The sequence below is a fragment of the Peromyscus maniculatus genome, chromosome 19 (assembly GCF_049852395.1).
Source record: "Peromyscus maniculatus bairdii isolate BWxNUB_F1_BW_parent chromosome 19, HU_Pman_BW_mat_3.1, whole genome shotgun sequence".
Taxonomy (NCBI): Eukaryota; Metazoa; Chordata; class Mammalia; order Rodentia; family Cricetidae; genus Peromyscus; species Peromyscus maniculatus.
In genome coordinates, this window is record NC_134870.1 from 252,857 (window position 1) to 397,035 (window position 144,179).

A 144,179-nucleotide genomic window follows, 5' to 3' on the forward strand; every position below is an offset into this window, starting at 1 on the left:
CTCAGTTTTGAGAGGTCCCATTTATTAATGGTTGTGCTCAGGGTCTGTGCTGTCGGTGTTTTATTTAGGAAATGGTCTCCAGTGCCAATGCGTTCAAGAGTGCTTCCTATCTTCTTTTCTATTAAGTTTAGTGTAACTGGATTTATGTTTAGGTCTTTGATCCACTTGGACTTGAGTTTTGTGCATGGTGACAGATATGGATCTATTTGTAATCTTTTACATATTGACATCCAGTTATGCCAGCACCATTTGTTGAAGATACTTTCTTTGTTCCATTGTATAGTTTTGGCTCCTTTGTCAAAAACCAGGTGTTCATATGTGCATGGATTAATGTCAGGGTCTTCAATTCAATTCCATTGGTCCGTATGTCGGTTTTTATACCAGTACCAAGCTGTTTTTATTACTATAGCTCTATAGTAGAGTTTGAGGTCCGGGATGGTGATGCCTCCAAGGGTTGCTTTATCGTATAGGATTCTTTTAGCTATCCTGGGTCTTTTGTTTTTCCATATAAAGTTGAGTATTTTTCTTTCCAAGTCTGTGAAGAATTGTGTTGGGATTTTGATGGGGATTGCATTGAATCTGTAGATTGCTTTTGGTAAGATTGCCATTTTTACTATGTTAATCCTACCTATCCATGAGCATGGGAGATCCTTCCATTTTCTGATATCTTCTTCAATTTCTTTCTTTAGAGATTTAAAGTTCTTATCAAAAAGGTCTTTCACTTGTTTAGTTAGTGTTATCCCAAGGTATTTTATATTATTTGTGGCTATTGTAAAGGGTGATGTTTCTCTGACTTCTTTCTCAGCCCTTTTATCATTTGTGTATAGGAGGGCTACTGATTTTTTTGAGTTGATCTTGTATCCTGCCACTTTACTGAAGGAGTTTATCAGCTGTAGAAGTTCCCTGGTAGAGTTTTTGGGGTCACTTATGTATACTATCATATCATCTGCAAATAGTGAAAGTTTGACTTCTTCCTTGCCAATTTGTATCCCTTTGATCTCCTTTTGTTGTCTTATTGCTCTAGCTAGAACTTCTAGTACTATATTGAATAAATATGGGGAGAGTGGACAGCCTTGTCTTGTTCCTGAATTTAGTGGTATCGCTTTGAGTTTCTCTCCATTTAATTTGATGTTTGCTGTTGGCTTGCTATAAATTGCTTTTATTATGTTTAGAAATGTTCCTTGTATTCCTATTCTTTCTAAGACCTTTATCATGAAGGGGTGTTGGATTTTGTCAAAGGCTTTTTCAGCATCTAGGGAGATGATCATGTGGTTTTTTTCTTTCAGTTTGTTTATATGGTGTATTACATTGACTGATTTCCGTATGTTGAACCATCCTTGCATCCCTGGGATGAATCCTACTTGGTCGTGATGGATGATTGTTTTGATGTATTCTTGGATTCGGTTTGCCAATATTTTGTTGAGTATTTTTGCATCAATGTTCATGAGGGAGATTGGTCTGTAGTTCTCTTTCTTTGTTGCATCTTTGTGTGGTTTGGGTATCAGGGTAATTGTAGCCTCATAAAAAGAGTTTGGTAGTGTTCCTTCTGTTTCTATTGTGTGGAACACTTTGAAGAGGATTGGTATTAGTTCTTCTTTGAAAGTCAGGTAGAATTCTGCACTGAAACCATCTGGTCCTGGGCTTTTTTTAGTTGGGAGACTTTTGATGACTGTTTCTATTTCTTTAGGGGTTATTGGTCTATTTAAATGGTTTATCTGGTCTTGATTTAATTTTGGTATTTGGTATTTATCCAGAAAATTGTCCATTTCTTCCTGGTTTTCCATTTTTGTGGAGTACAGGTTTTTGAAGTATGATCTGATGATTCTCTGGATTTCCTCATTGTCTGTTGTTATGTCTCCCTTTTCATTTCTGATTTTGTGAATTTGGGTGTTCTCTCTTTGCCTTTTGGTTAATTTGGCTAGTGGTTTGTCTATCTTGTTGATTTTTTCAAAGAACCAACTCTTTGTTTCATTGATTTTTTGTATTGTTCTCTTGTTTTCTATTTCGTTGATTTCAGCCCTCAATTTGATTATTTCCTGGCGTCTATTTCTCCTGGGTGAGTTTGTTTCTTTTTGTTCTAGAGCTTTCAGTTGTGCTGTTAATTCATTGGTATGGGATTGCTCCATCTTCTTTATGTGTGCATTTAGAGCTATGAATTTTCCTCTTAGCACTGCTTTCATAGTGTCCCATAAGTTTGGGTATGTTGTACTTTCATTTTCATTGAATTCTAGGAACTCTTTAATTTCTGTCTTTATTTCTTCCTTGACCCATTGATGTTTCAGGTGGGTATTATTCAGTTTCCATGAGTTTGTGGGTTTTCTATAATTTTTGTTGTTATTGAGTTCTAACTTTAAGGCTTGGTGGTCTGATAAAATACAGGAGGTTATTCCAATTTTTTTGTATCTGTTGAGATTTGTTTTGTGTCCAAGCATGTGGTCAATTTTTGAGAAGGTTCCATGGGGTGCTGAGAAGAAGGTATATTCTTTTGTGTTAGGATGGAATATTCTGTAGATATCTATTAGGTCCATTTGAGTCATAACATCTGTTAGGTCCTTTATTTCTTTGTTAAGTTTCAGTCTGGTAGATCTATCTTTTGGTGAGAGTGGTGTGTTGAAATCTCCCACTACTAATGTGTGGGGTTTGATGTGCGTTTTAAACTTTAGTAGTGTTTCTTTTATGAATGTGGGTGCTTTTGTATTTGGAGCATAAATGTTTAGAATCGAGACTTCATCTTGGTGGATTTTTCCTGTGATGAATATGTAATGTCCATCCTGGTCTCTTTTGATTGATTTTAGTTTGAAGTCTATTTTATTGGATATTAGGATAGCTACACCAGCTTGTTTCTTAGGTCCATTTGCTTGGAAAACCTTTTCCCAGCCCTTTACTCGGAGGTAGTGTCTGTCTTTGGAGTTAAGGTGTGTTTCTTGTATGCAGCATATGGATGGGTCCTGTTTTCTAATCCATTCTGTTAGTCTGTGTCTTTTTATAGGTGAGTTGAGACCATTGATATTGATGGATATTAATGACCAGTGATTGTTAATTCCTGTTATTTTTTTGGTTGTGTTGTGTTGTCCTTCTGTGGTGTATGTTGGTGTAGGATTATCTATTGTTTGATTTTTCATGGATGTGTTTAGCTTCTTTGGGTTGAATTTTCCCTTCTAGTGCTTTCTGTAGGGCTGGGTTTGTGGACAGGTATTGATTAAATCTGGTTTTATCCTGGAATATTTTGTTTACTCCGCCTATGGTGATTAAGAGTTTTGCTGGGTATGATAGTCTGGGTTGGCATCCATGGTCTCTTAGTGTCTGCATGAGGTTTGACCATGATCTTCTATCTTTCATAGTTTCTATTGAGTAGTCTGGTATTATTCTGATGGGTTTGCCTTTATATGTTACTTGGTCCTTTTCCTTTGCAGCTCTTAATATTTTTTCTTTATTCTGTGTGTTTAGTGTTTTGATTATTATGTGGCGAGGGGACTTTTTTTTGGATCCAACCTATTCGGTGTTCTGTAAGCTTCTTGTATCTTCATAGGTATTTCTTTCTTTAGGTTAGGAAAGTTTTCTTCTATGATTTTGTTGAATATATTTTCTGTGCCTTTGAGTTGGTATTCTTCTCCTTCTTCTATCCCTATTATTCTTAGGTTTGGTCTTTTCATGGTGTCCCAAATTTCCTGGACGTTTTGTGTTAGGACTTTTTTGTCTTTAGTGTTTTCTTTGACTGATGAATCTATTTTCTCTATCGTGTCTTCAGTGTCAGAGATTCTCTGTTCCATCTCTTGCAATCGGTTGGTTATGCTTGTTTCTGTAGTTCCTGTTCGTTTTGTCAGGATTTCTATTTCCAGCATTCCCTCAGCATGTGTTTTCTTTATTGTCTCAAATTCATTTTTCAGATCTTGGAATGTTTCTTTCATCTGTTTAATTGCTTTTTCTTGGCTTTCTTTGATTTCTTCCCATTTTTTGTTCGTTTTTTCTTCCATTTCTTTAAGGGAGTTTTTTATTTCCTCTTTAATGGAGTTTTTCATTTCCTCTTTAAGGGAAGTTTTTATTTCCTCTTTAAGGGAGTTTTTTATTTCCTCTTTAAGGAACGTTTTTATTTCCTCTTTAAGGTAGTTTTTCAATTCCTCTTTAAGGAAAGTTTTTATTTCCTCATTGAGGGAATGTTTTATTTCTTCTTTAAGGGCCTCTATCATCTTCTTAATGTCATTTTTAGGGTTGATTTCTTCTGTTTCTTCTGTCATGGTATGTTTAGGTCTTGCAGGTGTAGAATCACTAGGTTCTGATGTTGCCATATAGGTCTTTATGTTGTTGCCTGTATTTTTGCACTGGCGCCTACTCATCTCTTCCTCTGTGTGGTGCAGGTGGTATCTGTGTCTGAGAGTGCCTCTCTTGTTCTAATTTTTAGTCTTGGTTTAGTAGGGGTTCTTGGTTAAATTGGTGCTTTTGGGCTATTTCTTCAGGGGCAGCTGATTTCGATCGGTGAATTATATACTTATGATTCTGGTGATCTGGTTTGGTGTCTGGGTAGCGCCTTCTTCTGTGTTCTCAGGTCACTTTTTGTTCATTTGTCAACTCCTCAGCTGATCTTGTTTCTTCAGACTTTAAACTGTAGGCATCTGAATCCTCTCCCAGATGGGTTTCAGCTGAGCAGGGTAGTCTCACCAACACCTCTAAGTTGTTGGGTTTCACAGGATCAGCAGCTGGGTCCTGGGTTGTCCTCAGACGGAGTGTTCAGATTCGTTCTGGTTCTGACCCACGGAGATAGCTTCTTCCCCAGATGTTGGGGTTAGGGGCGTCCCTGTTCCAAGCTGTGTCTGCTTGTCTCCGTCCCTGGGCCTGTTTACCTCTGCGGTCCGCCGCCGGGCCTGTATGTCCCTGTCAGCTGCCGCTGGGTCTGTATGCCTCTGGGGGCCGCCACCGGGCCTGAATGTCCCTGTCGGCCGCTGCACGTCTACCTCAGCGGGCTGCCGCTGGGCCCGTCTTCCTCCACAGGCCGCCGCCACAGGCCTACCTGCGTCTGCTTGTCTTCGCCGCCGGGCCTGTCTACCTCTGTGGACCGCCGCTGGGCCTGAATGTCTCTGCCGGCTGCCGCCGGGCCTGAATATCTCTGTCGGCTGCCGCCGCTGGGCCCGTCTACCTCAGCGGGCTGCTGCTGGGCCCGTCTACCTCCGCGGGCCGCCGCCGCAGGCCTACCTGCGTCTGCTTGTCTCTACTGCCGGGCCTGTCTACCTCTGTGGGCCGCCGCTGGGCCTGAATGTCTCTGCCGGCTGCTGCCGGGCCTGAATGTCCCTGTCGGCCGCTGCCGCCGGGCCCGTTTACCTCAGCGGACCACCGCTGGGCCCGTCTACTTCTGTGGGCCGCCGCTGGGCCTGAATGTCTCTGCCGGCTGCCGCTGGGTCTGAATATCCCTGTCGGCTGCCGCCGCTGGGCCCGTCTACCTCCACCGGCCCCCGCCGCAGGCCTACCTGCGTCTGCTTGTCTCTGCCGCCGGGCCTGTCTACCTCTGTGGGCCGCCGCTGGGCCTGAATGTCTCTGCCGGCTGCCTCCGGGCCTGAATATCCCTGTAGGCTGTCGCCGCTGGGCCCGTCTACCTCAGCGGGCTGCTGGTGGGCCCGTCTACCTCCGCGGGCCGCCGCCGCAGGCCTACCTGCATCTGCTTGTCTCTGCCGCCGGGCCTGTCTACCCAGGTGTGTTTCTTGTATGCAGCAGATAGATGGGTCCTGTTTTCTTATCCATTCTGTTAGCCTGTGTCTTTTTATAGGTGAGTTGAGACCATTGATATTGATGGATATTAATGACCAGTGATTGTTAATTCCTGTTATTTTTTGTGGTTGTGTTGTGTTGTCCTTTGGTGTATGTTGGTGTGGGATTATCTATTGCCTGAGTTCTCATGGATGTGTTTAGCTTCTTTGGGTTAGATTTTCCCTTCTAGTGCTTTCTGTAGGGCTGGGTTTGTGTACATGTATTGATTGAATCTGGTTTTATCCTGGAATATTTTGTATACTCCGCCTATGGTGATTGAGAGTTTTGCTGTATATTATACTCTGGGTTGGCATCTGTGGTCTCTTAGTGTCTGCATAAGATTTGTCTGTGATCTTCTAGCTTTCATAGTCTCTATTGAGAAGTCTGGTGTTATTCTGATGGGTTTGCCTTTATATGTTACTTGGTCTTTTTCCTTTGCGGCTCTTAATATTTTTTCTTTATTCTGTGTGTTTAGTGTTTTGATTATTATGTGGTGAGGGGATTTTTTTTTTTTTTTGATACAGCCTATTCGGTGTTCTGTAAGCTTCTTGTATCTTCATAGGTATTTCTTTCTTTATGATAGGAATGTTTTCTTCTATGATTTTGTTGAATATATTTTCTGTGCCTTTGAGTTGTTGTTCTTCTCCTTCTTCTATCCCTATTATTCTTAGGTTTGGTCTTTTCATGGTGTCCCAAATTTCCTGGACGTTTTGTGCTACGACTTTTTTGTCTTTAGTGTTTTCTTTGACTGACGAATCTATTTTCTCTATCATGTCTTCAGTGTCAGAGATTCTCTGTTCCATCTCTTGTAATCTGTTGGTTATGCTTGTTTCTGTAGTTCCTGTTCATTTATTCAGGATTTCTATTTCCAGCATTCCCTGAGCATGTGTTTTCTTTATTGTCTCAAATTCATATTTCAGATCTTGGATTTTTTTTTTCATCTGTTTAAATGCTTTTTCTTGGCTTTCTTTGATTTCTTCCAATTTTTGTTTGTTTTTTCTTCCTTTTCTTTAAGGGAATTTTTTATTTCCTCTTTAATGGAGTTTTTCATTTCCTCTTTAATGATTTTTTTTTTCCTCTTTAAGGGAATTTTTTATTTCTTCTTTAAGGGCCTCTATCATCTTCTTAAAGTCATTTTTAGGATTGATTTCTTCTATTTCTTCTGTCTTAGTATGTTCAGGTCTTGCAGGTGTAGAATCATTAGGTTCTGATGTTGCCATATAGGTCTTTATGTTATTGCCTGTATTTTTGCACTGGCGTCTACTCATCTCTTCCTCTGCTCAGTACAGGTGGTGTCTGTGTCTGAAAGTGCCTCTCTTGTTCTAATTTTTAGTCTTGGTTCACTAGGAGTTTTGGGTTAAATTGGCACTGTTGGGCTGTTTCTTTTGGGAGCAGCTGATCTCAGTCAGTGAAGTATATACTTATGATTCTGGTGATCTGGTTCTGTGGCTGGGCAGCACCTTTTTCTGTGTTCTCAGGTCACATTTTACTCATTCATAAACTCCTCACCTGATCTTGTTTCCTCAGACTTCAAACTTTAGGGATCTGAATCCTTTCCTGGATGGATTTCAGCTGAGCAGGGTAGTCTCACGAACACCTCCAAGTTGTTGGGTTTTGCAGGATCAGCAGCTGGGCCCTGGGTTGGCCTCAGACAGGGTGATCAGATCTGTTCTGGTTCCATCCCATGGAGATAGCTTCTTCCCCGGTGTTGGGATTAAAGGCGTCCCTCTGCCAGCCACTGCTGCCGGGCCTACCTGCCTCTGCTGGCCACTGCCACCTTGCCTGTCTGCCTCTGCTGGCCACCGCCACTGCGTCTGTCTCCATTTTCTGTTTTCTGATGACTCTCTTTGACCCTATTGTTTCAACCTCAGCATTCATCAGGTCACTGGAAGCTGCACCTCCAGGGTTATCTCCTGCCAAGACATATTTTCCTGAATGTATCTACAAGTCAAAATTGTAGCTTGGGTAGGAGTGAGATGAAACATAGGCTGTTCTTCTCCCTCCAAATGAAAATCAGAACCTGTGGCCTGAATCACATACTACAGATAGGTGCAGTAGGGTATAAGAACACAACATGCATTTCAAGAGGCCTTGACTAGTATTGTCTTGTAGGAGATGCTGGGTGATGTAAGTTTATCTTCAGTCTTTGTATTTTACTAGGTTAGTTTTTACTTGTTGCTCTGGGAGCAGCTTGAAGGACCTTATCTTGCTTGGTCCATCTGTGTGTGACTGGAAGGCCTGGAGTTCATCCATGCCCCTCCCTGGTCCTGTTCCTTGAACTCTGAGACAATTCCACCTACCGGCATTTCTTTGACATCCTAATTGTTTGTTGATTTATGTATGTGAAGTGCTCTCTAATGGGCCCAAACATTGCAAACATGGCAGTGGCAGGTTTTACCCTTTTCACTTCCCTCTCCCTTGGTAAACCATTAGATTACATTCCTAAATTTAGTACCCAAAGTCCATTCCCTTATTTGGACACTCACTCATTCTTAAGACTAAACACTAAGGTTCAGCAATCAAAATTCATTATTTGGCTACACTGGCCAACCTGTCCAATCAGGTCTCAAAAATTCACCCTAGCACAGACTTCCCCTTTTCTCCATAAAACCCACTGCTGAAAAAATATCTGCTGCTTGCTGTCTGCCTTTGCCTGATGTTGTGAGATATTCTGTATGCTGTGAATGCATTGCTCTGATTGGTTGATAAATAAAACACTGATTGGCCAGTAGCCAGACAGGAAGTATAGGCAGGATAAACAGACAAGGAAAATTCTGGGAAGTGGAAGGCTGAGTGATTAGACACCAGCCTGCCATCCAGGCAGCAGCATGTAATGGCACACAGACAAAGCCATGTAACACGTAGTGACATAGATTAACATACAGAAATGGGCTTAGTTTAAGTGTAAGAGCTAGTTAGTAGTGAGCCTGAGCTAATGACTGAGCAGTTTTAATTAATATAATAAGCCTCTTATATTGGTTCTGAGCAATTGGTTATATTGGTTAACTTGGTTCTGAGCAGCTGCAGGACTAGTGGGTGAGAGAGAGGCCAGGTGGGACACAGAAAAACTCTGAATACAGCCTGATCCAAAGGCAGCCTCCAAACCCCAAACTTGCACCTCTGGAGTAATAAATCTCTTTGTGCTAAGTATTTGGTGTCTGAATGTGTTCTATACTGTCTCTGAGGGTTTCCCTTACGGTGTGTGTGTGTGTGTGTGTGTGTGTGTGTGTGTGTGTGTGTGTCCTACCAGATCCTGTTAGTCAGATTGACAGCAAGCCTGAGGATTTGCCTGTCTCAGGGATTTCAGGTGATGTAAATGCTGAGACCAGGAAGCCCCACTTTGAGCATCACTGATCTTAGCCTTTGTGCTCACCTTGGTGGATCACTGGAATCCCTTTGGGAGTTTATAAAGCCATCATGATGTAGTGTATCCTCCATGTAAATACTGATTATGAGTTCTGGGCATCATTATAATAATAGGAACACAGGATAAATAATCCCTGTTCTGAAGACAGGAGAAATGTCATCACAGATTTCAGGTAGGCCCAGACCTGTGGCACATACTCTTGGAACCTTCTTAGAGAGCTAGTCTACCCCTCCATTTCTACTATGGGAGCTCATGTAGCCCTGTCTCTCTCCCTATTGACACCTAGCCTTTCCTGGCCCTGGTCAGGGTAGGAAGTCTAATCCACATCAGGAGATCCCAGTACAAAGGATTCAGAATGTGACATCCAGTGAGCTAAGGTAGTCCAAGATACAGCCTTAATTCATGTGGTCATTAAGGCCAGTGTTCATGGGGTTCTTTGCTCCAGGGGCCATGGCCTACCACAGGCTGAATTCTGAGCTTGAGATGCTGAAAATGGAACATAAAAAGGAGGTGTCAGGTCTGAAGTAATACCCCAAGATGATTAGTGAGGCCTTGTACAAGTGCAAGTTGCTGAGTGAGAAGACCCAACTCCTACTGGTGAGTACCTGACTTGGATAGGGCCCTAGCACTTGGAAAGGACTGCTTCTCTTTTTCTTTGCCTCTGAGCCAAAGCAAGGGCTGTGGTTCTAGTCTGTTTACCTCTTAGCAAGAAGCCTGCTTTATAGCTCTTGGACTTGTGCCTCCTAGACTAAGTTCTTTTAAGTGTGAAGAGTTGGAGGCCCCCTCAACATTTTTCTGTAAGCTTCCAGAGCTTCTAAAAAGAAAACATGGTTTGCACCATGAATGGTTTCTGTGGCTCTGGCAGGGGCTTACAGAGCTGCTTTCTATGGGACACACAGATGGAATGTATTTCTGTTGGGCCTTCTATCCTCCCTCAGAGCATGTCTTCCCTCTACCTGCTCATGTTTTCCCAATACCATGAACAGTTAAGCACTGGAGTATGTAGGGAGGGAGGAGGAGGATCCAGTTTTCAGAGGTACATGGATCCCTTTTGTCAGGTTATTCAGAAGTAATTTGAATCTTTCTGGAATTTGACTGTTCTCTAACTTTGGCCTGCACCTGGGTGATGCTAGCATGGCTAATGTGGGCTCCAGTCTGGGGCTGTTGGAGATATAGGACCTTGCAAGAATGATGGTATTAGGAGGTAGAAGTAGCAGATGGAGATAGAACACATTATTTTTGGTGATGGTTCAGCACCCTCTACAGCTGTCTCCTGATTGAATAGACTCAGCTGAAGGAAAAAGTAAGCATGTTGAGAGAGGACAACAGAAAGCTGGGGGGGGGGAGCAGATTTTACTACAAGAGTCCTGTGATGAGAAGGCTCTGTGAGGAGGCCCATGAGAAGATCTATGACCTCTGAACAAAACAGCAGCAGGTGGGTTGGAGCAGCAGGGGCAAGCTGCCCACCTGTGTAACCATACACATACATATACACATACCCATGTAACCATCTACTCACTTATCCAACTGAACCATCCCATCCAATAGTTCATTTATGTGATCATTCTGTGGAGTTAGCCTTTCTGTGGAGTTAGTCTCTGTGGAGTTAGCCTCTTGGAAGACTGCATGACTGGCAAGCAATCCCTACTACTCTGCTAAAAGCTTCAGTCCATTGAGGAAAACTGGTAAATCACATATTATTCAACTACATGTCAGTATGGTAGGAGGGGTACTATGATGGAAGCCACTTAGGGAGTAGCACAGAGCTTGAGTGAGTGAGGTCAAGGGTCTGTGGCTCATTTGCATAGCAGGGGTCATGTGAGATAAGAGGCAGAAATACCATGGAAGTAAGAATGCCCCCTACAAAAGCCAAATGAGTGGTTCTAATAGTCATCTTTTGGGGTGTCATTGGCATTTAATCCTCTTACTCCCAGAATACCATGGAGTTCTCTTTACCTGGCCAAGCTCTTGGTTCACACAGACAGAAGCCTAAGTAACACCTCATCAATATTGTTTGCTATGAATGGCATTGGCCAGTTCTTCCATCCTGAATCTTACACTCAAGAGCTCACTAGATGACAAGGGATATGGTAAGGGCTTATGACAGGTGGGGGTCAGGGTGGCAGATTTGAGATTTCAAGAGAAAAATTTCTCCAACTGTATCAACATGGTCTGCAGAAGCATTTTTAGTTCCCAAATGATGGAAAGCAGCAGAATTGTGGGTCTCACTTGAAACAGTTAGTGTGGGGATTCTAAATTCAACTGGTTATGTTCTCCTCATTGCTTTCTGTTCACCTATGATGTGTGTGTGTGTGTGTGTGTGTGTGTGTGTGTGTGTGTGTGGTGTATGCATGCCTGAGGATACGCACATTTGTGGGTTTGTTGGAAGGCCAGATAATGACATCAGGTATGCTCTGTTGCTCTCTCGCTTATTCCATTTAGCCCAAGTCTCTCACTGAACCTGAAATTTTCTGTTCTAGTTAAGCTTGATAGCCAGAGATCTTTGGATCTCCTGTCTCCTCACAGTAGAGCTTTCTGTCTTTTTCTGTCTCATCTAATTACAAAATCATTCATTTGGTCAGAAAGAGAAAGGACTTGATGGTTTCTCTAAATTTTTACACATTTTTATTACTTTGGAATTCATGTTTTGTAACAAATACAAATATAACAAAAATCAAACAATGGAGCTATTTTAAAAATAAAAAGGAGACTTCTTCTCTTCTTTCATAGCATAGAGGTAACTTTCCAGGAAATGTTTGGTTTGTCTTACTGGCTTCACAACATGGAACCTGACATTTTGATGCTCACTCCATCATGTATATGGCTGTGTCTTAGGATAGATTCCTCTTCATAGTTGTATAGAGTGCTGCATTTCAGAAAAGTGCTGTGGGTGACCTAAATAGCCTCTTACTGGCTGACCTGGGGCTGTTTTCATATAATATGCACTGTAATCTGGTCAAAAGTTGTTGGGTAATGACAATGGGTGACTTCCATCCTCTGGTGTTATCAAGGTCTTCTGTGGAGGAGCCCAGGTAGGTATAGTAAGGAGACTATGCTGAGCCAACTTGGAGCTATCTGGAAGCTTCATTTTTAGCCCTTTTCCTTTGGCACTTGTCCTTGTGTAGTCAGACTCAGTTGTGGAGAAGTTGTCACTTACCTGTATGATCAATGAGTCTGGCAATGAATAAATTTTCCTGGGAGGGGAAATAAGTTCGGGCCAGGGCAGAAAAGCCTGGCTGAGTCTTGTATACAGCAGGGAGGACCCACTGATAGAAATTCCCAACACACCCCCACGGTCGGGCATGGTCATGCATGCCCAGCAGGATGGTTGGGTTTTTATTGGAGCTCTTACCCTGTGAGGAAAAGTCACAAAACATGACAGAATTCACTAACAAGAGTTTTGTTAAGATGAGGAGAGAGAGAGAGAGAGAGAGAGAGAGAGAGAGAGAGAGAGAGAGAGAGAAGAGAGAGATGTGTACAGGCCTGTGGAAAGACACTGTGTGAAAGGGGCCAAGGAGTCATGGTGTTGGCTTATAAAGGCTGGGCCGTGCCCATGCATGCGTATAGATCACATGGTTGTGCTGCATGCTTTACACAACCACATAAAGCCACGGGGTCCTGGGTCATAAAAGACCCGGAAATGACTGGGCAGAAATGACTAGGTGTCCCACCAGGCATGTGTGATCCACAGGGTCATGGGTCATGCAGGATGTTTTGACCCAGAAATGACTAGGCAGAAGTGACTAGGTGTCCCACAGGGCATGCACAACCATGCCCAACCACAGGGGCATGTTGGGAATTTCTATCATCCCAGACTCTGGTTTTATTTTTAAAAAATGGCGCATGAGTGGGTATGGGGCATCATTTCTCTCAAAAACTGCTTCCAGCTGACTGATGGATGTCAATTGGCTCTTAGGGGAAGGGGGAGGGGAGCTTCTGAAGTCCTGTTATTTGTTGCTCTGGAGCTGTCCATCCTTCGTGGTCATGGCTGGGAACCTTTTGTCTGACAAGATACTGGTGACACAGAAAAGGCTTAGAGAGAAAATAATCGTTTTAATTTTTGGAGTGTTCCCAGACTAGGAGAGTTGGCACTTATCTGAGGTAGATCTGGCCTGTCCAGGTGGATTTAAGCTGGTTTCTGGAGCCTGGAAAAAAATTGGACATGTTAAGAAGTGGTTGTGAGAAATTATTGTGGTGTTTTAGTACTCTGCTTAATTTTTTACCTGAGACAAGCTTTATTAGAAGGTAGTTTATTCAAGGCACCTGTTCCCTTCATTAGTTTAGCATTCAGGAAACACCAGTGATCAATTTCTGAGCATTTAACAATGATAGACTGTTATATTACAATCTGTTTTTACAGAGCCCAGACATTTTTGGGTCTGGGAGTGTAAATACCTTTTGATTATTACTGGGTTTTTTGTTTGTTTTTTTCCTTACTGCCTGGATATTTTTTGATGGTTCTTTTGCCTCCGGCTCTGTGTGGCACTAGTTAGGAAAGGAAGGGGTGAAACCACATTCCTCTGGAATTGGTGACAAGGCAGTGGATCCTGATGTCCTCTGGAGCTTGAGAGAACAAGGCCTTATTTGTGTCACTGTATATGAAGAGAGATTTTTCTGGGATGGAGGTGAGATAAAAGGTTTTAGATGAGACAGATGGACCCAGTGGGGAAAGTCCTTGAGTTTAGCAGCTGTAGGAGTCACAAGAATTACCTTGAAGGGCCACTGCCACTTAGAGGAAAGGGGTGAAAGGCGCTGGCCTGGAGGGGAAAGAAGAACCTGATCCCCAATGTGGATTGGAGGTGGGCAAGGACTGTCACATGGCTGAGGTAAGGAATAGTCTTTGAAGTTCCACAGGATAGACCTTAGGTGACATAGCAGGGGAGTTAAAATGCTCTCTGGAACAGTTGAAGGGTTGGATAGAAGACCTGGTGTTAGAACTGGTCTTCCATACATTAATTCAAATGGAGAAATTAAAAGAGGCTTTTTAGGAAGAGCCCTGAGCCTGAAAAGAGCTAGAGGCAATAATCTTACCCAGTGGAGGTAACATCTTAGTAATAATAGTTTTTAAAGACAGGTTGGTATGCTCCACCTTTCCTGAGGATTGAGGATGGTATGGGATATGAAAATGCCAAAGAATGTTAAGAGCCTTAGCTAGCATCTGAGAAATATGAAAGGTGAACTCCAGACCATTGTCAGAATGAAGGGAAGCAGGAACCCCAAACTGAGGAAAAATTTCTTGGAGAAGGAGATCTACAACTGTCTGAGCCTGCTTATTAGAAACCAGGTATGCCTCCACTCAATTTGAAAATGAGTCCACCATCACAAGGAGATATTTAATTTTCCTAATGGTGGGCATATGCGTAAAATCAAGATGCCAGTCCAGTCCCCAGAAGGGAACCTCTAGCCTGGTGGGTGGGAAAAGGTTGACTTCTGCACCTGGTATTGGGGTCTATCCTTTGGCAAATCTCACAAGAGGCAGTAATAGTTCTGTAAGTCCTCAGAGGTGGGCTGTAGGTGGGCTTTTACAAATTGAGACAGAGCAAGATTATTAGGGTGAAAGAGCTGGTATAGATAAGAAAGAACTTGTGTAGTGCCAGGGGTTCCATGTGAGGCTGTGGGCTGCACTGTATGGATTCCCTGTGGTGGGTGGGGAGAGACTTGGCCCTGGAGGGCTGCTGTCCTGGCTGCCTGGTCAACCCGGTTGTTTTCCTTAGAGATGATAGAGCTATTGGTCTGATGAGAATGGCAGTGGACAATTCCTATAGCCTTAGGGAGGTAGGAAGCCTCCAGCATGGCCATTATTTGGCCTGAGTTAGGTATGGATCCCCCTTTTGCTGTGAGAAGGCCACTCTCCCTCCAAATAGCAGCATGGGACAGGAAGATATGAAAAGCATATTTGGAATCTGTGTAAACATTTAGAGATTGTCCCTGTGCCAACTGGAAGGCACGGGTGAGAGCTATCAGCTCAGCCTGTTGGTTAGTGGTGTGTATGGGTAATGCCTGTGCTTCTATTATCTCAGTATCTGACACTATGGCATAGCCCACTTTATGGATCTCTTCGTATAAAAAGGAGCTGACATCTGTGTACCAAGCATAAGTAGCCTGAGGCAATGTGCCCTCCTGTATGTGTGAAGGGTGAGGTAACAGTTCCTCTAAGGTTTCAATGCAGGAATGAGAAGGAAAATAGTTAGCATTAGGTTGAGGGAGGAGGCTTGAAATATTAAGAGGTGGACAGGTCCAGAAAGTAAGTGTGGCATCCTCTAGTAATACCACCTGGAAAGAAAGAACATGGGAAGGAGGTAAAGTTTGTAATCCTTTATAAGTTAAGAGATGGGACAAGTTATGGTGAGAGAAGACAGTTATAGATGACCCAAAGGTTAGCTTCTTTGATTCCCAAATAAGGAGCTCAGCAGCTGCTAAGGCACAGATGCAAGGTGCCCAGCCCTGACTGGTAAGGTCTAACTTCTTCGACAGATATGTTACAGGTGCAAAGGAGGGTCCCAGATGATGCCCTAGAGTTCCCAGGGCAAATCCCTCCTTCTCTGCTACATAGAGGGAGAAGGGATGGGTTAGGTATGGGAGGTAAAGCACTGGGGCCTGTAGAAGAGCCTGTTGGAGCTTCTGGAAAGGTTTAGTAACAGGATGGAGGAGAGGCTCATGTTGGAGAGCCCTGAGCTGCCTCGTAAAAGAGGTGAGCAAGGAGAAAAAAAGATGGAACCCAAGACCGTAGGAAGCCAGCTATTCCTAGAAAAGACAGAATCTCTTGTTTAGTAGAAGGGACTGCAAGAGGCTAGATTAGATGCTTTCTGTCTACAGTAATAGCCTTGTTGATTAGAGTAATAGTTAGACCCAAATAGGTGACCTGGGGAGTGGACAGCTGAACTTTAGAAGGGGATACCCTGTAGCCTCAGCTGGATAAGAAATTTAGGAGAGCAGAGGTATTAGTTTGGCTAACCTTTAAGGATGGGCTACAGAGTAAAATATCATCTACATACTGTATTAGTTTAGAGCCCAGGAGAGACAGAGAAAGCAAGTCAGAGGCCGGAGCCTGACCAAATAGGTGTGGACTGTCCCTGAATCCTTGTGGCAGAACAGTCCAGGCCAGCTGTGTGGACAAGTGAGTGTCAGGGTCAGCCCAGGTGAAAGCAAAGATATTTTAAGACTGAGGAATAGAAAAGAAGGCATCCTTAAGATCTAGAACTGAGAAGTGAGAGGTTCCTGAAGGGACAGTGGACAGGAGAGTATAAGGGTTAGGCATTACTGGATGGTGGGGGACCACTGCAGAATTAATGAACCAGAGGTCATGAACCAGGCAGTAGGTTCCACTGGACTTTTTAACAGCAAGTATGAGAGTATTAAAAGGCGAAGGGGTTGGGTGGAGCAGCTTTTCCCTGAGAAGGTCAGAAATGCTAGGATAGGCTTAAGTCCTCTTAGGCTCTGGAGTGAGAGAGGGTACTGAGCTTGGGTGACATATCTGGTAGGGTCCTGTAACAGGATAGTAATAGGTTGATGGTGCCTAGTGATAGAAGGGTTCTGGGTGTCCCAGACTTTTGAGTCTACCTGAGAGGCAGGCAAGGGAAAGGAACTATTAGAGTCAATAGAGTACGTGGGAGGAGGAGAAGTGTGTGTGTGTGTGTGTGTGTGTGTGTGTGCGCGCGCGCGCGCATTGCGTGCACATGAGCATGCGCATGCAATATGCTTTCTCCTTGGTCTTATGGGGATTGTGTTCCCTTCTTCCCTTCTGGGACCTCTAGTTTGTTCTCAGCATCTCATTTCTTATATTAGATCTCCCCACAAATATTCCCATGGTAACCAGAAACCTAGGAGGGGGATCATTAATCGTGAAGGAAAGTGTGTCCTCCTGCAACTTTATTTTCCATCAAGAACATCACATTTAGAGATAAGTTTCTACCCTTCAGCAGATTTGCATACAGCATGCTACTGCTGATTGCAGGCTTTCCGTGGTGTTCATCAGTTTCTCATGAGAAGACTTACTCTGGTCACAACAGAGTAGGAGTTGACAAGTTAATCCCATGCAGGGTTCTGAGCTGTAGGAATAACCTGAGACTTCTCTGCAGTGTTGTGTAGGCTCCACTAGAGGGCAGGCATAGAATTTTCTAGGTTGTTCACATTCACCTGGTATCTAATCAAGGCCAGGTATATCTTTCCTGAACTGTGACTCAGATGTAACTGAGTGGTCATGACACAGGTGTGTGGGTTCATGTGGGTCCATGGAATGAAGATTCAGAGGCATCTTAAGAATGTATTTACCTTTGACGGCTATAGGGGGTGGGGGTCCAGCCTCGAAGGACTGAAGCCCCTTCCCTTTTCTTCAGGCCAATTTTATTTTCCTCCAACACAGTTTAGCCAGTTAATTTCTAAATGCTCAAAACAACCTGAAAAGGACTCCCAACATTACAATGCCAAGTGAAAATTCCTTGATTTGTCAGGTACCACGGTTTTCTGGGTTTTCTGAATCAAGTTTTGTATAGGCCTTTGTATCTTTGGGAAACTCTGAGACAAGATTCACATAGAGGACAACAAGGGAAACAAAAGGTGTCTGGTAAACAAAAGATGGATTAGGGATAGGTGCTACTCTCTGGAGTTAGGCCAGGTGCAGCTCAGCAGGAATGCCACCACAGATCCCCTTTTTATTTAAAAAAAAAAAAAATTAACTATCTTGTAGGTTATGTTGTCTTACAGCAAATATAGCCTTCTTTCTATTTGTCTAACAATCTTATGCAAGTATACCAAAACACATTTTAAAGTCAAATAAGTTACTATTGCTAGAACAAGGGCAACACCTGTTAGGATAAGAAATCTATTAAAGTGACTCATAGGATTGAATGAGGCTGTAGTATCTGTTAGATAAAATAATCTAGTGGTTTGGATTTCTTTATAAAGTGTCACTCATTGGTTGCTATCGTAGCTGTCAATGCAGTGATTCCCCATCATAACTGCAATCATCAGTCTAGCCATTTTCAATATTCTTTTAGTGAGCTTCTGTACCAGGATCATCACAGGAGAGTCTTGCCATAGCCTCAACAACTTCACTGATATCCAGATTGCTGGCCTTGCTCTAAGAACATATAAACTTTTAAAGGTCAAATTTAAAAGCATGCTAGAACTAACACAGGTATGAAAGGTACACTATTCACAAGTGATGTTGTAATTATTTGAGAGTCATTGTACAGGCCCCTTTAATAGCAACTAAGGTAATGGTACACATGCCATAATAGGATTGCTTTGATTTAATCTAAAAGACAGAGTATACTTATCTTTAATGTTTAATTTTCCTTCTCATGCCTTAAGAGGGTGGAAGGCACTTACTAATTTCCACAAGTTAGTCTGAATTGAATTGCTAAATTGTAGGAGAGGACTTGCCATTCCAACTCCATGCCACTGAATAGGTTAATTAATAGAAGCACTGATTTCCACAGTTCCATTTATATTATACCTTTTCTGTCTTAACTCTGAGTGAGAATATTTTCCTTGAGGTGAGCCATAAGGGCTCCAATCAATGACGTCTCCATTAGAGATATTAATTAGCACTCAAGGTTTCTCACACTTACACCGTTGCCATTATACCCAGTCAGATTTCTTGTTGGTAACCTTCATCTCACAGAATGGTAAATTTATGGAATTAGTAGCATTAATCTCTTGTCCTTTAAAACTGGATGCATGAAGCATATAAAACTTATGATAATCTTGGGTAGTATTGACTATGGATAAGAGGTCATTTTTAGGCATTGAATTCCATTTCCCATGCAAATAGGAATTTCTTGTACTCCAATAGTGTAATTGTCAATCACTTTACCCTCTTCCATGGGCTGAGCAGGACCTCAGCTGTCATAAGGACTAGGTAGCCAACAAGATTCATTAACCATTACAGGAATATTTCTATCTCCCCAACTTACTGCTATATTAATTGGAGCATTGGGGATATAAGCCCAATAATTATGATCCATCCTTTTTACCTGCACTGTCACCATGGAAAGCATAGCAAGAAATAAGTTTGTGGCATTCAGAAGCTTGTGAGTCATGTGAAGTATCATCTCTTCTTTGTTACACAAACTCTTAAGCTGTGCCCAGGTTGGAAGGATTAGTTGTTGCAAAGGTCTCCTGTGGAAATGTAAGCATAACTTTGGCCCTAACTTAACACTTTCCTTGGACTATTTTGATCCTAAAATATTTATAATACATGGGCTTGACTTAATTCAGCAATTCTTTCCATAACTCAATTTTGTTCCTGCTTCATTAGCATTTAAACATTTTAAAATTAGTAGGGCATTATTCAGTCATATCTCCAAAGTAATGTCTTTGGATTGTTGGAGAAATAATGCTGTTTTTTTCTAGTCCACCACAGTGTGTATTTTCCAGTTCATCTTCTAGCAGTTTTTAAAAGTTGAGAAAAAATCCTGCCTGGGTGCTCTCTGACCCTTTTCCCTTGGGGAACTAGGGAATGAGCTCAACTGAAAGATAATGCTGGACTGTCTAGCTGAGTAAAGCTTGTGGGGGCTCAAAAGCTGACATGACCAGGCCTGTGACCCAGCTTCCTTCCTCCCCTAGGTTTGAAAACCCCCAGGAGGAACTGGAACAGACCATAGCCCAGAATGAGAGCCTCCTGCAGATGGAGCTACTGAAGCAGAAACACTATGTCCCAGACAATTGAGCCACCATTTAGCCCCATCCCCAGCAGCCAGGGTATTCATGGGGTGGGTTTTCTTCCTTAACTTTTGTTAAGGGACTAATAGGCCCTGACTTTTCTTGCCAGTGGCACAGCAAGACTGTTTCTAAATCTGATTTCTTTTACTAATTTTTTTTCTCACAGCACCTCTTAAGAGAACTGAGAAGGCTGGAAGAAGCTAGAGACACCTTGAAGGCATGACATTCTACACTCCAGGATCAAGGCCTCCTCATAAAATGCTACCTCCTTGCAGCTGCGAACTTACTAGTGAGGCAAGTATTCACCTACCATCAGGCGATCCAGCTCCAGTCTGATCCACATCTATTGGCTCACTATTCCAGAGAAAAGATTGTATCAGAAATAAGTTTGAGATATAGAGAACACAACATGAATTACTCAGAACCCTGACATCCATCAGAAAGTGGCCCCAGTGAGGGATAAAATAACATGGAGGAGGATATGTGGGTGAGCAAGAGTTATTTTGTCAGCTTACTGTCAAGGGCTTTAGCAAGCTGACTCCATATGTGGCATATGTGTTAATGTCACACAACCATCCAAATGGACCACACCCATAGCATAAGATTTCCTCCAATGCAGTGCTAAAGCTGATGCCATGTCATGTGCCAGTGTTGCTGAAGATAATTCACTCCAGAGAATAAACCAGTTCCTCACTGAAAGGGTACTGGCACTGGTGGCTGGCTCTGGTTACTGCATGGAAAGGTCACAGTCACGAAAGAACCCAGTGGTACCTTTTAGAGCTTTATTAGGAGAGGGGGGCGCTGGCAGAGAAGAAACACAGATAGAGGGGTGCAGAGAAAGAGAGAGACTGAGAGAGATGCAGAGAGAGAACATGGGGATGCACGTCCAACTTTTAGGCAGGGATGTAGTCACCTGGGAATGGCATAATAAGGTGCCAGACAAGACCCCAAGCTGTGCATATATAGAATCCTTACATTCCAGACTTTGCTTATTATTTTAAAAAAGGAAGCAAATAGAAATAGGGGTGTTGTTTCTCCCAGGAAAAACTGCTTCCAGATGACTTGGAGGGCATTGGTTGGATCTTGAGTGGAATAGGGAAGGGGAGGTCTTCTGAAGTAGATAGGTGTTGTTGGATGATGGGCTGTCCATCCTGGAGCTATGCATCTTTCTTGGCTTGGCACTCTGACTGCTTTTATATCTGACAGGATGCTGGTGAGACAAGAAAAGCCTGAAGTAGGTCTGATCTGTCCAGATGGATTTAAGCTGGTTTCTGGAGCTTGGGAAAAGTTTTGAACATGTTAAGAAGCAGCCATTAGAAGATTAGTGACCATATGTGGTGTTTAGTACTCTACCTATATTGGCTAGTGTTAATGGGAGAGACAGAGAGATTGGAACATGTTAAGATTTATCAGAGAGAGATTATTTTAAGGCACCTATTTCCTTTACTAGTTTGGCATCCAGGAGACAGGTTGTTAAAAGCATTTCACAATAATAGATGTTTATATTAAAGTCTGTTTTTGTAGAGCCCAGATTAAAGCCTATTTTTGTAGAGCCCAGACACTTTTGCCTCTGGGGGTGTAAATACCTTTTCACTGTTACAGTTTCTTACTTGGTGATCTCTGGACTTCAGTTCTGAGGTGATCCTGTACCATTAGCTGAAAAGTGAGTTAGAACAGGGAACTGGGAAGAGAAAAGTTTGCGGTGCATGAGAACTTATTTTTTTTAATTAGGGACAAGGCAAAGATTGGGGCCCTATCTGTGTGCACGTGAGAAACGCAGGCAGGTAGGTCTGGAGTGAGGCATATGGAAGCTCCTATCTTTTCTGGAAACCTTTGCCCTTAAGTAACCCCGAAAGTGCAATTAAATCTGGTGAGGTGGGTAAGGCTGTCCTCCCTACCCCAACAATAGGGAAACGAGGAGAGGTAACATCTCCAAACTCCCAGAACTGGGTCAGTGGCTCTAGTGTCCAGAAAGAAAGAAATGGATCGCTTCCCTACTGCATTCTGGGTTCCCTGCATGCCTGTAACCAAGCCTATGTCTGCTAGAGGTCTTAGCTTGATGTTCCCATGCATCTTGGTGCCTGGGGGCAGTAAGCTGACCAGTTATCTTTCTAGGCAGCACTTTCAACAAGGCTATTGATGGTCTGGCAGGGCACTCGCTAGCCCATGGCCTTTTTCCACACTTTGAACAGGGACCCAACAGCATTTCGGGAGTCAGCAAGTACCAGCACTTGGCAATTGTGTTTTGGGGCTTTTATCTCTTCCCTGACACACCTTGAATGCCACAGATTACACTTTTGCCTGTGGGGTCAGGAGCCTTGCTCTCCAGATGCTTAAGTTTTAGTCAGGGAGGTCTGGAGAACAAGAGACGGGTTTTACTTTGTGTCTTGAATTTTTTTTCCTTGATGATTGCTGGCTTAAGGACAGCTTTTTGGAAGATCTGCCAGGAGGCAGACTATAAACTGATCTCTGAATTACAAGCCATCTTGATTGCTGTAAACTTATTTGTATGAATCTTAGCCCACTTCCAGATCCATTTGTGCCTCTCACAGCAGCTTGAGAATGAGTGGGAGGAGTTAAGGTGAGTTAAAGTGAGGGTCAGCAGAAGTGGCCCACAACAGTACAGAGCCTGCCCACTCATTAAGGAGTTAAGGTGAGGCGAAGTGAACCCAACCACACAACAGTAGAGAGCCCTCCCACTGCCAGAGAGCAGAAGGCAGAAGGCAGACAGACAGAAATGGTTGCATGTGGCAGAGAAAAAGAAAACATCAGAAATGGGGAGGGAGAAGGGTTCAGAGCTTTAGCAGAAAGCTTGGAGATATGGTAACTTTTTTTATTTGCCCATTCACTTGCAGAAGTTCCTGCAAAGCTGTTATGTGGTCACAGATTTTGTCCCCTTTGTCCCATGACTACAGCCAAAAGAAAAATAAAAAATTAAAATAACAAACTGGGATCAGACTCCAATCCCAGGCATCCCTGAGGCAAGGAGAAAGATCTATGAATCAGCTCAAGTTGGCCCCCACTTCATCAAAGGAGAGCTAGGGGCTGGGGTGTACCCCACATGTGGACCACCCATTGGACCAAGACAACATTGACCTCCTTGGTCAGGAGTGAAAATGTGTCATTGCCAGCACAGCCTGAGGACCACCCCCCAGGGGGTCAGTCACAAAGGCTGCAGCTGCAGCCTCCAGAGGGTGGAGGACTCACATGTGGTAGAGAAACATGGTGTTAGTGGTGAGAGTGGTGTGTGGGTCCAGCGGCTGGAAGCCTTGGCAGAAGTGGAGGCTCAAGGGCAGGAGACGCACATGTGATCTCACTGGAAGAAGGTGGTGACGGAGGTCACACGAGTGGTGAGCAGGGTCGCAAGCCCTTGGTATAGAGTACGGCACCAATGAAAGGTGTCAGCACTGGTGGCCAAAGGTCACAGTTATGACAGAACCCAGTGGTGCCTTTTAGAGCTTTATTAGGAGGAGAGAGAGAGAGGGAGAGAGAGAGAGAGAGAGAGAGAGAGAGAGAGAGAGAGAGAGAGAGAGAGAGAGAGAGAGAGAGAGAACAGGCCTGGCAGAGAAGAAACAGATAGAGGGGCTCAGAGAGAAGCAGACAGAGTGTGGGGTTGCACATCCGGCTTTTAGGCTGGGACACAGTCACTCATTGATGGTGTAATAAGGCAACAGACAAGACCCCAAGCTGCGCATATGCAGAATGCTTACACTCACCTCATTTGCTCTTCCATAATGAAATTCCAAAATAAACTCTGAAATTTGTTTAATTTTGGTTTTGTTTGTTTGTTTGTTTTTTGTTTATATCTTGGGATATTTCTGCTTTGGTTTTTTGGTTTTCTTCATTTTGGTTTAAGGTTTTGTTGATTTTTATTATTTCTTTTATTCTTGTTTTAATAGTTTGCTAAGGCTATACACTGCTATTTTTTTTTTTTTTTTTGGTTTTTCGAGACAGGGTTTCTCTGTGTAGCTTTGCGCCTTTCCTGGAACTCACTTGGTAGCCCAGGCTGGCCTCGAACTCACAGAGATCCACCTGCCTCTGCTTCCCAAGTGCTGGGATTAAAGGCATATGCCACCACCGCCCGGCGACTGCTATTTTTAAAGCCCCCATTTAGTAAAATGAATATATTTTTATGAATAAAAAAAACAATTTCCAACTTTTCACTCTTAAGACTCTTCTTTAGTCAGGTGAGGTGTTACACTCCTATAAATCCAGAACTCACAGGCATGGATGTATCTCAGCAATTTCTAGGCAGCTTGGGCTGTACAATGATTTCCCAGCAATGGGTCTCAGGGCTACACAGGGGGATGGCACCTTGGATGTGGATGGCATTGCCTACTCCATGGATGCCCACTATATAATAGAAAAACTAGACATATTGTATCCTTAAGATCATATATTTACCTGCCAGTGACACACAGGTTCATGAAATCCTCATGTAGATCAAATTAAAGGCTCCAGGCCTCTCAGTAAATGAGAACATCCATTAAAGGTATATAAAAGAAATCAGGAAATGAAAATCAATCTGCCTCTAGATTTCTTGAAATATAACATGAGTGATAACTGAACAGCAGAGATAATTTCCTGTAAGACATGTTGGAATATTTTGTGGTGCTTTTCTTTATACTTATGGGTGTTTTGCCACCATGTACATCCAATTCCTACAGAGGCATTTTGGTTTTTCATTCCTCACTTAAGCTAGAACCTCCCTACCTCATGTAATTACTCATGTAATTGTATTACTGTGTGTTCCATTTGAGAAATTTCAGACTTTTGTTATTTTATTTTCTTGGCCAGAAGCTATAGAAACCAAGTAGGCCAGCATCAAAGCATCACCTAAGAAAAACAGGTTAAGGGAATGTGACCATCTAGAATTTGTAACTGAGTAAGGCTATTCTGAGGCTCAAACTACTCTAAATGTTCTTCTATACATGTCTGGTTTATTGGTCAGGGTTCTATGGGGTAACAGAACTTATAGAATGAATTTCTATATATACAGAAAGGGTATTGAAGGGTATTTTTAATGACTTAGAGGCTAGGGTACAGCTAATTCAGCATTGGGTGGCTATGATGGCAAAGTCCAAGAATCCAGTAGTTTCTCAGTCCACTAGGCTGGATGTCTCAGCCCATCTGTAATATAGTCTGGAATCCCAAAGAAGCTGGCTCCAATGCCAGTGAAGGAAAGATTTGCTATCAAGGTGAAAGCAAGCAGCTAAACAGCAAAAGCTCCCTTCTTGATTTCTTTATATAGGCTTCCAGCACAAAGCATGGCTGAGATTAAAGGTGGGGTTTTTCACCTCAAAACATCTGAGTTAAAGGTGTGTCTTTCCCTATCAATATCCAGATTAAAGGAATGTCTTCGTACTACAAAGATCTGGATTACATATGGATCTTCCTTCTTCAAATTAATCAAAAATTCTCCACAGATGTGCCCCTCCATTTTAGGTTTTAGTTAATTCCAGATGTAAACAACTTTACAAACAAAAATAGTCATCACAACTGCACTCCATGTCAACTTGACACACAATTGTATCTTTTTATGTCATGATTAATTTCCAAATATAAAACAGTAACCAAGTCATATTAACACCTAAACATGATATAACTATTCCAAGTACAAGGCAAACACATTATATATTAGACTAGCTCAAAATTATGCCTAACATGATTTACCTATCTGTGTACAACTGCAAACACATTATAAAGTTAGAATAAGTAGCAATGTCCCTTGAGGGACATTCTTTTAAAATCTCAAATTTAAATATGATAACCATCAAGTTCTCCTTTCTTTTGGCATGAATTTGTCTTTATTTATTTATTTAGTTAGTTAGTTAGGTAGGTAGGTAGGTAGGTAGGTAGGTAGGTAGGTATTTTTGGTTTTACATCACAAACAAAATTTCCCCTCCCTCCTCTCCTCTAAGTCCCTCCCCCACTCCCCCTTTTCCTGCTCCCCATCCATTCCTCCTCCTCTCTTTTCTCTTCAGAAATGGGCAGGCCTCCTATGGATATCTGCCAGCCAAGTTGTATCAAATTGTGATGAGACTAGGCATGTCCTCTTCTATTACAGCAATTTAGTAGGAGGAATGGTTCCCAAAAGCAGGCAATAGAAACAGGTCCTGTTCTCACTGTTAGGAGTTCTACAAGGAGACCAAGTTACTCAACTGTAACATATATGCAGAAGTCCTTGTCCCATGCATGCTTCCTGGTTGGTGGTTCAGTCTCTATGAGCCACTATGAGCCTAGGTTAGTTAGTTCTGTGGAATCTCTGGTAGTGCTCCTGACCTCACTGGCTTCTACAAAAATTTAGTTATTATTTTATGTGCATTGGTGTTCTGCCTTTATGTATGCCTGAGTGAGAGTATCAACTCCTCTGGAACTGAAGTTACAGACAGCTGTGAGCTACATGTGTTTTTTTTTCATTATTTTAAACAGTAATTATTTTATATGATGAGTGTATGGAAATCTACTGATGGGTATTTAAAATAATATATATTTATTTATTCAGAGAGAAGGGGAAATATATCTGTATAAATAGTATATATTTATAAATATTATACATATGTATATATTAGAGAGAGACAATGAACATACAATACATGTCATGCCATTCCATCATTCCATTCATATGGAGGCTAAGGGACAAATTAGGAGTCAGCTCTTTCCTTCTACCCACTTAGCCATCTCAGTGGCCCTTCCCTGATACTTTTCATGATCAACTTGTGGCTTTCTGCCTTAGAGGGTTTTCTTGTGGTTCTGAAACTCAGATAATATTGTACATTAAAGTGCATTGTGAAAATTTGAGCAAAATTTTGTTTCAAATGAATGATGCTCTTAATAAAAGCTCACCCTAGGGATAAGAATTCTTGATGGAAGGGTTGCTGTGTGTCTAGTTTGAAAAAACTGATTGCCCATAGTAATATATGGGAAAAGGCAAAAAGGGAAGTTACACTGCCATGCAGGTAAATGAGTTCACTGGAAACCACCAGTGAAAAAGCACCAAGGAAGGTTCCAGGGTGAGTCATTGAAATGGCATGTTCCTTCTTGGCATTGTGCCTTTAAGAGTCTGTCCTATGTGCCCCATGCACTTCTCTGGTCTAAGGCTATTGGTCATTAGTGTTCTGCATGCCCCTGTGGACAGTTCAGGTTTTAGCATTTAACTAGTTGCAGTAGTCATCACATACTTATCCAAATATAACAGTCTTACAAGGGTCAAAATTTCCAAGGAACTTCAAAAGTTAAATAACCTTCATGGTTACTGCACTTTTTAGAATACTAAAGTCTCAAAGAATTAGTGAAAAACATTTCAGTTAGATGAATTACCTTGTATATTTCAATCTCTAGATACTTTTAAAACAAGAATTACTGAAAAGATGATGCAAAACGACATGCACAGAACATGGTATACTGAGGTTCATGTTTAAATGTTGCATTTCAGGATCAAATATGAACACAGTCATTAATTATACCCAGACCTTGGCTATTTCATACTTGATGGTACTCAGAATATGCTGTCTCAAAACATGGGCCTAGACACAGGAAGTTATGAGTGGAAGAATGAATGTGAGGAAGGACTCAGATCTTCCCCTGAAGCTGCTCATAAAACCTAGAAGGGAATCCTGACCATTTTTTGAAGCTGATCAGAAGCACCACATGTCCTCCATAGAGGAAAGGTGCAACCTCATATCTGAAGATTGATGAAGTCACACAAAGGACATGATCCAAAAGCCCTCACTATTTGCCATTCATCTGCTTGACTCATATTGCTTTCATTTTGACACACATTTCACAACATTTCATTTTCCATCAACTCTAATATAAAAATCTCAGGTCTACCACATGTTTTAAAAGGCACAAAACTGGCCCTGAGCCCAAGAGGCCTGCCACATGGGTGAAATGTTAGGCTCACCAGGAGTCGAGTATCAGAGAAGGTCCCTGAGGTGGGAAGGATGGGGGTATTGGGAAATATGAGGGATACATAAAGGCATCATTGTGTGGTAGGGAAGAAACTGTATTGGACATGAAGACTGTAGCCCACCTCAAGAATCAGGACCATAATGAAGTCTAGAGTAAGGGCCCATCAGTTCTTCAGGGCCATGTGCACCTCTGTTCCTACAAGTTGAAGAATTTGGAGACAGAGGCTTGATTTGGGCCCAGATGAGTGTTTGGAAGATTCCCTTTCTTTGGAAGCCTTGTTCTGGTCTTTAGCTGCCTGTAGGGTCAATAATTCCTCTTGAGATAATCACCACAGCAGGCTTAATGCCCTTCCTCCATTTCCATTAGAACTCTAACCTGTGCCTGGGATGTTACCCCACTTTTAAACTAAGGGGTGTTCTGGGACTGCTGGATGTCATTTGCAACAGTTGGAAGCAGGACTTTGTGAAGCTTGTGGTGACTGCCATTTGGTGGAGGCATCAGAACTCTTAGGGATGGACTTACTACTCCTGTTTGCTTGCTTTAGGCACTAGTGAGATGCTGGTGTCATCGACTTTTTCTTGGCTTTCAGGCTTGGAAGGCTGGCTAGGGGTGGCATACACTGGGCAATGACAACTTTTCTAAGACCCTGAAGGCATGTACAAGGGTAACAGCTGCCCTTAACCTTCATATATATCAAACAGTTTGAGTAAGGGATGCCTCCTTCCATCCTTCCCCCTGATAGTTGGAAGCTCACTGAAGTTCATAAGTTGAGTCTAACCAGCACCTCCCAACATGAGCCTAGTGCCTGGCTGGGTGTACAGGATTCAGGGTTAGAAGCTCCCCAGGGCAAAGGACAGTGAGGTGGGGATGGATGGCAGCCAACAATGTTGGATTTGTCTTCTCTCATCTCCCTCCACCACTCTGTGGCTGGGCCTCAATATTATATTCTTTTATGATTAAGTAATTTGATACTGATTAAGTGAAGTCCAAAAAGTTGCCATTAATGTATATGTAAAATATCTGACTTTTTAAATTATAAATTAGCATATTCACTTAATATTATATGAAAATATGCACATTTAAGGAGTTCTTCTTAAGTAAAGGATATTTTATGTAATGAAAATTTATTCTGGATTAAAAGAATCTTGAAAAAATTTTCAGATCTAAGCACTTGTTGGGGCTTCCCTTCCTTAGAAAGACTCGGGTTGTAAAAGCTTGTAAGTAATTCCTCATGCTTTTCTCTTGAAAATCTCTGCTTTATTGTAGAGTCCCCAACAAGAAACCTAAGAATGGGTAGAAGGAAAATGTACTTTTCCTCCTCTATTTACTACTTTTCTTGTAAAACTCTTATTTGAGAACCAAATAATAAGACTCTCCTTTAAAAAAAAAAGTGTTCTTCTCTTCAAAAATGTATTCTATTAGAACCATCATAAAACTGTTTTATTCTGCCTTCTAAGGATATCTTGGAGGTATGGTAATTTGAATGTAATTGGCCCCCATAAGCTTATAGGGAATGGCATTATTAGGAAGTGTGGCATTGTTGGAATAAGTGTGGCCTTGTTGGAGGATGTATATCACTGAGGGGGTGGGCTTTGAGGTCTCTTATGCTCAAGTCATGCCTAGTGTCTCAGAGCACTTTTTGTTGCCTGTGGGATCAAAATGTAGCTTCTCCACTTTCTTCTCCTTCTCTAGCACCATGTCTGCCTGCATGCCTCCATGTCCTGCTATGATCATAATAGACTAAACCTTCAAAACTGTAAGCCACCCCATTAAAGTTTTTCTTTTATAATTATTATCTGTGGTCATGGTGTTCCTTCACAGCAATAGAAACCCTAACTAAGACAGTAGATATCCAACATAATTGCAGAGAACAATGGACTCAAAAGAGAATTTTACTTTTGGACCACCCTTTGGGCATGGATCTCTGGTATAAACCAGCTCAGATGCAGAAACCCTTGTAAGGGTTTGCACATTTAGCTGTATTTGTTACAAATACTTTCAGATCTGTATCATCTACACAGACATCACTGAAGAGCAAGCCCAAGGTCAATTAATTCACCTTGCTAAGTGGAAATCTGGAACAGCCATGTGTTATGCAGTAGGTAGGAGCTGATCTGTTGTTCTGCCCTGAGTAGCAGCATGCAGGGTCAGAAATACCTTTCTCTTTGTGTTCTGCCTTTTTCTCTCCTATTACTTCAGACATGACCTTTCACCCATTTAACTAGAACTTTCCTAGCACATGCAGTCAGCCCACCCAAGCCATCTCCTTCCCATGCTACTCACTCTAGTTACCTCTGTGTCTTCAAAGCCTAGTGTAATAAATGTTTCCTAAGTCTACACCAAAACACTAATACATGAAGAAATTAACAACTCTACTTCTAGGCAACTAGAAGATGTTTTAAACAGAGACAGTAGTGGCCACTGCAATCCTGGAGAATGATAACGCATGACATATATATTGAAGACTCAAAGATTTAAAAATAGGATTAATATTAAACTACTGAAACAATATGCATGTATAGAAAAAAGACTTGAAGAAAGTTTTGATATTTATCTCTAAATGCTGAAAGCAAAAATTATTTCTCATATTTCTTCTTTTTGAGTCAAATTTTACATATTTTCTAATAAGGCAAATGCAATGTCTCTGTTGTAAATTAAAAAATAATGACTTTCAATGTAGATGAATTTCTAAATGGTCTTATTAAATTAAAAACATGGGGCCAAATATAGGGGTGAAAGCCTTAGTGATCAGGGAAATAGTGATAGCAACCAACCTTTCCTCTCCAGCTCTGCAGCTACCAAAAGTGAGCTACTTCCTGTCTACTCACGCCTTTATTGCTTTGCTGTTCTGACCTCTCATTGGCTCTTAGCCCAGCTACCTCACTTCCTTGTTACTGCCTGTCTATACAGACCTTCAGGGATTAAAGGCATGTGTCACCAAGCTTGGCTCTATTCCAAGTGGGGCCTTGAACACACACAGAGACCCTGCCTGCCAAATGATTGGGTTAAGGGCGTGTGCTACCACTGCCTGACTTTTGTGTTTACTTAATGGCTTGCTATTTCCTCTGGTCTCCAGGCAAACTTTATTTATTAACATACAAATAAAATATCACCACATTTCAGCACAAATAAAATATCACCACATTTCAAAACACATAACAGGCACTCAGAGTTGTAGGCAGAAAAGAGCTAACACCGCAAGCTGGCCACTCTACTTGGAAAGTTCTGCTGCCTCCTTGGTTGGTGTCTGGAAGTTAAGATTTCAATTTATTTTTATATTTATATATACACATGTATATGCAGTTATGTTTGTATACATTATGTATACCATATAGATACTTATAAAAACATGCACATAACTATACTCATAGATATGCACACAACATGCATACCATATACATGCATACCAACCCCACAAAGGTTTCTTTTTAATTTCCTGTTATGCTAATTTATTGTACATCTAATTTAATTTCAAAATGTATTTCTATGTGTATATATGTGTATGTGCATGCATATGTGTAGACACATACATGATTTTAAATGTATGAATATGGGCACATGGATATGTGTATTGTGTGGGAATAAGCATGTGTGTATTGTGGCACAACAATGATGGTGCTCTCATCCTTTATGATGGGCCAATGGCACTATTACAGTGGGGTGGGGCATGCTTGTTCATGCTTCATTCTATGCATGGAACTTCCATGCTTATAGAGCACTGATGTTGTCTAAGATACCAAGATCTTTCTTAGATGGATGTCTACAATCTATGTCACAGGTTAAGTTCCTAAGATAATGTTTGACACCAAGCACATGTAAGTTTTCAACTTCTCCTTCCTCTTCCACTGCACTTTCAGATTATAGTAAATCACCACCACCAAGTAATTCTAAATACACTTACTGGCTATCCAGAACTTGGTGAAGAACAAGAGAGTATGGGTTCCTAGGGTACACTAATGTTGACAGGAAGACTTCCAGGTGAGGTGTTCCTACTGCAACTGTTACTACAGGCATCCAGGCTTGCACAGCAAAGCATCATCTCTGCCGGGTGACTTTATAAGTTCTCTTCTTCCAGATTCTGCTGCTGTAGACAGGAAAAGTATTTTAAGCTCTGTGATTAGAAAGCTGGTTTAATTGAGGCTACCTTCCCTAAATCCTGTTTGACTTTGAGGGTAGCACAATGCTTATACTTCATCTGGAAATAACAGGAAGAATTTCCCCACAGTTTTTCTGTTATAACTGAGATTTTATTGGTTGAAAACCAGTACAAAGACATGTTAATTCAGTTTTGTTTTTTTTCTTTTTGCATGCCACAATTCTTAAGTGTGGATTTTCATCCACACCAAGATCTTGCATAGAGGAAAGGAATACCTTGACTAACTCCTCAGATCTCTAAGATGTTTCCTTCCCACTATCCTTCAAATGTCATGTTAGGGCAAGAAAAAAGCATCCATAGTAAAAAAAAAAAAAAAGAATAAAAAGGAAACCCAACACTAAGGAGGCTGAGTTAGAAAGATTGCTGGAAATCTGAGGCCCACCTTGAGGGATAAACTTTCAGGGAACAAGAGAGGCAAAGGACAATGGGAGATTGGGAATGGGTATGCTCAAAGTGGGATATGTCCATTATTTTCTACTACTAATCTCCACTTACATTTGTTAGAAAGGGTGACAACAGCTGAGGCAGAGTCAACACCTGTCCCAGGACTCCACTTTCTAAAATGGGACAGGATAAACTGCTGTTACACTGCTATTCAGTGAATGACAGCCTCAGAAGTCATCAACTACCATGATGAGAGGAGGTAGGGAAAGCCTCATGGCTTTCTGATTTCTGGTCAATCCCACTTCAAGTTTGTATTTAATGATGGTAAAGTGACAGGCTGAAGGGCAAAATTTCAAAAAGCTCTCTTCCCCAAGCCCCAGGTACTGCAGATGGCACAATACAAGCCTCATAAGAGAATCTTGATGATAAGGTGAGTCTCAGGACCAGTATTTCAACTGTGTACATATGGCCTGAGTCTGCCCCATCCCCAATGACCTTCCTCTTTTCAGCATTGAAGTTCTGTAGTAGGACAGGATGATTGAATTGTAAGTTGTCCCCAAGCAATGATGATAACTGAAGCCTTCAGGTACCTTCCCTAATTACCAATCCAAAGACTTCTGCATAGCTTGATCACCTTTGTGCTTCCCTGAGCAGAGTGAGAGGACTGACCTCTGTGACACTACATAAGGAATCAATGTCATGGTTATGTATGTGCCTTTGACTGGTTGGCAGCTCACTCTATTAAAGTGGGCTACGATTCAGAACCAGAATAAAGTGAGCAGGAATCAATTTCTGATAAGTCAGTGCTGACATTCTTTGTGGGAAGACCTGATCTCACATCAGTGAGTTGACATGACAGGGAACTTTATTGAAAGGGGTCACAAAGGCACAGTTCAGTGTTCCAGGGGTTTTCAAGGTAGAAGACAAATGACACCTTGAGAAGAGTTTCAATAGCAAGAACCAAGGAACACCCTGATAGTGCATGCCATAAATGACACACAGAAGAGGACACCATGCCCACATTGCAGAAGAGGCCCTGTGAAGATCTATACAACCCTCATTTGCCTTATCAAGCCAGCCTCTAGATCAATGGAGGACCAGCCTCTGCTGTTATATTAACTGCTTGTGATATTCTTTCATGGAAGCAGACCACAGAAGGAAGGAAAGGCATCATGGGACCCTGTTGTGACTCTATTTGGTAATCTCTACTCAGAAGCAACAATTTTCCATGTGAGCTCATGGTGCCTCTTTACCATGGGCATAGTCACCAATGCAACAGGGAAGACTCTCCCAAGCACCTTTCTCTCCTACCTACTTCACTTTCTATTTGTGTAATGTGTATTCATCTGGACTCTGTGTTGTGTGTGTTGGTGTCTGTGTACATTTCCCTTGGAAAAGGCCAGTGTTCCTCAGAGCATACTTGAGATATAAGAGAAGGGCTGTGGATCTCTCCATCTGTTTCCATTGGTTACTAGATGAAAGTTCTATGATGGCAGTTAGGTTATTCACCAATCTGATTACTGGGGTAGGCCAGTTTAAGCACCCTCTCCACTATTAGTAGTAGTCTAATCTGGGGACAAGCTCTGGAAGTTCAGTCAAAGAGAGGGAAGTGGGATTGTATGGGCAAGAGCAGTCAATATCATGATGGGGAAATCTACAGAGACAACAGAACCAAGCTCCTAGGAACTCACGAACTTTAGACTGACAGCTGTGGAACCTGCATAGGACCAGACTAGGCCCTCTGCATATAGGAGACAGTTATGTAGCTTGGTCTGTTTGAGGGGCCCTTGGCAGTGGGATCAGGATCTATTCCTAGTGCATGAGCTGGAACTCTGGAGACCATTACCTATGATGGGACTCCTTGCTCAGTCTTAATGCAGGGGACAGGGGCTAGGTCCTGCCTCAACTGAATGTACCAGACTTTGCTGACTCCCCATTTAGAGGCCTTACCATTTTGGAGGAGGGGGTGGAGGTTGGGTCAGGAGGCTAGTGGGGAGTGGGAGGAGGGATGAGAAAGAGACCTATGGTTAATATGTAAAATGAATTTTAAAGAAAAATTTTTTAAACAAAAAGGGCAATAAATATTGTCCTCTATCAGTATCCACATGTTATTTTTTTCAGAAAGGCTGAACATAGTCCAAGGCTAATTACAAATTACAAAGTAGCTTCAGACAAACCTGAACTCAAAAGTATCCACTGCTTCAATCAAAAAGAGAAATGGGTACCAGATAGTCCCAGAATATCAATGTAACCAGGTTTATCTTTAACATAAAAACTGCCTGGATATATCCATACACTGAAAGTAACTCAGGCCAACATTGTCCCTGAAAAAGCCTATGATAAGCACCTCAAGTGAAAATTGACCAGAATTAACCATTAAACCAAAAATATCAAGAAGAGAAGTATTCCAAGGCGTGAGGATGAAGACCAGGAATAAAGCTTAAATAACAATGGCTCTCCCTCACTCAGAGAGGCCAGGGACTAATTCTAAGAAGAAAAGTATACCTGGGCCAAACCCTGACCTAAAAGAGGCCTGTACCAAAACCAGAAGATGAGTAAGCTCTGGCCCAGAGGAAAAACAGAGGTATGCCTGGGGCAATCCATTAAATGGAAGAGTCAAGGCCAAATGGGAAAAGGAAAGGAAAGGAAAGGAAAGGAAAGGAAAGGAAAGGAAAGGAAAGGAAAGGAAAGGAAAGGAAAGGAAAGGAAAGGAAAGGAAAGGAAAGGAAAGGAAAGGAAAGGAAAGGAAAGGAAAGGAAAGGAAAGGAAAAAGGAAAGGAAAGGAAAGGAAAAAGGAAAGGAAAGGAAAGGAAAGGAAAGGAAAGGAAAGGAAAGGAAAGGAAAGGAAAGGAAAGGAAAGGAAAGGAAAGGAAAGGAAAGGAAAGGAAAGGAAAGAATGTCCATGCCCACCCTTGACCCTAAAGAAGGCTGGCCCCAAACTAAGAAGGAAATGGGTCCTGGCCAACCCCTCAGAAGAAAAAGACACAGCTCAAAGAAAGAAAAGGAGAATATCCATGCCTAAATTTTACCTGAACTGAAGCCAGGGCTCTTACCAAGATGAGAATTTGGCCTGAGCATAACTCTGACCCTGAAGAAGAATGGGCTCAAACTAAGAAAGAAAGTGGGCCCAGACCAATCCCTCAAATGAAAGAGGCCTGGGGCAAAGCAGGAAAAGGGGAACATAGGGGCATCACACTTATCCTGACAAAAGCTTGAGCCAAAACAAGGAGAGAAAACCTGGAACATTCTCTTAAATTAAAGAGGCCAAGATCGATCACGGCGAAAAAAAAAAAATTACCTGCCTATAATCCTTACCCTGATGAAGTATGGGCCTAAGCAAGAAGAGATGTGGGCCACATCATAACCTTAATGCTGACAGAGCCCAGAGTCCAAGAAAAGTAGTGGGCCTGAGTCCAATCCTAACTATGAATATGCCTGGGCCCTAATCAAGAAGAGAAGTGGGCCTGGGCCATACTCTTAAAAACTAAGAAAACATATATGCCCAGCTCTAATCCTTATTCTGAAGAAACCAAGGACCAAATGAAGAAGTAGGTCTGGGGCAAATATTGACTCTGAAGAATTCAGAGCTCATACAAAGCTCATAGAACAAACCAGGCAAAATCAAAAGTGGAAAGAAATGTTACAGGCCAATCATAGACTTTGCTGAAGATAAACTCCAAACTTTAAAATCAAGGGAGCTCCTGCCAACCCAATGAGAGATATGTGGCCAGACTGAATGCTGACCATAAGAAGCCCAGTTTGAAAAGACAATCTAAATGGTGCCTGGTCCAACTACAAAGGAGGACTTTTCATAGGCCAAACACTGAAGTCAAGTAGCCAAGGACCAAGCCCTATGTGCAAGAAGTCCAGGCAATCCTAGAAGAGAAACATGCCTGACCATAAAATGCATGGATGAATGCAAGATATTCTCTGCTGCTAGCCACAGGAAAACAATGGAATTCAGCTACTGTCACAAAAGCTACTACTTGGAAAAGTCAAGGACTTCTTCAAAGGTCAAACCATGGCTTAAGAAGTCTTGGTGATATAGCTTTTGTATATATATATTAGCTGGTTCCTAAAATGATTTTCTTGTGTGCTTCTAAGAATTCCTAACAGTGTATTTATCTAAAATACCTATCAAGCATCCAAGGCCAAATGATCTCCTGAACTAAGGTAACACCCTTGTGGAAATGACACCTGTTCCCTAGGTTAGGTGGATAGCTTTATTTCTTGTGCAATCTGAGACCCTCCTTTTCTATTACTAACATTGTAGACTCCTAATTTCTTACCTAACTACTTCTAGGAATAAAGACTGAGCACACAGATCCCCTAACTGATCATTAGCTCTCAAATGACCTCCTCCTTTAACCAATCCATTTCAAGTTGTAAAAGAAAACCTGACAGTCATTGCCTGAGGAAAATTCTTACCTGCCTTTATGATCCCATAAAAATTCAAGCCTGGTAACCTTGCTCAGGGAGAGGATCACTATGGCTTGGGTTTATAACTGAATACCTCAGAGACTTGAGAGGATTTAGGGGTATAAGGAGATGAAGAGGAAGATAGGAGTGTAGAACTTGAGGATGAGATGGAAGATGAGGAAGAATACTAGATGGGTAAGAATGAGATAAGAAGGACTTAGATGAGGCAAAACTAAAATGAGAGAATTAAGATAAAACTTAGAGATGACAGCAGATAAAGATAGAGACAAATCAGGCAAGAAAGAAACTAGGCTTGAGTACAGAACTGTAGCTGTATAAATAGGATTTTATTCCAGAAGAATAAAGTAGATGGACAAAGAGCTCATTATGTTGAGATTCTTTTTCCCAAAAATAGTTCTTGCCATTTGTAATTTCTCTCCTGAGCCCTGGGTAGTATATTATTAAAAGCTGGCCCTTTAATAATATACAAGAATTCTCTTCTTCATCCAACCCAGAAAACACCCTCACCTGAAGAGGGGGCCTGAAACACCATGTTCTCAATGGAGCCAATGGCTCCATTACAGATGAAAGCAAATGAAGATCCTTGACATATTTGGTAGTTAGAGAGAACCTTGAGGCACTCTGATTTCAGACCTTGATTTCACTTGCTATTTTACAGTCAACCAAGGCCTCAAAAGAGACACACAAAGGCATGTTTGTTGAAAGTCTTAGACTCACAGATTTCATGTACTGATATAAGTTGACATCCTGAGTACCAACTGTGTGGATCACATACATTTCATTTATAACATGTACCACCATCCTCAAAACATGCAAGCCAGGATGTTCCACTTACCATAATGATCCAAGCTCTCATCTGAGTAGCCAGTGAATATGGACATAGCATAATACAAAGGGTGTTAAACTGCACACTGTTGTGGTCTGATAAAACTCCAAGTATTGACTTCAACTGATGTTTTTAGGAACAAACAACTCTCAAAAGTAACATAGGAGTAACCCTTCCTATCAAGAAGCTTGGACTAATGCAAAATTGGCCTTCTTCTAATTAACTGACATCTGGACAAGTTCCATCCTAGCCAAACTAGCAAAGTTTGCTAGTGACCTGAATATTAACACAGGTGCAAGGCACAAAACAGACCTCAAAGAAACCTGACAGTTCTTTGACCTCCAGGTAGCCATATTGTCTTCAAGGGTCATCACCCTCTTTCTATCCAAACCAGGAAACAATCCCACCACAAATGAGCCAGGAATTAAAGGGACGAACAGTCAAAAGAAATGGACATACCCATGACTTCGGCCTGCTCTGATGCCAGGCCTTTTCAAATTATTTTTCTGGAAAACCCATAACTTCATTTGTGACCTAGACCACACCCTGTTCATCAAAAAACATGGACTCACCCATCATCATTTCTTCACTGAAAATGCATATCAGGTCATAGGCCATGAATTCCCACCAATGCTAATCTGGCAGCTTCTTGACCATTTAAATGAGGCTGAGCTCATTTAAATTATATGTATAGGTATTGTATACTCTCCTTTTATCCAGCCAAGTCACATATCCTCACCACGGGGGAACCAGGACCACACCAAGGCCTTTATGATATCTAACCATTCAATAGTCTGGAAACCTTGGGCATGAAATGCTGAGAGCTGCTGGTAGCAATGGCTTTACAAGAAGCTGTGGGAATATACAGCAGGTGACAACTAGTGTTGAACAGGTCAACCCACCAGATAAATGACTCTCAGATGGGAAGCCTCACCTGGAAAAGCTGTGAGGTCACTGACAGCAAATGACCAGTTGCTCCTATCTGTAATTTCTCTCATGCACCACTTCATTTCTTCCCTAAGAACTGCTACAGGTGCTTCTCACTGCTTGTCTGTTTATTTCATGTGAATATTCCATCTTTGGGCACACATATAGCTGTGGATGGTCAGGAAGATTTCTGCTTAAACTGTATAATTTTGATGAATAGAAATAATACTAAGATATTTCTCATTATTCAGACTGACATAGAAAAGTAATAATATTTTCAGTAACAAAGACAGCTAATTTTAGACTTTAGAACAAATTCAAAGCAAGCTAGTTGCCCCTGGAGATGAATACACAAGGATGAATTCCCAGGTATTTATTGCTGATTCAAGGTAAGACTTGAAGCAATTTTGATAGACATAACCCCCTGCAGTAATAGACTTTCTGCACATACTCTCTACCACTCAAAGTTCAGCTAACTAAGTGTTCATTGTTTAAGTCCTGAATTTCAATGTCATTTTCTGTCTGGGAAAGAGCTATGTACATGGCCAAGCATTACTCACTGGCAGGTCAATATGACCTCCTTAGCCTAAGAGAAACAATGTGACTTATCATGTGTTAATGAGCCCTGAAAATGTAACATATAATTGTCTAGAGTTTGGCTGTGAGGGTGGCAGTGTAGAGCTATGCAGAGGAGAAAGAGATTTTCAGAAAGTATTTTTTTCAAGATTAAGTAAAAGAGAAAGTTACCATCAGGAAGCATATGTGTTGCCTTATTTTTCCCTTCAGATAGATAAGAATTTTTCCTAAGCCATCACTGCATTTTTGGATTTTTTTTTTCATACCCTAGATTTTTTGCATACTCTGAATTTTTTTAGAAACCCTGGGTGCTGACTAGAGGTTGGCTCCCCCAGTTAGCAATAATGAAAGATGTCTGGGTCACACCTAATAACGGTCCTAGGTCAACTTATGGAGATGTAGGACAAGTTTACCTTAAGTATGAGTTAGCCACAAACAAGCCCTCCAACTATGTTAGAGCCATTATAACAACAAGAATTAAAAATCTGATGAGTGATATCCATCTCCTTAAATTCAAGGGTTTGTGGGTTATACCCTCTATTCTTCCAACACAGGCAATATTCTAACTCCAGATATGTGAAGATAACATCACTGCTCTCACATAGCCTGGGGTGCACATGAACATCATACAACATGAGCACAACTTGGAATCAAGGGTGTATTGGCTGCACGCAGAAATCCTCTGTGCCCAGCTCTTATCTGGACTTCAAGAGATTGATGATAACAAGTTAACCTCAAGCATTCCCTGGCCCACACTCATTACTCCAGGATAAGTAAAAATGATGAACCCCAAGGATGGTAGTCTTATGAGTTACAAAAAAGCAAAGGCAATAACATGACATCAGTGGTAGCCTAGCAACCCCATGATTAGCAAGTAGCCTGGGACCAGCTTTATTGCTGTGGACCATACTCTCTTCATGAATCCCACAATGATCCTTCCAACAAGGAAGACAGGACCACACCATGGTCCTAATGGAGTCAAGTGTTCACATTAATCACCAAATAATATGGGCATTTCTAAATACAAAAAAAAATGATTCAACTGCATCTAGACTTCTCTTGACTTCAATCAATAACTTTTCCAAACTAGACTCTGTTCAACATAACCATGCAATGATACCTAAGACTTCCTAACCTGATGACTGGATACCAAATGATATCTATGAAACCTGATGGCTCATTAACCACCAAGAAGTTAGGGGCCAACTTTCAAATGTGTTTGGGCCACACCCACTCTCTTTCAAATTGAGACAACATTCCCAGTTAAGTAAAGTCAGAACTAAACCATGGCCTTTATGATGTCTGGGCCACAAATGACAGTTCTACAGTCTGGGCATGAAGGATGTGTGGGCCACTCTCTCTAGTGATGTCTGACCATGTACAATCTGTACTTCAAAAGTTGAAGGCCAAGTTGACTTCAAGTGTGAGTTAGCCAAACCAAATCCTCTAACAAAGACAGACCCATTGTACTAACAAATATTGGTAATCTGATGAATGAAATCCAACACATTATACCTTTAGGACTTTTGAGCTTTATGCTCCTTTCAATCACCATGGAAAACATTCTTAAATCAGGGGGTAAGTAAACATCATATCACAGCCTTAAATATCACTCTTAAATATTAAATCTTAAATATTAACATGGACAAACTTTGGAATCAAGGGTTTGTGGGCCATACCCAGAAATACTCTGTACCCAGTTATTTTCTGGATTATCACAGTTCAAGGACAACTTAACTTCAAGTGTGACCTAGGCCATATACACAACTCTGGGAAGTTAGGACCCAGAGTAATACTTAGAGGTGGTGGTCTAATGAGCAACATAAGGAAAAGACCATAAAGGGACATCAATGGCAGCCTATCATCTCCCAAATTACAAAGTAGACTGTGCCAAGCTTAAATTCAAGGGAGTATGGGACACACCCTCTTTTCATATGAAGCAGGATATTCCTAAACACACAGGAGCCTGGACTATAACATGACCTTAAATAAGACAAAGACTCAAATTAATGACCAAAAATCATGGTTATTCCTTAATATTAATAATGAATAGATTGCACTCAACCTTAACCTGACTTCAGTTGATTCTTACCAGACCAGACCCTACTCACCAAAAATCTTGAGTTCAAACATGAGTCTTTCTAAGCTGATGACTGTAGCAGGAATCTTAAAAGTTCTTAATAATAAAATCAAACCCAAGGCCAGTTATTGGGGTCAATGCTGGTAGATCAGAGAGACAGAACAAGCCACAGCTATCTCACCTTGCCATTTCCTCAGCTAGTCCTGTTTCCTCAGACTGGAAGCCTCTGAGTCCTTATCCAGAATGAATCTCAGCTGAACTGTGTTGCTCCAAAGCCTGAAAGCTTAACCAGCCAAATGCTTAACTAGCCAAAAGCTTCTAGTTTCTTGTCCTCGCGCCTTATATATCTTTCTGCTTTCTACCACCACTCTCTGGGATTAAAGGCTGGCTTCCTGGGATTAAAGGCGTGAGTCACCATGCCTGGCTGTTTCCAATGTGGCCTTGAACTCACAGAGATCCAGAGGGATTTCTGTCTCTGGAATGCTAGGATTAAAGGCATGTGCTGTCACTGCCCAACTAGTGGCTTTTCTGTTCTCTGACCCCAGATAAGTTTATTAAGGTACACGATATTTTGGGGAACACAATACCACCACATTTCCTCTCTTTTTGTCTAAAATTAAAGAAAGCTTGTAACTAATACAAAAAAAACTATCCAATAAGTATATACAATATATACAGCCAAAAATTACATTAATAATGTCTAGTCCATTAACATTTGACAGATTCAGATGAAAACTCCATTATATATATTAACAATGTCCAGTCCAGTAACATCTGATAAACTCAGACCAAAAAATTTTCATTACTTATCTTATTTAAAACAAGTAGTTCCTTTTTAAAAGTAGATTCCATAATCTCCCTTTTTATCTTATCATATCCATATTTTCTCTTTTTTCTTTTCATAATAGATTCATTAGTCTACCTTTTGTCATTTTTATATCTTCCCCTTTTTCTTCAGTGTAGATTCAGTGATCTACCTATTTATCCTATTATTTCTTTATCTTTTTTCTCAGAGTAGATTCGATGATCTATCTCATATCTATTTTCTCTTTTTATTTTTGCTTTCTAGGGGTGAAGATATCTTTAGGGAATCTTGAAAAGAAAATTTTGGGGTTAATTGTCAAGTCCTGTATCATTTGTCCAGTCTCTGCATAATAGGAAAGTTCAGGACTTGTTTCAAGTCTTTGTTCAAGTAGTCTGTCAGGCTGGATCATCTCAGCTAGCCATCTCAAAATTGTCCTAAGCAGTTTGTAGTCCAAAGCAGATCTTTTCGTGGTGTTAATCAGCTCAATGGCTTTACCATAGTCCTTTTGAAGATTTCAAAGTTGCTGTTAAGTGTGGTCATGGTTCCATGCAGACTTTTTTTTTTTTCCTCCTCTGTGGTTTGGAGCCATCACAGTCTGATAAATGTCTGTCTCTCGGAACCATGAACATTCTTCCCTAGAACAGAAAATCTTCACAATTTCTCCCCACCATTTGTCTTGCCAAACTTTTCCAAACTGACCTTTGCCAAGGCTTTCTTGTAACACGATGGTCCTAGCAATTCTTCTCTGAAACAGCAGCGGTAAACCCTTCGTCCCAGGTAGCAGCATCACCGAAGTCACCAACATGATGAGAAGGAGCTGGCAACGTGGAGCAGTAGCCACTGCTTCCATGGTCCCACCACTGTTTGTGGTTCTGTCCGGGCCAAAGCTTCTCCCAAGCCTCCTAGGCCGGCCTCAAACTCGGGATCCTCCTGCCTCTGTCTCCTTCAGCAAATCCTACCAGCGTGCGCCACCACAACCAGCTGAGTGTAACTTGGACCTGAGCTGGGGCTCACAAGGCCACAGGCAAACAGCTTTTTCATGAATTCGTAACATGAACGTTGGGCGCCATATGTAGCAGGAATCTTAAAAGTTCTTAATAATAAAATCAAACCCAAGGCCAGTTATTGGGGTCAATGCTGGTAGATCAGAGAGACAGAACAAGCCACAGCTATCTCACCTTGCCATTTCCTCAGCTGGTCCTGTTTCCTCAGACTGGAAGCCTCTGAGTCCTTATCCAGAATGAATCTCAGCTGAACTGTGTTGCTCCAAAGCCTGAAAGCTTAACCAGCCAAATGCTTAACCAGCCAAAATCTTCTAGTTTCTGGTCCTCACGCCTTATATATCTTTCTGCTTTCTACCACCACTCTCTGGGATTAAAGGCTGGCTTCCTGGGATTAAAGGCGTGAGTCACCATGCCTGGCTGTTTCCAATGTGGCCTTGAACTCACAGAGATCCAGAGGGATTTCTGTCTCTGGAATGCTAGGATTAAAGGCGTGTGCTGTCACTGCCCAACTAGTGGCTTTTCTGTTCTCTGACCCCAGATAAGTTTATTAAGGTACACGATATTTTGGGGAACACAATACCACCACAGATGACTGACAAACAAATGAAAGAAATGCAAGCTGAGATAGATGCCTGGGTCCAATTTAACTTCAAGGGTGTGTGAGCCCCCAAGTACTTCATGATACCCAGGAGATAATTCTCAATTTAGTGGAGCCAGGTCAACAATAGGATATCCATGGTTTCTAGAACACAGAAACAATAAGTGAACACTTTGGTAAGATAGATGTGTGGGCCCAGATGCTATCTGGTCTTCAACAAATCTAGGACAGGTTGATCACAATTGTGAATTACTCAACACCAAGACCTCAGAAAAGACTGGAACCAACATATCTACCAGCATTGTTGCACTGTAAATGACACTGGCCACATGAAATTCAAGGCAGTATTTTATACAAACTTTTCATTTAATCCATGCCAAGACCACATCATAGCCTTTTTTGGGTTCTGAGCCACATCTGGGCTTCAGAACTTTTGTATCCAGCCCCCCTTCCATTAATTTTCTGGCCCCAATTAAGGCCTCATAGGATCCGGAGACTGTTCTTGACCACAGAAGAGTCTGTGAACCCATAGTTGATCCGTAACTGTACTACATAACACATTAGGCCTCAAACTGAACTCAGACTTTCTGAAAAACTTTAGACTATGCTACACAGACTAGGATTGAAAGACAAAGAACCCATACAGATACCTATCAGAATGAGACTAAACATCACCATGACCTAGACGAAGAGACCCCAGGTGCCCCCCCTGTACCTTCATATAAAGGAAACTTGGATCCACTGAGTTATATGTCCTTTGTAATGACATCATCTTATTAGAACAGCATGAAGTTGCCTTTCTGCTCGCATGGTGCAAATGATGTTTCACTGAACAAACACAAGTGTCATCACCCATGTATTAGTGCTCAAATCTGATGCTCTGACTCACAAAGAATAAAGAAGCAATAATGAATTCTTAAAACTAAGTAACTGAGTTACAAGACTTCCCAAATATTCATGTTTATTCAGGTTCCAGGGTATTTCACAGTCAAATATTTATTCACCAAAAGAAAGAAAACGAAATGCCACTTAGGACTACCTTTTCTTGAAGATGATGTAAACATTTTTCGAAACGTGTTCCCAAAGCACACAGAAGATGGTGATAGATTCCCTTTCAGTACCTAAGATATCTAGAAAAGGGCTATAGAGCCTCATGCAGTACCTCCAGCAGTGAGAAGAGTGATAGGTACTTTGGCAGTACCTAACGCATCCAAAAGAGGGAAATAGATTGCATTGCAGTATCCAAAAGACCCAGAAGAGAGAGATTGCTTTCCTATTCAGTTCCCAAAGCACCTAGAAGAGGGCAACATATCCTCTTGCAGTATTTAAAAGTCTTAATTAGTTTTCTATTGCTGTAAAGTGATACCAGGACCATGGTAATTCTTATAAAAAAAAGTATTTTATTTGGGCTTGCTTACAGTTTCAGAGATTTAGTCTATTATCGTGGTGGGAAGCATTATGGCAGAGCAGCAGCCATGGTCCTAGAGAGGTAGCTAAGAATTCTACATCCTAATCCACTGGCAGGAGCAAGATAAAAACTTCATGCTTTGAATGGGCTTGTTGTAACTTCATAGCCCACCCCCAGTGAAACATTTCTGCCTACAAGGCCATGCTGCCTAATCTTTTCAAATAGTACCACTCCCTAGTGACCAAGTGTTCAAATCCATGAGGCTATGGAAGCCATTCTCATTCATAACAACCACACAAAGCATCCAGAAGTGGGTGATGGCTATGCATGCACTGACCCAAACATCCAAAGGAGGGAGATAGCTTCCTGGATCCTTCAGTGACAAGATATATAGGTGATACATCTACATGCAGTACCCAGTGCATCCAGAAAAGTCAGCAGGTCCCCATCCAGAACCCTATGCAGTACACAAAGCATCTGGAAAAGGGCACTAGATCCCCTTGCAATACTTAAAGCATCCAGAAGAGGTCAACAGATTCCCATTAAGTTCCCCATGCAGTACACTAAGAATCCAGAAGATGGTAGTAGATACCCATGCTGTTCCCAAAGCATCCAGGAAGAGTCCCATGCAGTAGCAAAAGCACCCAGAACCAAGCAATAGATTCTTCATGAAGTACTCAGTACCCACAGAATCTCAAAGAGGGCAAAAAGAACCCCATAAAGATTGCCATTCAGTGCTCAAACCATCCAGAAGAGGGCCAAAGAACCCCATGCAGTACCAAAAGCATCAGCAAAGGGATGAAGGATTCCCTTACAGTACCTAGAGCAACTAGAGGAGGGTGATAGATCCTTATTCAATACTCAAAGCATGCAGAACATTAGCGATAGCTTCCCATGTAGCACCTCAGTAACCAGAAGAATGAGATAGATTCCCTTCCTGTACCCAAAGCAGGCAGAAAAGGGTGGTAGTTTCCCCCATGCATTACCAAAAGCACCCAGAAGAGGGTGATAGACCCTCCAGAAGTACCCAAAACATCCAGAAGAGGGCAAAACCTCCCAATATGTACCTCCATGCAGTGTTTACAGCATTCAGAAGCCTACAGATCCCTTTGCAATGCAAAACGTATCAAGAAGGGGTCTTGAATCCCCCATGAAAATTCCATGAAATACTCAAAGAATCCAGAAGAGAGCTATGTTATATATGGTAGTATCCAAAGCTCCAGAAGAGGGCAATCACTTCCCATGCAGTACCTCTAGTGACCAGAAGAGGGCAATAGATTCCCCTGCAATACCCAAAGCATCCAGGAGAGGGGAATAGATTCCCTTGCTATACCAATAGGATCCAGAAGAGGTTAATACATCCCCTGGTATATTACTATGTAGAGCACAAATAATCCAGAAGAGGGCTATAATTTCCCATGCAGTATCCAAGCTACCCAGAAGAGGCAGTTAGAGCCCCCATGGATGCTCCCAAAGCATCCATGAGACAGTGAACCCAGAAGAAAAAGGCCATTGCTTTCCCAATAAGTATCAACAGCATCAAGAGAATAGTGGTAGATCAGCATGCAATACCTGAAGTATACATAAGAGCAGTATACAGTCACTTGCAGTACCTAAAAGATCCAGAATAGGGCAATGCATCCCTTGCAGTACACAAAGCACTCAGAAGAGAGTGATAGCTTCCCAAGAAGTATCAGCAGCAGGCAAAAGAGGGACATAGATCCATCCCTTGAGAACCCAAAGAACCCTGAAGAGGGCAATAATTTCCAAGTACCCAAAATAAGACTATAGCTTCCATGCAATTGCAGAAGCAGGCAAATGTGGATAGATCTCCATACAATACCTAAAGCATCCAGAACTAGGAGATAATTCCCAATTCAGTACCCAAAGAATCCAAAAGAGAGCAGTTCATCCCCTTGCAGTAAACAAAGTACCTAGAAGAGTCAGATAACTTCACAAGCAGTACTAGAAGCAGCACCTCAGAACTAAGTAAATAGGACGTACATTGTAAGCAACTTCCAAAATTCTAGAATGGTAGAGACAGCTGGCTGCCTGAACATTCACCCAAAGTTTCTCTGCAACATTGGGGCATCCATCTTCAGCCTATAGGCCCAGAGTTTCTCTTTCAGTTGCTTCTCCCTGTGTCCTGCAGAATGTCTGGCAGTCTCCTCTGTGAAGCAGGAAACTGAAGGACCATCTCACCTCATTTAGTGGTCATTTTTCCCTGGGTCAGGCATGTCCAGTTGATACATTTTGTCAAGTACTTCAGGCATGAACAGTTTCTTGCCAAGTGGCTAACTTTTTCCAAAGAAAGCAAACTCTATATGGAGCTATTTCAATGCCCACCATCTTCTCTGAAGTAGATTGGTGCTGCCAGAAGAAAGAAGACATGTCTCAATGTCCAGAAAGTCAAAGTTCTTAAAACATTTTAAATTCCATACTCTCTAGGTCTTTGAAGTGTTTGAAGATTACCTACCTAATTGAAATATATTTATGTATACCTAGAAAACTTAACTAACATGACTATAAGATTGATTATCCTAGATGACTATTAATCTGTATTTCTTAATTATATATTACAATTTAAATGAACTGCATAAACGTAATACCTTAAACAAGAGTAGAAATATATTCAGTATAACAAAATTAACTTTAAATTTGTATCACACTAAAATCCATAGCAATGTAAAATATTTCAAATAAGTTGTTGCTCTTTAAAAGTAGATTCAATAATCTATCCTTTCATCCTATTCCCCTTTCTTCTTTAGAAAGAGATTGCATTTATAATCAATCCCCTTTAAATAAAATAAACATTTATAAACAATATTTTTAGAATTTGGGCATAGTTTCTCATGCTACTTCCTGCTGGTTGGGGGTGCTAGCAATCTTATGAGGATTCTGAGAAAATTAAGAATTATGGTCAAGTCCAGACTGGAGAAGTCTATGAGGTTGCATTGTCTGATCCAGTTGCCTTGAAGCTCTTCTGGATATTGGAAGGTCATCAGGGGGTCTTCCTTGATCAAACCATATTAGCTTGGAAGCAACCCAAGGTTCTCATCTTCTGTGGAAACAAAAGCAAGAACCTCTTTTCCAAAGCAATGTATCCTTAGACACAAATCAAGATACCTTTAAAACATATATATTGGCTTAACTCAGCAGCCTTTACAGTCTTTCTGCAGTTAAAAATCCCAGACAATATAATCCAGACTGTGTAATTTTCATCTTTATGTGGCTTATTTTTATATTACTTTTACTGTTTCTTTAAAGATTTTACTTTTTAAAGCAATTTCTTTATGTAACTGTCTATTCTCCTTTTCCTCTCTTTTCCAAGCCTATGTGCATTTTTACACATAATGTAAACCATTTAGAGGTTGAAAGATTCCCATGCATATTCTAGTCAGTACCCAAAGAATCCAGAAGATGGCAATAGGTCCCCAGGCATTAACCAAAGCACCCAGAAGAGTGTGATAGAGACCCAGAAGTACCAAAAGCATCCAAAATTGAGCAATAGAACAACTTGCAGCACCCAGTAAACCCAGAGGGGGTCAATAGAACCCCATGTACTATCAAGAGCATCCAAAGGAGGGTACCCAAAATACCCAGAAGATTGAGATAGAGCCCATGCAGTAACCAAAGTACCCAGAAGAGGGCAATTGCTTCCTGTTCAGTACCTTCAGAGGATTGTGAAAGATTCCCATCCAATACCCTAAGTACGTGTAAGAGGGCCACAGAGCTGCATGCAGTACGCAAAGCACCCCAAAGAAGGTGTTTTTGCAGTACCTAAAGCATCCAGAAGAGGGTGATATATCCCAATGCAGTATCCAAGACATTCAAAAGTGTGTGATAGATGCCTTTGAATTATTCAAAGTACCCAGAAGAGAGCCATATATCCCAGTACAGTGTCCAAAGCAGAGAGTTATATTTCTCCATGTAGTCTCTTTAGCAAGCAGGAGAAAGCAATAGCTTCCCATGCAGATTCCTATCATTACCCAAACCACCCATAAGCAGTACTCAAAGCATCCAGAAGAGGGCAATATATTATCCATGCAGTACCCTAACACCCAGAAGAGGGCAATATATACCCATACAGATTCCCATCAGTATCAAAAGCATATGGAAGAGGGTGATAGATCCCTTTTCAGAACCCAAAGCACCCAGAAGAGAGCTATAACCTTTATGCAGCAACCAAAGCACCCAGTGTTGCTGCAGCAGGCAAATGATGGGGATAGGTTCATATATAGTACCTAAAACATCCTAAAGTTGACAATAGTAACCCATGCAGTAGCAAAAGCATCCAGAAGAAAACAATAGCTTCCAAGCAGTACCCAAAGTACCCAGAAGAGGGCGGTATACCCTAAGTAGTATCTAAAACATCCAGAAGAGGGCGATATCTTCCCATGCAGTACCCTTAGGTACTGGAAGAGGGAAATAAATCCCCATATAGTACCTAAAACATCCAGAAGATAGTGATGGATGCCTTTGCTTTACATAAAGAATCCAAAAGAGAGCAATAGATTAAAATGAAATCCCCAAGACACCGAGAAAAAGGCAATAGACCTCGTTGCAGTTATCAAATCACCAAGAATGGTTCCCAAAGCACTTTTGAAAAGACATTGTCTTCCCAAAGAAAACAATGATGGATTACCCATGCAATAACCAGAGAGGGTAACAGATATGTCTGATAGTACCAAAAGCACCCAGAAGAGAGTGGTAGATCCCCATGTAATAACCAAAGCATCCAGAAAAGGGCAATAGCTTCCCATGCAGTGCTGTCAGTGACCACAGAGTATGACAGAACCCCCACATTGTAACCAAAACATCCTGAAAAGGGCAACAGAGCACAAAGCAATAGCAAAAACATCTAGAATAGGGCTATAAATGCCCATGTTGTACCCAAAGCTCCCAGAAAAGTGTGAGAGATCCATATGTAGAGCCCCATGCAATACCCAAATCATTCAGAAAAGAACAGTGGAGCCCCAGGAAGGATCCAAAGCATCTAGAAGAGGATGTTAGATCCCCTTACAGTACTCAAAGTATCTAAAAGAGAGCAATAGATCTCCATTTAGATCCCCATGAACTATGCAAAGCATCCAGAAGAGGGCAATAGTTCCCATTCCAGACCATTATGCAGGCATCCAGAAGAGGGTACAAGATATCCAACACATCCAGAATCCAAAGCATCCAGAAGAGAGCAATTGGTTCTTTTGCAGTTGCCAAATCACCAGAAATAGCTTGATAAATTGCTTTGCAGTTCCCAAAACACCCAGAAGACAATGATGTAGTACCACTCATGTAGTACCCAAAGCACCCAGAAGAAGCCAAAAGAGTCCCTTGCAATACCCACATCATCCAGAAGAGGGTGATTGCTGTGGGATGGTCTGTATATCAAATGTGTTACTCTGATTGGTCAATAAATAAAACACTGATTGGCCAATAACCAGGCAGGAAGTATAAGAGGGACTAACAGAGAGGAGAATTGAGAGAACAGGAAGGCAGAAGGAGACACTGCCAGCCGCCACCATGACAAAAGCATGTGAAGATGCCGGTAAGCCACGAGCCACATGGCAAGGTATAGATTTATAGAAATGGATTAATTTAAGATGTAAGAACTAGATAGCTAGAAGCCTGAGCCATTAGGCCAAATAGTTTAAATAATATAAGCATCTGTGTGTTTATTTTTTAAGTAGGCTGCTGGACTGCTGGGGCTTGGAAGGACTCAGAGAGAAAACTCTCCAGCTACAGGTGCTAGCTTCCCATGCAGTACAGTCAGTGACCAAAAGAGTGTGATAGAACTTTAGGCAGTACCAAAACCTCAAAGAAGAAGGTAAAAGTTCGACCATTATGTAGTACTGAAAGAAGTCAGATGTGGGAGAGAGTTCCCCATGCAGTACCCAAAGCACCCAGAAGACAATGATAGATTACCCATGTGGCACCCAAAACATCCAGAAGAGGGTTATAGATGTATTTTTACAGTATTCAAAGCACACAAAAGAGAGCACTAGATCCCATGCAATACTGCCAGTGGCCAGAAGAGTGCAATAGATCGCCATGCAGTATACAAAGCTCCCAGTAGAGTGTGAGAGTTCCACATGCAGATCTCCATGTCATACCCAAATCATTCAGAAAAGAATAATAGAGACCCACACAATATCCAAAGCATACAGAAGAAAGCATTAGATCCTCTTGCAGTGCCCAAAGCATCCAGAAGAGGGCAATACCTTCCATGCAGTACCAGCAGGTTTCAGAAGAGGGTGATAGGTGCCCATGCAATATACAAAGAATCCAGAGGATGGTAAAGTAAGTGGCAAGATGAGTGCAATAGAACCCCATTCAGTAATCAATGCACCCAGAACAGAGCACCATGCAGTTCCAAGAGCATACAGAAGAAGGTGATAGTTCCATTTGCTGAACCCAATACAATACCTAAAACACCCAGAATAGGGCAATCAAGCCGCGTGCAGTACCAATAGCATCCAAAAGAGAATAGAACCCCTTGCAGTATCTAAAGCATCCGGGGGGGAGGGATTAGATCCGCATGCAGAACACAATACCAAAAATACACAATAGATACTGTGCAGTACACAAAGCACCCAAAAGATGGTGACATATGCCAATGAAGTAACCAAGACATCAAGAAGAGGGTGACAGATACCTTTATAATACACAAAGCACCCAGAAAAGTATTATGTATCCATATGCAGTACCCAAAGCCTTCAGAAGCAATACTTTCCCATGCAGTGCCCTCTATTTAAATAGAGACCCATGCAATACCAAAAGCATCACTGTGGGGAGAAAAGACTGGATGAATAAGCTGGGCAGAAAAATCTGGGTACAGAAGCTGTAAGCAAAGGCTAAGCAAAAGGTCTGTACACAGAGGCCATGCTTTAAAAATGAGGTAAAGGAACTGCAGCAATAGCTTAATAGGTAAGAGCACAGGCTGCTCTACCAGAGGACCCTGTCCCAGACCCCCACATAGTGGTTAAAAACTGTAAATCCAGTTCTAGGGCATTCGGTGTCCTCTCCAGACACATGTGGGCACTGCATACATGTGTTCAGTTAACCTTCCTGCATGCAAAACATCCATAAAATATACAGTACAGCATTAACTTCTTCCCTTGGGTTGGATAAGAAGACTAATTGATTGGAGCTTTTGTCCTTTACTGACATTTCTCTAAATCTGAGCACAAAAGCTAAGAGCAAGGGCAAGGTGAAAAGTTCAGTCACAGAGGTTGGATGAAAATATGCAGTAAAGTGATGGGCAAAAAGGCTAGACAAAAAGAGGCCTGGACAAAAATCCAAGTGAAAAATCTGACACAAAAGCCATGAAGAAAGGCTAGGCTAATGTCTGGGCACAAAGGCCTGATGAAAAATCCTTGTGAAAATGCTGGGCAAACAGGATGGGCAAAAAGCCCAGGTGCAAAGTTGTGAAGAAGACAAAGTACAATGATTTTTATGTATGAAATTGCCAGAATGAAACCCATTTATCTGCATGCTAAACTCCAAATGGAAAATGAGTTAGATTTAAATAGAAAGTAAAAGAATGTTACCTGAAAAAATAAGCATCAACTATAAAATTTGCATAATTTGAGTATTTTTAATGTAAAAGAATTAATTTGTGGCTATAGATACTTCTTCCAAGCAGTTGGCCCCTGATATCTTTTTCCTGAGGGTCTACTAGCAGTGGATGAGGCATCATGGGCCAGTGGAAGGGCTATGAGAAAGTCATATAAAGAAAGATAAGAATGTGGGACATAGCAAACATTCTAGCAGTGTTCTGTCTATATAAGTACTTTGTAGAGCATATTCATGCTACTGGCATATTACATATTACAGTCTACTGGCAGTGGGAGTGCACAACTTTAATCATATCACTCAGGAGGCAGTGGCAGGTAGATCTGTGAGTTTGAGGACAGCCTGGTCTACACAGAGAGCTCCAAGACAGCCAGGGCTACACAAAGAAACCCAGTCTCAAAAATTCCAAACCAAACTAGGGGGAACTCATGAAAGTTGGACCAATGGCTGTGGAGCCTGTATGAGACTGGACTAGGCCCACTGCATGGTAAGACAATTGGGTAGCTTGATCTGCTTGGGGGGGTGGGGCTGGCAGTAGGATAAGAATCCATTCCTGGTGCATAAGTGGACTTTTGGGGGCCCATTACCTATGATGGGATACCTCGTGCAGCCTTGAGGCAGGGGGAAGGGTTTGGACTTGCCTCTATTGGATGTGCCTCCCCACGGGAGGCCTTGCCTTCTTGTGAGGGTGTTGGGAGGGGGAGGCTGGGAGGGTGGGAGGAGGGAAGAGGGGACTCTTTGATTGATGTGTAAAATGAATGAAAAATGTTGCTTAATAAAAAAAATGTCTTTACAGTTTTCTCTTATGATAGAAATTATAAAGAGCAGAAAGGCATGTCCTCAACCATGCTTTACACATGCAGTCTAGTGGGTGAAGTGATGACTCAGTGCATAAGAACACTAACTGCTATACCACTGGACACTGATTCAGTTCCCAGACCCCATACAGTGGATAAAAACTGTCTGTAACTTCACTTCCAGGGTATTCAATATCCTCCTCAGGCATCCATGAACACTGCATGCATGTGCTGCATAGACATGCTTGCAGGCAAAACATACATACATATAACATAAAAATAAATTAATTAAAATATACAGTCGAGCACTCATTTTCTCCCCCAGGATGGATAAGAAAGTACTTGATCTGAGCTTTTATCCATTCCTACCATTTCTCTAATTGCAAGCAAAAAGCTCAAGGCAAGCTGGGTTGGACTTAAAAATAAGTTATGTTGCTTTATATGCACATAGAAGCTGCAAAAATTACTTCATAGAATTTGTAGATGAAGCTTATTCTGACAGCATTAACATCTTATATAAACATAGAAAAAAGACAATGATCATTAATTTAATACTATTAAAGATCTTATTTGGACTACACTAACACCTAAAATTGTCATTTTATTTCTCTAAAGCCATATTTGGGATTGTTGATTCTATTTTAAGTTTTTCTTTGGAAATAATGCATACACACAATGAAATATAATTATATCTACCTCTTACTTTACTCCTGCATCTCTCCCTATATTCTTCTAACATGGCCCCTCCAAACTTCAAATTTTTTTATACACCCTAGGTCCAGTTAATGATTCCCATACATGCAAAAGTGTGCAGCCATCCAATAGGTAAGAAAACTTTACCTGTGACTGCACAGAATAATTATTTCCTTGGGAAGACTTGCAATTGGAAGAATAGTATCAACATCCACCATCTTATTCACTTTTCCTACATTTGACAAATCAAGTATTGAGGGAAATTTTTCTATACAGTTAAGTGCAGTTAGCTTTCTTATGAAAGAAAAAAAGAAAACCTTTTAGCCTCTAGGACCCAGGCCGAAAGGCACAACCTGTGCCTAACACCACCACCCGTTGCTGCCCCAGTTGCAGGCCAGCAGGAAAGACCTCCTCACCAACACCCTCAAAGGGACCCTGCAATCAACAAGACCCACTCCCTCCCCTAAACTCACCCATCCCCCTGCAACCTCAGTGGCTCCCTGGGACACAGAATCTGCCAGCTCTGATTGGACCAAGATTTAAGTGACTCTTCTCCCAGATGGAGAGTCTTGTCTCTAGGACCTATGCCCCAGGGCACAATCCCTACCCCCCCCCCAATTGCTGCCTCATTTGCAGGCCAGCATGGAAGACTTCTGTAATCAGGCCTCCCCATCAATACCCCCCCCAGTGGGCCATGCAATCTACAATATTCACCACTCACTCCCCCAAACCCATCCATTCCCCTACCACCTCAGTGGCTCCCTGAAATACAGATTCTACTAGCTCTGATTGGACCAAGAGCTCTGATTGGACCATGAGTGCTTATTGGACCAATAGTGACCCCCTGAAACACAGATGCAGCAAGCACAGAGGGAACAAAGCAGCTCCCTCAGACACAAACACCTCTTGCGCCAACTGGAGAAATGAATGTGTAGACGCCAGTCAAGAATACATACAACATAAAGACCAATATGGCACCACCAGAACTTAGCAGCTCTACAACAGCAAGACTTGAATATCACAACATAGAAGAAACAGAAGAAAAAGACTAAAAATAATTTGATGATGATGATGATAGAGGTCTTTAAAGAGGAAATGAAAGTTTCCCTTAAAGAAATCAAAAAACAAACAAAAACTTGGAAGAAATCAATAAATCCCTTAGAGAAAGCCAAGAAAAAGCAATCAAACAGGTGAAGGAAACAGTTCAAGACTTGAAAATTGAAATAGAAGCAATAAAGAAGACACAAACCAAGGGAATGCTAGAAATGGAAAATCAGAATAAATGAATAGGAACTACAGATGCAAGCATAAACAGAGTAGAAGAGATAGGAGAGAGAATCTCTGGTGTGGAAGATATGATTGAGGAAATAGATTCATCAGTCAAAGAAAACACAAAAGCCAAAGTCATAACACAAAACATCCAGGAAATCTAGGACACAATGAAAAGGCCAAACCTAAGAATAATAGGAATAGAAGAAGGAGAATACCAGCTCAAAGGCACAGAAAATATATTCAACATAATTATAGAAGAAAACTTTATCAGCCTAAAGATGGAAATGCCTATGAAAATACAAAAACTTTATAGAACACCAAATAGACTTGACCCCCCCCCAAAAAAAAAACACTTTTCTTGCCACATAATAATCAAACCACTAAACATACAGAATAAAGAATATTAAGAGCATCAAATGAAAAAGGCCAAGTGTCTTATAAAGGCAGACCCATCAGAATAACACCCCACTTCTTAGTCAAGACTCTGAAATTGACAGAGGTTATGCAGATACTAAGAGACCACAGATGCCAGCCCAGACTACTATACTCAGCAAAACTTTCAATCACATAGAGAGAGTACACACAATATTCCAAGACAAAACCAGGTAAACAATACCTATCCACAAATCTAGCCTTACAGAAAGCACTAGAAGGAAAACTCCAACCTAAGGAAGTTAGATGCACCCACAAAAATGCAGGCAATAGATAATCCCACAGCAGAAAATCCCAGAAAAGAGAAACACACATACACACACACACACACACACACACACACACACACACACACACTACCACCAAAACAGGAATTAACAATCACTGATCATTAATATCCCTTAGTATCAATGGACTCAATTCACCTATAAAAGAACAAAGGCTGACATAATGGATATGAAAATAGGACCCATCCTTCTGCTGCATACAAGAAACATACCTCAACTTCAAAGACAGACACTACCTCAGAGTAAAAGGCTGGGAAAAGACTTTCCAATTAAATGGACTTAAGAAGCAAGCTGGTGTAGCTATCCTAATATCTAACAAGTAGACTTCAAACTAAAAACAATCAAAAGAGATTGGGAAGGACATTACATATTCATCAAAGGAAAAATCCATCAAGATGAAGTCTCATTTCTGAACATTTATGCCCAAATACAAGGGTACCCACATATATAAAAGAAACATTACTAAAGCTTAAAATGCACATCAAACCCTACACACTAATAGTGGGAGACTTCAACATCCCACTCTCACCAATGGACAAGTCTACAAGACAGAAACTTAAAAGACAAATAAGATGTTATGACTCAAATGGACATAATAGATATCTACAGAACAGTCCACCCTAACACAAAAGAATATACCTACTTGTCGGCACCCCATGGAACTTTCTCTAAAATTGATCACATACTCTGTCACAAAACAAATCTCAACAGTTACAAAAAAAAATGGAATAACCTCTGTATTCTATCAGGTCACTATGGCTTGAAGTTAGAATTCAACAACAACAACAACAACACAAAATAGAGAAAGCCTACAAACTCATGGAAACTGAATAATGCTCAACTGAATCGCCACAGGGTGAAGGAAGAAATAAAGAAAGAAATAAAAGATTTCCTAGAATTCATTGAAAATGAAAGTACAACATACCCAAACTAATGGGGCACTATGAAAATAGTGCTAGGAAGAAAAGTCATAGAACTAAGTCCCTACCTAAAGATGTTGGAGAAATCTCACACTAGCAACTTAACAGCACACCTAAAAGTTCTAGAACAAAAAGAAGCAAACTCACCCAAGAAGCTTAGACACCAGGAAATAATCAAATTGAGGCTGAAATAGATAAAATAGAAACAAAGAGAACTATACAAAGAATTGATGAGACACAGGGTTGGTTCTTTGAGAAAATCAACAAGATAGACAAACCCTTGTCCAAACTAACCAAAAAGCAGAGAGAGAACATACAAATTAACAAAACCAGAAATGAAAATGGAGACATAACAACAGACAATAAGGAAATCCAGAGAATCATCAGGTCATACTTCAAAGACCTATACTCCAAAAAATTGGAAAATGTAAAAGAAATTGACAATTTTCTGGTACTACATACCAAAATTAAATCAAGACCAGATAAACAATTGAAATAGACCTAAGGAAGTAGAAACAGTCATTAAAAGTCTCCCAACCAAAAAGAGCCTAGGGTCAGATGGTTTCAGCACCAAATTCTACAAGAATTTCAAAGAAGCACTAATACCAAAACTCCTCAAATTGTTCCCCACAATAGAAACAGAAGGAACATTGCCAAACTCTTTGTATGAGGCTACAGTTACCCTGATACTGCAACCACACAAAGATGTGAGAAAGACAGAGAATTATAGGCTGATTTTCCTCATGAACATTGATGCAAAAATAATAAAATACTGACAAACCAAATTCAAGAACACATCAAAAAAAAATTATCCACCATGATCAAGTAGGCTTCATCCCAGGGATGAAAGGATAGTTCAACATACAAAAATATGTCAGTGTAATACACAACATAAACAAATTGAAAGAAAAAAAAAACCACATGATCATCTCATTAGATGCCGAAAAAGCCTTTGACAAAACCCAGCACCCTTCATGAAAAAGGTCCTAGAGAGGTCAGGAATACAAGAAACATACATAAACATAATAAAGGCAATTTACAGCAAGCTGACAGACAACATCAAATTAAATAGAGAGAAACTCAAAGCGTTTCCACTAAAATAAGGAACAATGCAAGGCTGTCCACTCTTCCCATATTTATGCAATATAGTACTTGAAATTCTAGCTAGAGCAATAAGACAACAATGGAAGATAAAAGAGATAGAAATTGGAAAGGAAGAAGTCAGACTTCCACTATTTGCAGATGATATGATAGTGTACATAAGTGACCCCAAAAATTCTACCAGGGAACTCCTACAGCTGATAAACTCCTTCAGTAAGGTGGCAGGATACAAGATTAACTCAAAAAAAATCAGTAGCCCTCATATATACAAATAATAAAAGGGCCAAGAAAGAAATCAGAGAAACATCACCCTTTATAATGGCCACAAATAATGTAAAATACCTTGAGGTAACTCTAACTAAGCAAGTGAAGGACCTGTATGATAAGAACTTTAAGTCCCTGAAGAAAGAAGATATCAAAAAATAGAAAGATCCCCCAAGCTCTTGGATAGGCAGGATTAACATAGTAAAAAAATGGCAACCTTACCAAAAGCAATCTACAGATTCAGTGCAATGCCCATCAAAATCCCAACACAATTCTTCACAGACCTGGAAAGAACAATACTCAATTTCATATGGAAAAACAAAACACCCAGGATAGCTAAAAGAATCATGTACAATAAAGCAACCTTTTGAGGCAAACAATCCCTGACTTCAAGCTCTACTATAGAGCTACAGTAATAAAAAAAAAAAAAAAAAAAAAAAAAACAGCTTGGTACTGGCATAAAAACTGACATATGGACCAATGGAATTGAATTAAAGACCCTGACATTAATCCATACATGAATGATTTTTGACAAAGAAGCCAAAACTGTACAATGGAAAAAAGAAAGCATCTTTAACAAATGGTGCTGATATAACTGGATGTCAACATGTAGAAGATTGCAAATAGATCCAGATCTGTTGCCATGCATAAAACTTAAGTCCAAGTGGATCAAAGACCTCCACATAAATCCAGTTGCACTGAACCTGATAGAAGAGAAAGTAGGAAGTAGTCTTGAATGCATTGGCACAGGAGCCTGCTTCCTAAATATAATACCAGTAGCACAGACACTGAGAGAAACAATTAATAAATGGGACTTCTTGAAACTAAGAAGCTTCTGTAGGGCAAAGAACACAGTAAATAAGACAAAACAACAGCCTACAGAATGGGAAAAGGACTTCACCAACCCCTCATCTGACAGAGGACTGATTTCCAGAATATATAAAGAACTCAAGAAACTAGACAACAAAATACCTAACAATCCAATTTAAAAATGGGATAGAGAGCTAAACAGAGAATTTTCAGCAGAAGAATCTCAAATCTCTGAAAGACATTTAAAGAATTGCTCAACATCCTTAGTCATCAGGGAAATGCAAATCAAAATGACTCTGATATACCATCTTACATCTGTCAGAATGGCTAAGATCAAAATCACTGAAGACAGCTTATGTTGGAGAGGATGTGGAGCAAAGGGAACACTCCCTACACTGTTGGTGGGAATGCAAACTTGTATAGCCACTGTGGAAATCAGTATGGTGATTTCTCAGAAAATTGGGAATCAATCTTTCTCAAGACCCAGCTATACCACTCTTGGGCATATACCTAAGGAATACTCAATCATACCACAAGGACACTTGCTCAACTATATTCATAGCACATTATTTGTAATAGCCAGAACATGGAAACAACCTAGATGCCCCTCAACTGAAGAATGGCTAAAGAAAATGTGGTACATATACACAATGAAGTACTACTCAGCAGAGAAAAACAATGACATCATGAAATTTGCAGGCAAATGGATAGAATTAGAAAATACCATCCTGAGTAAGGTAATCCAGACTCAGAAGGACAAACATGGTATGTACTCACTCATAAGTAGATACTAGATGTAAAGCAAAGGATAACCAGACTGCAACCCACAGCTCCAGGGAGGCTGGCTAGTAAGGAGGACCCTAGGAAGGGCATATGAATCGCTTAGCAAAGGAGAAATAAATGAGATCTATATGAGCAAACTGAGGGTGAGAGGAGGTACTGGGGGGCATGTGATGGGGGATGAGAACATAGGGAAATGGGAGGGTTAAGTTGGAACAGGGACAGAGTGGGAGAGCAAGAAAAGAGATGCCATGATAAATAAAGACATCATGGGAACAGGGAGAAACAGAGTGCTGGGGAAGTTCCCAGGAATCCACAAGGATGACCCCACCATAGACTACTGGTAATAGTCAAGAAGGTGCCTAAGCTGGCCTACTCTGGTAATCAGATGGCTGAATACCCTAACTGTCATCATAGAGCCCTCATCCAGTGACTGATGGAAGCAGATGCAGAGATCCACAGCTGGTTCCCAAGCTGAGTTCCAGGAGTCCAATCGATGAGAGAGGAGGGATAGATACTATGAGCAAGGGACATGGAGACTATGATAGGAAAAAGTATAGCGACAACTAGCCAAAGTAGTGGAAATGCATATACTGTGGACTGTTGTGGAATGTTCTGTATGACAAATGTGTTATTCTGATTGGTCAATAAATAAAATATTGATTGGCCAGTGGCTAGGCAGGAAGTATAGGCAGAACTAACAAAGAGGAGAAAAGAAAGAACAGGAAGGCAGAAAGAGTCACTGCCAGCCACCACCAGGACAAGCAGCATATGAAAATGCCAGTAAGCCATGAGCCATGTGGCAAGGTATAGATTTATGGAAATGGATTAATTTAAGCTATAAGAACAGTTAGCAAGAAGCCTGCCATGGCCATACAGTTTGTAAGCAAAATAAGTCTCTGTGTTTACTTGGTTGGGTCTGAGCGGCTGTGGGACTGGCGGGTGACAAAGATTTGTCCTTACTGTAGGCAAGGCAAGAAAACTCTAGCTACAGTGGACCAATAGCTGAGGAGCCCCCATGGTACTGGACTAGGCCCTCTAGATAGACAAGACAGTTGTTTAGCTTAAACCGTTTAGGGGCTCCCCTCAGGCAGTGGGATCAGAACCCATCCCCAGCACATGAGCCAGCTTTTTGGAGCCTAGTGCCTATGGTGAGACACTTTGCACAGCTTTTATGCAGGGAGGAGGGGTTTGAACCTGCCTCACCTGAATGTACCAGGCTCTGCTGACTCCCCATGGGACCTTGCCTTGGAGGAGGTGGGATTGGGGGGGGGGGTGGGAATGGGGGGATGGGTTGGGGGGAGGGAGAAGGGAAGATAGGGGGATCTGTGTTTTTTTTAATAAGACCATTTAGAAATTCGTCTACACATAACAAAGGCAACTATCTTCAGAGAAAGCAATTAGAGCCTTGCTTACAGACTCAGAGGTTTAGTCTAGTATCATCATGGCAGCATGCAGGCAGACACTGGAGCAGTAGATGAGAACTACATCCTGATCCATCAGAAGTGACACTTGGCCTGGCTTGGGCTTTTGAATCTCAAAGGCCACCCCAGTGACACACTTCTTCCAAAAAGGCCACATTCAATTTTCAATTTTCAATCCTTTTAAATATTGTCATTCCTTGGTTAATAAGCATTCAAATATGTGAGCCTATAGGGGCCATACAGTCACACCACCACATAGTCACACATACAGATTCTTTAATATCTATAGATTATATGATTATGTAAGTATTAGAATGTCACTTATAACATAATTCTTAATTTTTCACTAAATACATGATATCAGTTAATAAATATGCAAATTATCACTTTAATGGCTTTTTAGTTTTACTTTACATTGATTTACCCCAAGCTAGTTAACTGACTTTATCAACTCTTATCTATGGGCTTTATTCTTGCATTTTGTGTTTTCAGGTTTGTACTCACACCCTAATGCTCTTCCCTGGGATCCACCCTAGCTACACTATTAATCCTTAAGGGTACAGGAATGACCCTCAGCTCTTGACAGAATCAGTATTTTGGGAGTGATTTGGTTGAAAGGGAAATTGCAATTCAAAGAATTAAACAAAAATATAATTCATGCCACCAACACCATTGATGATGTGTCCCTGAGTGTCTATTTTTATGCTTCTCTGAATAAAGTATTGTCTTCTGTGTCACTGAGGCTTGTCCCAAAGAAGTTAAAACATGACTCATGTAGTTCCCTAAGCCTTGGCTTCCTGGAGTGAATTGGAAAGAAAGCTTGAGCTGGGAATCTACTTACTGTTGTTTTCAGGTCTGGCCCAAGTGCAGACTCCATAAGTCAATCACAGGCCTATCACAGGCCTATCACAGGCCAATTACTGGCCTATTTTGGACCAATCATGAGCCTTTCATGGCCCTCTCAGTAATCTTTTCTCCCACTTTCCCATTGCATCAAGCTTTGAACTGGTTAAAGTACAGACTTCCACAGGAAGGCTGCCCTTCTGATTTTATCATTTATTCACTGGAGCTTATAAACTTTAATGCTGTTCTCTATGACATCTGTTATTTCTTATTACTAAAAGCAATTTATACTCATTGAAGAAATTTTTTTATATTTTTGTCATTGTATAAACTATATATGTGGTTATATTATGAAGAAAACAAATACAAACCACAGTCTTATCATCATCCAGCTTTACTTCTTTAATTTATAAAGTCATTATGCATATAGCTCGAAAGCCTGAATTTTCCCTTAAAATATAATTTACCCTTTCTTGTCATTGTAACTTCTAAATAACCTTCTTGATTGTATTATTATATTGTATTGTATCATTTATGTAGCCAAAATATAAAAATTACCTCATTATTACTTATTCAAACAATCATTCGATACTTTTTTGTTAGTTTTAAAACTAGAGATTGAACCTTGGGCCTCCTTCCTTTTGTAATGTATCTTATTGGTAAGATTTATCCTGCAGGTTCTAAATAAATAAGGGCTATTGAGATGGCTCAGAAGATAAAATCAGTTATAGCCATGCCTAATGAGCTGAGTGTGAGCATGGAAGGAGAGGACCCACTCCTGAAAGTTGTCTTCTGAATTCCACACTCAGGTTGTGGCATGTACACATACAGATAAATATTTGTTAAATTTTTGTTTTAAGTTAGGGTCTCAATATGTAGCCCTCACTGTCCTGGAACCAGACTGGCTTGACCTCAGAGATTTTCCTGCCTCTTCCTTTTTGGTGCTGGGATTTGGCACCACACTTGACTATGGATGTAATTTTGTTTTGGTTAAAATAAAAGGTGAACAGTTAGGCAAAAAGGCAAAAAAAGGCCAGACAAAAAGCCAAGACAGAGGCCAGGCTAGAAGGCCAGGTGAAAAAGCCAGGCCAAAACTCTAGAAGACTGTGGTGGTGGTGATGGTGGTGGTGGTGGTGGTGGTGGTGGTGGCAGCCACGCCTTTAATCCCAGTACTCGGGAGGCCGAGAGTCAGGTGGATCTCTGTGAGTTCAAGGCCAGCCTGATCTACAAAGTGAGTTCCAGAATAGGCTTCCAAAGCTACACAGAGAAAGCCATCTTGAAAAAAAAAATCTAGGAGAAAAATCTAGGCAAAAATTAGGTGTACAAAAGCCAGGAACTAAGGGTAAGTGAAAAGTGTAGGCATAAAAACCAGGTGAAAAACTCTAGTGAAATGTCAGGTGGAAAGGTTGAGTACAAAGTTGTGAATAAGGATAAAGTGCAATGTTTTGTATGTATGAAATTGTGAGAATGAAACCTATTTCTCTGCATGCTATACCCAAAATGTAAAATGAATTAGACTTATGAAGAAATTAAAATAATATTAACTGAATAACAAAAAAGGAACACAAACTGTAGTAAATGATATAACTTAATTTCAAAAATGTAAAAAAATTAATTTGTGGTTGCAGATACTTCTTCCAAGGACTTGACCTTTGGTATCTTTCTTCCAAAGGTCTCAGAACTGAATGGGGCATCATGGGTCAGTGGTGGAAGGGCTCAGCTCAGAGACAGTCAAAAGAAGTTGCAGGGTGTGGGGCACAGCAAACATTCTAACAGTGCATCTGCATGGACAGTTTGTAGAATATATTCATGCTTCTCCTAATCCCAAATGGACTAGGCCTGATGTGTGTAAGGTCTGTATCCCCATTCCCAATATCCAGAACAGTTATACACAGTGGAATGTACACTCTAAAAGTCTTGATCTCTTACAAGTATTGCTCTCCTAAAAATATTTGTTGCTGCAGAAAGAGAACCAATTTGAGTTGCCTAGATCTCTCAGAAGTCAGTCTGGCTCATCTACCCAAAGAGTTGGGTATCTGTCATTTTAAAAGATAAGCTCTTGAGTAATTTTTAAAAGGTGGTAATTTTGCACACCTTACATCCTAGCACTCTGGAGACAGGGGCAAGCAGATCTCTGAGCTTGATGCCAGCCAGGGCTACAGAGTAAGTTCTAGGACAGCCAGGGCTATACAAAGCAAGCCTGGCCAGGAAAATCAAAATATAATAAAAACAGAGTTTACAAATGTCTCTTTTGACACAAATTGTAAAGAGCTGAAATGTATATCCTCAACCATGCTTTAAATATGCATCTAAAGGACACTACTGGTTCAGTTTTCAGACCCCAAATAGTGGCTAAAAACTGTCTTTAACTCCAGTTCCAGGATATTCAATGTCCTCTTCAGACATATGTGGGCACTGTATGCCTGTGCTGCACAAACACGAATAATACATAAACATTTATAACATGAATGTACATAAATTAAATAAAATATGCAGTACAGTATTCATTTCTTCACCTAAGTTGAATAAGAAGAGTACTTGATCTGAACTTTTGTCCTTTGCTACCATTTTTCTAATGCAGGCACAAAAGCTAAGTGAAAAGTCCAGTCACAAAGAACAGGCAAAAGGGCCAGACCAAAAATACAGAAGAAAAATCCAGGCAAAAAAGCCAGAAACAAAAGCTGAGAGTGAAGGGAGTGGCAAAGTCCATGCACAAAGGCTGGTTGAAAATCCTAGTCAAAATGCTCAGCAAAAAGGCTATGCAAAAAGGCTAGGCCAAAAGTCTAGGAGAAAAATCTGGGCCAAGACCAGTACCAAAAGCAAAGCAAAAATCCAGGCACCAAGTCCAGGTGAAAATGCCAGGCAAAAAGACTTGGCCAAAAATCCAGAAGAAAAATCCATGGAAATAATCAGGGCACAAAAACCTGTAACAAAGACTTCACAAAAGTCCAGGTGAAAAATCCTAGTGAAAATACCAGACAAAAAGCCTGGATGCAAAAGACATGTGCAAAGTTTTGAATATGGACAAAATATAATGGGCAACAATATCATGTCCAGTGGCGAAAAGGCTCTGAGAAGGTCAAAGGAAGTTGCAGGACACGGGGCATAGTAAACATTCCAGGAGTGTTCATGAGAGCCAAAGTTACATTTTAAGTTTTAATGCCTAAGAGATCCACGTAATAAAAATGCCCCTGATCTGCAAGCTACTTGCCCAAGGACAGATAGTTCATGAAATGCTGGAGGCTATTGTTCATGAGAGATAACAAGCTACATGTTTTCACTTCCCTGAACAAGTTTGTTTGACCCACCTGCACTGATTATATGTGGGTGGGAGGTACTTAGGCAGAAAATATGTCAGGATATAGGCTTGCCTTGATTGGACCTGAGGGGAAATACAATGAATTATGGGTTTTCCTTCTTAAGCCCTTGCCATACTTGAGTCTGGACCATCTTCTGGAAACCTAGAGATAGACCTGGCCAGAGCTCATCCACCTGGCCAGTATTTAATTAAAATTTACTTCAAATTTGGCTTTAAATTGTGGTCTAACTGTCAAGGTGAAAAGTAAAGATTCTTGGTGGTGGTAGCAAAGTGCTTTCTCTGATCTAATATTATTCATTGTGTTCATGATTTTGCTTACTTATAAGGATATTCATGTATCAAATGACAATTAGGTTATCTAGTACATCCCAAATCAAAACCACTCTGAATAGCCTGATTTAAAAAATAAAAAAGAGGTGATGTCAGAACATGGCTCAGGAATGGAGACATGTAAGAAGAATTCTGAGTGCTTATAGGAACACTCCAAGAAAACAGGACAACGGTCTTCTGACTCAGTTTCTTCAAAACACAGAAATGTTCTTAGAATGTGTTTTCATGCTCCCTCCAGGCATAGCAGAAAGGAGTGACTTATTTCGGGTTTCTTGTGACTCCTTGTTAATATTATAATCAGATGATGTGTACATTACATCCTTCTTGTGTATCTAAGGAAAAATGTTCTGTCAGGCTTAGCCTGACTTTGTCTTTGTATACAGCTTAAACTCATGTGAACTTGACTCATAAGAACTTTCTTACCCTTCAGAAATTGTCTGATGCTCTGGATAAAGATGTGAATTGAATGAGACTTCAGTCTGCCTCATTTATTGGCTCCATTCTCCCAGGTCTTGCTGTCTCTGAAGTAGTGGCAGAGGACAAATATTTAAGTTGCATGTGCATGGAAGGGATCACAAGCATATATGCCCCATTTTAAAATTGACAGTACTATATGGACATATGTGTGTTTAGCCATATAGTATTTATTTCTATGTATACAATCTTATCCACACATCTATTTATATATTTATAGTGATGTGCATATGTATTTATAGAGGGATAAATTTATGTGTCTATTAATATGAAAACCTTTCATTACTCAGGGGAAACTGAGGAATAAAACAACTTAACAACCTAAGATAAAAATACCTACATACATACACTTACATAGGAATTTACTGGTGTATACTAAACATAATATTGGGACAATGTGCTGTGCTCTAGTATGCTGTGGCAAGCTGTGTGTATTGTTCTTGCCTGTGTCTATAACTAACAGGAATAAAAATGCTAAGTCTATTATTCCTCATTTCTTCTGGGTAGTCTTTTATTTCATTCATTTGAACTGTATTGCAGGTATATACAGTGGGCCAAGATGAATGGTGATTATATATTGTCTGAATTCTAACTCCCATATTGGTGAAATTATTAAGGCCTCTCCACGTAGTTAAAAGGATATTTATTTAATGGTGTAACTCACAAATTAAGGGATAGGTAGGTTGCAGGGTCTGGGGAAGGTGTATCGCAATCTAGCGGTGTTCTCTGGAGCTCTGCTTGGTCCACCTCCACCGTTCAGGGTCCCGGCACAGAGAGAGTGCTGGCCCATCCAGATCTCAGGTCTCCAGGTGCCTCCCCTGGCCCCGCCTCGTAGGTGTGACAGTTGCCAGAGTCTCAATGGGGGGTTGGAACTTCCAGATCCAAGCTAGAATGGCTACCCACTACACTCCCAAATTATTCTTTTTTTTACATATTTTTATTTTATTAAAGATAGTTTTTTTCTCACATAATATATCCTGACTGGGGTTTCCCTTCCCTCCACTCCTCCCAGTTCCTCCCCATGTTCCCTCCTGTACCAATTCACTTCTTTTCTATCTCTCATTAGAAAATAAACAAGCCTCTAAGGGACAGTAATAAAATAAAATATAAGATAAAACAAAAGCTGACACATTGGAGTTGAACAAGACAAACAAACAGAAGAAAAAGAGCCCAAAACAAGGCACAAAAATCAGAGACCCACTCATTCACACACACAGCTATTCTATAAAAACACTGGACTGGAAACACAATATATATGGAAAGGACCTGGTACAGACCCATGCAATTCCTGAGCTGCTGCTTCAGTCTTTGAGAGTTCATATGAGATTTGATCTTGTCGACTTCAAGGCCTTTGATTTCTTCATGTCCTCTAAGACCTCTGGCAATTGCACTCTTTCTGCATCCTCTTCTCTGTGTTTACTGAGCCCTAAAGGGAGAGATTTGAGACATACCTTTTAGTGTGTTTGGTATGTAAAGTGAATAGAAAATTTCTTAATAATAAAAAAGGAAAAAAATGACAGACTTATCAGCTACCTAGATAGCTACCCCAGGTTCCTCCATCGTTATTGCTGTCAGAGGTCCCAGGCAGCATCCATCTTTGGCTGCCAGGTCCAGAAGATCTGACAGACTTTCCTGTGGAATAGGAACTTGGAGGGACTGGCCTATTTTGTCTAGGCAAAGCTGAACAATCAGTTCCCCAGTGTCCTGCTTGTCCACAGTCTGGATAGGGTCTTGGCAGCAGTCGAAGTGAAGGGCAGTTTTTCCACCCAGTGGCCAGCTTTGCCACATTTAAAACAAGCTCCAGGTGGAGTTCTTCTGTGCCCATCATCTTCTTTGGGGGAGATGGGAATGCCTTCAGGAGTTAGCATGTCTGTCACAAAAAGCTTTTTAATAACATTTTAAATGCCATACTCTCAGATATCTGAAGTGTTTGAGGATCATTATCTATTAAGCATATCTAAAGTAGACAAATGTTGCTTGTTTTTAGATTTGTTTTAGGCTTAACTTTGAAAACATATAGAAGCTAAATCTGAATGTATCAGAGAATTTGACTATTAACTTGTATGTCTTAATTATCTTTAACCATTTTATAAGATTGGGATTTTATAGATTTATCCCTGTTAAGTTTAGCCTTAGAAAATATGAATTTCTAAATTGAAGCTCTTTTAATACCAAGAGTTTTAACTAACAAACACAGTCCACAAAGAGACTGGGAACTTTCCTGATCCTTTTATAGTATATCATGATAAGACATAACAGTTCTCTGCATGACTCAGTTTACCAAAATAGCTATAGCTTAGCAATATTAGCAAAAGCAAGGAGGTTAGACACACATCACTAAATCAGTCTCTGTTAGCCTGAAAAGAACTTAGGTAGGGAGAGGTATAATGGTATTTTCTCCACCCATGACCTTAGGCTATACCCAAAGGAGACAGTGTTTCCTGCCATTGTACATGACCTCTGATAAGGAGATGGAGAAGGGTCACATGTCCCTTCTCCTGGATCCTGCCTACTACAATTTCTGCTGGGTCCATTTCTGTCAACTGGTGAAGTCTTAATTTTCCCTTTTGAATCAAATCAGAGATCTTTTCTATATACATCTTTAACTTTTTACTTGGTTTACATGGTACAAATATCCATTCCAATATAATATCTTCCCTCTGCATCAAAATCCCTGTGGGGGAGTGTCTGGAGGGGAGTATGACCAGAATGCATTTAAGTTCTGGATTCACACAATCCACATGCCCTTCGCCTATTGTCTTTTCTACTAGAATCAATTCCTTCTCAGCTTCAGCTGATACTTCTCTTGGACTATTTAAGTCCTTGTCCCCTTTTAGAGTACTAGCCAATTTTTTAGTCCATCTTTAGATATTCCAATGATACCCTGTAAGTTGGAAATTCTTCCTAATAATTTTTGAAAATCATTAAGAGTCTGAAATTGATCTCCCCTGAGTTGTACCTTTTGGAGTCTAAATTTTTTTTTTTTTTTTTTTTTTTTTTTGGTTTTTCAAGACAGGGTTTCTCTGTGTAGCTTTGCGCCTTTCCTGGAGCTCACTTGGTAGCCCAGACTGGCCTCGAACTCACAGAGATCCGCCTGGCTCTGCCTCCCGAGTGCTGGGATTAAAGGCGTGCGCCACCAACGCCCGGCTTTTGGAGTCTAAATTTTTATAGCTCTATCTTATATCCTAAGTAATTAATATAATCTCCTCTTTGTATTTTTTCAGGAGCAATTTGTAGTGCCCAGCAAGGCAAAACTTTCTTTACTTCTTCAAATATGCTTTCTAAGGTACCTAGCTTTGGATCAGTCAATAAGAGATCATTCATATAAGGATAAATTATGATAAAATATAACCACACAAATTATCTCCAATGGCTTTTGCATAAAATATTGGCACAGGGTGGGGCTATTTAGCATTCCCCATGGGATGACCTTCCATTGATATCTCTTGACTGGCTGGGAATTGTTATAATTAGGTACTGTGAAGGCAAATTTTTCTCTATCATTTTCTTTTAAAGGTTTGGTAAACAGTCTTTTGAGTCAATAACTAATATGAGCTATTCTTTGGGTAGCAGAGAGGGCAAGAGTATCCCATTCTGTAGGGAGCTCATAGGCTGAATTACTTTATTAATAGCTCTGTGGCTCAGCAGTTAAGATCACTGACTGATGTTCCAGAGGAACCAGCTTCAATTCCCAGGCCATCCGAAGTTCAATCACACCAGGATAAAAATAAAATAAATAAATAAAAAGGAGAAGGTACCTTGTGACCCTTCTCCAACTCCTTATCAGAGGTCATGTACAAGGCAGGAAGATAGGAATACCTCAGTCTCAGGTGTTTAGCTCTGGCCCTAAGTTTTAGTCTTTTATTAATCTATTTATCAAGATTATATATTAATAAAGACATTATAATAAAAATATTTTATAAATTTAAAGTACTCCATAGCCTTATTAGTTAAAACATTTTTAAAAGGTATTCTTTGAAAAAAAATCCAGTTATTTTAGTTAAATGTTTTATAAAACTCCAAAATTTCCTCTTTAAAAAAGTATAAAATCTCTCAAAAATAAAGAATTTTTTACTTCAAGAGGAAAAAAACAGGGCACAATCATAATCTAGATAAGGAAAAAACCAAGCTGCAACAGTGCAAACAATTTAATCAAAAACTGTTAAGGTTCCCCACTGCAGCTGGGCTCTTTTTAGGAACTCCAGCCCCATCACACACTTGCAAACCCCATGACTCCTTCATAACTTAAAACGAATATCATTTTAGTGACTCTTACGTTATAAAGTTTGGCTGCCAGCACAAGGTACATTTTTGCATATAAAGGTATGGAGGTGCGGTTTTGGTTCTTCATTATAAGCCTTGTTTTCAATGCAGGACAGGAATTATACAAAAATCCATCCCAGTTTAAAAGTACTTTTGGAGACCTGTTGTCTCCCAGGTTAGCCTATACTGTGTGGTTGCCTTAGTCAAGATGGCAGTGAAGCCACATGACATCTGCCTTCTCTAACCCTAGCAAAGGTGTCAACCATGGTTGTGTGGCTTATATTCCAGAAGAGAATCATGCTACATGATTTCTTCAAGATTATCTAAGCACAGACTTTTAATTATCAACCTCAAATAAGTTAAACAGAAGTTGTTTGAATTTGGTTAATTTGGGGGCTTGAGTTAAACAGAAGTTATTTAGATTAGGTTAATTTGAGGGCTCTGATGTAATAGACAAAGACAGCAGTGACATCCTAAACACAATAGAATTCCATCATTTATCCAGTGGTAACTCTTGATCGCCTTATATTCTCTTTAATATTTAATATTCTTATATTCTCTTTAATGTTTCCTCATTAAAAAAAAGATAAATTTAGTATAAGGCATGATTAGCATGATTTCAAAGCCAGTGCCTTTAAAATAAATATTTTAAATTATTATAAAGTTAAATAATATGAACAAACATGTGACAAGCTGCCAAAATGAAGCAGGCATGTTCATATACGGCCTTCTTAAAAATAAATAAGAAGATATTGTCAAAAATTAACACTTTAACACAATTCGTTGGAATTATTTTTTTGGTTTTTTTTTTTTTTTTTTTTTTGTTGTTGTTGTTGTTTGTTTGGTTGGTTGGTTGGTTGGTTTTTTGAGACAGAGTTTCTCTGTATAGCTTTGCGCCTTTCCTGGATCTCACTCTGTAGACCAGGCTGGCCTTGAACTCACAGAGATCCACCTGGCTCTGCCTACCGAGTGCTGAGATTAAAAGCATGTGCCACCACTGCCCTGTTTTTAATGTAAGAAATTTTAATGGAATTATCCAGATGACATTTCCTCTAGGAATTTAAAATGGAGTAAAAGAATCCATTTAAGATTGAATAATTAGTAGCCTCTGTCACCACTCTAGAGGCAATGGGACCTAGGAGAATGGGGCTTAAAAATGAAGCAGACTAAAGTCTCATTCAATAGCTAACTTTAGAGCATCAGACTATTTGTAATCTGAATGTTCAGCAACATCATATGAGCAAAGCGCACATGATCCCAAGCTGTAAAAATCACAAGGACAAGCTGTGTTGGCTCAGGAACAATGGTAAGATAATGAGGAAATCTGAGGCAGACTCCACTCCTCCTATGTGCCACTCCTGGGAGGAGCACAAAACACACTGCAAGAACAATGCCATATTTTGAAGGAACTGAGGTCACAAGACTCTCGTCTTGTTTTCTTAGTGTTCACACCACACTCAGAGTTCTCCTCCCATAGTTCATTCAGATACTATGTTCCAACAAGGCTCCATTGTTGTCTCATTATATTGGGTATAAATGTTAAAACATAAAAGCAAAGTGAGTCATTTAAAAAAATCAACTTTATTCTGTATGACACCATCACTAACAGTAAACATAATCTGATTTAGTCCCTTTTTCTCAAAAGCATTGTTTTCATTGTTCACTCAGACTCTGAATTTTATTGTTTTCATAGTAGGGTTAAAAACCTCCTCTTCCTCAAAATTAGGAGGATTCAGTGAAAACAGATAGTTCTAAGTGTGAGTTTTAGGGTAAACTATGTCATTAAAGAGCTTGGCGACTTCGGGCAGTTTATTTGGGATCATGAGTCCATGACTTAATTTGCTTATACAGAAGTACCTGCAGAATTAGGCAACTTTAAAGACCTTACTGTGCCCCATGATGTGTCAGCTAAACCTCTTCTGGACAACAGGAGAGATGTTTTAGATGTTGTTACCAGAAAATTGGGGGTTTGTGTCTCTCCTAAAATCCTTTAGTTGAAATCTGCCTCTGACAATGTGATGGCATTAAAAAGCAAGATGTAGAGAAATTATTAGATCATTAGGTTGGGACCCTTACAAACAGAATTCCAGCCCTTAGAGTATCCAGAGAGATCCCTTGTTCCTTCAACTTATGAGGATGTGGCAGGAAAGAGCCATCTACAAACCAGGAAGTGGGCCCAACAAAGCTCTCCACTCTTCTAGCACCTTGCCCTCCTCAGATTTCCCAGCCTTCAAAACCATCAGAAAATTAATATCTTTTGTTTGAGCCACTTCTTAGTCCATGATACCTTTGTTATAGCCAACTAAGTAAATGAATTCAGATAAATATATATTACATTGGGTATCCAGATACAAGTTCCATATTTCTCATAGCTCAAAAAGAAATGCTAGCAAAGCTTCATGGAGAAGATTAGACATTTCCAAAGGGGGTGTGTTTTGAAATATTTGCCCAAAGTTTCCACCTCTGCCAACCTGCCAAGGCAATCTGCTTCTACACAAACTCTAATTGCACTGGAGCAAGTGAAGACCGAGTAGTGATAAACCCATAGTGCAGTAGGTGGACCTACACCTGTCAAACACAGGCAACAGAAAGTGCACTCAGTGGGACTGGAAGAAGAGAACATGAAGTTGAAAAGGGAATATGGTTGAGGGTTAAAGGAAGAATTAGAGGAGAGGGAATGATGGTATATTTTATAAAAACACATGATATGTATGCATGAAATTTTCAATTAAACAATACTAACATTTATTAAGAAGCTTAGCTAAATGTTAGTCTAAAGACTTAAAGCTAATTAAGTATTTAGAACTGAAAAAAATTAGAACTGTAAGTTTACTTATGCATTGATCCCTTATGATTTTGTAATATAACAAAAATTCATTATAATTAATCTCTAAAGCATATTATAATTTCATTGAACTAAGCACAGTTTGTGTTTTTAACCTTGGACAAATCGTCTGGGTACATAAAACTAATATAGAATGTTGTTCAGACTTTAAAAATTATTTATTTTATTTGTGTATTTGTTTATTTATTATGTAAATGTGTTGATAATGAATGTGTGGGTTTGCATACCATGGCAAGTGTGTGGAGGCCAAAGCACAACCCCATAAAGTCAGTTTCTCCATCCACCTTTGCATGGCTTCTAGAATCAAACTCTAGTTGCCAGAGCTGACCAGAAAGTGTTCTTACTCTCTGAGTCATCCAGCCAGCCCTCAAACTTCTATCATGGGAAATTATAGTCAAAGTTTGCATTTGCTAAAATACAGAGCCAACTTTTTTTTAACATGGTAATAAGCTCAGAGAAAAATGTATAAAAATCCAAATGCCCTTCTGTCTACCAGGAAAGAAATAGCTACAGGCAGGCTGTATCCCTCTGTAATTTACCCACAGGTGTACCCAACACTTGCATCCCTACCCTCTCACACACAAACTGATGTGTACATACAGAGGAAGCAAATTAAACATTCCCCAGAAATTCAAGACAAGATTGAGGAAAGTTCTTACAAGTTTTTAAACAGCTGCCCAAATAAAGATCTGTAGAAAGACTCTAATCAGATGTGACATGGACTTACAGCTGCTATAGCCTCTAAAAGCCTGGAGTCCCTGTGCCTGTGCCTCTTGTGGAAGACACAATGGGGGTGTTGTTATGTTTCAAACCTGGAACAAATGGCTAAGGTGTCCATTTAACATATCAAAGAGGACTCTGGCTGCCAGGTTCTCTCTGAATCCCTCAGTTCCTACCTGTTACAGGGCCCTGCTGTCTGGCAAACCCTGCCCCTTACTCTGAATTCTCCAGCCCAGAGTGCTGGGTTGCTCTTCCCTGTATAATCCAACCATTTTGGTTTCCCACTAACTTTGTACCTGTGGACCTCCTGTCTACTGCACCTGGTTCCCCTTTCTCTCCCTTATTCCTTCCCCTTCCCCTCTTCTCACATGTCACAGCTCAGGGTCATATGCACTCTGGACTCTCCCAGATGCCTCTGACTATGTCTCCCTTTTATCTACAATAAACTTTCCCCTCCACCATATCTAGGAGCAGTCATATCCTTTCCTCTTTCTTTCTCCTCTCCCCTCCCCCCTCTCTCTCTTTCTCTCTTCATTCATTCATTCATCTAGTGCCAAAACCTGGGAATGGCACAAATGAGCTCCCTTCTGGCGAACTCAACCATTCTGAAGTAAACTGTTGATCTGAGTCTCCTAAAGTATGTATGGAACATTTGTTTCTGCTGGCTTCTGTCACCAGCAAAATTTGATTCCAAATTCTAGAGTCTGATTCTTCGGCTGCTGCTTCAGCTACTGCTTCCCTCTACCTGCTTTCTAACTGCTGCTCTCCTTGCTCTGGCCTGCTATGCCCTCCACCGGAACCTATGTACTTCACTGGTTCCTACACCTACTATGCCTCTGGCCTGTTACACCCCCATGGTCTCTCTAGCATCCTCCTGAAGCTGCAGTCCTGCTCACAGCAGCCTGGAACTCTTTTCCTTACTTCCTCCCACTTGGAGCTCCATAAGTGTCTCTCTGGATCCTGGAGCCTGCTACTATACCCTTTTGGGCAGCCCACCATATGAGCAACTTTCTACACCTGTCTAGGTCTCTCTACTAAAGATACTTACTGGCTCCCTTTCCCCTGCTCTCTCCTAGCTTTCTCTCGCCTTCCCTTAGGAACTACAGAACACCTGCAGTACCACTAGGCTTTATTTTGTTCCAGTCTGCAAGTCTGTCAGCTTTAGCTCTCAGCTTCCTCCCTTCCTCCCACCCTCCCTCCTTCTCTCCCCTCATGGACTCAGATTTTATTACTGCAGCTTAGCCTCAGTACAGATCAATGGCCAAAAATTGACACACTTGATTTCCAAATTTGTAGATTGTAACTTCTGCCACAAACTAATGATCTCAAAGTCTCTTATCTCTAAGGTTCTACAAATTCCTACTCTTAAATCTTTTATCGATATGATTTCTCTTCACTCTGCTCTCAAAAATCTCTTAAGACTATGCTTAACTCTGTCTCAGGATTTATAAATTCCTTGGGTATGGTTTAAAAACTATAAAATATGTAATAAAATTTGGCTTTAAACTTATAACAGAAGGCTTATAATTAAAATCTCTATATGGGTATATATATATATTATTCAACTCTTGTCTAGAATATACTGTGTATGTAACTTAGATTCAACTCTTGTTTAGAAAAATAAATGTTCTTACATGACAACCATGTGGCTCTCCTCTATCTTGGGAGATCACCTCATCAAGGTGTAAGCAGCCACATGGCAAGAAGCCCTCTTTACTAAGGTTAAAGAGCAAAAGCCATGTGACTTTACCATTTTAAGATACATAGCATAAAGTAACAATTATAAAATTCCTCAGTCCTACTGAGCCCTTAGTTTATTGTTGTATCTCCTTTTAGACTAACAACAGGTCTCTAAAATACTTTGGATTGGTATGAATTTTTGTATTATGATAAAATGTAAGGTTATAAAGGTCTGTTCAAAAAAAGAAGGATAAGGGTGTCATTAAATATATCTGAGACCTATAGCTGAGATTTCTTCATCTTTGCTGTAATCACATACTTAATGCTTCCCCAAATATATTTAAAAATATTCTTAACTAATGACTTTCTTTGTTATGGTAACTATAAAAATTTCATAAACTTAGAACATGGAATTTGGGATAATCTCAATCTATGTCATTGAGCCATGGTCACTAATATTTGGTTTCATAATAAACTATCTCTTATCCCCTGTGGGGGGTTTTGCACAAATAATTGCTTACCCCTGCAAATAGGTAAGTTAATCAAGGAGCTTCTAACAACTAGTGGAACCTAACCTAGCTCATCCCTCTTCAAGGCTGAAAGCACAAAAATAAGAATAAGATGCATCTTGCTGTCAGCTTTTTAGATCTATTTTACAGATCTATTCTAGATCCCCAAAGGGGACTGACATCCTCTAGTCATCTGAAACCTTCATTTATCTGGAACTCTAGGAACCACAGAGCCTTGTAGGCAGATTGCCCCCTCAAGAGATCATCCTTGACCAACTCAGTATTCTGGGTTAGTCCTCTAACAATAAGGACTTGATCTTCAAACTACCTCATAGAACAAGAACTAAGTTAATGATCAAGCCAGCCTCATTCTTCCAAAGCTGGCTCAATGAGCATTCTTCTCTCCTGTTACTCCCAGTTATCTATTGAAAGCTACAGTTCAGGTCAATAGCTTAAAGAAAGAACTTCACTGAACCCTTATCCACAACATGCCCACAATTATTAAATCCTTCTCTTTTTTCACCATTTCTTGTCTCTTTTATTAGCTTGCTGGGATGAGTAGCTGAGCATAATTCCATGTCTGGGGTTTTGACAAGAAAGTCTAGGAACAAATGATAAACTATGGCACATCCAGACAATGGAATAGTCATCAGGCATGAAAATAAACAAGCCATGAACAAACATAGAGGAATTTTAAATGTATATTTCTACATGAAAGAAGTCAATAAAAAAGTATTATGTATCTGCCGGGCGGTGGTGGCGCACGCCTTTAATCCCAGCACTCGGGAGGCAGAGGCAGGCAGATCTTTGTGAGTTCGAGGCCAGCCTGGGCTACCAAGTGAGTTCCAGGAAAGGCGCAAAGCTACACAGAGAAACCCTGTCTCGAAAAACCAAAAAAAAAAAAAAAAAAAAAAAAAAAAAAAAAAAAAAAAGTATTATGTGCTGTCTATGTCTAATTATATGACATCCTGGAAATGTCAAACTATAGAGCATTCAAAGAGCATTGGTTACCAGGGATTAATTAGGCTGGGAAGATGATCAGTTGGTGGAACACAGAGAATATCAACACTATTGGGGTGACAATAACATATACTTTTTTATGTCACAGTCATTACTTTTCAGCCCCAGAGATGTCTACATGTACCCAGTTTAGTTACTCACAATGAAGTAGCAGGACTTACTACTAACAATAATCTGTATTTGGCAACTACTTATAAAAAGGGCAAAGGTGAGAAACAGGAAAAATTACCAGACCAGTGGATAAAATTTTGAAAAAAAAATCTGAGTGCAAAAAACTATGAAGCAATATAAAAGGAGGTACTCTATTATTCTCAGAAGAAATTGACAGGGAGTAAAGTCTGTAGTAACACTTATTTGTACACAAAGAGGGGCATACATGTACAAACATACACACAGTGCACTTACTCTGAATTAGACACTCTTCTGAGTATTTTACATAATTGGTTTATTTAATCCTCACAATATTATTAGTTAGGCAGAATTATTATCTACACTTTTCAGATACAGAATTGGAAGAGAAGCATGCTTAACTAGCTTCCCAAGGTGATTTAGCTGATAAACCAAATTTTTCTACTAGTACTATAGGCACTTAAAAACAACTTTTGCTAGAAACCATGGGCTCTTCACTTGGACCTACAAAACAACTAAAAACAGGATGAAAGTTGGGCATTTTTGCCTTCATTTTACATCTATCACCTTTATAATGGCTATCCTACTTGACTCTGCATAGGCATTGTTGTCATTCAAGGAGTGCCCATCTACAAACCAGTGAGATCTAAGCCATCTCATTCCATTCCCCTTCAAGGCAGGAGGTCATTGGCCTAAATCTGTAGACAGTTTGAGTTCTAGAAACAACAAAGCCAAACAGGGCAGACCATGCTCCAGATGGAGACAAACATCTGTGCTGATAAAGCTACACCTTACAAGAGTCATCATGCCATGGGAACCAGATAGATCACCTCAGGCAGTAAGGACTTCAGCATCTCACAGAGCCAGAACTAGAGCAATGGTCATTCAGCCCACACACCGTGACCATGAAATGTAGCTATGTAGACCCCTTCCCCATCCTCCCTACCAATTTTTTCTATTTCCATCTAAAGTCTATGTGAATACCAAGAGAATGGAAGACTCATCCAAAAGATGCTGAACCCTTCTGTCTGTTGTTTTTCCCAGTGTGCTACATTGAATCTCCTTTATCTGCTTCTCACTGCTCTTGCACATTTGGACTGGTGGGGAAGACTCATCTTTAAGCTACCAAAGCTGGGGTTTTATCTAAAGGTCTAGTTTCATAGATTTCCTTACCCTTACTTGGGGTTACTGGAGTCCCTTATTATTTTTCCAGGGTGGCCACATTGAATAATCTCCTTTTTCTTCTCTTCACTATTACTTATCACTTCAATAGGCACACCGGAGACAGTTGGTCAAGCCTCCCTTGCTAGGGTTGCCAGGGCCCAGACATTCTAAAGTTCTCATAACAATAGATACCTTTGTTACATATTAGCTGATAATACTGTTTCAATATTAGCTGAGGACATGATGTGTCCCTTGTACCATATATGACTTTTGTGACTCTGGGTGACAGTATCACTTTGTGAAATCTAGCAGTGTTAAGACTTCAATGTCCATCAATGGAAGAATCCAAAGTTAGTTTTGAATTAGGAACAGATGTTAAAAGGAAGGCATGTTCCTGACCTAGACCAATGGATAATGATAGATTCGACAAGAAAGCACATATTATGAGTTATCTAGCAAAGGTGGTAATGCAAGAAATGAAAACAAGAAAGATGACAGAGCAAGTTTTAATCAGAACTTGTGTAAAGAATCTCTTTTTGTTTGTTGGTTGGTTGTGGTTTTGTTTTTGTTTTTTATGAGACAAGGTTTCTCTGTGTAACTCTGACTGTCCTGAAACTTGCTCTGTAGACCATGCTGGCCTTGACATGCTTGCTTCAATCTCAGAGATCTGCCTACCTTTGCCTGTGCCTCTGCCTCCCAAGTGCTGGGATTAAAAGCGTGCACCACCATGGCCCATCAAGAAACTCTTAGGCACTTTAAAATCACATAACTAATGGAAAATGGGACCTAGAGTCCTGAGAATCTCAAGAGTTGCTGCTTCTGGAATGGATGGCATAGAGGTGTTTATTGACTGACACCTCCAGACTATTGTATACATCCAGGAATCCCAACCCTCAAAAGTTACTGAAAAAAAATCCTCATACTCAGAACCAATGTGCACACTCACAGGAATGTTGGGATAATGGGATTTGAGGAATTTGGACATCTGTTACACAACTTGCGGCTGGCTTTGGGGACACTCTGTGCCTACATGCAAGAAAGTTACTCTAAAAACAGCATCCCATAAATGGCATATGGACAGTTGGTAGATAAACACTGACCTAACAGGAGGTGTATTCTATACTGCCTGTATTGTGTATGGGGTGGGAGGAAGTTATGGAGTTCAAGACCACTAGGAAAAGACTCCCAGACTCTATTCAAATTATAATTAAGCAAATTTATTAAAGCTGCAAGCAGGGCCACAATCTCTAGCCCAAATCAGAGACAAGCACCCAGAGGCTGATGAAGAAAGGACTTTTAAAGGCAAATCCACAAGACCTGTTCTACTCTGCTAAGATTAGATGGTCAAAGTAACATCAAAATAGTCCTTGAATGTCTGCAAAAGCAAGTTACAGGAGCCAAAATCAGCAGTTAGTCATATCATAACAAGCAGATGGTCACAGCTGTACATGTCTGGATGAGGGTCAAAGAGCAAGGTTGCTAGGAATTTATCTTCCAGAAACTTGAGTTAGAGACAAATAGCAATTATACACCAAGATGGATGTCTAGCACAAAATGGAGTTTCTTTAGTCATCACAGATATATGGTGCACACACATCCTAATCTGTCATGACAGGAACTCAGGTTAAAACTGCACAATTTAACAAAAAAAGAAAAAAAACTACCCAATTTAAATTGTTGGTGAACAATAACTGTCTAAGGGCATAATGTAAAATTCTCCATGTTTTCACAGCACACATGACTGAAACAATTTAGGCTTGTAAGATATGTACTTTAAGTGATTTTTTAAAATTTTTTTTCAAGTTTGCTCTTTAGCCATTAGCCCTTAAACAACATAAGAGAATGTAAAACCCATTAACAAAACATTACATTTATACCTTTATATTTAATATATTTTTCATAATATATACATCTTTTGCTTCCTACTTATAATTACCTACCTTGTTAGAGCTAGACAAGAAAGATGAGGAAACACTGTAAGGCCAAGTAGTTTTCCTACTGTGTAACCATCCACCAACAGTGCTCATTTTGTTCTTTTTTTGTTGCTTCCTAGAAGGTTTTATTTCTCTCTACTGTATGAGATGCTGGTTACTTTCACAAAATATAGCCCTACTACTCACAGAAATTAAAAGTTCCTTTGTTAGAGGAACTGTACACTCTGAAGCTTCTTGTGATAAAACTGACAAGACTTTTAATTAGGAACTTTGACCCCCTTTGAAATATTTCTCTACACCAGGGTAGTGAGAAATAACACTATTACAAAGCTAATCTAAAAATAATAGCAGTCCAACCCTTCCCCTGCCCCTTCTGCACAGTGTCTTTTCAAGTAATGGTAATACTCATGCCCTGAGTTTCTTAGAAAATAAAGCTGAAACAAAACTTCCTCTGCCAAAATGTTTGAAGTGGGTGGTGCTGGCTGGAGAGATGGCTCAGGAGTTAAGAGCACTAGATGCTCTTCTAGAGGACCCAGGTTTGATTCCCAACACCCACATGGCAGACCACAACCATCTGTCACTATAGTTCCAGGGGATCCAATACTTTCTTCTAGCCTCCTTGAGCATTAGGCATGACAATGTGGCATGCAGACATGCGTGCAGGCAAAACATCCATTCACAAAAAACTAAAGTTGCTGTTTTTAAAAGACCTTTGAAAAGATCTGAATCTTAGGGAAGCAGGGGTAAGGGTAAATCCCTCAAGGTCACAAAAGAAGATAAAGGCAACAGAGAGCTAAAGAGCAATGGCTAAAAAGAACTGCTGTGGGATGTCTTTCTGTATGCTGTGAATATATGTTGCTCTGATTGGTTGATAAATAAAGCTGTTTTGGCCTATATCAAGAAAAATTAAAGCCAGGTGGGAAATCCAAGCAGAGATACAGAGGGAAGAAGGGCAGAGTCAAGGAGATATCATCCTGACACCGAAGGAGCAACATGCCAGCAGACTGGTAATGCCACAGCCACGTGGCAACATATAGATTAATAGGAATGGGTTGAGTTAAGTTGAAAGAGCTAACTAATATAAGCTGACCCACAGGCCATACAGTGTGTAAGTAATATAAGCCTTTGTGTGTTTACTTGGGACCAAGTGGCTGTGGGACACTGGTGGGATAGATTCATCCCAACTGTGAGGCAGGCAGGACTGGAGAAACTTCCAGCTACACAGAATGCTTTGTAGGCAAGTAGATTTCATCTTCAAACTGCTTACCTAAGGAAAAAAAAAAAAGGAGAGCTGCATCCACAGCTTCCATATTCTACTATGGAATTTTCCTTGGGGAGAGTAGCTGTACTTCCTGTGCTGATCAGACCTTCAAAGCCTTCCACCTCTGCAGAGTTAGGGATGCTTCTAAGTAATGCCGGTATTTCAAGAACAGAGTGCTTCAAAGCATGATAGGAGCTAGAGAACTGCCTTCTAGCTCACCTCTTTGGTGTTGCAGTCTGGGATCTGAACCATAGACACTCAAGGTGCTTAGTTGTCTTAGAGTTTCTATTGCTGTGATAAAATATCATAACCAAAATCAACTTGGAGAAAAAAGTTTTATTTTGTTTTACAGCTCACAGTTTATCATCCAGTGAAGTCAGGGCAGGAACTCAAAGCAAGAACTTGGGAGGCAGGAACTAATGCACAGGCCATAGAAGAGTGCTGCCTACTGGCATATTCTCCATGGCTTTCTCAGTCTGCTTTCTTTTTTTTTTTTTTTTTTTTTTTTTTGGTTTTTTGAGACAGGGTTTCTCTGTGTAGTTTTGCGCCTTTCCTGGAACTCACTTGGTAGCCCAGGCTGGCCTCGAACTCACAAAGATCCGCCTGCCTCTGCCTCCCGAGTGCTGGGATTAAAGGCGTGCGCCACCACTGCCCGGCTTCAGTCTGCTTTCTTTTAACACCCAGAATCATCCTAAAGGTGGGATTGGCCATAGTAAGCTGGGCCCACTCACATCAATCCTTAAGCAAAAAAAGAAAAAAAAAGAAAGGAAGAAAGAAAGAAAGAAAAAGAAAATGCAATACAGACTTGCCTACAAGGCAAGTTTTATAGAGGCATTTTCTCAATTAAGATCCCCACTTCTCAGATATGTCTAGGTTTGTGTCAAGTTGACAAAAACCAACCAGCACGCTAGTATAGGCTCATCTCCTACACTGTACTCAATGGCTTAATCTCTTCATTGCCAAGTTCACAGGTTAAGGGCAGTATATTGACCCCTTGGAATAACTTACATTTACATGTTTGAAGAATAGTGTGTTCCACTTAAAATTTCTGTGAGTGAAGTCAAGAGAGTCTATTAAAAGGGTATCAAGGATTTATTAATATATAAACCAGGGGGAAATACCCTTATGGATATAGAACCAAGTAAACAGCTGTTGTTGTCCTCCTTTCTGCTGGGAGCAAATAGATCTGGCTGTCCAGTCGCCAGTCACCCCAAGAGAGCAACCACACACCCCTTCTCAGATTTTAAGCACTCATGTAACTTGCCAAGAGGCCATGCCCTAAGGTTGGTACTCCAAAGCTATTGACAGAATGAATACCTACAACAAATTTCTGACTTTAGGGCTTTTGGATAAAATGTCAGATTGGAAGCTTCCTCACTGAAAGTTGGTGAAAGAGAACAATGAAGATAAAATACAGTAAGTTCTTACCTGCAAGGGATGGGGTGGGACTCTGGAGGAAAGCAGGAGCAGCAAGAACACAGGTGCAAAGCCTCTCCATCAGCACCAGGAGGACCCAGAGGAGGGCAGGAGTCTGTCAGCAAAGGACTTACAACCTCCCTCACACAGAGAAGCTGCAGAGACCAATGGCTCCTGCTTGCCTTTCTACCACACAACACCAAGCAAAGCCTGTCTATAGTCAGGAGATCTGAGAACTTTACCTTTCATCTTAGTTTAGCTGTGCCAGCAATCCATGTCACAAGTACTCTGTTCATTTTGTTTTACTAATTAATCTCCATTCTTATGTATGTCTCATGATGGTTGCTTTGTCTGTATGTTGCTCAGTTAGGTCTGAGGGTTCCTGGGTATGTTTCCTCACCCAGTTTACCACAAGGCATTCTTTTTTATACCTTTTCCCTATCTCCTATACTTCCCCACTTATTCCCATGTCTTTTCCTCTTTCTCTCGTCCTTATTCTTTCCTCCTTTTATTTCTTTTCTTTTTCCTTTCTGTTTTGTTTATTTTGTTTATTCCAGACAGGGTCTCATTATGAGCTCTGACTGCCCTGAAACTCAACTCTGTAGACCAGACTGACCTCGAACTCACAGATCTTCCTGTCTCTGCATCCCAAATCCTGGGATTAAAGACATGTGACACTACACCCAGTTCCCTCCTTTTGCTTCTTAACCCTAACATTCCATAGCTTTAACAGTCTCTAAAATCTGAGTGCACTGACCATATCCCAAAAGTTCCTGTCCAGCAGCTGTACACATCTTAATCTTTTTTCTCTGTCTTTCAAATTTGATCTTATAGTGTTCTCACTGTACTTCTCTCCCAATCCTAATCTAATTCTAGCTAAAATCCAAATATACGCCATACTAGCCTTAGTTGTTTGTCATCCAGTAGTTAGTGAAGTCAAAGGGGCCCCTGTTTTCAGTTGCCTAGTACAGCATCTGGATAGTGCTAATCCAACATCTGTGGTGGTTCTCTCTATTGATAAGCTATTTGAAAAATAATGTAGTGTTTGCATGGGGTACCCTGAGCTTCTGGGCTGAGGAACTATTTTCTGAACTATGCATTTTAACTCTACAACTTATAAGTCCACTTGAACATTGAAAGTATTTCTAATGAAGGAATATAGATTATGTGAGAGAAGGAAGTTGGGGACATATATGACCAAAATATATTGTATATATGTAAGAAATGGTCAAAGAACAATAAAAATGTTTAGTGAAAATATAAATACTTTAGTTATATTTGGAAATAATAGGGATTGACCTAGATAATACATATAGCAGGAATTACATATGCTGTCCCACTGAGCCATAATTCCAAGACTTCTTTTTATTTACATAGTATATAATATATCGATAGTAGCTTGGATAACAGGCACAGGCCACTTCTAGAAAATAATCTGAAGAGTTGCTTTGAGTTGGAGAATGGGACTTAGGGACCAGAAAGAAAGATTTATACTGTAGACTATAAGGAATTAGTAAATGGCAAAGCAACAAGTTAAGGAATCTCAACTCATCTTAAAAGATTAATTTTGCACTCCAGCCAGGGAAGCAGGTAGGCTAACTTCAGATCTTTACCTCCATCTCTGCTACTCCAAATTAATCCCCAATCTCTGCAGCCAAACACCTGATAAAGCCTTCCTTATCCTCTGCCTCCATCTCCAGTGGATCCAACAGATCTTCTGCTCCTAATATGTCCCCCATTGCTTTATTCCAGCCTCCAACTCAGGCAGGTACTCCCTGTGAAGCCACAGGTCACTCCTGCCAGGGAATCACGTAGGCTAACTGCATATCTTCCCCTCTTCCTCCATTCTTCCAAGTCCAATCCTCTAGTCTTATCCCTAGCTTTGCTACAGAACACCCACAACCTCATCTCTGAGGGAACCCACAGATCTTCCCCTCCTAGCCTCCCATCCCCCACTTGATGCTTTGTCCTTTCCCCTCAGTTCCAGCAGGCACTCCTTGTGAACACATAGGCCATTCCAGCCAGGGGAGCAGGTAGGCTAATTGCAGATCTTCACCTTTCCCTAAGCTCCTTCAAACTAATTCCCCAGCCTCATCCCATCTCTGCAGCAGAACACCTAATGCAGTCTCCCTTCCCCTCCTGCATCCATCTCCAGTGGATCACACAGATCTTCTCTTCCAAACTTCCTTACCTTTTTCCTAGCCTCAGACTCCAACTGACTCTTTTTAGCAACCTACAAGCTACTCTCCTTCTACTACTCCATGTTCAATTCCCCAGTCTCACCTCCATCTTTTTAGCAAACCTAAACCTCTGCTGTGTATTGGGGAATATTATTTTAAGGTGTGTTACTTTTGTTTATGTTGTATTTGTTTAACTCTGTGAAGCTGTGTTACTGTGCCTGTCTAAAACACCTGATGGTCTAATAAAGAGCTGAATAGCCAATAGCTAGGCAGCAGAAAGGATAGGCGGGGCTGGTAGGCAGAGAGAATTAATAGAAGGAGAGATATAAATAAGTAGTCAAAAAAGAAGGACTCCAGGGGACAGCCAACCAGCTACATAATCAGCCATAGAGAAAGAGTAAGAGTAAGATTTACAGAAGTAAGACAATGGGGAAAGCCCAGAGGCAAAAGGTAGATGGGTTAATTTAAGGAAATCTGGCAAGAAACAAGCCAAGCCAAGGCCAGGCATTTATAATTTAGAATAAGTATGTGATTTATTCGGAAGCTGGGTGGTGGGTCCCCCAAAAGAGCAAAATCAAACAACAGCTGTGGGCTCTCCACACTCTCTGCCCCTATTCCTAAAGGACTAAGCAGATGCTGTGGAACACTGCTCTCCTTCCTCTTGTGAAACCCCTCCACTTCCCCTAGCCCTTCCCCATTCTTAAGTCTCATGTCCGAACACCCAGAAACAACTTTTACCTGTAATCCCCAGTGCCCATACTGCTCAGAATCCCAGAAGAGTTTCCTATAGGCAATACACAGTCACCACACAGCCTAGGAACCAGAGAGAAAACAGAAACCAAGGAATACATTCACCCAATAAGGACAAGGCCAGACAGTTTTCACAATCCCAGATGCCTAGACACCAGTGTAAAAACACAATTAACAGCTAGGAGAATATGTCTTCACTAGAGCCCAGTAATGTTACCACAGCAGGCCTTGACTATTAAAAAAAAATGGTGTCTAGCAAGGAAATTATCCATTTCTTTTAGATTTTCCAATTGTGTGGAGTACAAGTTTTTGAAGTGTGACCTAATGATTCTTTGGATTTCTTTGTGTCTGTTGTTATGCCCCACTTTTTGTTTCTGATTCTTTTAATTTAGATATTCTCTCTCTGCCTTTTAGCTACTTTGAATAAAGATTTGTCTATCTTGTTGATTTTCCCAATGAACCAACTCTTTGTTTCATTGATTCTTTGTATTCTTCTCTTTGTTTCTATTTTATTGATTTCAGCTCTAAGTTTGGTTATTTCCTGACATTTACTACTCTTGGATGGGATGTGTTTGCTTCTTTTCATTCTAGAGCTTTCAGGTGTGTTGTTAAGTTGCTGGTATGAGATCTCATTAATTTCTTTATGAAGGCACTTAGTCCTATGAACTTTTCTCTTAGCACTGCTTTCATTGTGTCCCACAAGTTTGGGTATGTTGTGCGTTCATTTTTCATTGAATCAGTGAAGTGTTTAATTTCTTTTTTTATTTCTGCTCAGTAATTTATTATTGACTCAGTAATCACTTAATAGAGAGTTGTTCAGTTTCTATGAGTTTACAGGCTTTCTATTGATGTTGAAGTCCAGCTTTAATCTGTGGTGGTCTGATAGGATACAGGAGGTTATTTCAGTTTTCTTGTATCTGTTGAGACTTGCTTTGTGGCTGAGTTTGTGGTGATTTTGGAGAATGTTCCCTGAGGTGTTCTTCTTGTGGAGAGCTAGGGCAGGAAAGAGAAAGGAGACCTAGAGAATAAAGGAACTTGAGTGTGCTTTGTCTCCAGCAAAAATCATGTTCAAGTTTGGTCTCCAATACAGTGTTAAGAGGGTGTTAGGGGTCAGGCATGATGACACACTGGGCGCTGGAGAGGTGGAGGCAGAAGACTAGTCTAACATTTCAAGTTCAAGGCCAGCCTGAGTTGTATAAGGCCCTGTCTCTAACAAACAACACAAACAGATGTAGAGGCTTTTAAGAAGGATTAATGTTTTACTCACAGAAATGAGTCCAAGAATGTGCTATAAAAGTTAGCTTGGCCTTTTCCCTCACCTTCATGTACAGGTCAGCATCTACTGCTGCCGGGGTCTGTGTTGATGTCTGTGGCCCATGTTGTCACTGAAGGCCATGGGAATGTCCATGGTCTGTGCTGCCACATGCCCTGTCGATGTCTGAGGTGAGGTCACCAGGGGTCATACTGACAGGCGTGACCTGTACTTCCCACTGATCCATGGTGATGTCTAGATCCCACTGCTGCCGAGGGATCCTAAGTATGTGGTCCTACTACAGCTGGGTTCTGTGTTGATATCTGTAGCTCAAGCTAACCACTGAAGGTCATGTGGATGTCCATAGTCTGTGCTGCATCCTGAAGCCATGTTGATGTTCAGGTGTCATGCTGTTGCCAGAGACCTATTGCTGTAAGTAGCTTGAGTTGCTACTTGAGGCCATGGTGATGTTCGTGGTCCAGACTGCCTCCAAGGAACTTCTCTGGGTCTATGGCCCTATTGCAGCCAGGGGCTGTTTTGTGGTTTGTGCTGTCACCAGAAACCCATGATCTAAATTCCCACTGACAGTAAAGAGTAACGAAGTTACTTTGGCAGTGATATCAATGACTGCAGACACACAGTTGAGAAATAGGGACATGGAAGGCTTCTGTGACAACCATTACCCACCCATCCCCATCCCCCACAAAAGTAATACCTTAAAAAGGAAGCCATAAAAGAAAACTCTTAAAAATTGTGATATAGATGCTGACGTTTATTTCTCCACAATTGATGGCTTCTGGAGGGGATGCAGGTGGAGAAGGACTCAATTTTATTTAGGGGTCAAGCCAAAGGGAGTTTGACCATGCTCCAGTGAGAATACAGGCAACATGAATTGGACTTGTTCTTTTTGGGGGAAGATTACAAGGGCAGGGAGGCAGACATGAAAGGACTGGGAAGTGAGTACGATTGGGGTGTATGATGTGAAATTCCCAAAGCATCAGTAAAAATATTATTTTGAAAAAATAATTTTGCCTTTTAGGGCTCCACTCTAAAGAATATGAAGTCAAAGGAAACGGGAATAGCCAGCTCAGAGAAACCTTTGTGGAAGACTAGAGGGGGGTAGGAAAAGAGAATATCAGAGAAACACAGACATGGGATGTGTTTGCAGACAGAGTAAGAATGACTTGAGCTTTGTGGCCCAAGCAATGCACTGCAGACACAGGGCACAGGGGTCAGTGTTTATCCCTTTAGTGGTACTTTTTGAGTGCCAGCTATGTCTTTCCCAGATACAGGATGCTCAGACTCTTTCCTGGTCCTCAGATGTTTATACCCCAAAGATTTTTGTCCTCAGCTGCCTCAGCAGTCTGTTCAGATGCTGCTTTCCAGAACCACAGACAAGTATAGCCAGTCCTCTACTAGCTGACATTTGTCAGCACTAGCCACAGGGACCTCAGGCCAACAACTCAAATCCAGACTTTTCTCCTCAAGCTCACACTGTCATATCTTCCTGTCACCAGATTCAGACATTTGGGGATCATTTTGACTTCTGTCTCCCGGGAAGTGCAGTGGCCAACCCAAACCAACCACCAGATGCTTTACATCTAGGCCACACAGTATAAGGACCCAAATGAGCCAATGGCTTCACTGCTGAATAAACAACCATAATACTTAGAAAACAAGGTTGAAGGTTGAATGTGGAACACACAGCTGTAATCTCAGTACTTGTGAGGCTGAGGCAGGAGGGTCACAAGTTTGAGGGCAACTTGAGATATGCAGTAAGACCACATCTTTAAAGGCAAATAAGATTTTCCTTAAGTTTGGGCCATATTATCATGACTCTGGCAAATGTATTTTAATTTATTTCTTAGTCTCCATGACAACAGGATAAAATACTTCAAAGGTTTTAATTGTTGCCTATCCCAATAACCTAAGGAGAAACAAATTCTTCTCTCAATTATGCAGTGACATATAAGTCTTACCATCTACTCCATGATTCTGTGACCATTGCAAGCCAAATTAACTTAAACAGTGTGAGTAGACACATGCCAGGCCAGCACTCCATGGGTTGATACTTTGAATGTGTTCTGACAAATAAAGCTTGCTTGGAGTCAGAGCACAGAGCTAGCCACTAGCTGACCAAAATTAACCATAGAGGTTTGTGCTGTGGGATGTTCTGTATGGCAAATGTGTTGTTCTGATTGGTCAATAAATAAAATACTGATTGGCCAGTGGCTAGGCAGGAAGTATAGGCAGGACTAACAGAGAGGAGAAAAGAAAGAACAGGAAGGCAGAAGGAGTCACTGCTAGCCACCGCCAAGACAAGCAGAATGTGAAGATGCCAGTAAGCTACAAGCCACGTGGCAAGGTATAGATTTATGGAAATGGATTAATTTAAGCTATAAGAACAGTTAGCAAGAAGCCTGCCATGGCCATACAGTTTGTAAGCAATATAAGTCTCTGTGTTTACTTGGTTGGGTCTGAGCGGCTGTGGGACTGGCGGGTGAGAGAGATTTGTCCTGACTGTGGGAAAGGCAGGAAAACTCTAGCTACAGGTTTGGAGGATTGTAGCAAGAGGAAAACAGGAAGTGGTAAGGTGGGACTGAGAGAGGATCTCAGCCCCTTTGGACGGTGGAACCATAGAGGTAGGAAGCAACTGGTAGCTGCTCCCTGCTTCTCCAATCTTTCAGTTCTTACCCTGATATTTGATTCCCAATTTTTTATTGTTAAATATTAATTAGATTAACATTTTCTCCCTGAACTATGTCCTCAGCATGCCATAGTACCCATGTGGAAGGCAGAGGACAACTTGAAGGAATTAGTTCTCTCCTTTCACCATGTGGATTCAGGACTTGAACTCAGATCATCAGGCTTGATGGCAAGCATTTTTACCTGTTAGGCCATCTTGCTGGCATTAATTTTCCTAAATGTTTAAAACACCATTTAAAACTTAATAATGAAGCCAAGTGCGGTGGTACGTGACTGCAAACCCAACACTCTAGAAGCTGAGGCAGGAGGATTGTGAGCTTGAGGCCAGTGTGTGCTATATAATGGGTTCCAGACCATTCTGAACCACCTAACAAGGCTATGTCTCAGAAATCAAAACAAACAGTTGAGACAAAACTAAAGTGAAAGCTGCCATTATTTTATACTATGTCATCCACTCTGTTAGACATTTTATATAGAATCTCATTTAGTTCTTTAGCACCCTGAGTATCATTATCAAAGTATTTGTTAGGTGAATAAAATAAAGGCTAGAGTTATAGCTTGGTTGTGATTTGACTAGCACATTCAAAGGCTAGAATTTGATCTCCAGCATCCTGTTTTACAGAATAGATTAAAACTAAAGAACAATTTAATAAAATCACCAAGGATCAAAGAAGTTAATATGTCCAACTTCAATCACATCACATTCTTACCTTCAACACAAAAACACTTACAGGCATTTAAAAGTGATGTTGATAACCATGTTTGCTGCATTTTGCTGGTTAAGAGATAATAGGGGGCCCATGAGATTGCTCTGTGGGTAAGGGAACTTAACACAAAGCCTGATGACTTGAGTTCAGTCTCTGACACTCACATGATGGAATGAGAGAACTGACTCCCCCAAGTCCTATGACCTCTGTACACATACCACAGCACTCATGTGCCTATTCACACATATTAAATACATACATGTTTTTTAAAAGTTAAAAAACAGTGCAGATATGGATAGAAAGATGGCTCACTGGGTAACAGCACTTGCTGCTCAAGCATAAGGACCTGAATTTGGATCTCAGAACCCACATAAAAAGCTGGGCATTGCTCTGTGGGCCTGTAACCTCAGCACTGAGGGAAGTGGAAGCAGAATTGTTGGGGTATGATAAATGTCAGCCTAGCCCCAGGTTCAGTAAATGACCCTGTCTCAAAAGACTAAGGTGGAGAGAGAAAGAAAGCAAGACACTAACATTTTCCTCTGATCCCCTCCACAAACAATCGCACAAATAATCCCCCTACACATGGGATTAGCCCATACACAGATCACACACACACACACACACACACACACACACACACACACACACACACACACACACACACACACACACACACACTGGAGTAATGATAAATAAGAAACGTTAGGGCTGGAGAGATGGCTCAGTGGTTAAGAGCACTAGCTGTTCTAGAGGTCCTATGTGACCACATGGTGGCTCAAAAACATCTGTAGTGAGATGTGGCACCCTCTGCTGGCCTGCAGGCATAAATGCAGGCAGAACACTGTATACATAATATTTTTTTAAAAAAAGAAACTTTATGCAGCATCACAAAGCCTGTCATATTATTTGTATATTGTTGGGATATATATGCCATTAGCATTTGTTGAATGGTATTTGCTAATTGTACTCATTTTACTAATACATTTCAAGTTCAGAAATAGTTGCCAAAAGCTGTTAAAAGAGAACAATGAATATATTCTAAAATGTATTAAATCAAAACAACATGGGTACATGCTAAAGATTAATAGACGGCATTTTGGGGTGGAGTGGGAAAATAGTTGGGGTTTTTTTTTTTTGGCTGTTTTTGTTTTTTGTTTTTGTTTCTTAGTGCAGAAAAGGGAATACAACCTATTGCTTGCAAGAGCATAAAAGTGAAGCTCACATTCTCACACATGGCTTTGTTTTCAAATTCTTGAAAGTGCAGAGATTCTTTTAATTTAAAGGTGACCCCATGGAAAATCAGGAGCAGCTGTGAAAAGCCAGCAGGGAACCTTGTGTCACAGCTGTGTTTGGTGGTCTGACCTCTGCCCACCACTGTTTGGAATGATCCCAGAGAAGCATTTCTGTACCTACCACCACCAAGGAGGTGACTTAATGAAAGGAGTTGCCTCATCAGCTGGTATTCCAGGAAGGGTGCTGAAGGGCCAGGAAGCTAGCAGGGAGGCCTAAAGACTCCCAGGAAGGATGATGGCTAAGGAGGGGTCTTACTTCAGTTCGGCCCACAGAAAGACTTGGGAGATAACCATAGCTCAATTGAGCGTTAGCTGAGGGACCTGGGAAAATAGATCACTCTGACTTTTTCAAGGTCATACAAAGTTGAAGTGAGTTATACTCCTCCACATTCCTGAGTGTCCTTCCCTATCAGCGCATTTCCCATGTAGTTCATCATTCTGCACTTACAGCATTTTTTATTGGGCAACAATGTTTGGTTTCTGGTAGTAGTGCTGCCACATATTTCTGGAAACTTTCCCACCTATCACTGTCAGGGACTGAAAGGGTGCATCAGTGTTTAGAGAGAAGTTTGAAAATCCTGCTGCAAGGCAAGTGAGAAAGACCTTATGCTTGCATTTATGGTTTCAATATGGAGAGAAAGGTCCCAGGGAGCAGAAAGAGGGAACATTGTTGTTGGGCAGCGGTAAGCAGTGAGTATTGAAAAATAAGCCAAGCCACTTTGTGTATCCAGAAATACTATGCACAGCTCTCTTGGTAGCTTGGATATTCAGGACTTATCAGGATATGAGCAGCAATCGGCACATCTGGCCTCCTGACTTGATAAAGAAGACAAGCTGAGCTGAGAATTCCCTGTGCTCCATGTTTTTATTTGGACATGCTGTTTGTTCTTTAACTGTGTGACTTTTGCTGATGGTTTTGTATGGACGGTGCATCTTCTTGCATCAGCCTCTTCTGGCTCCTTTAAAATTGTAAAGATATGAGTAGGAATATCCCATCAGGTCACTTGAATTTTGCCTGAAGCCTCTGAGGCAGTCAACTGTAGTTTGGCTACAGAAAGAAAAACATGAAGTTCTCCCCACCTCCAAGGAAATATAGCATCTGGAAAGTGCACCTACCTGCCCATAAAGCATCTTTATCTTGGGAAAATGGACAGCAGCAGGAAGGAAAGAAATTTCAGTGGATTGCTGCCCCCTAGGTGCATGCCGTCCTTTGCTGCTAGCTAACAGCATGGTACACAGGAACCTGGAGGCTATGGGTTGCTGTGGGATGAGGTCTAGTGAGTTGGAGGATGGGGCCTCAAGTCATTGCCAGTAGTCCTCAAAAGAGACTGTAGAACTCACCCTCTGTCTGGTACCACCACTACTCCACCAAACATTTTCAATATCTCCCCCACTGGATCCCAAACTTTTTTTCCTTAGTATGGATGGATGCAGGTAAGGAGGTGTGCTTATTTTGAAGCGTTGGTAAGTGTGGGTGAGGACGTGTGTTTGTTTTGAATAATGTTGTCCTGAGCCTACTATGCTCTGTGTGGGAGAGGGATGTGCTTGTTCTCTGGCCTTCTCCATTTTGCTACATTTCATTTATTATTTTTTTAATATCCTCTTTCCTCATATATTTGTATCAGGTTAATTTATATAAGTTGTTGATAATTCTGATGCTAATCCATTACTTGACAAAGTAATGGATTTCTATTTTATAGACAGTGAGGATCAAATAAGTAATTTTCCTCAAGTTTAGCCAGAAAAAATAGCTGTGGGTAACTTAGCATGGGTCTCCCTCACTACACAGTGGTTCACTGTTGTACCTGTAATGGCAAAGTCTGTGGCTTTTCTTTTTTTTCTTTTTTTCTTTTTTTTTAAAAGATTTAAATTTTTTAAAGATTTATTTTATTTTTTTAAAGATTTATTTATTTATTATGTATAGAACATTTAACAGGAAATCTACTGACTTGCCTTCTCTCTGCCCAGGTAACTTCTTTAGAAATACAGTTGCAGTTCTTCTACACAGCAAATGCTACATTTATATAAAACTTGGAAAATAACAACACCACCATGGCATGGTGGGATATCCTTGCAGTCCCAGCACTTTGAAGGCTGGGACAGAACAATGAGGAGTTCAAAGCTACTCTAGAGTTAGAGGCTGGCCGGGCCTACATGAAATTTGATCTCAAAACCAAAACTCCAAATTGCTCTCCCCCCAAAAAAGGACAGAAAGAAAAGAACATCACCAGTAATAAATGTCGGGTGAGTGTCATTCCTTAAAAACACAGGTTGTCTTGGTGATCAGAGACTTATCCCAAAGATTCTACTGTCAGCTACTCCCTTCCTGGTGACACTCCTTTGAAGTTTCTTCAAAGCCAGTTTTCAGACTACTGAAAGAAATTAGGCTCACCAGTTCAATGGCATTTACTGTTTCACACCACAGGTGACAATATCCAACTTTTCAAGCCATTCTCTTCACCAGATTTAACCACAAACAATTTGGGCTTGTCTTTTTAAAAATTAAGGCTAGTTTCAATGGAAAAGATTTGTCTCTTCATAATATTCAGAAGAAATTTCTAGAACTTTTTAGGTTGTCTCTAAATGGGAAAGTTCAAAAACTGTTGTAAGTCCAGCAGTGCTATTAAGTCTGTGACTTTGGGGGAAAACATCTGCTGTCCTAGACAGGTTGGCAAATAAGTTAAATGCAATAGAGTTAGGGTAAGGATATTAGTTTTGTGCCCAAAGTCTAGAGCTATAGTAAGTTGGCTACAGTCCTTCCTTTAGCACTTATTAGCTACATAATTTTGAACAAGTTGCTTAATATCTCCATGGCTTAGTTTCTTTGTTTTTAATGGATATAATAATGGAGTATGCCAATGATTCTATATTGATGTCTAATGCAGGGTATGTGCTGTTTCAAAAACTGTGCTGAGTTCTATTGTTTATGTACTATATTAAGTATTTGGTACAAAGTAAGTTAATTATCACTTAATAATAAAACCTTTAATTACAAACATAGCAGACAAGGTCCAATATATGACAGATGCAGACATATTCTTAAGGTTGTCATCACCAATATGTTCTTATGTAGAAAAAGTAATTTGGAGTGGTTATTTATATCAAAATGAAAATTGTAAGGCTGAGGAGATGGCTCATTGGGTAAAAATGTTTGCCCAGAAAACCGGAGTTTGATCCCAGATCCTGTAGTAGAAGGGGAGAGTTAACTCCTGAAAGTTGTTCTCCGCTTACACACACACACACACACACACACACACACACACACACACACCTGCATATATACGCATTAGTAATAATAAATAGAAGGTTGTGAGTCTGCAGATTCTCTGCATAGATGTTTCACTTCATGTTACATCCTGGGAATACATACTGAAGTGGAGATGCCTAACAGACTATCACAACAGTAATCACTTGAAACATCTGTGGCACCTGGGGAACGGTCTTATCTAACCCATGCCTCTGTACCTTGACTGACAGGAACACAATCCTTAGGTAGCACAGTCCTTTATCAGAAAGGTTTGATTGTTAAGAAGTCTTTTTTTTTGGGGGGCGGGGAGGTAAGATTTCTTTTTACTTTTGTGTGTGTGTGTGTGTGTGTGTGTGTGTGTGTGTGGTGTGTGTGTGTGTGTGTGTGTGTGTGTGTGTGTGTGTGTGTGTGTCAGAGGTGCCCAGGGAAATCAGAAGAGGGCATCAGATCCCATGGAGCTTGAGTTTCAGGCAGTTGTAAGCTGCCCAGTGTGGGTGCTGGGGACTGAACCCGTGTCCTCTGCAGGAGCAGCAAGCTCTCTTAACCACTGGGTTATCACTCTGACACCTGAGAAGTCTTCCTGGAACCTTCATCTCTCACTTTTTTCTCTTGGAACCCAGGGGCAGGTCCTACTTCTTTGGAGAGCGTATGTCTCCAGTGCATTCTATTTTCACGGGAAATAGTCTCAGTTCCCAGATTACTTTCCCCATACCTGACAAAACATTTATTTTGACTAATTGACTGAGGGGCTGTCCACAGTGGTGGGAGGGCATGGTGGCAGAACAAAGCAGCTCATCACTTTTTGTCCATGGTCAGGAAGCAGAGAGAGAAATGTTGGTGGCACTCAGCTTATTTTCCCCTTTTAGTCTTTGTTTAAAAAGTATTTTCACTAGCTAGGTAGTGTTGGTGCACACCTTTAATCCCTTAGGATTAAAGCACTTAGGAGGCTGAGGCAAGCAGATCTCTGTGAGTTTGAAGCCAGCCTGCTCTACAAAGCAAGTTACAGGACAGCCAGGACTGATAAACAGAGAAACCCTGTCTTGAGAAAACAAAATAAAATCATTATTTACGTGTATGTATGTGCTATAAACTAAGCCTTCCTTGTTTTAAATGAAAGAAGACACTGTACTTAAAGATTTACAAATCTCAAATTAGAGAAAATTCAGATAATATGCTTCTGCTGAGATGTAGGTTTTGAAAGCTAATGGCAAATACCAATAAGAAAGGTAGATGTTGTGGTCATATGCAAACCTAAATGAAATCTTCACATTAAGTTGCTCATTTAAAGGCTCTAATTTTGGAAATTTTTTCACTTGTCTTCCTGGCAGATGGTGTCTGTCACTAATGAGGGCAACTTGTCTTCTGGACTTAATTCTCGTAATAGGGACTAACTTGTCAAAGCAACAGCACTACCTAAAGATTGCCATAAGAAAAGCTTTGATGAAGTAGCTGAAACAGAATGATAGGACTCACATAGGCTGCAGATGCTTCAGGTTCAGTCTTCATGTGGACCATGACAATAGACACAAGTGCAACAATCTGAGTAGTATGAATACATATTAAAATATGTCACAATGAAATAGCTTACTGACTGTATCCTAGACACTCTAACATTAAGTACATATCACAAGGAAACAGAGCTCTAAGAATTAGCAGACAGTAGCTTGTAGCTAAACTCTAATAGCATATGTACAGTTGTTATATTTTAATAACTAAAACTACCATTGCTATTTCTGAGAATGAGTAGCATAGGATATATTTGTGCATGTGTAGTTTGTGTGGATGCACATGTACTGTGAAGGACAGGGTTAATCTAGAGTGTCTTCCTCTATTTCTCTCTATCATACTTCTGTGAAACAGAGTCTCTCACTGAACCTGGGGCTTGCTAATTGGCTGCATTAGTTCGCCATCGAGCTTGGGATCTGCATCTACCACCCCTTCCCCAACTCCTAACATTGGGGCTACAGAGGCATACTTGACTTCTTATGTAAGTCCTGGGGATCCAGACTCAGGTCCTCACAGTTGAGCAACAAACCATGTCCTCAGCCCCATATATCAGATAAGTTTAAAAAACAAACAAAATACCTGAACTAAGATTATGCATTTGTAAATAATTGGTTTAAAATATCAAGCTGAACATGGTGTTGGATGCATGTGATGCCCAGCACTAGGAAGGCTAAGGCAGGAGAAGTTTGAGAATAGCCTGGGATACAAATGAAATCTTGTCTCAACAAACCCAAGGGTTTGTGGCTCAGTTGGTAGAGTGCTTGCCTAGCATGAAGGAGGCCTTGAGTTCTATCCCTAGCACTGCATAAATTGTGTGCAGTAGTGATGAACTTCTATAATCCCAGCACTTGGGAGGTAGAGGCAAGAAGATTAGAAATCAAAGTCATCTTTGGCTACATACTAAGTATAGGGCCAGTCTGGGCCACAGGAATCCTGTCTCAACAAAGGGGAATAGTTAGCTTAATTTCTTTAAAAAGTTATACTTGGTTAGGCCACAATTAAATTACATTTTTATCCTGTGCTAGGTCTACATATCCTCTCTTCATACTCCTCACTAGATAATTTAGACTCATTAAAGGAAGACTCATTGGCACACAATAAAACTAGAAAATAGTAACCATTGCAGTTAACCACCTCCCAAAGGAAAGCCTATATACATATAATCTAGTACTGAGCTAAAGTCCTAGCTCTGTGTGTATGTGATATGTTTGTGTGGATATGTGCATGTGTGTGAGCAGGTACCAGCATACATGTGTATACATATGTGCTTACCACCTTCTTTCTTTTAAGACAGTATCTCACTATGCAGCCCAGGCTGGCCTGAAGCTCATTATATAAACCAGATTAGCCTTGAACTCACAGAGATCCATCTGCATCTGCCTCCCTAGTGCTGGGATTAAAGGCAAGTGCCACCACAGCCAGCCCCACTATACTGAGACAAGGTTTCTAACTGAACCTATAACTCACTGATTAACTAAAGCTTGATAGCCAATAGGCTCTAAAAACTCTGATCTGCTCCCCCATCTCCAAACCTCGGAGATAGCACTGGATTTTATTTACATTGATGTTGGGGATCCAAAATCAGGTTTCCAAGCTTGCACAGCAGGCACCTTACCACATGAGCTATCTCCCCAGTACCCTTTTGGTTTTTGAGACAAGATTTCTCTCTATAGTCTCCAGATGACTGGGAGCTATGTAGTCTAGGCTGGCCTTATACATTGTTTCCCAAGGGCTAGGGATTATAGCTATGTGCCATCACACTCAGCAAACTTATACTTTATATTTTATTTCTGAGGAGCAAGCAATGTTTTATTGAGGAGTGTCTTTCCATAATTTAAATAATTCTTAAGTAATCTTTCCTTAATTTAAATAGTTCTTAAGTAACCACATTATTATCCCTCATAGCAGTATCCACTTAAGTGAAAAGCAATGGTTTGAATGACTTGCTGGCAAATTCTAACTCACCATACTGAGAATACTGACTTGAACTGAAAGAATCACCAGTGTATGCATGTTATTTAAAATCACTTAAGTGACCAGAAAACCAGTTTTGTTTGACCTAGAAGCTGTTCTGTGTTCAGTTTAGTGGCCTCTAGCCTCAAGGACCTTTAATTTAGGTTTGCTCTTGAGAATTAAACAACAGAACTCATAAAGTAAGTACAATTAAAATGTATAATTGATCTAGAGGCTTAGAAGACAACCAAGACAAATGAGGCAGGAAGAGGTAACAGACCAGAGCTGTTCTGTTCTACTTTCACAACAGCAGAAGCGGGGACCCCAGCCAGTTACTTAATAAAGGTTGGTCTTCTTCATGATCTTAAGAAACTCTTCCTCATTCACTTCTCCATCGCCATCACGATCAGCTTCATCGATCATCTCCTGCAGCTCCTCATCTGTGAGGCTTTCCCCCAGCTCGTTGGCCACACGCTTGAGGTTTTTGAATGAGATTTTCCCTGTTTCATCATCATCAAACAACCTGAAAGCCTTCAAAATTTCTTCTTTGGTATCTTTCTCGGCCATCTTCTGAGTCATCACAGCCAAGAAGTCATTGAAGCTGATCTTCCCTGTGGCCTCTTTGTCTACTTCCGAAATCATTTTCTTCATCTCTTCCTTCCTGGGTTCAAAGCCTAGAGCTCTCATGGCCACCTTCAACTCCTTCACATCAATGGTCCCGCTTCCATCAGAATCAAAGAGGTCAAAGGCTTCCCGAACTTCTTGCTTTTGGTCTTCGGTGAGTTCAGGCTTAGGACCCACCTTTCTCTTGTAGCTGGTGGAGGCTACGTTTGACTTCCTCAAGTTGGACGCCATCTTCCATCACAGTTGGGTCCTTAACGGCACCCTGCCACCGCGTGTGCTAGGTGCCCCTGCTACTGCGCCTGCGCCAGCCCCTATGTGCCTAGTGTCTGGACCACAGAGCCCTGCCCCATCAGTGAGATCTTATTTACATTATAATCCACAGTTTCCTCAGTTGATACCACAAGTTGATACCTGCTGGCAAGAACCTTGCTGCAGCTACTATTGTCTCTACAGTTTTTCGGCACACGCAGTTCTCTCCAAGCCACTGGTTTGCATCTGCAGCACCTTGTGTACATTTATTTGAAAGCCCCCTGCTCTTTTTCCATACTAGTTAAAAGAACTTCCTTAGTCTGGGGCTACCCAAGGACAAAGGTAGGGTAATCAAGATTGAGTTTGATCACTTTGTATTAAATTCAAAAAAGAAGGAAGGAATACCCAGGTCACACCCTGTGTTCTGCTAGATATAACTAGAAAATAGGTAAGACGGAAGTGATTATGTATAAAATTTAAGGAAGTTTGTATCCTGACTATATTTAACCATAGTAAAAGTTTTCTGTAAGTTTCTCAAATATGAAATGTAATGTCTATTATGGTTCACTTCTGAGTACCCAGGTTTGAAGTAGTTGAAGTAATGTTTGACTTGAACAGATGAGGGGTGAAGTATTGTATTCTGGTATTCTGGCATGTATTTTAGAAACCCTAGCAGTATGTTAACTCTCACTGCTTATCATACACTCGGAGCTGTACAGAAACCCACACTCTGGTAGTAAAAGCCACTAAGAAGGAAGGTAGCTTTATGGGCAAACTGTCTTTATAAAGGAGAAATCTACTACCCCTTTAAAAGACCATGAGTGCACTTTCAAAGTTGTTCTTCCTTTTAGGTCCACCTAAGAAACCTCTAAGCAAACAGTCAAGGTTGCCTAAAGGTAACTTTGCTCTTAAAATCCTAAACACAAATGCCTGGAAGTTTCATGCCTACCATTTTTCCTTTTAAGCCTGTGATACATGACCTTAAATTTGAACATGTCCAGTGATAGACACCTTTCACCAAGCAAACTCAGAAATACCTCCAATATGTCCTTTCTTATATGAGTATGTGTAGGCTTCTGAAATAAAACTCCCACACTTTATTGGGGAGAGCGTTGTTTTATAGATAATGCCAGTGCTCTCCTTAGGTGCTGCAAGTAATAAATCTTCCTGCACACTTTCATTTGGTCATGCTGGTTGATTTCACACTCATCTATAGGAGAACCCATTGTATTCAGTTACTGTGGTCCCTCTTTGATTGTGGACATGGGAGGTGATTATGCAGCACATGTGAGGACCTAAAATTGTCTTTTGGAACCAAAGAAATGAGAGAAAAATAGAAGCTTTTCAGATGGGAAAAAAAGAAAAGAGTTACTAAGTGAGCAAATATAGGTAGTCAACTTTTAATTTTTAGCATTCTTTGTGCCCCCTGCAAAAATCTGCATTTACCAGTATTTGATCTGTGCAACAGATGACACTGGGAGAGTTTTTGTTGCAAAGCTTCTGTATCCCAGGCCCCCAGGACAGTGCTTGACACATTGAAGGAATATTGGTATCCATTGATTTAATGCTTGACAGTTAATATTGGTCCTAAAATACCTTCTAAGTCATCAAAAGAAAAGGGGGCAGGATTCAAAAGATCCAATAACACTAGGAGTATTTTACAAACTGTATTTTGTTTCATTTTTAAGTTGTGATCCAATACTGATTATATGGAGTGTTTGGAAATTTTGTTTAGTTATTTGGTTTTCCTGGAATCAAATCTAGGGTTACACCTATGCTATGAAAGTGTTATCCACTGAACTTCATGGCATGTTTAATTGACCTGCCCCAGTGACAGTGGACAGAGGGCTTAGGTATAGGGTTTTGAAGGCAAAAGAAGCTTGTATGGCCCCTCCCCTCTCCTGTTCTTGCACTTATTGCATCTTCTTCCAATTCTACGTCTTGTTATCTTTATGGTTTGGGGAAATCAACTCACCCTCAACCCCAGGGACACACACATACCCTCTCATTTGAAGTACCATACTGAAATTCCCTAATGCATTTTCAATTAAAAAAAAAAGCTCCAGGGACAGTTCTCTAATGGGATCATACAGTACTGGGTACCAGCCAGTCAGACCTCAGTTCCTCCCAGACTTGCATTTCCTTTAACAGCCACCCCTCTGTCCCAATTCAAGACAAGCTATGATGTGTTGAGGAAAACTAAAGGCTAGAAGTTGCCTTATATAGAGCAATATTGGGGCCAAGTTGAACTCAAAGCAAACTGGTTGTCATAGTTTCCAGATGTGTACAATCAGCAGTCACAACAAAAGGCCACCAAGTACTCTCTTCATAGAAAACAGTGCCCTCAAAGTCAGTTCTTGATGAACATTCTATGTTCATAGTCTCAACCCTGACTTGAAAAGAAGACATTAATTATGTGCCTAGTGTTGAGTCTGGGCCTCCCATTGTTGCCTCATGTAATTCCTGCATTCCTTCCCCATCTTGTAGATGGAAACAACAAAAAAGCAAGGCATAGAAGAGATCTGCAATGCATATTTAATAGTATACAGCCAACAAATGTATTTAAGATTACACCTTGGGCTTATCTGAGCACAACATTTAGACATTGCTCCTTACACCATGCTGCCTTCCCCCAGAATTGAGATTATTAGTAAAACATAGCATGGCTGAAAAGATAGGCTGCTGATCAGCTTCTATGCACCTAACAGTGCATAGAAGTAAGCAACTTCCCTAGAAAGATTCAAGAGGAATTTGTGTCATTTGTCTGAATCTGGGGAACTTTCCTAGCAGCTAAGTGAGGAAGGCACCTCTAGGGACAAACTTCAGAATGTCCTGGGGTAGGGTGGAGGCACTGCAGACTCTTTAAAAGACTGTTAGCTGGGCTAGGCATGTGGTGAATGCCTGTAATCCCAGCGTTTTGGAAGCTAAGGCAAGAGAATCAGGAGTTTGGGAACAGTCTGAGCTACATAAAAAAATAATTCTCTCTACTCCACCCTCCAAATCCTTAATCTACCTTCAAAGTTGTTGTTATTTTTGTTTCAACTAGAGCTCATTGGAGAAATTTTATGAGGAAGCAGCAGAGGCCACCAAGTCATTCTGACTCATTATTTTAGGTGACCTGGGGTAAACTTTGCTCATTGTAATACAAAATTCTCTACCCAGAAGTATTATCTTCTGCTTATTTCTTTTCTTGAATATGTGATACATGGCCAGAGTGGAGCATGCTCAAAAATGTACATCGAAACTGAGAAAGCCTGCATGTATGTATGTGCATCACATGCATACCTGATGCCCCTGAAGGGTGTCAGATCCCTTGGAAAGTGGAGTTACAGATATGTGTGAGTCAACATGTGGGTACTAAGAACTGAACCTGGTTGCAAAAGTAAATGCTATTTACCACTCAGGTATGTCTCCAGAAATGTGCTTTCTTACATGAACATTATGAAGTAAAGTTCCCTGAAAAAAATGCCACATCTGCATTGTTAAAGATTCTACACAGCTGGTTGTCTGATTGGAACTTTGTGTTTGTAGAGAGTTGGAATATAGCAGATATAGGGCTGAAGTATCTTGGGCTCTTTTTAGTATCTATTCTTATTTCATATCTGTTGCTGTGATAAAATTCCCTGACAAAAAAACAAGTTGGGGAGAAAGGTTTTTTTTTTTTTTTTTTTGGTTTTTCGAGACAGGGTTTCTCTGTGTAGCTTTGCGCCTTTCCTGGAACTCACTTGGTAGTCCAGGCTGGCCTCGAACTCACAGAGATCCGCCTGGCTCTGCCTCCCGAGTGCTGGGATTAAAGGCGTGCGCCACCACCGCCCGGCTTGGGGAGAAAGGTTTTAGCTCCTAATTCCAAGTTACAGTCCGAAATTTTAAGGAGGTTAAGGCTTAGGAATGTGAAACAGCTAGTCACATTCATAGCCAAAAGAAGATAAAGGATGAATACATGCATGCTTACTAGTGCTCAGTTTGCTTTCTCTACTCTCATACAGTGCAGGATACACAGCCAGGAAATGGCTGCTGCCCACAATGGCCAAGTCTTTCTACCTCAAATAGTGTATTAGACAATCCTCCACAACATGTCTAGAGTCCTACCTTATCTGGACAATTCCTCCTTGAAACTCTCTGCCTAGGTGGCTCTAGATTGTGCCAAGCTGACAAAATTAAGCATCACAATACCCTTAATAGCCAATCTTTGTCCACCTTTGTGACTATCAGCTAAAACCTTCTAGGATACATTAACAGATAGTTTTTGACTTCTACCAACCCAAAAGCTAAAAGTGACATCCAAAGCCTATATCCAGATAGTTCCCTGCTTCGCTGTAACCTGTCTAACCTGTCTGTAACCTGCTTCCATCTGTATTTGAGAAATAACTTTTTTCTGACTTCATTTTGTTCTATAGTTATAGAAGCTTCATGAAATCATTTCCATACTAAAACATATCCTTTAGAACAATTTAAATTCATGCATGTGCCATGATCACCTGTTTCTTGCTCAATTATCAATTCTTACTCCCTTTGAGGAGAGAGCTGTGTTTTTGTATGTATGATATGAATAGGTTTTCCTGTAAAAATCCCCTCTCAATCTTCATTTAAGGATAGAATGCTTTCCAGACAATCTCACTGCTGCCAGTAAAAGATGTCTCTCCACTCTTTCATATCCTGGTTGTTTTTTGTTTTTGTTTGTTTGTTTGTTTGTTTGTTTGTTTGTTTTTTGGCTTTATACTCACCAAGATGCAAGCCCATTGGGTTCAGTTGAACAATCACTAGAAGAAAGCTGTCTTAGTTAGGATTTCTATTGCTGGATGAAACATCTGACCAGAAAGCAAGTTTGGGGAGGAAAGAATTTATTTGCCTTATGCTTCCACATTGTATTCCATCACTGAAGGAAGTCAAGACAGAAACTCAAATAGGGTAGGAGCCTGGAGGCAGGAGCTGATACAGAAGCCACGGAGGGGTACTGCTTACTGGTGTGATCCCCATAGTATGCTCAGCCTGCTCTCTTATAGAGCCCAGGGATGGCACCACCCAAAATAGTCTGAGCCCTCTAACATGATCACTAATTTTAAAAGTGCCTTACAGCTGGGTCTTATGGAAGCATCTTCTCAATTGAGGTTCCCTTCCTTCAGATAACTCTAGCTTATGTCAAATTGACATAAAACTAGACAGGACAAGTCCCATATGTTTGGCGTTTACCTTTGTCCTTAGGAAAAAAAATATTACTGGTATGTATGGTAGTTTGAATAGGTATGGCCCCCATAGATTCATGGGTTTGAATGCTTGGCCCATAGGGAGTGGCACTATTAGAAGGTGTGGCCTTGTTGGAGGAAGTGTAGGTCTAGTGTGGCAGTCTCCTTGCTACCTGCATGTCAAGATATAGAACTCTCAGCTCCTTCTCTAGCACCATGTCTGCCTGCATGACACTATGCCTATCCCCATTTATATAATGGACTATGTTGTTGTTGTTGTTGTTGTTGTTGTTGTTGTTGTTGTTTAACAAAATCTCAATCGCTCAATTTTAACAATAAAGACTCAAGAGCCAGATGCTGGGGTGAAATCCTGCTAGCTCAGAGAGGCAGAGAAAGCAGCCAATTCAGCTGATCTTCCTCCTCCACTGATGTTTAAGAGAGAGCTTTTTCCTATGCTGTCTCAAACAAGATTTCTCCATCTCAATGTCCCTCCCTTCTACTTCCTGTGCATCTCTCTATCTATCCTCCTGATTCCTGTCAACTTGTTGCTTGCTTTGCCTCTTCACCTATGGAATGTTGCTTTTACCTAATCCTGTTTACAATAAGCAGAAAGCTTTTAGATTAAAGGTGTGTGGTAGGGATGAGCCACACCACTAGAAACGGAATTTTCCAGTAAATAATGCAATCTTAGGGTTCACAGTGTGAACTAACCTCTGAAACTGAAAGCCAGCCCCAATTAAATAATTTTCTTCAGAAGAGTTGCCATAGTCATGGTGTCTCTTCACAGCAATAGAAACCCTAACTAAGACAGTATGTATGTGAGTGTTTGTGCTCATGCTTACAGGCATGGAGTAAGTCTGCTTTTATACTGGGATCAAACTTAGATGCCCAAGTTTATATGGCAAGTACCCACTGAGTCATGTAACAATCCCTTTGTTCTTTTTCAATTCTTCCTTATGATATTTATTACATTATTACATGAAATATACAATTCCATATACAAGTTAGTATTGCCCACCAGTGCCTTTGGTTGGCATTGGTGTGAGGCTACAATGTATGTTCAACCCAGTTTTGTTCTCATTTATGTTAAAATCACTTTCCAGTTTTATTTAAACTAGTAGAAACTAAATGAGATACTCAGAAATTAATGGATACAATCAATTTGTTTTCTTATGTTTGTTTGCAGTTTTTGCCCTCCTGAATGTGTGTTCGTGTGCTCGTGTGTGTGTGTGTGTGTGTGTGTGTGTGTGTGTGTGTGTGTGTGTGTGTGTGTTTTCATGGGTGTCCTGAATAATATGAAAAATCAGTTGTGGATTCTCAGAGAGGAGGAAAGGAGATTCTTGTTTAAATCTAGGCATGAAGATATAAGGGCTGGAAGGAGAGGAAAGAACTATTAGAACTCGACAACAGGATCTACAGTCAGTTGAGATGAAGTTCAAAGAGGCATGCAACCTACTCCCAGTGACTATGTGGTTTCCAATGGACCGTCATGGCATGAGAAAGGTAAGGTTCCAGAGTCTTCTAAAATTTAAGTTCTACTCAGCAGATCTGTTGAGTCTCAGTGCCACCCAAGACAGAGAATATGCATAGTAAAGTGTCTAGGGGCTGCCTGCTTGCTTTCCTACAAGTGCAGACCAGAGCTGCTCTGAAAATAAGCAGGACAACTGTACTGGACCCCTGAGGGTGCACTCCAAAACCATAAACTATGTGTTCCTAATATGTGGAGTTATTTACAAGAAATGGATTCAGCAGCAAGCATTTACAGTCCCAGTGGTCTCTTGAGTGGGACTGTGAAGTCAAGTCCAGTGACTCAACCTCAATCCTTTTGGCAAGCTCAGGAACAGACTTTAGTGTCCAGCCAAGGGCTACATGAGTTCACCTTCTGTAAACCCCACGAAAAAGAAGTCTTCCTTTCAGATACAAATCCAGGGTGTATTTTATAAAAAGAATTTGCCAGAGTTTCACAGTTCCTGTATCTTTCACCCAAATATTCCCAATACCAAAGGAGAGCTTGAGGCATTCAGTTCCCTGGGAGCCAAGGAAGCATATGGAAGAAGCCTACAGCAGCATGAAATGGCTATAGCATACTCTGTTTTATCTTTTCAAAAAGTGAATTTTAGTGATCACAGCATGTTTTGCTGGCTCTACTGTGGCCTCCTTGTGGGAGCCCATGGAGGCTTCCTAGTGAGAACTTACTCACAGTCAGAGAATCTGAGCTTGCTTTACCCAGCAGGGCTACATAATGGGATGATTTGACCATGAGCGTATTTACCAGGTTTGAAAGGGTCTACACTTGGCTGTACGGTGTGCTTTGATCTTGCAAGGGGAAGGTCTTCTGCCTCTCCCCTTGGCATGTTATAAAAAGCCATTTTCAATAAAGGATGAGTCTGATGGGTATTGACCCAGTCCCTCCCAAAGCTATCCTGTGTTTCTGTCTTTCTTGTCATCTAGTTCTCTCTTTCTATCTGTCATTTCTTAATTCTTCTCTCCTCCAAGTTAAGAACCCTTTAAAAGGTCAGAGTTGGACCCCCACACTTCTTTCTGTCCCTTTTCAATGCTGGGGTCACTGATCCCAGATCCTCAGGAACTGTAGGTGACTGACTACTCCACCCCAAGCTTCACCCCAACCCGTTATTATGGTTTAACTAACCATTGAGCAAATTTAATTTCCTCACAAACAAACAACACGTATTCACAAACACATCCTTTCCCAGAAACAAACCAACAAGCAACTCACAAAAACTGTAGATCTTCTTTTGTGGCTTTCAAAGGATGGGACCAAGGCCTAGGGAAACTTGTATGTTTTAGCAAACAAGGAGACACAGAGATGGTATTTAATGTGGAGCCTGATCTACAATATAAATCTACCAACAAATATCTCCACTTCATACATCATTTGGGCTTCAGAGTCAACAGAGAAAGGAAAGGAGGAAGATGAATGATGATCCAAAGCATTTTGAATGTGATAGGTGGGTACGAGATGCATACCTGACATCTCAACATCTGGGAAGCTGAAGCAAGGCAGGAGAATTGCAAGTTTCAGCCCAATTTGGGCTATATAAGGAGACCCTGTCTCAAAAATAAAAATAAAATCAATCAATTAATTAAATGTTTCTAGCCTCTTTCTTTCCTCCTTTCTTTCTTTTTCCCTGAGTCTCACTATATAACCCTGGCTGAGCCTGGAATTCACTATGTAGGCCAAGCTAGTATTGAACTCACCTGGGTGAACAAAAATTCCTGGAAAGAAGCTGTATCTGCAAAAACAGGGTGACTGATTAGAGATGTAGTGATGTAGTGAGGTTGGGATGGTGCAGGTCTGAGCTTAATTACCTAATCTAGGGCTAGCTTTAGCCCCCTGAAGAGCCATTCCTTGTCAACCTCTGTGTCAGAACTAGCATCCTGTGACCAATAGATTAAAAGCCTTTTGGACTCTGTTAACAGGCTACTAATTTCTACCAACCCAAAAGCTAAGAATGTCATCAGATATCATCTGAGGCCTATAGGAGAGAGATCTTGCTGTGACCCACATTTCTGATATTCCAATGTTTGTTTTTAAATGCCTTCATTTATGACTTTCTTTGCCCTACTCTATGGAATTCTTCCATATTGGAGCCTGGGATGACCTGGCTCCACATTTCCTGGGCCATGGGCACTCAAATTTGGCTCCGAATAGACTCCCTCTTATTCCCTTTAAGGTGAGAGATGTGTTTTTTGCATCAACGCCTGCCTCTGCCTTTTGAGAGCTGAGATTAAAGGCTTGGACCACCACACCCAGCCCTTCCTCTTCAACTCTTGAACAGAATCTCAGATCAGTCCAAACTAAGTTTGCTTTGCTGAGAAGATGCTGAAGAAAACAAAACAGGACCAGTGTTGTTATCAGCTCAGCACAGACACTCATGGACTCTAGTCAGAGGCCCCACCAGATGCCAGGGTTTGACAAGATCAGAAATTAAATAAAAGGCCCAAAAGTGGCTGCATTGGATTTGTTTGTTTGTTTGTTTGTTTTTTCGAGTTGTTGTGATGTACTTGCTTTCATTCTCCAAGAGCCTTCAGACTTCAGCCTGACTGAGGCTTTTAATAAAGGAGAATTTTCACTCAGCAGAGGTTGAAAGGTCAGAGGCACACTGGGGACTCAGTAACACGGAGGAGCCATGTGGCTTGCTGATAAGAACATTTTTAGGGATTAGCAGTGACCTGGAGAGTGTGTGACCTTTTTAAAGACACTGACAATCCCAGTTAAAAAACCCAAAGGAAAGTATTGTGTAGATGCAAAACAGAGCCAGCTGAGTTGTCCTATGGGTGTGTGTTTAGCCAGTCTTTGTGGTCCTTGCTTCTGCTATGGTTCAGTTAGTGATGATGCTTCTCAGAAACAAGGCTATAGACAGGGAGATCAGCTTAAAAGGTATGTGTGCCTAGATATCTTCATTAAAAGATAAACCATACTGGGGCCAGTCAGAAGGGAAACCCCTTGAAGCAGCTTGAAGAGAGAGGAACCTACCCTGGCCTCTGTGTCCCTGTGTCCTTTCTTCCTGGACCTCTTTTTCCTGTAAGCCTCTTTAACTGGAAGTGGGGCTGATCTAGGTACAGTCTTCCAGGCCACTCACAAAGATCTGTGCATAGCATAGAGAAGGGACAGACACCTAGAGAACTGTCCTTCAATTGTCCTTCTCAACTGTGTTCTCAGAAGTCTGCTTCTACAGGGAATTGAGAAAAATAAAGAGATTCAGGAAGGACACAGGGAACTTTGATTTTTGCGTTTACAAACAAAACTTCTGAAACATAGATTTTGTATATAAATCAATTCTGTGATTGAGCTGGGCGTGGTGGCACATGTCTTTAATCCCAGTACTCCGAGAGAGAGGAAAGTTATCTCTGTGAGTTCAAGGCCAGCCTGGTCTACATAGTGAGTTCTAGGCCAGCTAGGGACACACAGTGAGACTCTGTATTAAAAAAAAAAAAAATTATACCAATTCTGTGATTGACTTGATGCTCATTATATGAGTGATATAGTCTTATTATATATTTTTATCAAGAATCATACATATTCTCATTATGTATGTCATTTTTGATTCTCATTATTAAGAGTCTAAGAAACAAAAGTACATTCCCTCTCCCCATTAGTAACTTAAACTTTCAATTGTGTAGAAATAGTTAAGGAATCCTCCAGGACCATTTTAAAGAGCAAATTTCCAAGTTCTATAGTATCTTGTAATCCTGAGGCATTTAGGGAAACTACATTCTTTGCATTTCTGAACCTTGGCTGTTTCCTCTCTTTCTCCCAGCAACTTCAAACACTGCAACTTTTGCTGACAGGACATTTCTTGGGCCAGCACTGTTGAATTGTAAGTAAATAATCTCAAGACAAATCTGCGGTTGACACACTGTCATATTATGTTCTCTGCTCTAGAGGGAGGCATTTATTTTGAGGATATTGAAAAATTCCATTGCCGTTTGGGGCAAGTAACAATTGGGATCATTCATAAATTAAAATGATCACCCATTATACAATAGCTAGGATCATAAACACTGCACATGTCCTCAAGTGTCATATGTGAAAGCAATGCTGAATAAAATATATAGCTAGCACTCCCATATAAATAAAAACAGACACTGTGGATGGGACAGACATTAAAACTGACGCATTTAGCTCTAGCTAACTTCTTTCTTCTCCCAGGGAAAATAAATGTGAGAGCTGTAAACTGGAACAAACATCCAAGCAGTCAGACTGTAACTTTATTTTCATTGTAATATTTAATTTTTTCTGTACTTTTGAGACAGAGTCTCATACTGTAGCTCAACTTGGCCTAGAACAAATAGTTCTAAATAAGCTCAGGCTGGCCTTGAACTCAAGATGATTCTTCCTGCTCCAGCCTCTGAATGTTGTTGGCATTATAGGTGTGTGCCACCCCACCTGGAAACTTTTTTGATAATCGAGTATTATTTAATGAAACAAATATCTTTGTAAAGATTTTATTGCTTTTAGTTATGGGAGGTGTGGTATATGTACATAAGTATTTGCTGTTCACTGAGGTCAGAAGCTTTGAATCCCCTTGGAACTGGAGTTACAGTTTGTGAGCCATGTAATATGGGTCCTGGGAACTGAACTCGAGTCCTCTGCAAGGGCAATACCTGCTCTTAATTGGTGAGCCCTTTCCAGCCCAAGCCAGATCTCTTTTTTTTAAACAACATTTAACTGGTTGTATGAGTGTATGTGTCAGGAGGCAGGGGGAGGTGGTCATGGTGCATGTATGGAGGTCAAAGGACAATTTTTGGGAGTCAATTCTGGCCTTCCACCATTCAGGTCACAGGGATTTAACTCAGGTCATCAGGCTGGGTAGCAAATACCTTTGGATACAAAGCCATCATTTTTGTTTCATATAAAAAAGACATTCGTAAATGATAATCTCCCTTCTTCTACCTCCATACATATCTGAGTCACTTGAGAATTGGACTGGCTTGCACATTGTAGGTGCTGACTTAATGTGAATTAGGAACAAATACATTGGTGAGAGAAGTAACACCTGTAGTTCTTATTTCTGCACAAATTTCTATAGGTTAAGTTCATCCAATTTGTAACAGCATACAATGACAAAAAATTAAAAGATGCATCTAACAACCCTCACTTCCATCTGATGTCTTATACTACTTATAACAAAACTTTTATTTAGTTTTTTTTTTTTGAGATAGGCTCATGCTTTGTAACACAGGTTCACTGCAACCTTGCATCTGCCTGCCTCTGCCTCCTAAGCACTGGGATTATAGTCGGGCACCACCATAAACAGTGGCCTGCTGTGGATATCACTCTGTATAAATAAACACTGATTGGCCAGTAGCCAGACAGGAAGTATAGGCGGGACTAACAGAGAGGAGAATTGAGGGAACAGGAAGGCAGAGTGAGAGACTGCTGGAGCCGCTGCCAGGACAAGGAAGATGTAAATTACCAATAAGCCATGAGCCACGTGGCAAAGTATAGATTAATAGAAATGGGCTAAATATAAGAGTAAGAGCTAGACAATGATAGGCCTGAGCTAATGGCCAAGCAGTTTAAATAATATAAGCATCTGTATGTTTATTTTATAAGTGGGCTAAGGGACTGCCAGGGCTTGGTGGGACCCAGAGAGAAAACTCTCCAGCTACAATGGCCCTTCAATTCTTTAAGTAACAATGCCATACTGTTTGAGACTTGATGTATAATAGTGATCATTGAAATACAAAATGTAAAACAAGTTCTACACTTGGGACTCAAGAACGGTTTCCTTTGTCATCTGGTCTGATAATCTGTTCCTAAGGCAGAATTGAAAAACCATCTTTAGGTTCCTCTAGAGGGGTTTCCAGGGCTTTGCAGAAGGACAGTTCAACAAGGTAGATAAGGTCAGACAGGTTGCTGATAGTGATGTCACTTAAGATGATACCACACAGCAAAGAACTCTGCTTAGTCTTGGAATCAGAGCAACTCTTTCTGGAGGAGGCACCATGATAATCCAGTCTGGCAGTAGGGATGATGAAGCTAGAGTGATGGCTTGATGGTTAAGAGCACTGGTTGCTCTTTCAGAAGACCAGGGTTCAATTCCCAGCACCTACATGGTACCTTACAAACATCTGTATCTCTAGCTCCAGGAGATCTGATACACTCTTCTGGCCTCTTTGGGCACTGTATACACATAATCCACATATATACATGCATGCAAAACATCATCCATAGAAAAGTAAAAATTTAATTTTTTTTAAAGAGTGGCTCTGATGGAGGTAAAAATACTAGAAAAGTATTAGAACAAATGCCTAAATAACCACAACTGAGTTCCAGAGAGAACATTCACCATTGTGTTTGAAATCCATTGTTCCTTCATCTGTCTTTCTCCACCCCAGATCATTGTCCTACAACTTTTGCTAGTCATTTGCTCTGTATGTGGATGAAAGGGAGGAGGCATGCTTGCTGTAATACATGTGTGGAGGTTAGGGGATGACTTTTGGGAGTTGATTCTCTCTATTCCATAGGTTCCAGGAATTTGAATTCAGGTCTTCAGGCTTGGCAGCAAGTACGTTTATCCACTGAATTTTGTTGCTGGACTTTTTAAAGACAGGATCTTATACTGTAGCTCAGGCTGGCCTTGAACTTAAAGCAATGCTCCTGTCTCAGCCTCCCTCAGGGCTGAGATTACAGGCATGAGCCACCCCTTTGGTAGAAAGAAAGGGTTTCTGAAAGTTGTCCTATGACCATATGTGTGCCATGGCACATATATACCTTCCCCCCATATACACAAATACATGCAAAAAAAATGTTTTTAAGCCAGGAGGTGGTACACACCTTTAATCCCAGCTCTAGGGAGGCAGAGGCAGAGACAGGTGGATCTCTGTGAGTCTGAGGCCAGCCTGGTCTACAGAGTTAGTTCCAGGACAACCAGGACTGTTACACAGAGAAACCCTGTCTGGAAAAACAAACAAACAAACAAAATGTAATAACAAGAAAAAATAAGGTGGAAAATGATGGAGGGAAACACCCAATGTCAACCTCTGTCCTCCAAATGCATACACGTATGTGAACCACACGTGTGTGTGTGTGTGTGTGTGTGTGTGTGTGTGTATGTGTGTGAGAGAGAGAGAGAGAGACAGAGACAGAGAAAGAGACAGAGAGAGTGAGAGACAGAGAAAGAGAGACACAGAGAGAGAGTAAATCTAATGTGGTGATTATCAGGCTTGTGTTCATTACTGAAAATAGTTTGCTATACATTGTTTAGGGTTCTTACACCTATATTCACAGTTCACCTATACTCTTCTTCTAATGTCTTGGTCAAATTTTGGTATTAACATTGAGCAAATGTTGTAATATGAATTCAAGAGTATTCTTTGTATATAATCCAAAAATGTTATAAAATATGGGGTTATTTAATCCTTGAGTGTTTGGTATTTATTATAGTAAAAATATGGATTTTGGATTGTGAGAAAAAACCTTGAATTACTTCAATTTACTGTGTGAATTTAACTTTTATTATTTCAATTTTTAATGTCTTTTAAGATTCAGTTTCTTTAATGTATATAAAATATTGGGGATTTTGTTGCTTTGTCTTTTTTTCTCTTAGTAGAACCTCACTTTGCAGCTTAGGCTGTCCTAGAACTCACTATGTAATCAGGTGGGCAGTTGTCCTGCCTCAACCTGTCCAGTGCTGGGATTACAGATGTAATCTACCATGCCTTGCTAACCTATTAGGATTTCCTGTTCCATTTTGAGCCAGTTTTGATCACTTACATTTGGTAATTTGCATCTTTCATTAGGAATTGAAATTTATTGTCATAAAATTTTACATAGTGCTATTAAATCATTTTTTGATTTTTCTACTTTTTTTTTTTTGGTTTTTCGAGACAGGGTTTCTCTGTGTAGCTTTGCGCCTTTCCTGGAACTCACTTGGTAGCCCAGGCTGGCCTCGAACTCACAGAGATCCACCTGGCTCTGCCTCCCGAGTGCTGGGATTAAAGGCGTGCGCCACCAGACCAGGCCAAGAATAACTTTCAACTTCTGATCCTCTTGTCCAGGTGTGTGCCCCCACACCAACTGAGGACTTCATGAGTGCTAATTAAGTACTTTATCAACTAGGTTACATCCCAGCCACTCTGCAATGATTGCTATGTTTCATCTTCTTTCCTGATGTTAATGAATACCTTAGCTTGTTTTCTTGCCAGAGATTTGGTAATGTTATTGTTGTCAAACAGTTAATTTTTGTTGATCATCCTTATTAGCACATTTTCCCTTGTTAATTTCTACTATCTTTATTATTTTCTTCTTTATATCACCCCCAATGACTTCTTAACTTTTTAAGCAACACCTTTAACTCACAAAATTTAAACCTTTTATTCTTCATCACTATGAGCATTTATGGCTATAAATTTTTGTTCTTCCCCTTTGAAATATTTGAATAATTAACAGTAATTAACATTTAATAATTTTAACAGTTATTACTGTTAAAAATCTTTCTTCTTACTTTACTGAGACATTAAATGCCTCATTGAACTTTGAAGTCTTGGTTTAGGAGGGAAGGACCAGTGGATAAGAGAAAGCATTGAGAAGCAAAATAAATTCGATCTTGGTTTAATAAGTACTCTGTGAGTCTGGTGTTAACCAGTTTATTTTTATACTTGATTTAATGGCTAGCATAACAGAAAAATATATACCACCACAGAAGCAAATAAAAAATGAAAGAGGTGGTGGATGGGCATGGTGGTTCATACCTGTGATCCCAGCACCTGGGAAGCTAAGGCAGGAGGATTCCTGTGAGTTGGATTCCTGCCTGGGCTACATAGTGAGTTCCACACCTGTTTCCAAACACAAAAGAGCAACAAAACCTGAATAAACAAGCAGATTCAAGGCCCTGAGTGTGGTAAGCATGCATTCTATCTACCCCTGAGCTGCTCCCCAGGTTTACTCATATACTTAGGATAAATGTGTCAAAATCCACTGATTCTGCATTTAGAAGAGTAAAAATTAATTTCCTCTTCGTGTATAAGCAGGCAGATACAGGGATTCTAATATGTGTCTTTCAGTCAAGAAAGTTACATAATAATAGAAATATTTCTAAATATTCTTGTGAAAACTATTTTTAAATTTCTTGTCTTTGAAATAAAACATCCCATTCAGCTAATAATCTGTAGTGTGGTGCTGGTTGGTTCTAAATGACAATTTGACAATCTATATATTCACCTGAGAAGAGCGTCTCAGTTGAGGAAATGCCTCCATCAGGTTGGCCTGTAAACATGTGTAGGGAGGGGAAATTGACTTACTAATTGATGTAGGAAGACCAAGCCCATTGTGGACAGTGCCATTCTCTAGGCAGGGAGTCCTGTGTTAATTAAGAAAGCAGAAACAGGATGAAAACAAGCAAAGAAGCATTTATTCTTTCTTCCCTCGTAACTGTGGATGCGATACTTTAAGTTGCTGCCTTGACTTCTCCACAGTAACAGACTGTAACCTGGAATTGCAAACCAAAACCATTCCTACCTAAATTGCTTTTGGTCATGTTTTTTTATCACAGCAAAAGGATAAAAATTAGGACAATGCCTTATGAGCACTTCGTTACGTTTGATCTTCAGTCACAAAGATGGCAGAGATCATTTAAACATATTTTTATTTATTATCATTATGTATTTCAAATCATAGGCAAGTAAAGAAACAGAAAACACAAATATTGCCCTTTTTTATTTTTGACCCTACAGTACCAGCATGCACTTAGGGCACATGCAGTAGGTACTCCATAGGTCATGACTCAGTGAATAAATAACTGAATAACTTAATTATTTGTCCTTTCCACAGACTGGAAAGGGCAAAAAAAGAAACAGAGAGTTGTGTGTGCTCTTATCTAGTGTCTAAATTGGAAGGAATGTCAGGTGAGTTTGGCCAGCTTCACTTTGACCTTATTTTAAGCCTTTGTTTCCTTATTTATTTATTTATTTATTTATTTATTTATTTATTTATTTATTTATTTATTTTATTTAAGTGACTGCCATCAAAAGAGTCCTAGAATAGCCATTGCCTGTCTATATTCGAAAACGTTCTCCCAAGGGACAGAACAAATAGTGAATTCTATTTCCATGGAGTCTTGAGGCTACTCCTAATTAATTGCTTGTGAGCTGGAAAATATTATTCTTTAACTGTCTTTTAAAAATATAAAAATCCAGCAGAGGTTTGTGCCTTTTACTGGAAGCCTTGTGGTGGGTCTGGGGTAGTAGAAGAGCACTTCAGTTTCTTAGAAGTGAAAGTGAATGATGTAGTGAATGACAAAGGACTTCGAATATTCAGGGCAGCATTCCTAAGTGGGGGACTCAAATTTTACCTCATGCCAGGTTGTTTAATCAACAGCTTTCACACAGTTACATGGTTACCTGCAGGGAGACTCCAGTAATACTTTGAGAAACCATCCCACTGTGAGCTCTTGCTGTGAAAGTATTTAAATAATTACAAACATTCCACTATCAAAGGAGGCTCCTTCTGACTGTGGAATCCATAACTTCTGTCGCTTTCCTTTCAAAATATGTAGATGAAAGAGATGGTTGTGTTTGTGTGGCTAAACTTTGTTCAAAAGCTTATGTGATAAGAATTTTAATAATCATAGATTAGGGGCCCAGTGGCTAATGGGAATATTCCAACTGTTCTTTCTAAAAGAATGAGTAATAGAGGCTATGGGAGATGTTTGTGGTTTTCGCTTGGATCTGGATGAGTTGTTTTTGTTTACACAGGAAGTCATTGGGCAGGAAGTCTTAGCAGCGAGTTTCAGGCTCAAATCTCTGAAGATCAGTGAGGAGGGAAAGAGCAGGCCTGAATTTCCCTACACACACACACACACACACACACACACACACACACACACGCACGCACGCACACACGCACGCACACGCGCGCGCGCACACACACACACACCAAGATCACCATGCCTTTCTCACTGTGGAGGAAATGCAAACAGCCTGTAAAGAGCTCTGGGATGGGATACATCTGGAGGGGAATGTCAAAAGAAAATATAACACCCAAATACAGAAAGTACCACCTCTGAGCAATTTTTGTTTTTCCAATGAAAACTTCCACAACATCAGTAGCTTCTGAGATTGAAGTATTGAAATTCACCCTCACACATCCAAAGATCTGAAGTCCTTTCAGAATGCAAGGGCCCTGCTGTGGGGTTAGAGCACTTCTGATGAGATTACCATGCTTCTGTGACTATGAAAGCAATGGGCACCTTTTCTGTTAATGTTTTCTCCCTAGATTTTCACCCACAGTGAAGATTGGATGATATGGAGAAGAGGAGTGCTGTCATGACAACAGAAAGGAGTAGTAACTAGGAAGCCTAAAAAAGGAACTCTGATTTGTGTGGCAAGAGGTTCCTGAGGCAGAGCAGAAGAAGCAGTCAAGAATTAAGGGCTCCCCTTGGAAAGGGGAGACCAGTCAACCAAGAGGTGTAATCTGCACAGTGGACACATTAGTGATCATAATGGGGAGTGCTACCACTTCCTAAATTGATTTCCAAGTCTGGCTAATGTGAACATTACCCAAGGATCCAACACTCCTGAATGAGTTAATTAAATCTGAAGATAAAATCTGGTCCCCCTTCCCTTCCAGGCCTCAGTGACTCTGTGACCACAGTTATTGATAAGGTTCCAACTGACTGGGAAAGTGGAGAGGCTGGCTTCCATCCACATCATAAATACAGGGGAGTGTGAGGGTCTGTATGTTAAACTACTGTGCTGCAGCAGCTGTCAGTTCTGTACTTGGTGTCTTTTGTGACATGGATTTCAGCGTTAGGCACTGGTTCCATAGACCACAACTGATAAAAGGGTGTGACAAGACACCATATGGGGTACTGTAGCTGGATGTGACAACAGATGGAAGGGAACACTTTGGCGTTGGAAAAGGTCTCTGTATTCATAACCACCACAAATTATATATATATATATATATATATATATATATATATATATATATGTATACCAAAGAATTGTTTTAAGATAAATTTCTTTATGATTTACTCTCAGTAAAAGTCTTTTGATTTGTGTATCAATTTTACCTGCCTGGTGTCACATAAAATTTTATTAGATGTAAAGAGATTACAAGTGGAAAAAAATGAATGAAACCTATGGCTGACATCTGACCTGTGTGGCTCTGGATTTCTGCTCATTTCTATTGGGGCATTTGACTGCTAAGGAACGCTTTCCTGATGGCACTGATACCTGATGTCACTCGGCCAACAGTGTGTCTAAGCGGTGATAGCACTACTATCCTCATTTTATAAATGAAGAAGTGAGGTTCAGAAAAACAAGGTGACCTCTGCAGCCTCACAACTAGTGGAGGCCTTGGTTTCCTGAAGCTGGTCCTGAAGTACTATGTACTCTTAAGAGCTGAGTCATCTCTCCAGTCCCTATTTTTTTCTTTGTTGAGACAGTCTCCATACTGTAGCCCAGGCTGGAATAGGTAGGACTTACAAAGTATTAGCTAAACAGTTTTTAGTCTTCATGCAGTTATTAATAATATTAATTTTGAAGTTTTTAAATTCAATATTTATGACAATGTTGGATCATAGCACTCAGGAATCTGAGGCAGGAGGATCACAGCAAGTTAAGAGCCAGTGTGAACTACATGAGGTACAGGGAAGAGTTTGACTCAAAAATAAAAACAAAGTTTGATCCTCAGTTCAATGTACTTTCATATTATTTTCAAAGTAAATTTTTTTAAAATAATTTTAGATTTATGAGACACTGCAAAGAACGCTGGCAGTGACAGTGCACAGGAAGGCTGAGGTAGGAGCATCCAGAGTTTGAGTATAGCCTCAGCTAGTCCAGCCTAGACTACAAACCAAATTGTAGAGTCAGAACTGGGTCTCCTACTCATGTAGTTCATTCCCTTTGCCAATGTCTTTTAAGACTGAGACATGTTTGGAACCAAAGTGTTGACACTGGGGAATTACTGGTAATCAAATTCTGGATATGTTTGTATTTCTCCATTTTCCCCCTTATGGTCCCCTTTCATGCCCACCAGGACCTTCACAACTGCATTAATTTGCCATGCTTCCCATTGTCTACTCATCTGTCATGGTTTCTTACTTTTTCTTGCTTTATATGACTTGAAAGTCTTGAGCAGGGTTAGCCAAATTGCCTGTAAAATGTCCTTACATCTGTTTGTCTGTTTCTCTCGTCACTAGCTTGGGTTTCTGTTCCTGTGAGATCCCAGAGAGGCTGCATAGTAGCCTCCTGATAGAGTGCAAAACATCAATAACCACACACTGAAGGTGGGGGCAGGCTTCTCTGCTATGGTAGACCCACTATCTTTTCCTTTCTCTAACCTGTTCTTTGGACGCCAGTACTGTGTCTATCCCACTCAAGGCAGACCAGAGGCTTTGGGAATGGAGCTGGAACTTCTGGAGAGGACTTATCTACTTACACTTATTGCAGTGGTGCCAGCCTGCAATCCCAACATTCCAAGATCAGAGGCAGGATTGGAATTCAAGATCAGCCTGGGCCACATGAGACCCTGACACAACAAACAACCAACAAGAACTATCTGCACATGTTTGGAGTGAAAAGAAAGCTTGTTACTGGGTGAGGTAGCCAATGCCTGTAATCCCAGTACTTAGCAGGAAGAAGGAAGATCAGGGGATCAAAGCCAGCCTCAACTGCATAGCAAATTCAGGGTCAGCCTAGAATAAGTAAGACTGGTCTCAAAACAACCAAACCAATGAAGAAAATATAACAAATTATATTAACATCAGTTTATGTGTACTAATTTTATAATTTGTGTTATAATCCAAAGCTACCTTTTTTTCCCCCAGCATTGGTCATTGTGATTTTTTTTTTTTTTATTCATTCCCATACCCTTTGACAGCCATCGCTTTCTATCAATTCTACGCATCTGCTTATTTCCTTGATGGATTTACAAAATGCTTGAGGCCATCTTGTATTTTCAAATCCCAGCCCTGTGTCAGTCATTGCTTCTTGGAGTCATGGGCCCTTTCATTAGACAATAATATTTAGAAACCATATTCCCAGCCAGGCGGTGGTGGTGCACGCCTTTAGTCCCAGCACTCAGAAGGCAGAGGCAGGCGGATCTCTGTGAGTTTGAGGCCAGCCTGGGCTACCAAGTGAGTTCCAGGAAAGGGCACAACGCTACACAGAGAAACCCTGTCTCAAAAAAAAAAGAAAAGAAAAGAAAAGAAACCACGTTCCCAGCACTGGGTGCACTCATGGCTATTTGGGTGTCATTGCTTTTAGTCTAATTCTGTAGACAGAACTAAGATACTTTTGCCCCATGCACACTAACTCATGACCTGTGTGACACTTGGTTTTTAATGGACAATATTAAAAAATATTTTGAAACTTATTTTTAGGTCTTATTTATGTGTCTGTGTGTCATGTGCTTACCGGTGCTTCTAGAGGCCAGAAGAGGGTATCAGATGCTCTGGAACTAGAGTTATACATTGCTGTGTGTCACCTGATATGGATGCTGGGAACTGAACTAGAGTCCTCTGGAAGAACATCAATGCTCCTAACCCCTGAGCCATTTTTCCAGAACCATGAAAAATTATTTTTAGAAAAACAATTAGACCGGGCCAGGTATGGTGGTGTATTCATATAATCCCAGTATTTGGGAAGCAGAGACCAGAACATCAGAAGTACAGGGTGATCTTTGGCTACATGGAAAATTTGACATCAACCTGGGCTGTGTGAACTCCAGGCTGTAAAAACCAACAAAACAAACAACTAGGACAGTGACTGGACTGTCGTAACACATGATACCTGATTTTTATTTGAATCCATTTTAATTATCAACACGACACAATCTGGAATCGCCAGAGAAGAGAGTCTCAGGAGTCTCACTTTGCATTCCAGACGGACCTCAAACCTGAAATCTTCCTGCCTCAGCCCTTTAGATTGTCCAGAACTAGGATTGCATTGTGAGCCAGCAAACTTGACTTCCAAGTTTTGCTTTATTTTTAAATTACATTACACTTGTGGAGAGGGGAGCACATGCACACTACAACACATGTGTGAACATGAAAGAACAACTTAAGAGAGGTGGTTCTCTCCTACCACGTGAGTCCCAGGATCAAACAAGGCTCATGAGGCTCCTTTACCTGATGTGGTGATGGGACATCTTACTGGCCACACAGTTTTTAATTTTTGTTTCTTGTTCTTCTTCTTTTTTTTTTTAAGACCAGGTTTCCTGGAAATCACTGTGTAGCTGAGGATGACCTTGAACTTCTGATCCTCCTGCCTCCCCTTCCTAAATGCTGGGATTACAGGTTTGTTTATGACATGTTGGGAATCAAACCCAACACTTTGTGAATGCTAGCAACTAATCTCTCCACCCTCAGCCTCTCTCTCTCTCTCTCTCTCTCTCTCTCTCTCTCTCTCTCTCTCTCTCTCTCTCTCTCTCTCTCTGTGTGTGTGTGTGTGTGTGTGTGTGTGTGTGTGTGTGTGTGTGCGCGCGCGCGCGCACGCGCGCGCGCGCTTTCAAGTACATGGTGACTAAGTCTATGTCAGTATCTCTGCCCACGTCTTCGGCTAACCTTGGAAATGAAAACAGACTTAGAACTTGCTGTACTGTCAGGATCCCAGACTGGCACTTGCTTTGTTTGAAAAGACAATCATTTTGAGATTGTTTCAAGTACGTTTGTCAGGCCGTCCATCCCCTCCTGCTGAATCCTACCCCACCCCAGCACACTCTCCAGGCTTTTCTTGTGACAGGGCCCACTGGGACACATCTCAGCATTGATTTCTCTACAAATCAACATTAATACTCTTCTGGCTGGGGAAAAAAGTTATATTTCTTATTTCAACATACTGATTTGGCAGAAACACCACATTTCTATGCCAAGTCAAATAGAAAAGAGAGAAGGGGACGTAAAGAAGGGGAAACAGGCTAGAAGTGTTTTCCAATTAATCAAGACATGGTATTAGCACTTCATTTTTTTAACCCCTAAAACAGCACTTCTCCCCATACACTGACATTTGTATCTTCCAATATGATAAAAGGAAAATAAAGCATAAAATAGAAAACAAGTTGGAACCTTAATTATTGCTCTCTGCTAAGAATGTGCTCCAACACAGTAACTTGTAGCAAGAATCTTAGAGAGTTCTTATTAATAAAATCAAACCTGAGCCAGGTATTGGGGTGAACTGGAAGATCAGAGAACCAGAATAAGCCACAGCTACCTCACCTCGCCAGATCCTCAGCTGGTCTTATTTCCTCAGAGTGGAGGCCTCTGAGTCCTCATCCAGAATGGGTCTCAGCTGAACTGCTGCTCAAAATCCTGAATGCTTAACCAGGCCAAATGCTTAACCAGCCAAATGCTTCTAGTTTCTGGTCCTCACGCCTTATATACCTTTCTGCTTTCTACCATCACTCCCTGGGATTAAAGGCTCACTTTCTGGGATTAAAGGAGTGAGTCACCATGCCTGGCTGTTTCCAATGTGGCCTTGAACTCACAGAGATCCAGAGGGATTTCTGTCTCTGGAATGCTAGGATTAAAGGTGTGAGTGCCACTTTGTATCTAGTGGCTGTTCTGTCTCTGACACCCAGGTAAGTTTATTAGAGTGCACACTATTTTGGGGAACATAATGCCACCACAGTAACATTTTTTTTTGGAGACAGGGTTTTCTTGACTCAGGCCAGGTTAAACTTAATGATTCTCCTGCTTCAACCTCCCATGTGCTGGGACTGTGGTTGTGTATTATATGCTCAATGGTTAAATGTTACACGGGTTCACAAAATTCTTTCTTGGCAGCTTTTCTCAAGTATAAAGCAGTTTTTCCAAAACTGTTATTGTTTCTATGGCAATAACTTTTCCATACAAAGGTAATCTGCAACAATGGAAGAACAGTATCTAGCTATAACAAGGGACTTGCCTCCCTCTGTACACTGAGCACCTGATACACCAGAGAAAGAGAGGGGATTACAAAGAAGAGGACAGTTTGAGCCAGAGAATTAGGGAGATTTGCAGGAGGAAGGGCATGTGTATTGTGACATGGAAGAAAAGAATGGCTGAGGAGAGCCTGGTGGCTCAGACTTGTCATCTCAGCTACTGAGATGCTGAAAGGTTAAGGTAGAAGGATCACAAAGTCAAGGCCCACCTACCGAGCAATTTCAAGGTCAGTCTAGCAAATTTAGTGAGACTATTTTAGTTAGGGTTACTATTGCTGTGATGAAACACCATGACCAAAAGCAACTTAGGAAGGAAAGGGTTCATTCTCATGCAGGGCAGGAACTTGGAGGCAGGAGCTGATACAGAGGCCATAGTAGGGCGCTGCCCACTGGCTTGCTTGTCATGGCTTGCTCAACCTGCTCTCTTTCTTTTTCTTTTTTTTTTTTAATTTAAAAGATTCCCCCCCTTTTACATACCAACCACAGTTCCCCCTCCTACTTTTCCTCCAGCTCACCCCACTCCCTACCCGACATCCACTCTTCAGGCCTCCCATGGAGAGTCAACAAAGTCTGTCATCCTGCTTTCTTAGAGAACCCAGGACCACCAGCCTAGGGATGGTATCACCCACAATGGGCTGGGCCCTCTCCCATCAATCACTATTAAAAAATTCCCTACATCCCTACATGCTTGCATACAGCACAATCTTATGAAGGCATTTTCTCAATTGAGGTTTCCTCCTCTCAGATGACTTTAGCTTGTGTGCAATCGCCAAAAATAAGACAATTATTTTGGGGCAGGGTCTGTTATACAGTTTTGAGCAGAAGTGAAAATTTATTTCTCCTCCTGGCTGGGCTTTATCAATAGAGGCAATCTGAAATGAAGAACCTTAATTCCATGGTGCCAGGTATTGTCAAGGCAGTATTTTAGTTTATGAAGCAGTGTGGCAAAGCATCACTTGCAATTGGCTCTTTAATGTGTGTTTGTGAGTCTATTCTCATGTCAGCTTCCCATCAGTGTGAAAAGTGATGGGGACAAGGCCCAAGCTCACTGTTGCCCTTTCCTCTGATGTCTGCAGCCTGGTGGGTGATGTCATTCTGTATGCTGTGAAATGTGTTGCTCTAGTTGGTTAATAAATAAAGCTGTTTAGCCAATGGTGAGGCAGAATAAGATTAGTTAGGACATTCTAACTGGAGAGATGAGAGGAGAAAAGAGAGCAGGGAGGCACTGCTAGCCACTGCCAGAAGAAGCAAGATGTAAAGGTATGGGTAAGCCACGAGCCACGTGGCAAAGTATGGATTTATAGTAATGGGCTAATTTATGATGTAAGAGCTAGCTAGCAAGAAGCCTGAGCCATTAGGCCATACAGTTTGTAATTAATATAAGCTTCTGTGTATTCATTTGAGTCTGAGCAGCTGTGGGACCATAGGGCCATGGGAGCCGGGCAGGCACAGGAAAACTTTCAGCTGCAACAGCCCCTCTCTTCAGAAATGTTAGATTCTTTAGCTTCAAGTTTCAAATCATCTTGACACCAGGCCATTGATAGGGGTCCATTTGTTTTCCCAAGCTTCAGCTTCATAGATCAAAGCCAGACAAAATGGTATAAATTGCTGTATCAAACACAGATATAAAGCAACAACATTCCAAGACAGAATTGAAAATGTGTTACCCCCAAGTAGCTCTGTTCATGGATATTCTGGGTAGTATGCTTATCTTCACACATCTATTCCCATTTACTTTGAGACTATCCTAATTTTAATTTAAATATCCACCAAATTCAGATATATGTGCCCCACCACCACCTTTGAGATAGAATCTTATTTTTGTAATCTAGGGTGGCTCAAGTTGTGGCAGGTCTTCTGCCTCAGCCTCTTGAACTTGCAACAATCTTAGCCTCCTGCATGCTGGGATTATTGGCATATACTGCCATGCCCAATATCTAGAGACATAATCTCCAACCACCATTCCAGGCCAGAGATTGTCACCTGATCCTGTTTGGAATGTTAGGAAATGAGAAAAGCTTTGCTGAGGTCTTCAGAGAGTACTTCTGGAAGAACTGGGTCAGATCCAAAACAGAAACCAAGATGAAGCAACACTTTAAAGAACATGTACTTAAGATAAGACCATTTTTATTCTTTGTCTCTGTGGGTGGTGTGTGCTTGTCATATCCCAGGTATCATGATGCTATCCTCAGGTCCCACAGAACAAACAAAGAGGAAATGCAAGTAAAGGAATGTTGGTAATACAGTGCAGCAAGGGGGATTTATTATAGTGTGTACAGTGCCTTGTGAGAGGACTCACAGCTTCAGGGACCAGGGAAAATTTCTGCATTAGCTACCAGCTGGGATGAGTGTAAAAGCAGGCTTAGCACTTGTATTAGTTACTTTTCTGTTGCTGTGATAAAATGCCATGACCAAAATCAAGAAGAAGAAGAAAAGTTTATCTTGGTGGAGGAGGCATAGTAGCAGTCAGCCAAAGGAAGAAGCTGAGTGATGTCATCTTTATTCACCTAAAGGAAACAGAATAAGTGAGCTGAAAGTGGAGTAAGACTAACTCTCAAAACCTGTCCCCAAGGACACACTCCTCCAGCAAGTACACAAATCCTAAACCTGCCAAACAGTACCACCAACTGGGAATCAAATAGTCAAATGGCTGAGACTACAGAGACATCTCATGCAAACCACCACACCCTGATGTAGGTTTTCAGGTCCATAGTCACTTCTATTTGGCTCTGAATAAATCATTTTTTAGCGATTGGGGAAGTAGTTACATTGATAGAGTGGTGCTTATCTAGCATACAGAAAGCTCTAGGGTCAGTTCCCAGAACCAAATAATCCAAGTGTGATGTGACATATCTATAATCCAGCACTCAGGAGGAGGATGGAGAGTTCAAAGTCATTCTCAGCTACATAATTTCTAGGGTAGTATGGGACCTGTGAGATCCTGCCTCAAAACAACACAATACTTTTTAATTTCCTTTAAAGCAAAACTGTCATTTTATGAGTATCAACACTAACAGTTCAGACCCTGTAAGTCACATGCTTCCCTATTCCCTTGGAGAGAGGTAGGTGAGGAAGAATTACTGGTATTTGTAAAGTCCCTATTGTGTACCAACACTGTTAGGTGTTTTCTATGTTATGTCTCATTTAATCATTATATCAATTCTTATTCTAAAGAAGATGCATTCGAAGAGACCTGGCTTCCAGTACATGCTTAGAGTAGTCCATGCCATGGCTTCTGGTAACATGCTTAGGGTAGCCCAGCAAGTGGGAGGAGGGATCTGTACCCAGATCACTGGCTTCAAAGCTCAGCTCCACATTACATTCTGCTTATGTATCATCAGTGTGAAACTGTGGTTTGAATGAAACCACTTGGTATTAATTAAGGCAGAAATTGAAATGCTATTTGAAATACTTTGAGTTACTACTCTCTGGAGAGTACATTAAATGTCTAAAAGTGAGGCAAAGATATATGTTAATAAGATCAGCCATCCAACAGGCTTTCTGCCATCATTTCTAAAGGAGTTTGACTCCCCCACTTTCTAGCCCTTACTCTGGCTCAGGGCTTCTCTCTACACATTTCCTTCACCTCCTCTCCTTACACATCACATAACTTAGCTCCATTCCATAAGAAGGATAAGATGGGCGGTATAGGTGCACACCTTTAATCCCAGCACTTGGGAGGCAGAGCCAGGCGGATCTCTGTGAGTTCGAGGCCAGCCTGATCTCTATGAGTTTGAGGCCAGCCTGGTCTACAGAGCAAGATCCACGACAGGCACCAAAACTATGCAGAGAAACCCTGTCTCAAAAAAAAGCTGAAAAGAAAGAAGGATATAAGCAGTATTTATAGGAAACACTGACCACTGCCAATGAGGGAACATATAAAACACAGTTAAAAACAACTTTCTTTCCAGTTTTTATAATAACCTCTTGGAAGCTTGAAATTACAGTCTGTATCCCATGCAGCCTTTTCTTTTTTCTTTTTTCTCTTTTTTTACATATTACATGAAACCAAGAACTTGGCCTTGAACACACTTCAGTTTCCTGATCCACCACCCCAAAGTGCTTTGTAGCTAATTATCTCAATCCCTAAATATCAGTACATTGTCTTGTCTTCTCTGGTTTCCTGGAAATGATTCATTCTCCCTAGGTATTTCATTGTTTATGTCAGTGAGCAAAATCTTTGTCTCCCAAACATACTCTTTCCTTTTTCCTTGTGCTATCTTCCCTCAACACCTTTGGTTTTGGGGTTTTTGTTTTGTTTGTTTTTTTTTTAAGTGCTTAGAATTTTCTCTTCCTTCACAGGAAGACTCAAAAGCTGGGATAATCCAGACTCAATGAATATACAAGGTCATTGGAAACTTAAAAAGATCTGCAACTCACCTAAACACACAACTAAAAAGAGAACATTAAGTCAGAAAGTAGGATCCAAGCTAGGGGAATAGCTCAATAGAACAGGAACACTTTCATAGTAAGCATATGGCTCTGGGCTCTATCCTCAGCACTGTGGGGGAATATGAATGCCCTCTTTACCCACCCTGTACACTCTGTGTCTTCCATCCAAGGAAGTCTTAAAGGACAAGGTTTTAGCCTAAATATTTCAGAAAGAACTGTGAAGCTCAGTATGACAGGGTGGATGGGCTGGCTAGGACTTCTAAGATACTACTCAGAACTGTTCAACTACAACACCGTTTGCAATGAAGAGTTTGGGAGGAACATGGCACACAGTTTCACTTCATTCTTGCCTGAAGGTCCTTAAACAGACTACAGCAAGCCACTTAGAGAAAGGGCCCATAGAAGCCAGACTTCCCATCAGTCTGAAGGCCTTCCCATAGGCCTGTGAGTCTATGACAGGTGCCCTTATATGCTCACCCATGTTCTGAGTCTTTTATTTTATTCATATTATTTAGTGTGTGGTGTGTGGTGTATGTGGTGTGTGTGTGTGTGTGTGTGTGTGTGTGTGTGTGTGTGTGTGTGTTGCATTCACATGCGCACATGTCACATAGCTCAAGAGACAACTTGTGGGAGCTGGTTCTTTCCTTTTTACCATGTGGGTTCCAAGGATCAAGTGGTCAGGGTTGACAGCAAATGCCTTTACTCACTGAGCCATCTTGATGGTCCTTTATTTCTTTTATTTTTGAGACAGGATTGCACTCTACAGCATGGCTTGGAATTTACTATATAGCCTAGACTGATCTTGAATTTGGTGCTCCAGACTCCTGAATGCTGAGATTATAGTTGCAACCTGCTAAGCCTGGTTTAAATAATGTCCTTGATTGCCCTGTAAAGTCTGTTACATTATGAGCACTGAGAACTAAAGGGTGCAATTTCAGATTCAGATGCAGAAGGAAGAGCTGCAGCACCTGTGGAGAGGGCAGCACTAGCCTCCAGGGCTGGCCTCAGAGGTTTACAGCTTTAGCTGGATGTAATGCTCAGCTGTCTCTGGTCCCAAAGTTCCTGAGTTTCAGGAGTCTCACTGCATTCTTCACTGGTCTCCATAACTCATACATTCTTTACCCTTCCCTTTTCTCATTAAGTTCTGTCTAGTGCCTTCTCTGATTTATACCTATAGGACTCTGTTTTTATTCCTATCTCTGCCAAGACTTATGTATCAATTCATTGGGCTCATTTTTCCCTCCCTGATAAATGCCCAGCTTTATTAGTGCCTCGGAATTTTAATATAAACCTAAAGGGAGGCTTGTGTAATTTCAAAGGCTTTCCCAGCTTTAAGATTCTCAGCCCAACGGTGGTGGCACAAGCCTTTAATCCCAGCACTCGGGAAACAGATCCAGGCAGATTTCTGTGAGTTCGAGACCAGCCTAATCTACAAAGCGAGTTCCAGGAAAGGCAAGATTCTCAAAGGACTACAAGATACAGCCCAGTTGGAAGAATGCCCCAGCACTGCATAAACCCAGTGAGGTAGCACGGGCCTCTGCTCCCAACATGTGGGAGATGGAGACAGGAGGATCAGGAGTGAGGGCACAACCTTGGCTATATTGTGAGTTCAAGGAAAGCCTGGGATGCAAAAGATCTAAATAAATAAGAGAATAATTCTCTCATTTTAATTTTCTTGTTTGAATACTAATTAATTAACTAAGTTTGTGGCCATGCATATCATCTTCACAAAATTACTTGTAGAAAGCTTTAAAGGCTGGTGTCTTTCACTGTAAATTAAAATGAAAATGTCTTGTAAGATTACTCTTGAGAAAGTTGTTCAGAATCCAGCTGGTGTAATGGCACAAGCCAGCACAAGAGAGGCCGAGGCAGAGGGAGCATAAGTTCAATGCCAACCTGAGTTACATGGCAAGACCATTTCAGAAATAAATCTGTAAATGACCTGAGTGTGGTGGCTCATGCATGTTATCCCAGTCTTGAAGAGGCTGAGGCAGGAGAATCACTGAGCTTCAAGCCAACTTGTACTACATAGTGATTTCCAAGCAAGCCTGGACAACAGAGTGAGATTCTGATAACAATTATAATAAAATACATAAAGTAATGAAAACTATGAGAAAGCCATTTAAATTTCAATTGACCAACTATAAAAATTTTCTACTAATTATTAGCTTTTATATAATCTTCATGAATAAAAAGAATAGACTGACATACCCAGTTAATGCCCTCCCCACCCTGCACTACAGCACTAACCAATAGCTTGATAGTTATGTAACATTTGCCAAGATTTTTGTTGATTTCATTAATCGATTCCTTACTTTTAACTTCTTTTGATGCTGTGCATTGTATGCTATTGCACTACCTCTGAACTCAAACCTTCCTTTCTAGCTAGGTTTTGTTTTGTTTTGTTTGTTTGTTTGTTTTTGTTTTTTTATCTCTGTGACATACTGGGAATTGAACTCAGGGTCTCATGCATCATAGACAAGCATATTACCACTAAGCTACAACCCTTCTAATTAATAGCAAGAGGCTCAATAGCTAGTAGCTGATGTCATGAGTATATAAGAGCAAGAACAAATAATAAAGGAAGTAAGTGACTAAAAAGAAGAACTGCTCCCACAGTCTCCCTGGAAACCTCCAACTCTCTTTTCTGAGCAGGAAGGAGATTGAGACTCCTCTCTCTCATATAGCCCTGGGTTCTTTCTTCCTTCTTGAAAAGTATCATGACTCCAGCCATTTATTGGAAGTCAAAGTCCCTCTATAACATGTGGTAGACATCACTGGGGTGAGGACTGTGTGGACAGAGAAGAGATGGGCTCCATACATTTCTACGAGTAAGCTCATCAGTATCATAGAAGACTGAGGAACCCATTGGTGTTTCTTCAGCAGGCTAAGCTTTGACCACAGCATGAATCTGTTTTAAACCTTTGACTAGCATGGGTCTGGCACAGTAGACATCTATCAGTGTGTAACAAATATTTCACTGGCTTCTCTTACTCATAAATACCAGCTCTCTTTAGATGATAGCAGTCAAGAACTTGAATAGTTGAGATGCGTTTCAGAAGAAATGTGCACATCTAACATCACAGTCCATCAACATAGCTTCCTAATGTTCTTTTTCCTAGCATCAGTACAAATAATTTAGATGTTGCTAATGTTTTTTGTTAGTGTCATGAGAAGTTTCAACCACCCAGGATTGACTAGGGATGATATAGTGCAAACAATAAACCAGAATTCTAAGCAGGGATTACAAGTTTGATTTTAGAAATAAACTTGTCAGCATTGAGAACATTCATAACACTCAATGGAAAGAGGGACCTGATGACACATGCTCCCAAATGGCTACCATTGAGTGTCATCATGATTGTGGATGCTGAGCAGGGTATGCAGGTGCACACCTTTAATCCCAGCATTCTGAAGGCAGAGGCAAGTGAATGTCTATGAGTTAAGGGTCAGAATAATGTACAAAGAGAGTTCCAGGCCAGCTAGGCCTACATAGTGAGACCCTGTCTCAAAAACAAAGATTGTGGATGCTGAGTTGGGGGTGTTGTTCAGTTGACAGAATGCTTGCCTAACATACACAAAGCCCTGGTTTTGGTCTCCAGGTCCCCTATAAATTGGGTGTGGTAGCATATACCTGTAATACTAGGACTTGGCATATGGAGGCAGGAGGATAAAGAGTTCAGGGTAATCATCAGTTACATAGAGAGGTCAAGGCTAGTGTAGGGTACATGAAACCCTGTCTCAAAAAAAATTTTTTTAAAAAAAAAGCTAATCCCATTACTCAGGAGACTACGGCAGGAGAATCATCAAATTCTCAATAAACCTGGGCTACATTGTGAACTCTAGGCCAGCCTGCACTACAGAGACCCTGTACAGACCATACTCAAAAAAAAAAAAAAAAAAAAAACCCAACAATTTAGCTTGGGGATTTTGTGGGACTCCTAACAGTGAGAATAGGGGTGTCTCTCATGCTTTGCTGCCTTTTGGGACCCTTTTCCTCCTACTGAGTTGCCTCATCAAGCCTTGATATGAGGGTTTGTGCCTAGTCTTATTCCATCTTATGCCATGTTTGATTGCTATCACCTGAAGGCTTGCTCTTTTCTTTTTTGTTTTTTCTTCTTTCCTTCCTTTCTTTCTTTGTTGTTTTTTTTTTGTTGTTGTTGTTGTTTTTAGATTGTGTGTGTGTTGTTGTTGTTGTTGTTGTTTTCTTGAGATAGGGTTTCTCTGTGTAGCCCTGGCTGTCCTGGAACTTGCTCTATAGATCAAGCTGGTCTCAAACTCACAGAGATTTGCCTGCCTCTGCCTCCTGAGTGCTGGGATTAAGGACATCCACCAACAAACCCTGGCTCCTGTTCTTTTCTGAAGGGAAATGGAAGAGCAGTGGATCTGGGGGAGAAGACTGGTGGGGGAGGGCACCTGGGAGGAGTAAAGGGAGGGGATGCTGTTGTCAGGATTTATTGTATGAGAGAAGGATTAAAAAACAAACAAACAAAAACCAAAGGGGTGTGTTTGAAACAGTTGAGAGGAGCCTGAGAGTTCATCAGGCCAGATGCCAAAAGTCACCATTGCAAGGAACACTCCTCACTCCTGCCTAGAGTATATCTGCATTCATTTATTCATTCTGAGTTCAGGTTATGAGTCATATTACATAGATGGGCTACTTGGGTGCATGAATGTCACATTGCACAGATGACAATCGTTGGGACTTTATTCTCTCCTTTCACCTTGTGGTTTCCAGGAATGGAATCAGGTCACTGGGTTCCCTCTCTAGCCAGCTGAGTCATCTTACCACTCATCCCCAGGGTACTACATTTAAAAGAAGGTTTTATGGAAATGTATCCAGAATGGCAACATGAGCAAGCCGACTTTTCTCAAGTACTTTTATAGTACTGATCTCACATTCAAGAGCTTATCAGTCAAACCAGATTGGTTCTGTTGACACATACATTTGTGAATACAATTCTAATCTTGAAATATAAATGTGGAAAGCAGATGCCTCAAGGCATGAGAGCTTAAGCCCTGCCTCTGCCACTTGATGTCAGTCAGACCTAAAAGAAGATACTGGAAAAAAAAGAAAGAGATAAAGAAAGAAAGGAGGAAAGAAAGAAAGAAAGAAAGAAAGAAAGAAAGAAAGAAAGAAAGAAAGAAAGAAAGAAAGAAAGAAAGAAAAAAGAAGATACTCAGATTTAGGATAAATAAGGAAATAAGGGATACAGAAATTGTCCCATTCCTTACTTTAGTCCCCCTACTGGAAAGTGCTTTGTACAGGGCAAAGATGGTACAGTTACCACATGAGGTTGAGTGTGGCAGCATTCCTGCTGAGCTACATCTGGCCTGGCTCCACAGTATTAGCACCTCACCCTAACCCATCTTTTGTTTAGCAGACACCTTCTGTTTCTCTTTTCACCATATGTGAATCTTGCCTGAGAGTCTCCCAAGGATACAAAGCCAGGAAAATTGTGGTACCTGATAAACTGAGGAATTTGAACTTGGCATTGTATTTTGGGGAGCTTCTTTCAGGTTGTTTTGAATATATGGAAATCAAGTGGCTAAAGTGTAAACACTAAGTGTTGTACCCATTTCACAAAACCCCCAGAGACCACCAAGGAGCCAGTTTCTGATGCAAACACGTAAGAGTCCTTTTATTCAGGTTCAACCTGGGCCACCGCACAGCAGATGGAAGGAAATGTGGTAGCAGTCACGAGCCCAGGTGTAGAGAGTTTTTATAGGAAAAAACCACAAGCTGGGAATTGGCAAATTGGGATTGGGTAGAAGGGATATGGTGCAAGGTGATTTTTTGAAACTATTGGTCTAGACTTTGGGTGTGAAACCACATTTGAAACCATTGGGTTGGACTTTTGTCAGGGAACCACAACCTGCTCAGCAGAATTATCTAGATATCTTCAAGGGCCATAAACCATAGACAGGATGTCTGCAGGATACTGCTCTGTATCTGTTCAAGTTATCATGGCACATTCCTGAGGTCCTTCCTGGAACTGAGTACAGCAGGTGGTCTGAGATGGTGGCCCTTTCCCTAAAATGGAGCCTGTAAAATTAAGTCTAGGCCTTCACTTTGAGAAAAATAAAAATGCTCTGGGCAAAGGGAAAGTGCTTCAGTCCTTAGAGGTTGGATCTCTCTGCAGCCTTGAAAGGCTAGACTCATTCTTAAGGTGCCTCAGAGTCTTCATTCAATGGACACTCATGAACCCACACACCTAAACCATGACGATTGGCCTCCTATGCATGGCTTGAAGGACAAAGAATCTGCGGAAAAAGGACAGAGGAGCCAGCCATCTTAGGAACTGGAAGGAAGTGCCCTCAGGGTAAGGGGACTCCAGGATCAGCAGAGGCATGGGGAAATTAAACTCTCCATCTCAGGGAGCAACAAAATGTACAGTTGCTAAAATGCTTGTCAAAAGAAAAAGCAGTAACTGCACAATTTTTAACGATAGAAATAGAATGGCTCCTGAGACAGGAAATAAGGAAAAAGGCCCTTCTTAGTAGAAAAAAAGGGAAGAAGAGAGGGTAAAAAAGGAAATCTTCCCAATAGAGAAGAGGGAAGGAAAGGAAATAAAGAGAAATTTCTCAATGGAAACGGGAGAAATTTTTAATCAAAAAAGGATTTTCCCAGTAAAAAGGAGAAAAATATTGAAACTAGGCCTAAAGATTAAAAAGCCTCATAAAAGAAAAATAAAGAAAAGGAAAAAAGCCTCTTCCCAGTAGAAATAGAGGAAGAAAAAGCCCTTTCCAATATAAGAAATGGAGCATAGCTAAAACTCTGAGCTCTTTCTGCCTGCCAGCACAGAGCAGCGGCATCTGAATTACAAAGAATCAAAAGGTGGGCCTCACTGCTGCAGCCTGAACATGCACAGCAAGCCCAGAGCTTAGAATTTGTTGTCTGTTTATTTAACTTTGGTTTAAATGTTTTTTATCTTTATCTCAGAGCAGGAATAACTCAATATTAAAAATCCCTTCATGGGAAATGTTTTGTGTTTTTCCCTTATGGTGGGAATAAGTCATTAGTAGTAGTCCCTTCACTGGAGAAAGAGGAAGTTTAAATGGGCCCAACTTCTGGTGAAGAACTGTTGCAGTCAGGACATGGAATGCTAAGTCAATGCTCTTTGAAATTTCCAGAGATATTAATCATTCAATGTATAGAGGATATTCTCTTCTTTTGATTGTCTAACAAATGTTTGGATGAATGTTTGATTTTCATAGTAGATAAACTAAAGGAACAGGATTCATAATTTTAAATTATATATTGAGTTTTCTCTTGTCTGTCATTACTGAGAATTTGGCTCTGCTCTTTAAGTTGCTTTTTAGAAATTCTTGGTTGAATTCTATAGAAATGTTAACACTGGAAACAGATTGGGTGGTTGGTTTATTAAATAATGTGGTTGTTAGGAAAACTCATAGTAAATAATCTCTTACTGATAAACTTTAAAAATTATTTTTCCACTAAATAAAATACAGGTAAAATTTTTGATATATACTATTAATAAAGAGTTGGTAAATTGCACTAACATGTTGCTTGGGATCTATTAAAAAAAAGGGGGGGGGGGGCTCCTGTTAGGATTCTGCCGCTCCTCCAGCTGCATGACCACACATGCACAGTTCAGTAGCCAAATAAGGGGCCTTACATCTTTCGTCATCCATGTGTTGTGTAATTATATAATGCACACAGCACAGTCACGCAATCTGCGCATGCGTGGTTTCGTTAAAAAGCCAGTCACAGACTCCTCCCCTCTCTTCTGCTCTCTCCTCCTCCTCCACTCTCTCTCCCTGCATGTATCTTTCACAGGCCTGGTCACTCTCTTCTGTTCCCCCACCCCCAAGCTCTGATACTGGGTTTTGTCGTGCCTCATGACCTTTCCTCACAGAGGAAAAGTGCCAATTTAAAACCAACAGCTCCTCCTTTTAAAATTGTATAGAAATGCTCCATAATGTTGCCTAAAGTTACCTCTTAAAATCCTAAAAAGATTGTCTTTAATGCTTTTATAGATGGCATATGCAAAAAGGACCATGAAAATAGAAGCTGGTGATAGAATTGCTCAATTATTATTGCTTCTATATCTTAAAGGCAAAATGGGTTCATATATAGAACTGGAGGCTTTGGAAGTACAGGAAAAAAGGTGTTTTGGCAAACAATTATCAATGATAAATAGCCTAAATTAAAAGTAAAATTAAATGGGATTGAGATTGAAGGAGTATTGTATTCTGATACTGATGTATCTATAATTTTTCAAAAATCTTAAAATCCCAACTGGCCTTTACAAAATGTCTCCACTCAATTTACAGGCATGCCTGCTAAATAGAAAGGGGACATGAAGACTCCCAGGGATAGACTACATAATGCTTTACCAAGCTACTAAAAAACATTAGATTGTGGAAAAAAAACTGCTAAATTGAGTCAGGCAATGTATTATGAATCTTTTAATATCAAAATAGTCCAGGGAAAGTGTTGAGTTAGGGCTGAGGTTATGCTTATATTTCCACAGGAGATAAAAAAAAAATGTGGATCCTGTCAAAATTGATAAAAATCCGACATGAGCAGGAGACATCTCCAAGACACTGCAGATGCAGAGATGCCTCTGCCAAAGTTGAGACACAGGAGACCTTTGCAAGAAACAACTAATCCTACCACCTGGGGACAGCTTAAGAGTTTGTGTGACAAAAGAGAGATGATACTTCACATGACTCACAAACCTCTAAATGCTGCAAACTTATTTCTTGCCATGCTTTCTGTGGTAACGGTGCAGGTAACCTAACCCCACAATTAACTTAGCAGTAAGTTAGGGAGATATAAATATTCTTGTAGTGGTTAATGAATCTTGTTGACTACCTGGTCCTTATTGTTATTTATTTGCAGTGCTCTTTACTGTGTGAGAGAAAACATGAGATACAACAAAAATCCACTGTAAGAGTTTTTATTAGGGGAGGATAAGGAGGGGGTATGCAATAGGCCTACTAGAAGCAAACAGTGTGGAAGAAAAAGTGATGGGGAAACAGGTGGAATCTGCTTTTATGGGTGCACCTGAGCATGCGCATATGGGCTATGCCACACACGTGCATAGATTATGTGATCACGTAGCTCACGAATTACGTAGGATGCAAGACTAAACATTCTGCCTGCCTGATGGACAGCACATGCACAATCATGTAGCTGGGGAGTGGTTAGGAATTGTAACATTCCAGACTTTGTGTTCTTATAAAAAAAAAAGGGGGGGGGGTAGGAGTGGTGGGTGAACAGGAATGGGGGTGCTGTGTCGCCTGTAATTGCTTCCAGCTGACTCAGTGGGTTTCAGGTTTTTTTTTGTTTGTTTGTTTTTTTTTTGAGGGTAGGGAGGGGGCTTCTCTTGAGGTAGCCAGACATTCTAATGTAGCTGATTGTCTTCTGCTGTTTTGGGTCCTGTGGAATCATCCATTGTCACTTGGATCTGGCTGTTTGAATCTGACAAGGTGCTGGCAAGGCAGAAGAGGAAGTTTAGGGAAAAAAATTACCTGGGGGGGGGGTCCCTGAGGGGTCCCAGGATAAGGTAAGAGGGTCCCTGGGACCAGGAAAGTTTGAATGATACTTGTCTGAAGTGACTCTGACCTGTCCAGGTGGATCCAATTGGCTCTGGAGCACGGAAGAATTTTTAAGTTTACGAAGGAGACACGTTAATTATATTGAGAAGCAACCGTAAGGAATTTAAAAATCTTGAGCTGGTAGCCATGATATTATAATGTTTAGTACTCTGCTATTAGAATTTTATTAGTTAGCGAGAGAGCGAGAGAGCGAGAGAGCGAGAGCGAGCGAGAGCGAGAGCGAGAGCGAGAGCGAGAGAGAGAGAGAGAGAGAGAGAGAGAGAGAGAGAGAGAGAGGGGTGGGGGGAGAGAGGGGAGAGAAAGGGGAGAGAGTGAGAGAGTGAGAGAGAGAGAGGGAGAGGGAGAGGGAGAGAGGGAGAGGGAGGGAGAGGAAGAGAGAGGGAGAGAGAGAAAGAGAGAGAGAGAGAGAGAGAGAGAGAGAGAGAGAGAGAGAGAGAGAGAGAGAGATTATCAATTGGGCTTTTTATTTTTGCCTGAGACAAACCTTAAGGCACCTGTTTCCTTTATTATTTTAGCATCCAGGAGACACAGGTGATCAAATTACTGAGGGCATTTAACAGTAATAGACTGTTATATTAAAGTCTGTTTTTGCGGAGTCCAGATTCTTTTGAATCTTGGGTGTGAATACCTCTGGGCTGCTACTGTTTCTTACCGCCTGGGTGTATTTGATGGTCCTTGTGCCTCCAGCTCTATGGCTGATGGTGGTCTTGTAACAATTAGCTGCGTAGTTAATTAATTAGAAATTTGAATATGTTGTTAGAGACACAGAGGGAAACTGATGAAGCAGAATGTGGTCAGTAGAGACAGGGAAACTCAGAGAGGGAATCAGGAAGAAGAAAAAACATATAGGGTTCCCAGTCCAGTGGGATTGAGTACGGTTGTGGGATGAAACCTCATTCTTCTGGAATTGGCAACAGGACAGTTGATCCTGGTGTCCTCTGGAACTTAAGAGAACAGGGACCTGTTTGCATCACTGTGTATAAGGAGGAATTTCCCTGGGATGAGGGTAAGATAAAAGGCTTTAGGTGAGACAGATGGATCTAGTGGAGAAAGCTCTCAAGTGTGGTAGCTGTGGGGTTACAAGAATTATCTTGAAGGGTCCCTGCCATTTAGGGGAAAGGGGTGACAGGCACTGGCCTAGAGGGGAAAGAAGGACCTGATCCCTGTGAATTGGGGGTGGGCAAGGATTATCACATGGCTGAGGTAAGGAGTAGTCAGTGAAATTCCACAGGAGAGAGCAGAGGTGATATAGTAGAGGAATGAGGAGATGTTCAGGAATAGGTAAAGGATTGGATAGGAGACCTGGGATTAGAGCCCGTCTCCCATACATGAGTTTGAATGGCAAGATTGAGAAGGGTTACTTGGGAAGGGCCCAGAGCCTGAAAAAATCTAGAGGCAATAATTTCACTCAGTTAAAGTGAAGTTCCTGTGACATCTTAATAAGAATGTTTTTTAAAGACCAGTTGGCATGCTCTATTTTCCCTGAGGACTGAGGATGGTAAGGGATATGAAAATGCCAAGATGTATTAAGAGCTTTAGCTAGGGTCTGGGAAATCTGGGAGGTGAACTCCAGACCATTATCAGACTGAAGGGAGGTGGGGATCCCAAATTGGGGGATGATCTCTCAGAGAAGGAGGTCAGAAACTGTCTGAGCCCACTTATTAGAAACCTGAAATGCCTCCACCCAATTCATAAATGAGTCCACGATCACAAGGAGATATTTAATTTGTCTGACAGTGAGCATAATATGGTAAAATTGAGCTGCCACTCAGTCCCCAGAAGGAAATCTCTAGCCTGGTGTTTGGGAAAAGGTTGACTCCGATATTTGGAATTGGGATTTGTCTTCTAGCAAATTTTACAAGAGGTAGTAATAGTTCTTAAGAACTGTAAGTCCTCAGAGGTAAGCTATAGTTGGGCTGTGACAAACTGAGTCGGAGTGAGACTATTAGAGTGAAAGAGCTGACGTAGATAGGACAGAGTTTGCCCAGTGTCAGGAGCTGCCTGTGAGGATGTGGGTTGTACTGTATGGATTCCCTGTGGTGAATGGGGTGAGTCTGAGCCCTGGAGGGCCGTGGTGGTATTGTGTTCCCCAAAATACTGTGCACCCTAATAAACTTATCTGGGGTCAGAGAACAGAACAGCCATAGTATTAAACATAGAGGTTAGGCAGTGTTAGCACAAGCCTTTAATCCTAGCATTCCAGAGGCAGAGATCCATCTGGATCTCTGTGAGTTCAAAGCCATACTAGAAATAGCCAGGCATGGTGACTCACAGCTTTAATACCAGGAAGTGATGGCAGAAAGCAGAAAGGTATATAAGGCATGAAAACCAGGAACTAGAGCTGATGAAGCTTTTGCCTGGTTAAGCTTTTAGGCTTTTTTTTTTTTTTTTTTTTTTTTGGTTTTTCGAGACAGGGTTTCTCTGTGTAGCTTTGCGCCTTTCCTGGAACTCGCTTTGGAGACCAGGCTGGCCTCGAACTCACAGAGATCCGCCTGCCTCTGCCTCCCGAGTGCTGGGATTAAAGGCGTGCGCCACCACCGCCCGGCTGCTTTTAGGCTTTTGAGCAGCACAGTTCAGCTGAGACCCATTCAAATGAGGGCAGAGAGGCTTCCAGTCTGAGGAAGCAGGATCAGCTGAAGAATTGGCAAGGTGAGGTTGGCTGTGGCTTGTTCTGCTTCTCTGATCTTCCGGCGTTGACCCCAGTTCCTGACTCCAGGTTTGGTTTTTTGTTGTTGTTGTTTTTGTTTTGTTTTGTTTGTTTGTTTTTCTTTTTCTTTTATTTTATAATTTAATTTAATTTTACATATCAGCCACGGATTCCCTTGTCCACCTCCCCTCTTCCCTCCAACCCACCCCCCATTCCCATCTCCTCCAGGGCAAGGTCTCCCCTTGGGCTTGAGTTCAACCTGGTAGATTCAGTTCAGGCAGGTCCAGTCCCCTCCTCCCAGGCTGAGCTAAGTGTCCCTGAATAAACCCCAGGTTCCAAACAGCCAGCTCATGCACTGAGGACAGGTCCCAGTCCCACTGCCTGGATGCCTCCCAAACAGTTCAAGCTAATCAACTGTCTCACTTATCCAGAGGGCCTGATCCAGTTGGGGGTTCCTCAGCTATTGGTTCATAGTTCATGTGTTTCCATTTGTTTGGCTGGTTGAGTCCAGGTTTGTTTTTATTAATAAGACCTTTTAAGATTAATAAGACCTTTTAAGATTCATGCTACAGAGGGCTGTCCTAGCTGCCTGGTCAGCCCGGTTATTTCCCTTAAAGATGATGGAGCTGTCGGTCTGATGAGACAGGCAGTGAATAATTCCAATCGCTTTGGGGAAGTAGGAGGCTTTTAGTATGGCCATTATTTGGCCTGAGTGATCTGCCAGGGAAAGTACAACCACTGGTGCAGTAGTGGTACAACATCATGGGGGTACCCAGCTGCTTTTAGAGTGGATTTGAAGCCTGCTCTGCAGGAGGGAATTAAGGCCTGGTACTGTAAACCTTATCAAAGTCCATGGCTCAGAAGGCCACAGGCCCTAGGGAAGAACCTACTACTGTTGCTTTGCTAAAGGACATGTCAAAATGTCATGTGTTCATGACCATAAATTAATGCTGCTCTCTCTCAGTGTTGGTCAGAGAAGCTTCTCTCTGCATTTTACACAGACACTCATAACTGGTCAAATGCTGAGTCAATGACTACTAAGTGCTCCTCCCTAGAGCTCATCTGTGTCACCTCTCCCCCAAAGCTCAGGGGACACCACAGAGGAGGGATAGGAAGAAGATAAGAGCCACAAAATGGGAAGCAGCCCTGTAAAATGCTGTCTTTGGACAGTGACATGGCCACTGCACCCAGGAACACATTGCACCTGTGATTTACCTACACAAGATCAAGTCAACATTCCCACAGGTAGCATGGATTAGACTCAGTAAACTATTAACAAAAAATAGGGGGAAGCACATAAAGGTGAGAGAGGGACATGTTGGGGGTCCTTGGGGTTCCTGGGAGAGTGGGAGGGAAGAGTTGGGGTGCATAATCTTTTCATTGTTTACAAGTATGAAATTGTTGAAGAATAAATAGAAACACTCTATTTAGAAGGGGATAGCTGGAGAGATGGCTCAGTTTCCAGAGGACTTGCATTCAGTTTCTAGCACCCACATGGCAGCACACAACTGTAACTCCTGTTCCAGGGGACCCGACATCCATGGCAAAACACCAATGCACACAAAAAAATAACATAAAATAAAATAAAAGATTCCTGTTTGAGAGGCCAGCAATATGGCTCAGCAGATAAGGATACCTGCTACCAAGCTTGACAACCTGACTTCGTTCCAAGTGGTGGAAGGAGAAAACTGATTCCCACAAATTATCCACTGGCCTTCCCACACACATGCACATATGCAGACACAAATAAATAAATCTCCAAAAATTTTTTTTTAGTGATACTTGTTTTGCAAGGTACGGTAGCACAGTCTTGTAATCCCAGCGTTGGTGGGGGCAGGAGCGCTGGGCCAGGAAAACTGCTTCCGTTTGAGGAAAGCCTAGCCCACTGGGTGAAAACCTGTCTCAATCTCCCCTTCTTCTCCAAAAAAGAAAGAAAGAAAAAGGGAGGGAGGGAGGGAGGGAGGGAGGGAACTTTTTAGTAAGTTATTCTTTTTATTGTTGTTTGATTGGTTGCTTGTTTGATTTGAGACAGGGATTTTCTGTGTAGTCCTGGCTGTCCTGGAACTGACTCTGTTGAGCAGGCTGGCCTCAAATTTAGAGAGCTAACTGCCTCTGCCTCTGGAGTGCAATTGACAACACACCCTGCCGGTTATTCTTTAAAGTTTTAGTACATGTGTGGACTAAAGACAGTTGTTCCTGTAAGTAGCATATTTCTAATTGCATTGAGCATGTGGTTCGAAAGCAATTCAAAGAACACCAGTAGGAAGAGGTGAATGGTGCTGACAACTATTCTTTGGAAATGAAAATTTGCTGCAGCCTTGTTTGTCCTCGTCTGCTGTTGTTCTGAACACTTGCTCAGCTTTAGTACTTGGTGCTGCCATGGTGCTTCCATAGCTAGTAATCAATCAGCCATGCATAGAAATGAGACTAACCTTGAAGCCTCTCATTCTCCTGGGTTATCTTTCAAACATGTGAAGACTGTCGCAATACAACAAGCAGAACTGACAGACATCTGCCCAAAGTGGGCTGACCTCAGCTATCTGCCTCTAACTTCAAAGTGATTAATGCCAAGTTCTGAATCTTGGCTTTCTTTCAGGTACATCCACAGGGTGTGTAATCTTGAAGGTTCAATGTTGTGGGCGCCATGGGCCCTGACCCCCGACTGTGAGTGGCTGCAGCCTTGCTTGCCTGACCAGGTGTCCTTCCTATTCAGATTCCCTGCCGGTGTCCTTCTCGGCTTAGGATCATCGGAGAGCTTACCGGAGGTTCTTTGTTCCTACATCCTGCTTGTGATGTAAACAACTTAGGTGCATCCTGTATTTGGTGTAAACAACTTAGATGCAAGAATGCAGAACTTTGGGTCTAGAATGTAGACCATTGGTAGCGAACTTCTGCCCTCAGGGGATCCTCCATTTGTGTTGTAAGCCTGTATTTAAGGTTTCCTCCCTCTTTCAATAAACGGCATTCGACATCCAAAAGTACGAATGACTCGCTGTCTCTTGTCTCTATTTTTTAATCCGCAGCCCTTCGCTCAGACATGGTGAACGGTTAGTGGTAACGCAGGCGCTACTGCTACAAATGGAGGTTCCTACCGAGATCTGAGAAAGAAAGGACCAGCTGACGGACACTCTTGGAAGGCCGGCCGGCATTTTACAGTAAGAGTGGATTGGAATGGGTGCTGCCAGCTCACAGTCGCTCCTCGAGGAACAATTAATTGGACTGTTGAGGCGGCAAGGCACTATCATTAAGAGCAAGACGGCTAAAGATTTTGTTCAAATCCTCCAGAATGCTAGTCCTTGGTTTCTGGTCTCCGGAGGATTTAATATACCAGATTGGGAACAGGTCAAGGTTGACTTACAGAAATATTTGCATAAAGAAGGACCTGATTCCGTATCCTTAGCTACTTTTTCTTTGTGGCGCTTGGTTAAGGATGCATTGCTTAGTGATGATATTGAAGTCCAAGAACATTTAAATGAAGCTAAAACTGTGTTGGAGGAGTCTCAGATAGAGGAGGCTCTCAGAACCCTTCAAACTTCTGATGTTTCTGATTCGGCAGAGTCGTCTTCCGATTCTGCAGAGTCATCTTTAGAGGGTGATGATGTAGAAGTCAGATCAGAAAAGGATGCTAGATGCCTAAGAGGGAAATCACAGATTTCTCGCAAGGATAGACCTCCAACCTATAATCCTGACTTTTGCAACACGGAGGTCCTTCCTTCCGCACCCATGGAGGGATTGACGGGGGGAGTTGCTTACCCGGTTATAGAGACTCAAAATGCTCAAGGGCAGAGACAAAGGGAGCACAATCCTCTAGATTTTAAAAGCATCAAACAGCTCAAGGAAGCTGTGATGTCATATGGGCCCCATGCTCCTTTTACCATCGCTATACTTGAATCTTTTTCTGCCTCAAATTGCACCCCTAGCGATTGGATGCAGCTGTGTCGCGCCGCTCTCTCTGGGGGGGATTATTTAATTTGGAGGAGTGAGTTTCAAGAACATTGTCAAACTACAGCTAATAGAAATGCTGCTGCAGGCTTCCCGGCTCGTAATCTTGAGATGCTCACGGGTTCAGGGCAGTATGCCACTTTACAAGCACAGATTTTGTATGATCCTGCAGTTTATGCACAGATTAGTGTGGCCGCTACCAGAGCGTGGAAAGGGCTACCTAATAAAGCTGCTGGTGAACAACTATCTAAAGTCATTCAAGGGCCGTCAGAACCATTTGCAGAATTTGTAGATCGCCTGCTTCAACTAGCAGGGAGAGTGTTTGGGGATGTTGATCAAGCCATGCCCATAGTAAAGCAACTGGCCTTTGAAAATGCCAATAAATATTGCAAGGAGGCCATTAGGCCTCATAAAAATAAGAGCTT

General features: G+C 41.0%; 1 protein-coding gene and 2 long non-coding RNA genes across 11 annotated transcripts; 1 reads left to right on the plus strand and 2 right to left on the minus strand.

Moving 5' to 3' along the window:
* Positions 1–13,136: 13,136 nt before the first annotated feature.
* Positions 13,137–78,683, minus strand: LOC121823979 (uncharacterized). Of its 9 annotated transcripts, none has more exons than XR_013045946.1 (8): positions 78,544–78,683; positions 67,482–67,630; positions 66,154–66,251; positions 47,089–47,256; positions 31,584–31,766; positions 20,079–20,122; positions 19,081–19,225; positions 13,137–13,248 (listed from the first exon to the last, which is right to left on the minus strand). It is a non-coding gene; the product is annotated as an uncharacterized LOC121823979 (long non-coding RNA). The 9 variants fall into 9 exon arrangements; XR_006065659.2 differs by lacking the exon at positions 19,081–19,225 and adding an exon at positions 21,379–21,449 and having other exon boundaries at positions 20,079–20,978; XR_013045944.1 differs by lacking the exons at positions 13,137–13,248; positions 19,081–19,225; positions 20,079–20,122 and adding exons at positions 20,129–21,449; positions 38,423–38,583; positions 44,194–44,306.
* A 20,255-nt stretch (positions 78,684–98,938) lies between these two features.
* Cetn1 (centrin 1) lies at positions 98,939–99,633 on the minus strand. Its single transcript, XM_006994206.4, has one exon. It carries the CDS (start codon positions 99,591–99,593, stop codon positions 99,075–99,077), a length of 519 nt encoding a protein of 172 aa, XP_006994268.1. The 5' UTR covers positions 99,594–99,633; the 3' UTR covers positions 98,939–99,074.
* A 6,440-nt stretch (positions 99,634–106,073) lies between these two features.
* Positions 106,074–118,192, plus strand: LOC143269468 (uncharacterized). Its single transcript, XR_013045887.1, has 4 exons — positions 106,074–106,297; positions 110,077–110,136; positions 116,094–116,167; positions 117,537–118,192. It is a non-coding gene; the product is annotated as an uncharacterized LOC143269468 (long non-coding RNA).
* The last annotated feature ends 25,987 nt before the right edge of the window (positions 118,193–144,179 follow it).

Bases quoted from the DNA above. Each gene is read 5' to 3' on its own strand.
- Cetn1 (XM_006994206.4), bottom strand. From the start codon at position 99,593: ATGGCGTCCAACTTGAGGAAGTCAAACGTAGCCTCCACCAGCTACAAG.